Raw genomic sequence first — 144,179 nt, 5'->3', positions numbered from 1 at the left:
TCCCTAGGTCCAGTATTTCTCTGGGGCCAATGTTGAACAATCTCCCTAAGTTTATGGGAAATAATACTATGCTATGGAGCTTTGCTGAACGCATTAGGGGGATGATGAGGATGCACCCCATGACTCCTGCATTGGATGCCGAGGTGGCCATGATGGCTTTGGATGGAGAAGCCAGGGACTCGGCTATGTTACGACCCCCCCAGAAAGTGAGACACTCTTAACAAGGTGCTACAAATTTTGGAGGAGACCCATGGGGACCCCACGGAAGTAGGGGAACTGAGGATACGTCTATTTAGTTATATGCAAAGGGAGGGGGAGACTGTGACTCAGTACATGAATGCCCTTCAGGAGATACATACTGCTATCATTAGGAAAGATGGCATAGGCATAGGGCCTACTGACGTTCTGCTGCGGGACCAATTGGTGACAGGCTTGCGGGAGCGCTTGCGAGTGAACCCTCGCATGACTTTTTCTGAGATAGGAAGCAAAGCACGCACACAATAACGAGCAGGGGGTGACAATCCCGCTAGGGAAGGTCTGGAGTGGGGAGGTATCTGGAAACATGATCACCGAACAACAATGGGTGGAAGAATTGTGGAAGGAACTCCAAGATATCAGAGCAGAGTTGGCTGATGTAAGGTAGAAGTCAGGAGGTACCTTGAATCTGCCAGGGAGAAGGCCCGGAGCGCCGTCGTGAATCAAGGATGTTCCATCGACAGAGACCCCCCCACCTGCTTCAATTGTGGAGAGATTGGACATTTGGTTCGGGAGTGTCCAAAACAAGATAGGCCCCAACAACGTCATCCATTAAACTAGAGGGGTCCAATCCTGGTGGACGCCGCCTGGAGCCTGAACAGTCACGAAGGAAAAGTAAAAGTCCCACAAATCTAATCTCAACGTGCCCTCTTATCTGGGCCGAAATTGATGGTCGAGCAGTACGTTATCTGGTGGATTCTGGCTCACAGGTGACTACGATGCCTGAAACCTACTTCCGGTGACACTTTCCTGAAGCAATGCAGCCTGAGTGGGGCCCAGTGAAAAAGCTGACAGCTGCCAATAACTTGCCCATTCCAGTCACAGGAGTGGTGTGGATGCAGATAACCATCTGTGGCAAGGATCTGGGTCGGAAGGGAATGGTGCTGACCCTTGGAGAAGGAAGTAACGGACACGCCGTCACTCTGTGGATGAACGTACTAAGGGAGTTCGGGAGCCTCCTCATCAATGAGCCTTCTGATGTAACTCTGAAGCAGTGGAGCCCACACACTCCCCAGTGAAGAGTATTTCAACAGGTGATCCACGTGGCTCAAGCTCAGGAGTCCTCCAGTGATGGAAGAACGTTGGGAAAAGTAATCCTTCCAGCCTCTGCTAAACTCATTTTGCCGCCAGGGCACACTGTGCTTACCTTGTCTGTCCGGGCTTGTACACCTCTTGAAGGAGTGGAGATCCAAATTGAGCCATCTACTACAGATCAACTACCCCCAGGTCTCCTTGTGGCATGTACATTAGCTATCATTCATGACCGTACGGTCCCCGTACGCTGTGTCAATTTTGGAGAAAAAGACATCAAGATATCTCCTAGAAGTGAAGTAGCCTCGATTATGGGCATGCCAGAAGAAATGATGCCACCTCAGGCTGTGCAGCTGACGGTAAAGCAGGGAGACCCTTGGACCATGGCGGTAGATACTCCTCTGACACCAGAACTCCAGCATATGAGGGAAGGTCGACAGATATTGGAACATATGCGGGCTGAGCTGACAGACCTTACTCTGCTACAGATTCAGCAGGTGGAAGCTTTACTGGGGCAATATCGGGACGTATTCACACATCATGAGGATGATTTTGGCTGCACTACAGCAATCACACACGAGATACCAACTGGAAATACCACACCAATAAGAGAACAATATCTACAAATTCCTCCACAACTATATCAAGAGGTGAAAAGTATGCTAAGTCAAATGCTACAGAAAGGCATCATAAGGGAGAGCCAAAGTCCGTGGGCCGCCCCTATAGTGTTAGTGCAGAAGAAGGACGGCACACTGCGTTTTTGTGTGAACTATCATAAACTCAATGCATGTACCGTGAGAGATTCATATCCGTTACCCAGGATTGAAGAATCCTTGTCTGCATTGGGAAAAGTCAAATTCTTTTCATCATTGCTCCTCGCAAGCGGCTACTGGCAAGTACCTATGTTGGAGCAGGACCGGGCGAAGACCGCCTTTATACTTCCCATGGGACTGTATGAATTTACTGGATGCCGTTCAGGTTAGCCAATGCTCCTGGAACATTCCAACGGTTAATGTAGAGATGTTCAGGTGATTTAAATTTCGAAGCCACGCTCATTTACATATAGACAACATCATAGTTTATGCCGCTTCATTTGAGGACCATCTACAAAGACTGGAACAGGAGTTAAGTCGCCTTCAAAGACATGGACTAAAAGTGAAACCTCAGAATTGTCATCTGTTCCGCACTCAAATTGAGTACTTGGGTCATGTCATTTCTGATGAAGGGGTAAAATCTTCCCGAGAGAAGATTGCTGTAGTACAAGATTAGCCCACACAGAGCACGGTGAAAGACGTCCGAGCATTCTTAGGACTGTGTGTTATCGGCGTTTCATGAAGAATTTTGCTCGCATAGCGAATCCACTGCTGGACCATTTAAAGGGAATACCCTTGGGCGCAAAAAATTGGACTATTCTTTGGGAAGAAAGCCAGGAAAAGGCCTTTCAAGATCTAAAGAAGGCATTGACAGAAGCACTTGTGCTGGCTTATGCAGACTTTTCTCAACCATTCATTCTTCACAATGATGGGAGCTTGCATGGACTTGGGGCTGTGTTGTCGCAGATCCAGGACGGGAGAGAGAAGGTGATCGCTTATGCGAGCCGGTCCCTTCACGATTCCGAATGGAATCCGGACAATTACAGTTCCTTCCAGTTATAGCTGTGGGCGTTGGTGTGGGCTATGACGGAGAGGTTTGCAGAATACTTGTCTGGGTCTGAAGTACTAGTGCGCGCCAACAACAATCCCTTGGCTCATCTGGAAAATGCGAAGCTGGGAGCCCTGGAGCAATGGTGGGTGGCTAGAATGGCAACATTTCGATATAAGACCACCTACAAAAGAGGAGCTGAGAATACTCATGCTGACGAAGGCGTGAAACCAGGGTGAAACATGCAAAACCTGGGCGAAATAGGGATGAGGAGTTAGAAGGTGAGGAAACCCCCAAGTTCCGAGACTCTGCCAGGACGGTGGTGGCTACGCAGTAGCAGGTGCAAGTGTTGGCCCGGGAGCGTGTCTTGGGATGATCCCGAGATGAGTGGGTCCAGTTGCAAAAGGAAGATGAGGAGCTTGCCCAACTGAGACAGTGGGTGACGTCAAAGCGACTTCCCAGTCTAGGAGAGAGAAATGCCCTATCTCCAGAGACTCAGCGGATTCTTCGAAAGTGGGTATGTCTCCAAATGAAGAATAGATTGCTGTATCGAAAGGTCAATTACAAGAGCTAGGTGTCACCTGGCAAGTGGTCATTCCAGAGATGTTGTTACTGAATGTGGTCACAGAGGCACATGAAAGTGGAGCACACTTTGGCCAAGAGAAGACTTTCCAGTGGTTGCAAGGGTTAGTTTACCATCCTCGGCTGAAGGCTGTTGTGGAGGAGACTTGTTGGCTATGCAGGAGTTGTGAGTTAGCAAAACCACCAGAGCAGAGAGCTCCCACTCATACCATTGTGACTTCTGCCCCCTGCAAGTGCTAATGATAGACTAACTGACTGTCGGGACAGCTCATCAAGGGTACAAACATTGTCTGATAGTGACGGACCACTTTGCAAAGTTTGCTGTAGTGACCCAAACACGAGATCAGGCTGCGGAATTCGTTGCACATGCCATCTGTAAAAATTTCATTGAAGTCTACGGTTGCTCAAGGCTTATTCATTCTGATCAGGGGGTCTGCTTCCTAGGGAAAGTGATGGAAGAATTAAACCATATGTACCAGCTTAAGAAGTCTCGCACCACGCCGTATCATCCTCCGGGAAATGGAGGCTGTGAGCGGTTCAACCGGACTTTAATTCAAATGTTGAGAACACTGGAAGAAGACTAGAAATCGTGCTGGCCCGAGTACGTAGCTGAATTAGTATGGGTGTACAATAATCGAACACATTGAACCACCAGTTATACGCCATACACCTTGTTATTTTGTCGCTCAGGGAAAGAGATTACTGAGCTGGATCTGAATCCAGAGGAGGACTACCCACGGACGGGGGTGTCCACCTGGGTTCGAGAACATCGCCATCGTTTACAGACTTTGCATTGCCTGGTGCGGACCAGATTCTAGGAGTTAGAGCATGCGGAAAGGACTCTGCTGCGGGGGAGAGATCTCTAAGTAGGGGACCGTGTACTAATATGAGAAAAACGTCCTCGAGACAAACTGGAAAACCCGTGGAAGAAGAACCCGTATCGGGTGAAACAGCGAGTCAACTCTGAAGGACCTGTATATCAGGTCCAGTCTGAAGAAGGAGAGAACCCCGCTACTCAGATAGTTCACCAGAATATGCTTCGGCCATGTTGTCAAAGGATCCTGCTCCAGTAGAAGAGGTGCAAGATGCTCCTGAAATATCTCCACCTGTGCAGTGGATTGTGAAGAGGAAGAAAGTCCTGAATGACCACCTGAAGATGTTCAAGCAGGAGAAGAACCAGAAGTCTCTGAAGGGCCTGCCCCAGTAGGAATAGACACACTACCGCTCTCTCCTATACAACCCGATTCGACCAGTCAAGGTGACTCGGCTACTCCTTCTGACTTACGGCGCTCCAAACTAGCAACAGCCAGAATACTCCCCCAATCGATATAATCAGGATCCATTTATTTGGCAGCAAACCATTCAAGAAAAAGATTGTCAACGCGTTCTACAAGGACCCTTGCCCCTGGAATGGCGAGCAAAAGGAGAGGGGAAGTTTAGTGAGATGGACCGTGCCGGTGATACCTCTCTCATGTTAGGACCGTGCCGGTGATACCTCTCTCGTGTCAGGGCCGGAACTATCGGGGCTGTCACCATTGTTGCCGGGGGCAGAGCTTTCTGGCCTGGACAGACCTTTTCACTCGACTGTAGGGGTCGGGTCAGACTTAAAAGGGACGGAGCACCCAATGTGGGAGACTTAGCGGGAAGACAGACAGCGCAGCAGGAGAAGGTTGATTCACTCTCCGTACAGAGTACAGGTCCATGTTGCATTTCACCAGCCCCTGCGCATACTAACTGTGAGACTGCTCACTCCTGACACAGAAGGCACATCCCGCACTGCTCCGCTAACCGTTGCTGGTGCGCGACCTGGTACTGACTGAGTAGAACACGCAGAGCCAGTTAGCAGAGCCCCGTCCCCCGCCTCTGTACTTAGTCACTCTACGGCGGCCCAGCAGACTTCTTCCCATTAAGGAATACGCCCCGGTACAGCAAAGCTTCGCCGTGAGAGTCAGGATACGCCGCTGCCATCAGGAGACAGTGCCTCACTTTTCTCCAGGACTAGCCCAGAGACTTCACGAATCACTTGCGGCACCAAGAGTGGGAATTCAAGTCTCCAACATCCAGAAACATCAGACTGATAAGTTTACCTGTTATATGAACATTTACTGTTATCCTGTTGTTTTATTAAGCTTTACCTTCCCTATCTCTTATCTTCTCCCTGCGTGGAGTATCCCCTGTAATAAACCCGTTAACTCTTGCTCTGCTCGTCACTGCATCCCACATTCCTGCTGTCAAACAGGATCATACCCCCTGAACAAACTATATTCACAAGGACATAGGGATACCTAGGGATCTTGGGATCAAAAAGATCCCAACCACGATCTACTCAGACACTTTTGTGGATGATTGGAACCAAATTTTGTTCCACTGCTCCTTGAATTTAATGCGTCTCATTATCAAACAGGAGACCAAACTTAATGAATTGCAACTTGAGATTATAGCCCCCAAATCTAGCATGGAGTGGTAGAAAAACGACATTGATGCGCCTTTCAGTGAATCCCACAATCAGTGTCCAATTGAGAAGATCTTAGCATGACAAAAAAACTAAATTCTAACGTGATACCAATGATTATATGTTAAAAAACAAGACCAGGAATGAGGCAGGTGGTCTAAATCATCTAGGATGCCCAAATCTATATTGAAACCTAATAAATCTCATAAATTGAAAAATAGGAGTTATCCACAGTGGGTGCTAAACAGAGCAACCAACATTGTTGAAAATAAGAATTGATAGGATCTTAGCACTGGTAAACGTAAAAACAGACTTAAAAACAGACTTAATGCTGTGAGTAAGCCTGTGCTTTCTCTCCAATTTAGCCCTCAATTCAACCAAATTGGGTCCAATTTCCTAAAACACATCCCTATTCTCTGAGGATGTGGATTTGTCAAGTATTTTACATGCTTGTATTCTTCCTCTTCTTACAGCCCTTAACCCCTTCACGACCCAGCCTATTTTGACCTTAGTGACCTGGCCATTTTTTGCATTTCTGACCAGTGTCCCTTTATGAGGTAATAACTCAGGAATGCTTCAACGCATCCTAGCGCTTCTGAGACTGTTTTTTTGTGACATATTGGGCTTCATGTTAGTGGTAAATTTAGGTCGATAATTTTTGCGTTTATTTGTGAAAAAAACAGAAATTTGGTGAAGATTTTGAAAATTTTGCAATTTTCAAATTTTGAATTTTTATTCTGTTAAACCAGAGAGTTAGGTGACACAAAATAGTTAATAAATAACATTTCCCACATGTCTGCTTTACATCAGCACAATTTTGGAACCAAAATTTTTTTTGTTAGGAAGTTATAAGGGTTAAAAGTTGACCAGCGATTTCTCATTTATACAGCAAAATTTACAAAACCTTTTTTTTTAGGGACAACCTTACATTTGAAGTCACTTTGAGGGGTCTATATGGCAGAAAATACCCAAAAGTGACACCATTCTAAAAACTGCACCCCTCAAGCTACTCAAAACTACATTCAAGAAGATTATTAACCCTTCAGGTGCTTCACAGGAACTAAAGCGACGTGGAAGGAAAAAATGGATAGTTTAATTTTTCCAACAAAATATTTTTTTTAGCATCAAGTTTTTCATTTTCACATGGGCAACAGGATAAAATGGATCCTAAAATGTGTTGGGCAATTGCTCCTGAGTACACCAATACCTCATATGTGGCCATAAACCACTGTTTGGGAGCACGGCAGGGCCCTGAAGGGAAGGAGCGCTATTTGACTTTTGGAATGGAAAATTAGCTCCAATTGTTAGAGGACACCATGTCATGTTTGGAGAGCCCCTGTGTGCCTAAACATTGGAGTACCCCCACAAGTGACCCCATTTTGGAAACTAGACACCCCAAGGAACTTATCTAGATGCATAATGAGCACTTTGAACCCCCAGGTACTTCACAAACTGATCTGTAAACATGAAAAAGTACTTTTTTTTTCACAAAAAATTTCTTTTCGCCTACATTTTTTCATTTTTACATGGGCAACAGGATAAAATGGATCTTAAAATTTGTTGGAAAATTTCTCCTGCATACACCGATACCTCATATGTGGTCATAAACCACTGTTTGGGTGCACGACAGGGCCCAGAAGGGAAGGAGCGCTGTTTTTGAATGGAAAGTTAGCTCCAATCATTAGCGGACACAAAGTCGCTTATGGAATGTAGTGTATGTCAGGTTGGTGTGTGTTGTATAGCATGCACCACACACCCACACCAACCTGACATACACTACGCCACACACACCAACCTGCCACACTACGTCAGGTTGGTGTGTGTGGCGTAGTGTAGGTCAGGTTGGTGTGTGGTGTAGTGTAGTGTACGCCAGGTTGGTGTGTGTGGTGTAGTACACACACCAGCGTACACTACGCCACACATACCAAACTACCACACTACATTAGGTTGGTGTGTGTGGTGTAGTGTATGTCAGGTTGGTGTGTGGTGTAGTGTACGTCAGGTTGGTGTGTGTGGTGTAGTATACGCCACACACACACCAACCTGACATACACTATGCCACACACACCAACCTGACGTACAGTACGCCACACACACCAACCTGCCACACTACATTAGGTTGGTGTGTGTGGTGTAGTGTATGTCAGGTTGGTGTGTGGTATAGTATACACCACAAACACACACCAACCTGACGTACACTACGCCACACACACACATCAACCTGACGTACACTGCGCCACACATACCAACCTGACACTACATCAGGTTGGTGTGTGTGGCGTAGTGTTCGTCAGGTTGGTGTGTGATGTAGTGTACGTCAGGTTGGTGTGTGGTGTTGTGTATGTCAGGCTGGTGTGGGTGAGTTCTGTAGTGGAGTGTCAGGATGTGTTTAGTCCATGGACGTGTGATGAATTCTGAAGCATTCATTCAAACACAGTCCAGGTTTGTCGGGACACGTTTCACATTGAAAACGAGTTTCCCTTTTTATCCCCCTTTTTTAGCATACCCGGCACATTTTCTTTTTTCTCTCCTCACGGGGAAAATGTTGCCCTGGTAACATGCGGGAAACTTGAGTTCCAGGGGTTCTGGGGTGCGCTCCGTCCTCCTCTCCAAAAAATCATGGCCTTTATCACTGCCTCCTGGAACTCAAGGAAGGAGTGGTTTTGGCCTGCACATCGTGACAGCACGCATGAGTTATACAGTGCCATTTGTACGAGGTGCACAGCCAGTTTTTTGCACCACACCTTCGCCTTCTGCATGACACTATAGGGCTGGAGGACTTGATCAGAAAGATCAACTCCCCCCATGTGATGGTTGTACGCCAGGACACAGTCCGGTTTGTGGACCGGTGCTGGGGTACCTCGAACGGTGGTGGCCGTGGTGCCGGGACCATGGATTGTGGTCAAGAAAAAGATGTCTCTTTTGTCTTTGAACTTGACCACAAGCATGTTGCCGCTACAGTGGGCTCGGCTCTCACCCTTTCGGAGAGGCTGCTCAATTAGCGGCAAAGGGAGACCCCTCTGGTTTCTGCGCACGGTACCGCAAGCGACGGTAGCTCTGGCAGAGTGGGATTGAAATAGTGTGATCCTTGTATAAAAGTTATCAACGTACAGATGGTAACCTTTATCAAGCAGAGGGTGGACCAAATCCCACACTATTTTCCCACTCACCCCCACAGCAGGTGGACATTCTGGGGGCTGGATCCTACTGTCCTTTCCTTGGTAACTCTAAAGCTGAGAGTGTACCCTGAGGTACTCTCATACAGCTTGTAGAGTTTTATCCCATACCTTGCCCTTTTGCTGGGCAGGTACTGATGGAACTGAAGCCTCCCTTTGAAGTGGATGAGGTATTCATCCACACAAATTTCCCTTTTGGGAATGTACACTTCAGCAAACTTGTTGCTGAAGTGTTCGACGACTGGCCGAATTTTGAACAGTCTATCAAAATTCGGGTCATCGCGGGAAGGCTTTCAGTGTTGTCCCTGAAATGAAGAAATTTATGAATAGCCTCAAAATGTTTCCGTGTCATAACCATGCCAAATACTGGAGTTTGATATATCAGTACTCCAGTATTGGTGAATTTCTGGTTTCTTCACAATCCCCATGTGAAGGACCAGTCCCCAATATTTAATCATTTCTACAGAGTCAACGGGACTCCAAGTAGAGAATGAAGAAATTGGGTGTTCGGCCAAAAATTGCTGGGCATACAAGTTTGTTTGCTCCACCATGAGACTGACGATTGACTCTGAGAAAAAGACTTTGAAAAAGTCTATTTCCCTGAAGTTGGCAGTCTCAAACTGGATTCCTGATTGGGGAACGAAATCAGGAATCCGTGGAGCAAAATTTTCAGGGACGGGGGTCCAGGAGGGAGACCTAGTGCTAGGTTGGGCGTGACTAGCACTAGGTTGGGGGAAACTCACACTTCACTGTGGGACTTCCTCCAAGGACTCCAACTCGTCCTCTAAGGCCTCCGACTTCCTCCCTGGGCTCCAGACGATTTCTCGTCCTGCGACATCTCGGTGGTGGCAAGTCTGTGTCGCTGGAAGAGTGGGAGGAATAGAGAAAGGTGGGGTCCTCTCTCTCACTATCAGTTTCGGAGGCAATAATTTCATATGCCTCCTTAACTGAGTAGATCCTTTGGGACTGGGATGACTGGGATGAGCGGGACATTATGCGTGTGGTGTGTGTGCGTGTGTAAAAAAGCTTTATTATAGTGTGCGTGTGTATGTGCGAGTGTTTGGTGAAACTTTTTACTGGAGGAATGGGCTGTCAGGAGGGGACTGTCAGGCACGCGGGGGGCAGGAGGGGACTGTCAGGCATGCGGGGGGCAGGAGGGGACTGTCAGGCGCGCGGGGGGCAGGAGGGGACTGTCATTCACGTGGGGGGCAGGAGGGGACTGTCAGGCATGTGGGGGGCAGGAGGGGGCTGAGGAGATGGAAGTGGAGATGGAACCAGCGGCAGCAACAGGGGGGTGATCAGCGGGTGATCAGGGGTGATCACTGGGGCTGGGGGATGGTCACCGGGGGCAGAAAGGGGCTGTCAGGCGCAGGAGGGCGCTGAGGAGAATTAGGTGGAGATGGAACCAGCGGCGGCAGCAAGGGGGATGATCAGGGGTGCAAGGGGATGATCAGGGGTGCAGGGGGATGATCACCAGGGGCAGAAGGAGGCTGTCAGGCGCGGGGGGGGCAGGAGGTGGCTGAGGAGATGGAGGTGGATATAAAAAGCAGCAGCAGCAGCAGGGGTTAATCAGGGGGGCCAGGGGTTGATCAGGGGGGCAGGTGGTGATCACTAGGGCTGAGGGGTGATCACGGGGGGCAGGAGGGGGCTGTCAGGCACAGGAGGCGGCTGAGGAGCTGGCAGCAGCAGAGGGAATGATCAGAGGTGCTGGGGGGATGATCAGGGGTGCTGGGGGATGATTAGGGGTGCTGGGGGAACACCAGGGGCAGAAGGGGGCTGTCAGGCACGGGGGGCAGGAGGTGACTGATGAGATGAATTAGGAAATAAAAACCTGCAGCAGCAGGGGTTAATCAGGGGGCAGGGGTTGATGGGGGGCAGGGGTTAATGAGTGTGATCACTGGGGCTGAGGGGTGATCACGGGGGCACAGGAGGGGGCTCTCAGGCACAGGAGGCTGAGGAGCTGACAGAGCTGGAAACAGCAGGGGGATGATCGGGGGTGCTGGAGGAGATCGGGGGTGCTGAGGGAGGATCAGGGGAGCAGGAGATGATCAGGGGACAGGGGAGAGTGAGCGGAGGTGGGGCGGCTGGAAATAGGCGGCGGGGCAGAGAAATATATTACCGGAGGGCAGTGGTGGCGGCAGCGGCGATGACGGCGGTGATCGCAGGTCAGGGCGGCAGTCAGGCACCTCGCTCCTCAGCTTCCACGGACAGGATGAAGCTGAGGAACGAGGCAGCCATGATTTTACTCCGCCCCTCCACATCTGATTGGAGGGCTAGCGTCACATGGATGCTAGCTCCAATCAGATGCGAGGGGGGGTGACAAAAAGGTCACTGGGAGTGATTGTATCCCCGGGGGGATGAAGCCACCCCCCTGGGATCAAGTCTAGGTCCCCCTGTAACTGCGGGTCTGGTAAACTTTCATTGAACCCGCTCACCCGACCCGCAGGAGGGAGATCTTTTCATGACGCCACATAGGCGTCATGGGTCATTTTGGCATGACTTTTCATGACGCCTATGTGGCGTCAAAGGTCGTGAAGGGGTTAATTTCTAATCATTGACGTCGCAGATGTGCTCAATGGTTGTTCTGAGATTGGAGCCAGACTGGGACAAAAAAGCAGCCCTGCCACACAAACCCAACCAGCTCACAAACTATAACACTCCTCACCCTCATCAGTGAATTTTACTTTACTCTGTCATGCTCCTAACTCTCCAAAAAGGAGATATTTGAAGACCCACATGTGAATGCCGCCTCAGTGTATATGATTGACAACAGCTGCATTTACATGGTGCTCTACAGAGCTCCGATTTTCAGGATCGTGGAAGTCCCAGCAGTCGGATCTCCAGCAACTGGAAAGAGGAGAGGGGATTACTTGGGGTAATCCATTTAAACAGCTTTTCCAATATTTTATTTTGCCATAGTAATATTGAAAATACTAAACCAATATTGACCCTCCCAAAGTCCAGTGTCGCCTCTTTGACAACAGGACCGGAGAAGCGGTACTGTGCAGTGCATACAGGGTCGGCTCCAGGTTTTTGTGGGCCCCAGGTGAAAGAGTCTCAGTGGGCCGCTTTAACACATACCACAGTTCATAATGCACAGATACAGCAGAGAAATCTAGGTATACAATGCCAAAGATTTCACTTCTTACATTACATGAGTGATAACTATTGTACATTCTACAATAGGTCATAAATCTGTCATGGTTTGCTCAGCTTGTGGGATTAGGTAGTTCAGAGGTTAATCTGGATGGCCTCACGCTGGGATTCTTGGCTTCTTATAACCTCACTGTGGGGTCATTCCTCGTCGCTTATACTCTGACACTTGGCCGAGTGTATGTGACCCTGTTGTACCTGTGTCTGTGCCTTGTGCCTGTGCTACTTTACGCTTGTCTGGTTCTGATCTGGTTCTGTCCCTATTAAGAGTTCTGCTTGTCCCCCCTGTACTGCGCTGCTATCTCTGTGCATGACCCTCTTGGCTACGTCCTGACTATTCTCTGCTCGCCCCTCCTGTACTGCACTGTGTAAGAAAAAGTCCTAACTGGGAGAGTTGGAAGAGCTGGGAAAAAGGTCGTAGATGATCACTTATCAAGCTGAGGTCGAAGTTTATTCGGAGATACACGGCAAAACAGAACAGAAAGTCAGAGAAGTTGAAATATGTGGGCAAAAACAGGAATTCAGACGGGCAGAGATTCGCTAGGAAGTCTGGCGATGATAAGGCTCTGTGCCCTGGCCATGGTGAGGCACAGTGGCATGATGGCGATGGAATGGCCCCGAGAAACAGTAACAGGGGCTTTTTATACATTATGCAAACAAAGAAAGCTGTATACATATTATAGCAAAAGGGCGTATATGGTTACATCATATCTTTTTGGACAAAGGAAGAAGTGGCACAACATTACATCAGTAATTAACTTTTCACCAGACCACATTAAAAAACACATAAATCCAATATTATCTCTAACTACTGTCATTAATCTTATTACTGCTCTTAGACTAAACCCATAAATTCATACATTTGACAATTGCAGAAGTCTATTTCCTACTAACACTATCATAAATACACATATTTACCATATATTCGTTGGTTCTATTTTCTCATTGCCCTGAGGCTGGTCCAATTTACCTGTAGGCACATCTACTAAATTTGTTAAAGGGCATGATCTCATTTTATATCCTCCATCTGCTTTTACAGAGTACATCGTATTATTTCTATTGTAAAAGTTGAATATATTATTTCCTAACTTTCATAAGATGGCTGCCTCGTTGCTCATGGCAGCTCAGTATATTATAGCTGACCATTCTCTTACAAATCCCCCTCTTGTACTCTGTCCAGAGTACAACATACAGTGCTGTAATATTCATGGGTGAATTATTGAAAATAAAAATATTGAGGTAATTCAGCGCTTTATGCACGTGTGTGTGTGTGTGTGTAAGGGAAAAAGTCCCTAAAAATAGCACAAATACATAATAAAAAAATTATTCAAATATTAGTCCCCCAAAAAATAAGTTGCACAATAGTTAAGTCTTTTGGTCTTTTTCTTCTCATTCTTTGGCTTCTGGATTTTCCTGATCTTCTCCCCCTCTCACACTTTCAGAGTCCCACTGTATAGTGTGAAGCATCTTCTCCCGATCATCCAATAAATCCATGGTCCTAGGAGTCGAATACGAAAATCTTCGGCTGACCTGGAGAAAATAGAAAAAAAAAAATGGAGTATCAGTCCTTACCAGAAATCTCAGTAAGATAATTAAGAAGTCTACACTGATCGATATGAACAATTTTAACACCTTTGTAGCTTGAAATTTGAGCAAAGACTTAATCATTGTTGTTGGGATGTAAGGCACTAACCTGTCCCCTTCAATGGGCAGGGACTCAAGGGAATTGAACAGAGATGAATCTCCATCCTTCTCCTGTGCCTTCACGAGATCTTGAAGAGGAGAAAAAACAAGGGGGGGCTCTCGGGGTGTTTTAGTGACTGCAGCTATGATTTCTTGGGGATATTTGTCATCGCCTATAAGGGCAGCTTCCTTGGCTGCGTGGTCTGCATATGCATTGCCAAGGATGTTGGGGTCAGGAATCAACCTTTGGTGCCCTTTAAATTTACAGAAGCACCATAAATGTGGGAATTCTTTGCCTCGCTGCTCTATTTGTTTGAGAATTTCTGCATGTTGCAAAGGCTTAAGGGCCTGTCACACTAAACGATATCGCTAGCAATATCGCTATAACTTGTGACGTTATAGCGATATTGCTAGCGACATTGCTGTGTCTGATACTTACCTACGACCCGCTCCCCCGCTGGTTATCGCTGATCGCGCGAGAACGTCCTGGACTGTTTCTCGTCATCAGCTTCCAGCGGCGCTTCCTGCTGTGATGACGAGCGACGCGTGGACGCGGGAGGGAGGACGCAGGATCGCCTGGTGTGACAGGTAAGTAGCGACCCCCGTCCCCAGCGATGTCGCTAGTGAGATCTGCCTGTTTGGCAGCTCACTAGCGACCACTTAGCGATGTACCAGCGATCCTGACCGCGTCATATCGCTGGTCGGGATCGCTGGTACATCGCTAAGTGTGACAGTACCTTTATTCTGTGAGTCAACCATCCCCCTCAGGGCTCATACATTGAGATACAGGGTGAGGGAAGAAACGACATATGCACTATCACTGAAGATATTCATTGGCTCTGTACACACAAGAATGACCTGTAAAGCTGCTTCCAATTCAGCTCTTTGAGCGGAGAAATGACCAGGGAGTTTATACTGCAGCAGCAATGGCTTAGCTGGAAGCAACACAGCGAAGCCGATGACGTAATGCCCCTCATGCCAATATCGAGCTCCGTCGATATAGGCACAAGAAATTCCTTCTTGGAAATCTGCTCGGAAGGGGGAGGGGGTGACATTAGCCTGTTCAATTTGACAATCGTGACTTTTTCCTGCATATTGCATCATCTGAGCTAAATGATATTTCTCACCCACTTCAACTTGTAAGTCTCTAGTCTCAAAATCAATGATCCATTGGGCCATTCTCTGTGAATTGGTACCTGAAGCTTTTCCTTTTAGCAAAGTTTTTAAAGTGACATGCGGGGTTTGCAAAATTAAAGGAGCAAACCCCACTATATGTCTCACTTGATTCATAGTCCAGTGCACGCCCTGTAGGTGCTTCATGCACAAAGTGATTCCTTTCTCCACGGGTGTAAGCAGCCAAGAGTAGTAACCTAGGGCATACAACTGACTAGACACTTCTGGGCTTTCTTTGGGCCATTTTTGTAGAAGCACAGAAGAAATAGAGACATCACCGGTATGAGTCTGAATGTAAAAAGGCTAGGAAGGATCAGGGTTAGCCAATGCAGTAGCTGCCGTAAGGGCGCGCTTCAATCCCTCAAAAGCCTGTAAGGCGGCACCCTTTACATCAATAGGGGCATAGTCAAAGTCATTATCAACATTTTTTAATAAATCATACAGTGGTTTAGCCAGATAAGCAAAATCTTCAATAAATTCTCTGGAAAAAATGATAAGACCCAAACATTTTCTGAGTTCAGTAATATTAATTGGTATGGGGACAGCCTGAATAGCTTTAACCCTGTCATGCATGGGTTTCTTTCCTTCCGCCGAGACAGACACACCCAGAAATTTAACCTCTGATTTCATCAATTGTACTTTGTCTAGACTCATTTTGAGTCCTACATCTTGTAAAACCTGACAAACATTTTCATGGGTCTCTTTGTGTTCACATTCATCGACAGTTTGAATCAATAGATCATCCACATACTCTAAGACTTTGTCTCCGTAGCCAAGGGGTTCTAACACTTGAGCCAATGCCTGATGGAAATACACAGGAGAACTGTGAAATCCCATGGGCAACCGCGTGAACAAGTATTGCACATTCTCAAAAGTGACTGCGAAGCGGAGGGCAGATTCAGGTGTTAGGGGTACTGAGAAAAAGCCATTTGCAATGTCCAAACAAGAAAACACTTTACAATCACTCCTCAGCTGTGACATAACTTCAGGGACAGATGCAACAAGGTGGGCTGCTGAGGGAGTGTACTTATTAACAAGTCTCAGGTCTACTACCATTCGAAAACTGCCATCTTCCTTTTTTACAGGTAGAATAGGACTGTTACATGGGGAATTACCTTTCACAACAACCCCTTGCTTTTCCAATTCACTGACTGCAACTTTTATGTAAGGGATGGCATCCTCAGGAATACGGTACTGACGCTGGAAAGGTGGCAGTTTTTCACCATCAATTTTAACCTGAGTTTGCATTAACCCACAATCAGTTTTCTTTGAGATCCACAATTCAGGGAACCTTTGCTTCAATTCATTTTTTAGAGCATCATCACTGTCAGTATTTTCAACATTTTCATTAGTACAGAACCCGAAATTAGCAATGGGTAATTTATGACTTTCCTCATCCTCCTCCACAGGTACAATTACAGAACAGATAGTGGCTTCTTTGTTCCGCCACAAGACTGTCTTACATAAATCAACAACAATTCCCATTGCTCCTAAAACATCAGTACCCAAAATAGTGGACCGTAACTGTGGGTTTACCCAAAAAGCGCATCGAAGACCCCTTTGCTTCGATCCCCCTGTGTCCTGAAATCTCAGCTTCACTGGACGACTTTTTACTGCTTGAATACAGGAGCCCTCCAATCCTACCAAAGTTGTAGTCTCAGGCAGTCCAGGGGGTGACTGCAATTTGTGTCTTGTTACTGAAACTGAGGCTCCTGTATCGATGAGGATGTCTTCCTAAGGCAGCCCCTCTATTCTCTCTCTGACATAAGGTCTACCGTCCTTGCCCAGGGAAAGGGGGGCAAGGAGGGTAAGAGGAACAGGGGGAGCACTCCATCAATCAGTGTTACCTGCCGTGGGAAGCCCGAAAAATCCATCATTCCCATCTGAACACGGCTTCCGTCCAACAGCTGCCACCTCCGCCCCAAAGAGATCCTTAGTCAGGGTCCGGTCCTCATGTTCCTGTAGCTCCTTAATCAGCGGAGCATAGGGATGAGGAGGAGTGACCCCTCCCAGAATAGCCTGGATCTCCGGGTGCGGATGAGTGAAAGCTATTGGGGAGGGAGCAGAGCAGAAGGCTCCTGTGAGACTGGGTTAACAATTTGAAGACCGTTGTACTGCTGATACTGCCTAGGGTCATTCACTGCTGGATACGGAGGTCTAACTCCGAAAGGTGGTCTAGAGAACTCCTGGGGCTGTTGGGGGTTAAATGGTGCCCAGGGTTCTCGGGGTACAATCCCTGGCACTAGGTTGGGACAAAAACGTCTAACATGTCCTAGATGTCCACAAAAGTAACACAAGGGAGGACCCCTCATGGGATCCCGTGGGGGCTCTGCCGAACGGGACCTGCCCATTCTCGGCAGCTGCGCATACCCCCCCGGAACTCCTGGCCTCCCTGAATCAGCAGATACACCCCGAGGTGATGGTACGCAAAAACATTAGACTCATCACCCTTCCCCTCGGATTGCATCATTCTAACATTGGTTAATAAAGCCTCCACCATGTCCTCAATTGATTCCGCATTTTGCAAAACTCCTGATTTAAAAACTCCTTCCAGGGGCACCTTTTTTACAAATTGTTCCATCATAGCAAATTTATCCCCCTGGTCCATAGTATCTAAGGTCTTATCAAACACAACGCACCAGGCTGCAACCCATTTATCTGCCTCTGTCCTGAGATCACTCCCCTTCTTAATTTTAAAAGAATCTAACAATGCCGGAGAGGGCTTTCTCCCCCCTAACTTCTTTGAGATCACAAACTTCATTCTTCCCTGAGGCTTGGTCAGATCACACGGAACACCCTTCACTTGCTGGGCTCGAAGATGGGACATGAACTCAGGGGGCACAAAAGACATGAAATAACGGGAAGCATCTTCCTTAGATTTAATTTGAAATTTATCTAGCCATGACTCAAAACCAAGAACATTACGAAACACTCCCTTACTTTCCTCCCAATTAGGCAAATTTTTAATAAATTTAAGATGGACCAGGGACATTTGGGTAGGGATTTTTCTCGGGGTCGAAACAGTGTCAAATTTATATTCCTCCTGGGATAAATCATCTCTTTCCTCTTCCTCTGCCAACCCTCTACCCAACTGTGTCTGCATATGCTGAAGCTGCCGGGACAATCTATCCTGTGTATTTGTATATTCTCTGATCCAGTCTCCTAACATTGACTTCCATTCTGAGACTGTGTCTACGTCAGCCCCGCACTTCTCCACTGCAGACTCCATCTGTGCTATAAGTGCTGTCAAAGGCTCCAACTTAACCCCTCCTTTTGTGTTTCCTCTGCTTGTCTCAATGTCTCATTCAATTGTTCTAATCTCTCCCCATACACTGTCCCTCCCCAGGTGACCCCATACATATACTGCGGTTTAGGCTGTCTATCAAGAGCCTGATCAAAAGTTATAACTGTCTTACACAAAGCCGCTACCCGGCTGTTAGCTTTTCCTAGCGAATTCTTTCCATCTAGTTCCCTGTTCTCTGTGGTAAACCAACGCATACAATTTAACCACGTGGTTTCCACATTAACCCCCTCCAGCTGGGGTGTGCCAGCATATTTCTCTGCTTGCTTCCGTAACCACTCCATATTTACAGTGGTCTACAAGGACGAATTTTACTCTGTTCTAGTATCAACAAATGCAATTTAAGCAAAGTTGTATACTCACACCTCTCTCGGACGGAAGACCTTCTGCAGACTGGGTCGACCAAAAATATCAAAAGAGGTGCAGCCGTGATTCCAGCCTCACTCGTTACGCTTGCCAAGGGTCTCCCCACGCCCTTTTAAAGCTTCTTGCTACCCGGCACAACAAATTCTCACGTCCTTGTAGATAGCTTCTTCTTAGTTGCTCATATATTTTTATAGTCTTTTTTTTCTTCTGTAGTTTTCTTATAAAAATATCGGGCAGGCGGTTTCAGAGCGATCACGATAGGTTCTCCTTCAGGCTGTCTTCCTTTGACCGGTTTAACGTATGGCCATACGCGTTTTTTTGTTTTTTCTTCACTCTTCCAACCTCCAAGCCCTCATCTACAGCTTTCTTCCAGTGGTTCTTCTGGAGGCCGCTCTCCGGAGCCACTCCTCCTGGCTGGCAATCGCCACTCGTAAGGAAAAGTCCTAATTGGGAGAGTTGGAAGAGCCGGGAAAAAGGTCGTAGACTATCTCTTATCAAGCTGAGGTCGAAGTTTATTCGGAGATACACGGCAAAACAGAACAGACAGTCAGAGAAGTTGAAATATGCGGGCAAAAACAGGAATTCAGATGGGCAGAGATTCGCTAGGAAGTCTGGCGATGATAAGGCTCTGTGCCCTGGCCATGGTGAGGCACAGTGGCATGATGGCGATGGAATGGCCCCGAGAAACAGTAACAGGGGCTTTTTATACATTATGCAAACAAAGAAAGCTGTATACATATTATAGCAAAAGGGCGTATATGGTTACATCATATCTTTTTGGACAAAGGAAGAAGTGGCACAACATTACATCAGTAATTAACTTTTCACCAGACCACATTAAAAAACACATAAATCCAATATTATCTCTAACTACTGTCATTAATCTTATTACTGCTCTTAGACTAAACCCATAAATTCATACATTTGACAATTGCAGTCTGTTTCCTACTAACACTATCATAAATACACATATTTACCATATATTCGTTGGTTCTATTTTCTCATTGCCTTGAGGCTGATCCAATTTACCTGTAGGCACATCTACTAAATTTGTTAAATTAAAGGGCATGATCTCATTTTATATCCTCCATCTGCTTTTACAGAGTACACCGAATTATTTCTATTGTAAAAGTTGAATATATTCTTTCCTAACTTTCATAAGATGGCTGCCTCGTTGCTCATGGCAGCTCAGTATATTATAGCTGACCATTCTCTTACACACTGCCATCTCTGTTTTTGACCCCTTGGCTACGTCCTGACTATTCTCTGCTCGCCCCTCCTGTACCGTGCTGCCCTTTCCGTGCATGACCCCCGTTTTTGTCTGACCTGCGTTAACCCTCCAGAGTCATTGCCGCATACCCCCGAGTCTGCTGTATCCCAGCGTTGCTCCACTGTAGGCCCGCCCCCTCCTGTGACACGCTGTCACATGATCGCAGGTCCGTCTGCCTCCTGCTAGTTCAGCGTCTCCTCTCACCGCAGGTGCTCAAGTCCCATCTGCCTGAGCTCCCCCGTAGCATCTGATCCCCCGACTCCCTCGCAGTGTGGGTGTCATCCTGTTCAGCCATGGCAGATTGCCATGCTGACAGGGTCTTGACAAAATCAGACAGTATAGTCCACCATAGAGTATTATGGGCACCACATAGTCCTCTATACTGTATTCTGGGCACCACATAGCGCTCCATACAGAATAACATGCCCCATTTATTGCTCCATACAGTATTATGGGTACCACATAGTGCTCCATACAGTATAATGAACCCCATAGATTGCTCCATACAGAATTATGGGCATCACATCATGCTCCATACAGTATAATGAGCCCCATATATTGCCCCATACAGTATTATGTGTACCACATAGTGCTCCATACAGTACAATGAGCCCCATATATTGCTCTATACTGTATTATGGATACCACATAGTGCTCTATACAGTATAATGAGCCTCATATATTGCTCCATACAGTATTATGGGCACCACGTAGTCCTCCAGGCAGTATTGTGGGCACCACATAGCGCTTCATACAGAATATGCCCCATATGAGGCTCCATATATAATGGGCCCCTTATGAGGCTCCATATATAATGGGGCCCATACAACGGGCCCCATATGATGTTCTAGTATATAATGGGCCCCATATTATGCTTCAGTATAATGGACCCCATATAAAACTCCAGTGTATGATGGGCCCCATATGATGCTCCAGTATATGATGGGCCCCATATATCGCTCAAAACATTTAAAAAAAGCTGAAATCCTCACCTCTCCTCGCTGGCCGCTGAAGATGCCACAGTGGAGGAGTGGGAAGAGGTAAATATCACAAGTGTTGGGGCTTTGAGCAAGCAGGGGAGGGGTGGACTCTTTATTAGCCCATATGGCAACATTTCAGTTCCACAGTAGAGAAAGGTTATGTTATGGATGTGAAACGTTGCCACATGGGCTAATAAAGAGTACGCCACTTTTTTCACAACTTATTGGAGTGATTATTTATATATATATAAACTTACATACATACATAAATACACACACACACACTAAGACAGGATACTGAGAATTAAACCATGTATACAGGACAGGAGAAGTATACACAGCATACATAGCTCCACAATATATACTGTGGTAAGGAATGTAGAGTGGAGCTGTGCATATAGTATACTTTTTAGTGTAGAGATGGGAAGTGGGATATACAGCACTGGGGTGACAGGCATCGCCGGGGAAGCACATAGATCACCTGAGGGACTCATAGATCACCTGGGGGACACAGATCACAGGGGGGTGGCACGAACATCACAGGGGGGCACAGAGATAACCGGGGGAGGCACAAAGATTACAGGGGGAACACAAATCAGGAGGGCACATAGCTGGAGGGCACAGAGATCAAGGAGGGGCACATAGCTGGGTGGGCTCATAGCTGGAGGGGACAGAGATCACAGGGAGCACAGAGGGATCACAAATATCACAGGGGGGTATGTAGCAGGGGGGCACAGGGATCACAGGGGGCACATAGATCACATGGGGTAGAAAGCTGGGGCCACAGAAATCATGGGGGGCACATAGCTGGGAGGCACAGATCACAGGGGGGTATGTAGTTGGGGGACACAGATCACATGGGGCACAGAGATCATATTTGGGCACATAGCTGGGGGGGCACATACTGTAGCTGGGGGGCACATAGCTAAGACCACAGAGATCACAGGGGGGCACATAGGGCCACAGAGATCACAGGGAGACACATAGCTGGGGAGGCACAGAGATCATGGGGGCACAGATCACCAGCAGACAGGAACAGAGCTGCCAGCACAGAGATCTCTCTGGCAGCAGCAGCTCCTCTTCTGGGTTCGTAGCGACTAGAACAGAGCTGATTTTTTTGTGGTAATGATGTCACCAGAAGGAGCGGGGCCTAGAGCTGTCTAGGTGGGATCGTAGTGGCTAAAATGAGGATCACAAAAAATCAACTCCGTTCTAGACGCAACCCCTCTAGAACCGCCGTGCCCGCAGATTTAAAGGGCTGGTGGCTGGGAAAACGGGCCTGTGGCCGGATCAGCGGGCATCGCCGGCCCACGGCCCAGCTGGAAAATGCCCGGTTGGGCAGATTATCAATCCGGGCCTGTCTGAGATGCTGCAAGCCAAGGTAGCACCTTTGGGCCACACGGGATTCTGACAGTTACAGCAGCATGTAAAAGTTTGGGCACTCCTGGTCAAAATTACTATTATTGTGAACAGTTAAGCAAGTTGAATATGAAATGATCTCTAAAAGGGCTAAAGTTAGAGATGAGTTATTTCCTTTTGTATTTAAGGCAAAAAAAGTAATTTTTTACATTTTAAAAAATACAAAAAGAAGATGGGCCACTACAAAAGTTTGGGAACCCTTGGAGATCTGTGTGTTCAAATAACTTCGACCAAGGTTTCAGACCTTAATTAGCCTGTTAGGGTTATGGCTTGTTCACTATCATCATTAGGAAAGGTCAGGTGATGCAAATTTCCCAGCTTTATTTAAAAAACAGACTCTTCTAAGCCTGTATAAGAAAATAGCAACTACCGTTTCTTTTAACTCCTTAGTGACAGAGCCAATTAGCAGCTTAATGACCAGGCAAATTTTTACAATTCTGACCACTGTCACTTTATGAGGTTATAACTCTGGAATGCTTTAATGGATCCATCTGAGTCTGAGATTTTATTTTTTGTGACATATTGTAGTTCATGCTAGTGGTAACATTTTTTCGATATGACTTGCGTTTATTTATAAAAAACGGAAATATGGCGAACATTTTTGAAATTTTGCAATTTTCAAACTTTTAATTTTTATGCCTTTAAATCAGAGATATGTCACACAAAATACTTAATAAATAACATTTCCCACATGTCTACTTTACATCAGCACAATTTAGGAAACCAAATTTTTTTTTGTTAGGAAGTTATAAGGGTTAAAAGTTGACCAGCGATTTCTCATTTTTACAACAAAATTTACAAAACCATTTTTTTAGGGACCACATCACATTTAAAGTCACTTTGAGGGGTGTACATGACAGAAAATACCCAAATGTGACTCCATTCTAAAAACTGCGCCCCTCAAGGTGCTCAAAACCACAGTCAGTTTATTAACCATTTAGGTGCTTCACAGGAACTCAACCAATGTGGAAGGAAAAAGTTAACATTTAACTTTTTTTTTTACAAACACCTTACATCAGAACCATTTTTTTTTATTTTCACAAGTATAAAAAGAGAAAATGAACCACAAAATTTGTTGTGCAATTTCTCCTGAATATGCAGATACCACATATGTTGGAGTAAACCACTGTTTGGGAACACAGCAGACCTCGGAAGGGAAGGAGCGCTGTTTGACTTTTTCAATGCAGAATTGGCTGGAATTGAGATCGGACGCCATGTCGCGTTTGGAGAGCCCCTGATGTGCGTAAACAGTGGCCCACAAGTGACACCATTTTGGAAACCATACCCCTTAAGGAACTTATCTAGATGTGTGGTGAGCACTTTTAACCCCCAAGTGCTTCACAGTTTATAACGTAGAGCCGTGAAAATTTTTTTTTTCCACAAAAATGATTTGTTAGTACGCAATTTTTTATTTTCACAAGGGTATCAGGAGAAATCGGGACTCCAAAAGTTGTTGTCAAGTTTTTCCTAAGTACGCTGGTACCCCATATGTGGGGGTAACCACTGTTTGGGCACATGTCGGGGCTCAGAAGGGAAGTAGTGACTTTTTCAAATGCAGGCTGATGGAATGGTCTGCGGGCATCATGTCGCCTTTGCAGAGCCCCTGATGTGCCTAAACAGTAGAAAGCCCCCACAAGTGACCCCATTTTGGAAACTATACCCCCCAAGGAGCTTATCTAGATGTGTGGTGAGCACTTTGAACCTCCAAGTGCGTCACAGAAGTTTATAACGTAGAGCCGTGAAAATAAAAAAATCATATTTTTTCCACAAAAATGATTTTTTTAGCCCCAATTTATTTTCTCAAGGGTACAGGAGAAATTAGACCCCTAAAGTTGTGCAATTTGTCCTGAGTACGCTGATGCCCCATATGTGGGGGTAAACCACTGTTTGGACGCACAGCAGAACTCAGAAGGGAGGGAGCGCCGTTTTGACTTTTTGAATGTAAATTTGGCTGAAATCAATGGTGGCGCCATGTCGCATTTGGAGACCCCCTGATGTACCTAAACAGTGAAAACCCCCAATTCTAACTCCAGCCTTAACCCTAACACACCCCTAATCCTAATCCCAACCCTAATTATAATCCTAATCCTAACATAACCTTAACCACAACCCTAACCCCACACACACGTAACCCTAATCCCAACCCTAACCATAACCCTAACCACAAACTTCTTCCCAACACAACCCTAACCACAAACCTAAACCCAACACACCCATTAACCCTAATCCCAACCCTAGCCATAACCCTAACCACAAACCTAATCTCATCCCTAGCCCTAAACCCAACCCTATCCCTAACCCTAATTTTAGCCCAACTCGCTTTAGCCTAACTCTAACCCTAATGGTAAAATGGAAATATATTTTCTTTATTTTATTATTTTTCCCTAAGGGGGTGATAAAGGAGGTATTTATTTTACTATTTTTTTATTTTGATTTTATTTGGGTCTATCACAGTGACCAAAATGAACCAATAGGAAAAATCTCCCTATTGTTGCCGGGTTCCAGCCGGCAGATCTTGCCAGGGTTCACTGCACATGTGCTCGTCATTTTATTACCTGAAGAAGATGCTGGCGGCCGTGGGGGGAAGCAGGGGGAGATCGGGGACCCTATTTCTCTCTCCTCTGATGTGCGACCACATCAGAGGAGAGAGATATTAAAAGGCAAATCTGACTTTTTTGGTTAATAACGGCGATTGCAACACTGGGGTCTGTAAAAACTGACCCGAATCATGTTCTCTGGGGTCTCGGCTACCCCCGGCAGCCTAGACCCTGGAGAAATTCCAACTCTGGGGGGCGATATACACTTTTTCCACAGCGCTGTGAAGATACGGCGCTGTGGTTTGAGTACCCTTAACTGCCACCGTTAAAAGGCGTATCGGCGGTCATTAAGGGGTTAAGCAGATGCCTAGCACTCTGAAATTGGTGGAGGCCCACAAAGCAGGAGAAGGCTATAAGATGATAGCAAACCATTTTCAAATTGCCCTTTCCTCAGTTTGAAATGTAATTAAGACATGGCAGTTAACAGTGGAGGTCAAGGTAAGGTCTGGAAGAGCAAGAAAAATTTCAGTGAGCTGCGTGTAGGATTGCTAGAGAGGCAAATCAAAAGACTGCAAAAGACCTTCAGAAAGATTTAGCAGACTCTGGAATTGTTATGTTCAGAGACACCTGCACAAATGTGTCCTTAAAGGATGAGTCATCAGAAGAAAACATGTCCTGCATCATCAACATAAAACTCATCAGAACTATGCAAAAGAACAGCTAAACAAGCCTGATGTATTTTGGAAACAAGTCCTGTGGACTGAAAAGGTTAAAATAGAAGTCTTTGGCCACAATGATCAAAAGGTACAGGTGCTTCTCACAAAATTAGAATATAATCAAAAAGTTAACTTATTTCAGTTGTTCAATACAAAAAGTGAAACTCATATGTTATATGTCTTATGGAGTCATTACAAACAGAGTGATGTATTTCAAGTGTTTATTTTTGTTAATGTTGATGATTATGGCTTACAGCCAATGAAACCCAAAAGTCATTATCTCAGTAAATTAGAATACTTTATAACACCAGCTTGAAAAATGTTTTTAAAATCTGAAATGTTGGCATATTGAAATTTATGTTCAGTAAATGCACTCAGTACTTGGTCAGGGGTCCTTTTGCATCAATTACTACATCAATGCGGCAAGGCATGGAGGTGATCAGCCTGTGGCACTGCTGAGGTGTTATGGAAGTCCAGGTTGCTTTGATAGCAGCCTTCAGCTCATCTGCATTGCTGGGTCTGGTGTCTCTCTTCTTCCTCTTGATAATATCCCATAGAATCTCTATGGGGTTAAGGTCAGGCGAGTTTGCTGGCCAATCAAGCACAGTGATACTGTTGTTTTTTCATATAAGCCTTCGGACCCCGGAAGAAGCAGAAGGCGAAACGCGCGTCGGGGAGAGGGGATGCCACGAGCACCACTATTATAAGGTAATTCCTTCATGATGCTCTATTGATTGCATACTTAGACAGGGCACTTCCACTGGATATTATATGGAGATATTGATTTTACTTTATCCTGCCTATCCTTTGTGCTCCTGAGTTACCATGCTCAGGAACTTTGTAATCTAACTATTGCAATCCATGTTATATCTCATTGCTTATGCACTTTGTGCAACTTGGAGTTTTTTCATTGCTTCTGAGAGTTTTTAATGGTTACAATTAATTTTATACTGACATGTTTAGCTATACTTAGTTATGATTTGACAGCTGGGTATTGTGTTGATTTTTTCCATGAAATATTGATGTACCATACATATATAATTTTTGTATTATACGAGATTTTAGCTTACTTACCATCTATTTCGGTATTTTTTTTTTTAAGTACCTTAATTGTACTTTGGTTATCATTCTCACTTGAATATATTATTCTAGTGATGTTCTCTGGCGTCCCTTAACGGCATTTTGCTTTTTTATATGTGTTTTTAATAGTGAATAATAAAATATTGTTTTTATTCTTACATTGGTATCTCTTCTTTCTCCTATATATACTTTACATGGGATTGGTTGTTGTTTTGTTTTTACAGATGCCAAGTCCTGCTGGAGAATGAAATTTCCATCTCCAAAAAGCTTGTCAGCAGAGCTAAGCATGAAGTGCGCTAAAATTCCTGGTAGACGGCTGCGCTGACTTTGGTCTTGATAAAACACAGTGGACCTACACCAGCCGATGACATGGCTCCCCAAACCATCACTGATTGTGAAAACTTCACACTAGACCTCAAGCGGCTTGGATTGTGTACCTCATCACTTTTCCTCCAGACTCTGGTACCATGATTTCCAAATGAAATGCAAAATTTACTTTCCTTATGGAGTTTGTTAATGACTGCCTTCTGGACATCTGTCAAGTCAGCAGTCTTTCCCATGATTGTGGAGCCTACTGAAACAGACTAAGGGACCTATTTAAATGCTTAGGAAGCCTTTGCAGGTGTTTTTTGTTAATTATTCTGATTTACTGAGATAATGACTTTTGGGTTTTCATTGACTGTAAGCCATAATCATCAACATTAACAGAAATAAACTCTTGAAATAGATCATTCTGTTTGTAATGATGCTATATGTTAGAACCTGTTCTGTTTGTGACTATCCACCATTTTTTTGTAGTGTTCTGGCTGCTGGTCTTTTTCCTCTGGTGCTGGGTTTGTCTTGGGTCAGGTGATTGTATCACCCTTTATTAGCCTGCACCTGTCTCCCATTCCTTGCTGGACAACAGTGTTAATCAGCTTGAGTTTTGGCTTGGAGCTTTGCTTTGCCTTCTGTGTGTTTAATTAGTGCAGTGCTGGGATCTCTGGTTCTGCTTGTCTTAGTTTCTGTTTTCAGTTTGTTTCTGCAGCCTTCTCTTTGTTTTCTTCTAGGAGGTGACCCGTTTTAGTATCCAGTCCTTAGATCTTTCAGAGACCCCCTTCCCCCTATCTATAGGTCTTCGCTTGAGATTAACCTAGGATCGTTGGTGGGTCTACTCGCAGGAATGGGTCGCCCACTCCATCGTAGGGTATCAGCCTAGTCATAGTGCAGGGTCAGTTTTCCCTCTTCTACCCTATTCCTGTGCTGCAGAATCGTAACAGTTTGTCCAGCCCAAGAAAGTATTTAAAAAAAAAACCTTCCTGGATTTCTGCAAAATGAACAGCGTTCAGGATCTCCCTCAACGGTTAACGTTGGAGATTTCCAGCTTACAACAGCATGTGAGTAATTGCCCAGGAGTCCGCCCTGGAGAGCCTAAGGTGGGTTTGCCTGAATGTTTTTCTGGTACTGTAAATGACAGGAATTTTTTTCATTTAAAAATGCATGTTTACTTTATTTTCGGCTTAGACCCAGGTCTTCAGGGGCTGAATTACAGTGTCTGGGGATTATTATGTCCTTGTTGCGAGGGGAGCCGCAAGTTTGGGCATTTTCATTGCGTCCAGATGACCCCTGTTTGGTGTCAGTAGAAATGTTTTTTCTGCTATGGGGTTAATATGACGATCCGGATCGTGTCGCTACAGCTGAGGCTAAACTCAGATGGCTGAAACAGGGTTCTGGTGACGCTGCGGGATATTGTACCCAGTTCAGACGATGGTCTGCAGAAGTCAACTGGAAAGATCCAGCACTCAAGAGTCAGTTTTTAGCAGGTCTGAATTACAGGGTTAAAGACTTACTCATTGCATACCCTGCACCTGCTACACTTGAGGCTGCCATGCAGTTAGCCATCAGGGTGGATAGAAGATTGAGAGACAGGCAGAATGAGGAGAAGGCTTCGATTCTGCTGGGTCCTGTCTCTCAAGGGACCCCCTTGGACTATGGGGAACCGATGCAACTTGGGGCGATGTCCTCTTGTTCCCAGGAAAGGGAGAGAAGGTTCTCTTAGGGGCTATGCCTTTATTGTGGTAAGACTGGCCATTTTATCAAGCAATGTGAAGGTCACATAAATCAGGGAAAAAAAAAAAAGGGGTCAGAGTAACCCTCCCGTTCGTACTGCATTTTTACGCTCTGCAGGAGTTTCTTTTTCTGGTAGTTCTATCTGTCATGGTCATTCTATGGATTTTCAAGTGATGGTGGACTGTTGGTCTGCACTGAATTTGATCGACCAACAATTTATAGACAAGTATAAGATTGAGTCTGTACCTTTATCATCCCCTTTTCCTTTAGTGGCGATTGATAACACTCTGCTAGCACATGGGTGCATTTCTCGAAAGGTCACCAGGTTTCCACTAACTGTGAATATGGAGCATCAGGAATCTTTAGATTTGTTTGTACTTGATAAATTGCCTTTTCCAGTCGTCCTGGGGTTACTCTGGTTAAAAAAGCACAATCCTGTACTGGACTGGTAATCAAATACTATAAGATCCTGGGGTCAGGGGTGTTATGGGAAATGTTGTGATGTACACATCGCTGCTGTGGTGAAAAATGAGCTACCTGAAGCCAATCAGGAGTTCTGGAAAGTATTTTCTGAAGCTGAGTCACAAGTTCTACCACCGCATAGAGATTACGATTGTGCTATTGATTTCATCCCAGGTGCTACTCTCCCTAAGAGTCGTTTATCTAATCTGACGATCCCCGAGAGGGAGACCTTAAAAGAATACCTGCAGACTAGTCTTGCTGCAGGTCATATAAGACCCTCCAAGTCCCCTGTGGCTGTGGGATTCTTTTTTGTCAAAAAGAAAGATGGGGGGTCTTAGGCCATGTCTGGATTTCAGGGAGATTCATAAGATCACTGTGCGCAATCCTTAGCCCTTGCCGCTAATTCCGGATTTGTTTAGCCAATTAGTTGGAGCCAAGTGGTTCTCCAAGATTGATCTCCGTGGGGCATATAATTTGCTGCGGATTAAAGAAGGCGATGAATGGAAGACAGCCTTTAATACCCCAGAAGGTCATTTTAAGTGTCTAGTAATGCTTTTCCGCCTTACAAATGCTCCGGCGTTCTTTCAAAATTTCATCAACGACATTCTGAGGCCGTTGATCGGTAGGAGTGTTATCTTTTATTTGGATGATATTTTGATCTACTCGCCCGATCTGGAGTTGCATTGGCAGAGAGTCCGCGAGGTTATGCAGATTCTGAGAGAAAACACACTCTTTGCTAAACTGGATAAATGCGAGTTTGCGGTACAGAAAATTAGCTTTTTGGGGTACATTTTTTCCAGTGATGGGTTTGAGATGGACCCGGTGATGGTTCAGGCGGTATTGGAGTGGCCTAGATCTGAATGCTTGAAGTGAATTCATTAAAAAACAAAGATGGAAAGCGCACATAGGGTGTATCGTCTTGAAGAACCACAATAGCAAGCAAGCCCAATCAGTTAGACTCACCTGATGAAGTTGTGTGAGTCACAACAAACTGGGAATCACTCATAAAGGTCCCGTCGTGTGTTTTTTCATTTAAGACAAATTAAATGAAGATACAGTAATAAGTGGGGAATTTAGGATCAGATATAGGATGACATGTATGACCAGTTTTGTCATCTATCTGATTCAATGCAAATGTGGGAAGCAATATGTAGGTAGGACATCTCAACCATTACACAAGAGGATTAATTCCCATAGATTTAACATTCGGAAGGGATATATGAAACATGGTTTGTCCTGTCATTGCGCAGTGTTCCATGAGGGTTCTGTGTCTCTGACGGTGCTTCCCATAGATCATGTATCCGAACAGAATACAAAATTTAAAAAGAAAGGAAACTTATTGGATATATAAATTAAATACACTCCAACCGATGGGTTCAAATGAAATTAGTGACCTTTTTTTAGACATATTCTGGTGGAATAATAAAATGAGTGGGGTATTTGTTACATATGAGGATCTCAAGGGGTATGTGGATTTGGTGTGGTCCCGTGGGCTAAGACCCGTGAACTACATTTTTGAGTTGTTCTGAAGTGGTGGGTTCGAGTTCTTTTTTTGCATTTTATTTTATCATATATTTTTTGTGTATAAAATTTCCATGATATTGATAGAAATGTTATTGGATTTTAATCACAATATTTAAGCATTTTTTATTTATATACATGGTTTTATATGATATATGGGCGTTTCCACAGGAAATGATGTCAAAGAAAGGTGTATTGAAACAGTTTGTGATTGTATTTATATCCTGAATTTGTGATTGTTTATTATGCCCTGATGAAGTGGCTGGTTTTGCCATGAAACGCGTAGGCTTATTAAAGAAGTTTTTTATTATATGGACTGCCGAAGGTGCGTTTTTTTCTGGTCAGCGCGGTTTATTCAGCCCGGCTCTTTTTTCCACTTTGGATTTGTTTCATTTACTACCAGCGGGATACCAGCGACGACCGGACCTTTATGAGTGCAGGGTCAGTTTTCCCCCTTCTACCCTATTCCTGTGCTGCAGGATCGTAACACTACTGTATACAATAAATTAGTTTCACTTTTTGTATTGAAGAACTGAAATAAATTAACTTTTTGATGATATTCTAATTTTGTGAGAAGCACCTGTAAGTGTGGGGAAAAAAAGGGCACTGAATTTCAGGAAAAGAACTTCTTGCCAACAGTTAAACATGGGGGATCAATCATGCTTTGGGGTTGTGTGCACCCAATGACACTGGGAACATTTCACTGATAGAGGAAGTATGGATTTAATGAAATTTCAACAAATTGTTGATGCAAACATAACACCATCTGTAAAAAAAGCTGATGTTGAAAAGAGGATATCTTCTACAAATGGATAAAGATCCTTAACACACGTCAAAGTACACAATAGACAACCACAAAAGGAGCAAGCTGAATGTTTTAGAATGGCCCTCACAGTTCCCTTGTCATGGAGTGACTGGCCCAGTGTGACACGACTCAATATTTGGTCAGTCATCAAACAACACAGCACCACAACTCTGGTGGAATAGGTGAGAGGGAGGGCTTGACAATAGGGAATCAGGGATCACCACCTTCTGAGCTCCAACCTGAGCCTGTCCCTGATCTCACCTAACACCCTATGCAGGTCCTTCCTCCTGCCAATGTCAGGATACCTCATCCCTAAATTGCCTTCGCTAGTGCACTGGCCGGCATAGGACGCTAGCCTAGCCGCTACTGATAAGAAACACGGGGAGCAGAACAGACACAGAAGGGACGAGGTAACAAAAATACAGCACTTTAGCATATATGCACCGCTGTAAACCTCCACACCGCAGATATCAATAGCAACAGGAATCTTAACACCTAACGTGGTAGACATCAGAGAGCTGCTCCTGCTAGGTTGGTCTCCAGAAAGGACCTGTATCACCAACAGTCAGCTGATGCATCAGGTGACCTTTTAAAGGATGTGAGAGTGGTCACTAAACATCAGCATACCCAGCATTAATGCAATTACACCAGCAGGCCAGCGGGAGAAAAACCGACATTAACCCCCGATGGCCTAAAAGGAAGAAAGTTTTAAACTGAGAGGAACCAGAGGTGCCACAAATCAAAACATGGATCACGACATTACCCCCCTTTCAATGAGGGGCCTCTGGACCCTCAACACCGGACCTCATCAGAAAGCGACATATGGTGAGGATGCCTCAATTCACCAGAATTCACCTCTGCAGTCACCTGACCCTCAGGTGCACAGCAAACGCAGCACGATGGAGATGACAATAGCGTAGGCTCCGGAGGTGCCACAAATCTCCAGAGCGCCGACCTGTGTAATGAGTTGTATATGGGCATCACTGGGGTAACTCCAGCTGGTAAGTCCCCAGGCTGAGAATGGACAACACCCGATAAGGCCCGATTACCCTAGAACTCCAGACCCCAGTACCACACTTCCACTTGATTTTTCTGATGGACACCCACACGTACTCTTTCACACACAGGTCCGGGCCTGAACATTTATTTCCACGCATATGTCTGCCTCAAGATGGTGAACTCTTTACAGAACCGACAACAGAGTCGTCTCCTTGGATCACCACACTCATACCCCCACTATGCACAGAGGGAACCACCACCCTCCCCGTCCCCCTCCTCCTAAGAGAACTCTGACACACAGGGTTGCAGTGAGGGTTGAGACTTGTCCCTACTCCCTGGTAGCACCTCTGCTGCCCCCATTGGAGAAGAAGGGGACAGTTGTAGAAAGATGGCAGAGATAGTAGCTTCCAGGCAGCAGTCCTCACACAACTGATCCCAGCTGACTACTTCTCTGGACCTATGACCGGGTTGTGTTTTTTCAACCAAGGGAGTCCTAAAACGATGGCTGTTGGCATTTCCCCCAAGACGTAGCACGACAGGGACTTCTCATGATGAGTCCCTATACACAGGTGTATATCATCCATGACTTGGGTCACCCTCCCCTGGCTGAGTGGGACAGCGTCAATGGCCTGGACGCTTAGGGGTTTTTCTAGCATCCTACACCTCAGGCCATGGGTCTGGACAAAGTGAGTATCCACCAGATTGACACCTGCTCCACTGTCTACAAGCACCGGTATACCCTCAGTTACCCCGCCAACCACCACTTCAGCAGATAAGGTACACTGAGGGGAAAAAATGGAGGAAATATACACTCCCTGGTTGCCTCCCTCCACACAACCAGGGGGACGTGGCTTCTTAGCTGGTACTGGTATTTTGGTGTGAGCTGGGCAGACACCGATGAAATGACAAGTCTGCCCACATTAAAAACATGCCCCCACACCACGACGAACCACAGGCAATCCCGTTTGGGAACCAACTCCTCCCACCTGCATAGGTTCATCCGCCTGCTCAGGTGTGTCCTCCTCCCTAACAAGGACTACTGGGGGTACATGTGGTGTATGTCTCTCCCTCAAGCGTCTATCCACCTGGATGGCAAGGGACATGGCGACCTCCAACGACCTGGGACGGCGTACTGCGCAAGAGTATCCTGCAACCTTGGGGACAGACCCTGCATGAAATGGCTCCTAAGGGCAGGGTCATTCCACTGTGTTAGTGGCCCATCTCCTGACCTCCGAGCAGTACTCCTCAGCTGGTTGAACCTCCCCTGCTTGATTTTACGGAGTTGGGATTCCGCCAGGGAGATGCCATCAGGATCACCATACACCAGCGCCAGATATGCAAAAAACTCGTCCACTAACCGTAGAGATGGAGAACTAGTCGGCAGGGAGAAGACCCAGGATTGGGGATCACCCTTAAGAAGGGAAATGATGATTGCCACCAATCGTTCCACACTCACTGATGAACGAGGGCGGAGCCTGAAGTATAGCTGGCAGGCCTCCTTAAAAACCAAAAATGTATCTCTCCCTCTAGAGAACCTGTAAGGGAGAGATATCTTGGGTTGTGATTGAGCCTGTACCTGAGCCGAGGCCCAGAACCCCAACAACTGCCACAGCTCCTTAAGCTCAGTGGTGAGAGTCTGGAGCAATTGGGCAAAAGCCTGCATTTGGACCATGGCTCGCCAGAAAAAGTGTGATGGTTGGTGATAATGTCACGATGTGACTGGCCCAGTGTGACATGACCCAATGATTGGTCGGTCATCAAACAACACAGCACCACAACGCTGATGGAATAGGGGAGAGGGAGGGCCTGACAATAGGGAATCAGGGATGGACACCTCCAGAGCTCCAACATGAGCCTGTCTCTGATCTCAGCTAACACCCTATGCAGGTCCTTCCCCCTGCCAACGTCAGGATACCTCGTCCCTAAACTGTCACCTTAAACTGCCTTCGCTAGTGCACTAGCTGGCATAGGACACTAGCTTAGCCACTACTGAGAAGAAACACAGGGGGAGGGGAACAGACACAGAAGGGACGAGATAACAAAAATACACCACTTAGCTTATATGCACCGCTGCAAACCTCCACACTGCAGATGTCAACAGCAACAGGAATCTTAACACCAAACCTGGTAGACACCAGAGAGCTGCTCCTGCTAGGCTGGTCTCCAGTCAGCTGATGCATCAGGCGACCTTTTAAAGGATGTGGGAGTGGTCATCATACATCAGCAAACTCAGCAATAATGCAATTACACCAGCAGGCCAGCGGGAGAAAAAAACGACAGTAACCCCAGATGGCCTGAAAGGAAGAAAGTTTTAAACTGAGAGGAACCAGAGCTGCCACAAATCCAAACATGTATCGTGACATCCCTGATCTGAACATCAGTGAAAATCTGTGACTAGACATCAAAATAGCAGTGCACGCAAGACAATCCAGGAATCTCACAGAACTGGAAGAATTTACCAGGGAAGAATGGATGAAAATCCCTCAACAAGAATTGAAAGACTCTTGGCTGGCTACAAAAAGCGTTTACAAGCTGTGATACTTTCAAAAGGGGGTGCTACTAGGTACTAACCATACAGGGTACCCAAACTTTTGCATCAGCTCATTTTACTTTTTTGTAATTTTTAAAATGTAAATAATATATATATTTTTAGCCTAAAATACAAAGGAAATGTGTTATCTTTAACATAGGCCTTTTAGAGATAAATTCACCTTCAACTTGCTTGACTGTTCACAATAACAGTAATTTTGACCAGGGATGCCCAAACTTTTACTTGCCACTGTACATGGGGCCTGGTGGTCTTGTGTTGAAAATGGCTCCTGTGACAGTCTGGAGAAATAGCCTTACCTGTAACGTCAGCGGCTGTGTCCGCCCTCGCGTCCTCTCCGGCGGCACCAGCTGCCACCACCCCTTACCAGCATCCTCGCCACAGCACGCAATCCCTCCCAACCTCCTGTCCTGCGACGTCCCTGCGCTCCTTCCTTAGGCCGCGGACGCGCGCCAGCACTCCCCCTTCTGCCGGCGGTGGGCGGCGCTGAGGGCGGTGCGGACTTCCCACTTCCGGATCCCAAGGTATTTCAGACGTTCTCTCTGTAGAGAGGATGCCTGAGGATTGTGTGTCTTACCCACGCTTTGTTCTAGCCTCTATAGGGTTGCTATAGGTTTCTTGTTTAATTCCTCTCACCTTCTCCCTGTCAGCCTCCGTCTTGTCCTGCCCTTTTCTCGCCTCGCTCTCCTGGTTCCCTGGGTCACTTCTCTTCCGCTTATCTGCCCCTGTTCCCCCTCCTGGGTCTTCATTGTATGCACTCCCTCGGTCCCCGTGGCTACTCCTGTTGCTCCTACTAGTAGCTGCGGCCTGGCCTCCTCCTCATCCTATAACCCTGCTCGGGTTCTCTAATCCTCTGTCCTGTGTTCTTGCTCCCGCTGGCGCTCTGTGTCCTTGAGCCGTCCCTCCTGGTACCGGCTGTCGCGGTTCTGTCCTCTGCGGTTTTGCCCCTAACGATCCCTGTATAGGGGTCGGTAATCACCTGGCGCGCTCGACCCAGGGGCTCCAGATCCGTGACCCAGAGGGTCCACTCTCGGACGTGGTCCAGTCCCTGAATGTCACAGTACCACTGGTTCTACTACCAAATCAATGTAATGGTGAGCTGTTAGAGTACTTGGAATAAGACTAAAGGGGTTTGACTTCCATACGTTCTGCCACCCCACACTGTAATCCCGGTGTAGGATCTGTTTGATATTCCATTGTTAAGGCCTCTCCTTGGCGTTGCCCATGTGGTTGTTTTAGATTAAAAGAATGGCACATTAGATATTACAAGAATAGGATATAGGGTGCTCACTGCAAAATTTTTTTTATATATGAAAGGTGCTCAGGTGAAAAGAATAATCAAAAATTGATAAACTCCGGCACACAACAAAATTAGCTTGCAAAAATTTATTTAAATCATATATACAAGATAGCAGACTCAAAAATGTAGTGCAGACACATGAAATTCATTCAACTTTTCGATTATCCAGCCTTTCTCAAGAAATGTCTGATTCTGTAACAATATAACAAGATTGATATCAAAATTAGATAGGAACATGATCTAATCATCTGGTAAATAAAAGAGGAACGAAAATAAAAAATGGTAAATAAAACATGAAGGTACATGGACATAAGAAAACAATATATAAGCATAATATACGAACATGACATATAATATATTTATGCATGCATACACACTATTAATCAATAGGTTTACTTATGAGAAAACGGATAACCACTTAATATGGTGCTAGTAATGTATCAAAAGAAAAAGGACTATCAGTCCCAGTCCCAGTAATAAGGCTAAGGATTCATCAACTCAACGAACAGAGAAAATATACTTTACTGATATGTTGAGTCTTCATGAGGAAAAGGGTATTACTCCCACTAAAATGTAAAAGGGATAATAGCATGAGGATGATATTATAATAGGACATATAAACTCCCGGACAGAAGTTATGTCACTTATCCATGTTATGTAAATAAAAGCTTATAACCTGACGTTGAATTCATCCATTGGTTGCATAAATTATTCTTTTGAAAGCTGAAACCCTCCGAACTGTGGTTTAGGTTAAGAAAATAAATTGCCATCAATACAGAAATATTGATCATTTAATGGACACAGAATGGTCAGATTTTGGCAAGACAAAAGTTTTGTCGGCCACAGAAAGTAATGTGATATTAAAACAAATAATTAACTTAAAATACAAATATATGTTGCATAACATTGGAGAATGAAGTTGTGGGGCTATTAGAGTCATATATTTAATATTTTGTGTAACTTCCATGAGCTTGAAGGACTGCATCCATGCGGTTCAACAATGATTCATACAATTTATTAATGAAGTAATCAGAAATAGCAACGAATGCAGTCTTACATGCCTCCCAGAGTTCATCTAGATTCTTTGGTTTTGTCTTCCAAGCTTCCTCTTTCATCCTACCCCAAACATGCTCAATGATGTTCATGTCTGGTGACTGGGCTGGCCAGTCCTTCAGCACCTTGATCTTTTTTGCCTGGAGGAACTTTGTTGTAGAGATGGATGTATGAGACGGAGCACCATCCTGCTGCAGAATTTGACCCCTTTTATGATTCAGGGGCGCCACATCAGCATAAATCTGAATTGGGACAATAACAGCATCAAGATATTTGTGGGCAGAGTTAGCCTACTCTTTTCTGTCTTGCTCCCGCTGTTCGAGTAGCCATATCCTGCAGGTGGGCGTCAATGTTCATGAAACTGTAGTCTCCCCAGGCTCTGGGTGAGTTAGAGTAGGGTGCTCAGTCCACAAACCATACTTAATTTTAATAGTTGTATAATCCCTTATACCTTGCTATGGTCCAGAAATGGCTGGTGGCTGACTTCTGTTTGAGATCTTGTGGGACTGGTAGAATATTTTCCCCTGGAACCAGTCCTGTACCTGGAGATTATTTTACCAAGAATGATAGGACTTTTATAAAGACCTATTTTTTTTTTTATCGTTCACTATAGGAATCATCAGCCTCTCTAAACTTAATTTCTTGCCCTATGTTCTTTTGCTGCAGCTTGCAACTATTTGCATGTGCTGGAAGCTGTGAGATAAGGTAATTTTTCTTCCTTCTCTGGTTATAAGACTTGGACTTGGGACTATGTGGCGATATTGGCTGTGCCACAGATCGCATGGTCAAAGATCAGTATGTGTTGCTGCTACATTGCAGTGTAACACAGACAAATGAGGTCACATTGCGGAGAGGAGGTAGGGAGCTGAGTATATAAATTATGATTATCTGCAGCAATTTAGGAGGCACAGTTGTGTGTACGGGGGAGCATTTTATTATAAGGAAACAAATTGGAAAAGAAAAAAGTGTATGACTACAATCAGTGAGAACATTACTGGTAAGTCACCAGATTTATCTGTATGTAATATGCATCCTGCAGTGCACTGGTGTAGACCTGATATCTTCCATTATGTGGTCACCAAATCGTGGTAATATTAGTCTTAGTACAGTAATATTGGTTAATGATCAATATGGTGGTATTACTAGTTTACATGTTGCAATATTGGTGGTAAATGTGGTCTTGATACATTCATGTGTGTTAGTGACAGAATAATGCCACCATACTTGTTAGGTTTCCATATATCATGTGGTCATAGCCTGGTGGTATTATTTCACCTTATATAGAGGTCAAGGTCGGACTGGTCCACTGGGGAACCAGAGTATTCTCCGGTGGGCCGAGGCACTGATACCTGCTGGCATACAGGTCCTAGGGCCCCGCTGCTCCAGGGGCCCCCAGCCAGTGGCATGTCGCTAATAACGGCACACCACACAGCTGCTACGGGGCCCATGAGTCAGGGGGGCCCGCCTGGTGCCAGCGGAGCAGCAGCGGGTGACAGGAGGCAGAAGCCTGTCCCCGCTGCTAAATAGAATTGAATATTCACTCTTCCCCATGCACCCATTGGCGTGGAGAGGAGTGAATATTCATTTCACCTTAATAGCAGGCAGTGTTAGCCGCAGACTGCGGCTAACACTGCCTGTTATCAGGGCCAGTAGACCAGGGTCCCCGTTCCCCCTGGGGCCACCAGCCCACTCCGTCGCTATGGGGCCTATAAGTCAGGGGGGCCCGGTGCCAGTGCTGCCCCCAGTACACACCGTATTCAACTGTATCAGCATCATAAATGCCGATACAGTCTAAAGCAATAATGGAGGAGAGAGCGTCATGTGATGGGCCCTCTTCCATCATTCCCCTCTGCCTCTTACACAGCAGGTGCATGATGACATCACTTAATTGCATACCCGCTATGTGTCAGGCAGACGGCAGTGCAGCTGCTGATACCGGAGCAGAGTCGGGAACAGCGGGGGAACGAGGAAGAGAGGTGAGTATTGTGTTTGTTTATATTTAGTGAATGAGTCTTGGTGGCCAGAAGACTGTACGACTGCGGGGCTAGATTATATTCTATGGGGGGCGGCTACATTATATTCCATGTGGGGCTGCAGTATAATCTATGAGGGTCTATATTACATTCTGTGAGTGGGGAGGCTGCATTATACCCTATGAAGGGGGCTGCATTATCCCTTATAAGGGGGCTGCATTAAACCCTATGAGGGGGCTGCATTATACTTTGAGGGTGCTACATTATATTCTGCAGGGGGGCTGCATTATACCTTATGAGGGGGTTGCACTTTATTCTATGAGGTGGCTACATTATATTCTATGAGGGGGCTGCATTATGCTATATGAGGGTTGCATTATAGTCTATGCTATGAGGGGGCTACCCCAACCCCTGCTACGTAATTAAGATATGTGCTACCTTATATTATACCCTGATATTACCGTGCTTTACCGCACAATTGGTGGTCTTGTATTTACTTCTATGTAGCTACATAGTGTGTCCCAAGAAAGATTTTCTGTGGTGGACCCTAGGTGCTCCAGTCCGACACTGATAGTGGTAAGTGTAATGGTAATATTGGTCCTGCAAAAAATTTTGATCTCCTCCAACTTTAGACAGGGACATATTCTAAATGAAACCCCCATCTGGGAAAAAGGAGGGCCGCATGGGCATGTATTTCAAACACAAGGACTAAATCTTAGTTCCAGTTCTGGATCCCTGTCTCATTAACGCTGCATAATAACTGGGTGTGATGCTGGCTGTGCTACTTAGTTGGCATCTGTTTCTAACAGCAGGGGCCAGAGCTGAGCTTCTATTGTTGCTATTAACCATTTATGTGCTGCTGTCAATGTTTGATGTTGGTATTTCCATCTAGCGATTGTCAGACTGGGGGATACTGATGATTTATTATGGTAGCTGAGGGCCTTCTGAAGGCCCTCATGGCTGCCTCAGGCTTCTGAGCTTCAGTGGGGACTGTGATTTGCCATTTAGACTACTGTAAAGCAGGAGACCAAAGCAACGCAGTAGGTATGAGGCGAGAACAGTCAAGGAATTATTTATTTCTTTCCGTTATAGTGGGAATTTACACAGGTTATGAAACCGTGTAAACAGCAGTAAACCATATGACAATAAACATACAATGAATTTTAAAATACAATTAGAATAATGGAAATATATCTCAATAATTATACTTGTTTCCTTATTACAAGGGTGGTACTCCCGTTCCTGGGAGCTACAGCATTAGCTTTCCCTGCAACAATGGTCTTAGCTGGGATCACCGGGTTTTCCCGCTAGGCCGCAAGTCCTTCTGAGAAAGTTTATCAAGGAACGTTAAGCTTCCTGTGTACCAAACAGCCCCTACCCCACCTGTTGTCCTATATGGTTGGTATCAGAATCTGTGAAAGTCTCATTTATCAAGATACAAAATCAATTCATCAGGGCAGTAAATGTTGAAAAAATAAAATAAATCAAAACACCAGAATTGCTTTTTTGGTTACCTACCTAATACAAACAAACAAAAAACAAAAAATCACTGTTACACCAAATTGGTAACCATTAAATTATAAGCTCACCATGCAAAAAAGCCTTCACATAGCTACATGGATAAAAAGATAAAACCATTTTGAGTCTTGAAATATGGCACAAATTAAAACTTTTATATTTTTTACTTTTCAAATTCCAGAATTTTTGTTCATCACTAAAATACCAAACTTGCATAGATTGTTTTTTTATCTCCATAATCGTACTGAAATGAAGAGTCATGAACCATTTAGTTGTTAACGAATAATGAATATTGTAAAAATAAAAGCCATAATTAATAGTGGAATGGTGTTCATTCACTTCAGGTTTATGGTGCACTGTAGGTAGGAACGCCATTTAAATTTTTGCTTATGGCAGCAGGAAAACTGGAATAATTCTGTTACAATGAAGGATTTACTTTATCTAGAACAATGTATAAGTAATTTGTTACATTTGAAATCACACAGGCCCATGCTGTCCCCACCCCCAAGCACCAGATGGGGATAGATTACTAATATTACCCTGCCTGGAGGAAATCAAGACCAAAATTTCTAATAATACCAATAATATTGCTTTTTTTTTTTTGGAAGTGCATTGAGCAGCAAGGTGGTGTGCTGGTAAAAGGGGAAAAAGAAAAAAAAAAATCTTTTAAATCTTCTGCCTGAGCGAGTGTGAACGAGCTGAGTGTGACCTGAGCGTAAGTGCGAACTGTGGTAAGTGTGTGACTTGAGATTCAGTGAAGAGGTGTTTGGAAAACCTATAACAAATACCTGTGTGAGTTGCTGAATTGTAGGTTGCTGAGTGCCTTCTACCTGTTCAATTTTTGGGGGGCTTGGGGGCTTGTTTAACCTATTTTTTTTTCTCTCTAATCTTTAATCTCTTATTTTACTATCTGTGTTTTTAAGGGTTAACTATGTTGCATTTAAATCTTGAGGTGTAACTATATTCACAAGGGGTTAATTAAGGGTGGGAGTTCATACAGTAATTAAGGGTTTATAAGGGGCAGCTGGTTGGGGCTTAACTCCTTTTGGAAGTGCATTGAGCAGCAAGGTGGTGTGCTGGTAAAAGGGGAAAAAGAAAAAAAAAAATCTTTTAAATCTTCTGCCTGAGCGAGTGTGAACGAGCTGAGTGTGACCTGAGCGTAAGTGCGAACTGTGGTAAGTGTGTGACTTGAGATTCAGTGAAGAGGTGTTTGGAAAACCTATAACAAATACCTGTGTGAGTTGCTGAATTGTAGGTTGCTGAGTGCTTTCTACCTGTTCAATTTTTGGGGGGCTTGGGGGCTTGTTTAACCTATTTTTTTTTTTCTCTCTAATCTTTAATCTCTTATTTTACTATCTGTGTTTTTAAGGGTTAACTATGTTGCATTTAAATCTTGAGGTGTAACTATATTCACAAGGGGTTAATTAAGGGTGGGAGTTCATACAGTAATTAAGGGTTTATAAGGGGCAGCTGGTTGGGGCTTAACTCCTTTTGGAAGTGCATTGAGCAGCAAGGTGGTGTGCTGGTAAAAGGGGAAAAAGAAAAAAAAAAATCTTTTAAATCTTCTGCCTGAGCGAGTGTGAATGAGCTGAGTGTGACCTGAGCGTAAGTGCGAACTGTGGTAAGTGTGTGACTTGAGATTCAGTGAAGAGGTGTTTGGAAAACCTATAACAAATACCTGTGTGAGTTGCTGAATTGTAGGTTGCTGAGTGCTTTCTACCTGTTCAATTTTTGGGGGGCTTGTTTAACCTATTTTTTTTTTCTCTCTAATCTTTAATCTCTTATTTTACTATCTGTGTTTTTAAGGGTTAACTATGTTGCATTTAAATCTTGAGGTGTAACTATATTCACAAGGGGTTAATTAAGGGTGGGAGTTCATACAGTAATTAAGGGTTTATAAGGGGCAGCTGGTTGGGGCTTAACTCCTTTTGGAAGTGCATTGAGCAGCAAGGTGGTGTGCTGGTAAAAGGGGAAAAAGAAAAAAAAAATCTTTTAAATCTTCTGCCTGAGCGAGTGTGAACGAGCTGAGTGTGACCTGAGCGTAAGTGCGAACTGTGGTAAGTGTGTGACTTGAGATTCAGTGACTTTGGATTCAGGGAGTTTCCAAGGGAGATATTACTGAATTACTGTTATATTTTATTAATACTTTTTATTTTATTTTACTTATCTTTCGTGTCTGGTGCAATCCCCATTAGGATGTGCTCCACTATTGCCAATGCCATCCAGTGCACGTCTTGCCGCATTTATGAAATCCTTGAACAGCCGGTCGAGGGTGCATACTGCTGTGCGAGATGTGAGCATGTTGTGCATTTGGAAGCCCAGATACTGGATCTAAATGTGCAGCTGGCAACACTGAGATCCATAGACATTATGGAAAGGAGTCTTCTGCTCACTGAGCAGACGCTCAATGGGATAGATGAGGGGGGGATGCTAGGTTGGAGCTGCAGGACAATGGAGCAGCTAGCTGGGTGACAGTTAGAAGGCGGGGTAGAGGGAAGAGCACCAGGGAGGCTAGTCCTGATCTGGCACACCCCAATAAGTTTGCTAAGTTGGCAGATGAGGGGAGTGTTAGTGGAGGAGTAGCACTGCTGCAGCAAGGCATGTCCTCTGAAAGCCGGAGGAGTGTCTGCTCCAGCAAGGGGGGAAATAGGAGAGCAGGGCAGGCCAGACAGGTTCTGGTAGTGGGAGACTCAATTATTAGGGGAACAGATAGGGCAATCTGTCACAAAGACAGGGATCGTCGAACGGTGTGCTGCCTACCTGGCGCTCGAGTCCGACACATCGCTGATCGGGTTGACAGATTACTGGGAGGGGCTGGTGAGGATCCAGCGGTCATGGTGCACATTGGCACAAATGACAAAGTTAGAGGTAGGTGGAAGGTCCTTAAAGATGATTTCAGGGAATTAGGCTGTAAGCTTAAAGCAAGGACCTCCAAGGTGGTATATTCGGAAATACTTCCTGTACCACGTGCCTTGCTAGAGAGACAACGGGAGATTAGGGAGGTTAATAAGTGGCTCAGGAATTGGTGTAGGAAGGAGGGGTTTGGGTTCCTGCAGAACGAGGCCGACTTCTCAGTTGGCTACAGGCTCTACGCTAGGGACGGGCTGCACCTCAATGGGGAGGGTGCAGCTGTACTGGGGGAGAAAATGGCTAGAAGGTTGGAGGAGTGTTTAAACTAGGGACGGGGGGGAGGGTATTCCTTTTATAGGAGGGGAAGACAGTGCAGATAGAGACCTGGGCACAAATAAAGAGATTGGGGGTGGAGGTGGCATGGGGGGTGGGGTTAGAATAGTTAATAATTTAAGAAAGAATAGAGGTACAGAGAGATACATAAAGTGCATGTATACTAATGCCAGAAGCCTCGCCAACAAGATGGAGGAATTGGAGTTAATGTTGTTGGAGCATAATTATGACATGGTGGAGATATCTGAGACATGGCTGGACGAGAGCCATGACTGGGCAGTTAATTTACAGGGCTATAGTCTGTTCAGAAATGACGGTACTAATAAACGAGGGGGAGGCGTGTGTTTATATGTAAAATCATCCTTAAAACCCATCCTTCGTGATAATATATATGAATCTAATGAAAATGTAGAGTCCCTGTGGGTAGAGATAAGGGGAGGGGGGAAAAATAATAAATTACTGATAGGGGTTTGTTATAAGTCTCCAAAAATAATGGAAGCAACAGAGAATATCCTCATAAAGCAAATAGATGAAGCAGCGACTCAAGGAGAAGTCATTATTATGGGGGACTTCAACTACCCTGAAATACATTGGGGAACCGAAAGCTGCAGTTCCAGCAAAGGTAATAGGTTTTTGACAACTATGAGAGACAATTACCTTTCACAACTGGTTCAGGACCCAACAAGAGGGGGGGCACTGCTAGACCTAATATTAACCAACAGGCCAGACCGCATATCAAATGTAAGGGTTGGGTGTCACTTGGGTAATAGTGATCACAAATTAATAAGTTTTCATGTATCCTTTAATAAGATGTGTAGTAGAGGGGTTACAAGGACACTAAACTTCAGGAAAGCTAATTTCCAATGGATGAGAGATGATCTTGGTGCAATTAACTGGGACGATATCCTGAGACATAAAAATACACAAAGAAAATGGGAGACGTTTATTAACATTCTGAATAGGACCTGTGCACAATATATACCATATGGGAATAAACATGTGAGAAATAGGAGGAAACCACTATGGCTAAATAGTGCTGTAAGGGGTGCAATAAGAGATAAAAATAAAGCATTTAGAGAATTAAAGCAAGTAGGTAGTGATGAGGCATTAAATAAATACAGAAAATTAAATAAATTCTGTAAAAAGCAAATCAAGACAGCAAAGATTGAGACAGAGAGACTCATTGCCTGAGAAAGTAAAAATAATCCCAAAATATTCTTTAACTACATAAATAGTAAGAAGCTAAAAAGTGATAATGTTGGCCCCCTTAAAAATAGTCTGGGTGAAATGGTGGAGGAGGATGAGGAAAAAGCCAATATGCTAAATGACTTTTTTTCAACAGTGTTTACACAAGAAAATCCCATGACGGATAACATGATCAGGGATAAAAATTCTCCATTAAATGTCACCTGCTTAACCCAGCAGGAAGTACGGTGGCGTCTAAAAATCACTAAAATTGACAAATCCCCGGGCCCGGATGGGATACACCCCCGAGTACTGCAGGAATTAAGCACAGTCATAGATAGACCATTATTTTTAATATTTAAGGATTCCATAATAACAGGGTCTGTACCACAGGACTGGCGTATAGCAAATGTGGTGCCAATATTCAAAAAGGGGACAAAAACTGAACTTGGAAATTATAGGCCAGTGAGTTTAACCTCAACTGTGGGAAAAATCCTGGAGGGTTTTCTAAGAGATGCTATACTGGAGTATCTGGAGAAGAATAAACTTATGACCCAATATCAACATGGGTTTACAAGGGACCGTTCCTGTCAGACTAATCTGATAAGCTTTTATGAAGAGGTAAGTTCTGGACTGGACCAAGGGAATGCAGTGGACATGGTGTATATGGACTTTTCAAAAGCTTTTGATACGGTGCCACACAAAAGGTTGATACATAAAATGAGAACAATGGGGATAGGGGAAAATATGTGTAGGTGGGTTAAGAGCTGGCTCAGGGATAGGAAACAAAGGGTGGTTATTAATGGAGCACACTCGGACTGGGTCACGGTTAGCAGTGGGGTACCACAGGGGTCAGTTTTGGGCCCGCTTCTTTTTAACATATTTATTAATGACCTTGTAAGGGGCATAGAGAGTAGAATTTCAATATTTGCAGATGACACAAAACTCTGCAGGGTAATCAATTCAGAGGAGGACAATTTTATATTACAGGAGGATTTATGTAAACTAGAAGCTTGGGCTGATAAATGGCAAATGAGCTTTAATGGGGATAAATGTAAGGTCATACACTTGGGTAGAACGAACAAGATGTATAATTATGTGCTTAATTGTAAAACACTGGGCAAAACAGTCACTGAAAAAAACCTGGGTGTATGGGTGGACGACAAACTCACATTTAGTGGCCAGTGTCAGGCAGCTGCTGCAAAGGCAAATAAAATAATGGGATGCATTAAAAGAGGCATAGATGCTCATGAGGAGAACATAATTTTACCTCTATATAAGTCACTAGTGCGACCACACTTAGAATACTGTGTACAGTTCTGGTCTCCGGTGTATAAGAAAGACATAGCTGAACTGGAGCGGGTGCAGAGAAGAGCGACCAAGGTTATTAGGGAACTGGGGGGTCTGCAATACCATGACAGGTTATTACACTTGGGGTTATTTAGTTTGGAGAATCGAAGGCTTAGGGGTGATCTTATTACAATGTATAAATATATGAGGGGACAATACCAAGACCTATCTAATGATCTTTTTACTCTTAGACCTGTGACGGGGACAAGGGGGCATCCTCTACGTCTGGAGGAAAGAAGGTTTAAGCATACTAACAGACGCAGATTCTTTACTGTAAGAGCAGTGAGACTATGGAACTCTCTGCCATATGATGTTGTAATGAGTGATTCCCTACTAAAATTTAAGAAGGGACTGGATGCCTTTCTTGAAAAGTATAATATTACCAGGGTATATACACTAGTTTCCTTAGTGTTGCGTTGATCCAGGGAGCTAGTCTGATTGCCGTATGTGGAGTCGGGAAGGAATTTTTTTCCCCAATGTGAAGCTTACTGTTTGTCACATGGGTTTTTTTTTGCCTTCCTCTGGATCAACATGTTAGGGCAAGTTAGGATAGGCTGGGTTGAACTAGATGGACTTAAAGTCTCCCTTCAACCTTAATTACTATGTTACTATATAAGATTAAATAATTATAGTATCAAAATAATAATATTGCAATATTACAGACAAATTACAACAAACCATAACCAAATATTACCAGCATATACAGTATTAATAATACCACCATATTGATCATTAAAGGGGTTGAGGACGGTTAAAGTTTATGTAACTTCAGACTTCTGAATCCTCATAGCGCACACTGTGAGGATTCTCCGGTGCGGCCACATTCCAACTAATTGTACTTGGCTTTGCTAATTTCACTTGTATTGAGATAGGCAGTGCACATCTAGTCAGCATGTGACCACGTGTATGCAAATCGCATACTTGCGGTAACATGACATGATCACCAACTCCAAGTGACAGCTCCATAGAATCCTCACATCGCCACAAGCTCTGTGAGAATTCAGAAGTCCGCAGTCACATAGTCACTGCAGACTTTAACTTCAAGCTTGGACAACTACTTTAACCAAAACCACTGTAGTGAAACTGATATTACCACCATATAGTGACCATATAATGGTAATATCAGTTTCACACCACTGCTCTGCAGACCATATAAGTGTATATTGTGCAGGCAGGGTCGGACTGGGGTGCCTAGGGTCCACCAGTGGAATTGACTCTAGGGGCCCACCTATGGCTATAAATGGTTTTATTATTGTTCATTGTTTGGCCTGTCACTAAAACGTGTGCCTTTTAGCAAACTATACAGAGTGCAAAAGAGAACTGTACAGTGCACTGCACTATATCAAAGTGTTTCTTATTAAGAAACTTATTTATTATATTTGATAACGGAATCTGTTATTTACAATCAGTAGTAGTTTTTGCACACATGGAGATTCCTTGTCATAGGTAGACCACCTAGCCCCTCAGTCAATTTACAGGGAATTTACATATGCAGACACAAATGCTGGTGGTTCTGGGGGACGGGGGACCTGACAGGTTTCATTTAAACAATATTCAAAGTGAAGCAAATTGTTATCCAGCAACTTCAAAGGGAAATGTTTACTACGATGAATCCACCTCTGCCGCCCATATAGGGGCTTTCACAACTGACTTGGGAAATACCCTACAAGAGTCAGTATTTGGAGGTGTAACGCAGATTCACTCCAATAAAATTTTCCATCTGAAGACTGTGGTGAACATTTGCGTCATTTTAATCTGACGGGTTTCACAGGATTTACGTGATGCAGCCAGATGCTACCATTGACTATAAGGCGAGACCACCCGGATTCAGCATTGAGTCAGCAAAACGGCCAAATCTTAGCATGGTGTGATTTCTAGCCACCTGTTTTGCTGGCTTGTGACCGACCTCCCATTACAGTCAATAGGAGCATCTGGCTGTATCAGGAAAGTGTTGGATCCTGTGAATTCCATCCGGCTTTTCTTAGACAGAAGAGCTTGCCGGATTTCAAAACACAAGTGTGAAAGTAGCCTTACAGTGTGAGTGTTTCTTGATGCTGCGGGTTCTGATACAACACATGTCCCAGCATCTTCACTGCAGTAACAAAACTACAGCTCCCAGCAGGCCCTGAAGGTTTGAATCTGATAGGATATGCTGGAAGTTGTAGTTTTCAGGACGGAAGGTTAACAATATAATCTCTCAGTATGGCGGTAGTCCGGCTTGCCTGAAGAATGTCCCTCTTTCCTCAGCCAAGATCACACGCAGTGAAAGTCTGCCGCCGTGCTCTGCAGACTGGAGGTAAGTCCTCACTGTCTGCCCCGTGCGTGAGAAGCAGGGAGCCGAAAAAGTACATGTTAGGAGGCCAGGGCCAGAGTCACCGGCACAGGATATCCAGCAGGCCCACATACAGCCTACAAACTATAATACTCTCCACCCCAATCAGTGGATTTTGCTATACTTTATCATGCCTCTCACCACTCTCCTAAAGGAGTTATTTGAAGAGTCACATGTGAATGGCGCCACACTACATATGATCGACCACAGCTCCATTACATGGTGCTCTTAAGAGTGCTGGTTCTCAGGATCGTGGTGGTCCCAGCGGTCAGATCCCCAGTGATTGGAGAGGAGATTATTTTTATTTGCCCTTAGGAACATAGAAAAAAATATAAACAACTAATTTGCCCAAGACTCACAATGCGCCAAAAGATCACATTACAAACCGACTTCAATACACCAGAACGTAAGTAAATGTGATCACTGGTTGCTGGTGCAAAAAATCAAAACGATTTGTGTTTTTTCCACTTGTGTGCCGTGGTCCAGAAAACCAGCCGGATACCATGCAGCCACATTCCCTTACTTTGTAGTGCATTGTAGCTGCAGCATAATGTGATTATTGGCCGCACGCTGAATTATGGCCAAAGTTAACGCGTTGCCCCAGCAAAATATTACCTCTGTGCAGTATAAGTGCTGCAATGCAATTTATATACAGCATGTTACTAAGGCCTCGCTCACACGAGAAATCAGAAAGAGAAATTTACATGCGGCAGTCTGTAGAGACGCGCCGCATGTCCATCTCCGCAGGGAAACCGCTGGTGTCTGTGGACGCATAGAGGGCATGAGATTTCTTGAAATCTCATCCACTATGCTATAACATCTGGACGCTGCACAAGTACGCAGCATCCAACCCACGGCGTTTACTGACCGTGTGCACGTACCCTTAGACATGCACGCGCGACCCACTAGCACCAGGCACGCTCGTCACACCAGCACGAGGCACGCTCGTCCCACCAGCACCAGGCACGCACATCGCACAAGCACCATGCACGCTTGACCCACCAACACCAGGCACGCTCGTCGCACCAGTACCATGCACGCTCATCGCACAAGCACCAGGCACTCTTGTCGCACCAGTACCATGCACGCTTGTCGCATAAGCACCAGGCACTCTCGTCGCACCAGTACCATTCACGCTTGTCGCACAAGCACCAGGCACTCTCATCGCACCAGCACCATGCACGCTCGTCGCACCAGCACCATGCACGCTCGTCGCACCAGCACCATGCACACTCGTCGCACCAGCACCAGGCACGCTCGTCCCACCAGCACCAGGCATGCACGTCACACAAGCACCATGCACGCTCCACCCACCAGCACCAGGCACGCTCGTCGCACCAGCACCAGGCATGCTCGTCCCACCACCACCAGGCACGCATGTCGCACAAGAACCATGCACGCTTGACCCACCAGCACCAGGCATGCTCGTCGCACCAGTACCATGCACGCTCGTCGCACAAGCACCAGGCACTCTCTTCGCACCAGTACCATGCACGCTTGTCGCACAAGCACCAGGCACTCTCATCGCAGCAGCACCATGCACGCTCATTGCACCTGCACCATGCACGCTTGTCACACCTGCACCATGCATGCTCGTCGCACCAGTACCTGGCACTCTTGTCGCACCAGCACAAGGCATGCTCATTGCACCAGTACCATGCACGCTCATTGCACCAGCACCAGGCACGCTCATCCCACAAGCACCAGGCACGCTTGTCGCACCAGCACCATACACGCTTGTCGCACCAGGCACGCTCTTCGCACCAGCACCATGTACGCTCATCGCATAAGAAACAGGCACGCTCTTCCCACAAGCACCAGGCACGCTCGTCACACCAGCATCATGCACGCTCATCGCATAAGCACCAGGCACTCTCGTCGCACAAGCACCAGGCACTCTCGTCGCACAAGTACTAGGCACACTCATCACACCAGTACCATGCACCCTTGTCGCACCAGTACCATGCACGCTCATCGCACCAGTACCATGCACGCTCATCGCACCAGTACCATGCACGCTCGTTGCACCAGTACCATGCACGCTCGTTGCACAAGCACCAGGCACTCTCGTTGCACCAGGCACGCTTGTCACACCAGACACGCTCGTCGCACCAGTACCATACATGCTCGTCACACATGCACCAGGCACGCTTGTCCCACAAGCATCAGGCACGCTCGTTGCACCAGCACCATGCACGCTCATTGCACAAGCACCAGGCACTCTTGTCGCACCAGCACCATGCACGCTCATCACACCAGTACCACTCATGCTCGTCGCACAAGCACCAGGCACGCTCATCCCACAAGCACCAGGCATGCTCGTCGCACCAGGCACGCTCATCACACAAGCACCAGGCACGCTCGTCCCACAAGCACCATGTACGCACGTCCCACAAGCACAAGGAACGCTCGTCGCATCAGGTACGCTCATCACACAAGCACCAGGCACGCTCGTCCCACAAGCACCATGTACACACGTCACTCAAGCATCATGTACACTTGTCCAGCAGCTCACATGAAACAATTGCAGTGTACACAAATATACAGTACAGAATATACACAGCACACATTCTAAACATGACAGTAAAGTCACATTATTACTTACCTCATCCGATCCTGTCTCCATTCCACCAGGCTGCATCCTGCACTTAGAGTAGTGGGCCCTGAGTGGTAAGCTCCGCCCCCAACATCGCTAAGCTCCACCCCCAGGTCAACAAATTTAACACTAGAACTACCGGACGGGTCATTTTGACCCTTTTGCTATTTCTTTTTCCTATCATTTCTAAAATTTTAACAAATGAGTTCTGACTTTTTGTGACTTTTATTTATTCATGGTAGTGTATATTTTAGGACACAAAAATGAATTGTAACTTTTTCAGGGCCTCGGATTTTACAATTCATACCTATAAGTACTGAAGGGGTCAATTTGACCCTATACATAAAAGTAGTAGTAGGCAAGTCACCTAATATTACAGAGAACAGAAAATCACAGTGCTTCTCCCTAGTTGTAGAGTGTAATTGTATCTTTGCATATCAGGGATGATTCAGCATTTTGTTTTGTCTAAACTTGTCTGAACATGTTTGATCCATGTCTCTTGTAACAATTTCTGTCTGCACTTCAGTAGCAAACATTACAGTTGAAGCTACAACTCTGCATGTTTGTACAGTGTCGTTTTATTGCTTCTGCGATCTTACAAGAACCTTTTTGCGACGTATATTTGAAGCATGAGTAAGCAGAGGGGTCTGACAAGTGATGAAATTTTGAAATGTCTTCAGAATTTATCTGAAAATGAGTCAGAAGAAGTGGCCCATCATCCGCAATGTCTGAACCATAAACAAAAGGACAAGAATTCCGCAAGCATCGAAAATGTGGAGTTGGAAGATGCAACGAAAACAAAACTAAAACTTGCGCAAGCTGTAACAAACCAGTTTGTGGAAAATGCACTGGGAAAGTGGAAGAAAGTACTGTTTGTGTTAACTGTTGGACACCGCATGCTATTGGGTCGCTCTCCCAGGGCTGTGGGGTACTCGGTACCGGGCCGGTATCAGTGGGATGTGTCACAGTGGAGGTGACTCAGACCGTGGCCCTGGGCACCCAAGTAAATAGGAAGATGTGAATGTTATTAAATAAATAGTTTGTGACGCCACCTGTGGTGTTCTGCAAGGGAGGTGTTAAGCCGACGCTGCAGACAGATCCTCTGGGACAGATGGTGTGGTGCAGCAAGGATGGTATAGCCCTCCACAGGCAGGGCTGTTGTCCCAGGGCAGTGTAGATGTGGAGACACTTAGATGGTGTAGTGTCTGGCGCAGGGGATGTAGCAGTGCCAGGCGGACGGACGCAGGAAGGAATGGAGGACACCAGGGCATGTAGTTCCAAAGCTTTACTCACAGTCTGTAGTGCCCGCTTCTGTGCCGTGTCCTCCGGGTCAGGGATTCAGTCAACCTCCAGGCAAGATGGAATGCTCCCTTCCATGCTCCGCCAACTTATGTGCCTTTTCTGAACGTCTCCTCTATAGCGCCTTAAGTGTGAAGATCTCCTAGTACTGTGTTACACTGGAGTTCCTCCTGACAGATGTTCCCAAGAACTCTACTTGCACGACAGACAGCTGTAGCCTGCTTCGGGGACTCTCTACTCCTAAGTCCCGGCTCTCTATCCATGTTGCTGTTGTGCCCTCAAGTCTTAGATGGGAGTAGTGCATTTACAGCCCACTACTCCACCGGTGTCTGCTGCAGAACCATTAGTGTCCATACAACCTCGGGGACCGGGCCCCGGCCTTGCGCTTAGAACTTCTAGGCAGGGTTCTTCCTCTAACCCACGTCCTCTGTGTTCCCTTTTACTCCTACATTCCATACTTGTCTTTTCCCTTCTATGGAAGCTCAGGCTTCAGTTCAATGTCCTTCTCCTTCTTTCCTTTCCCGTGCCAGCTGGCTCAGATCACTGAAGCAGCTGCAGCACTCCTTCCTCCATCCGTCCTCCAGGGATCCCCACTCCTCTCAAGTGGCTTACTCTCTCACTAACTTCCTGTCAGACTGACCTGTCATCCTAAACCATCCCGCTCATATATATATTCTGAACTCCTCCCACCTCCCAGCACGTCTAGTGTTCCAAGCAGGGAACCACCAAAGGTGCTCTGCTTCTCTCTAAGCAAGGAGCCGCAATGTGGTTTTGCTGAACTACTCTATTGTGTGGGGTGCGAGTGTTGGAGCGTGGTCAGGAGCCCCCAACTTACCTGGATGGTGGGGCACCACACCTTAGGAGAAGGTGCAGTACCTCTGTGGCGACTGAGCCTCAGGGGCGCCATACTATGACCATGTAAAAGGAAAATGCGTGCTGTACTTGATCTTAACACTGTTCCTACTAAGTTAAAATAAATGTTCTTTAATTTGTTGGCAACAAAAAAGTTATTTTTACTCCAGAGTCAGTACTTTTGAATGTGGATCAAAATGACCCCTAATGGTAGTTATAGGTATTATGAAACATGCGGAAGTTCTAGTGTTACAGAAGTTATAACACTCACTGCTTCTTAAACTTTATGCCACAGGCGTCTGACGGGTCATTGTGTGCAGCTGCTCTGGGCCTGGAGACTCCTCACTGCTCACAGACACAGAGCAGTCTGCAGAGCCTCCCATCTTGATCAGGCTGCACACTGCATGAGAAGAGGAGCTGGAGAGTGAAGCAGCTGTAGCTCCACCCTCAGGCTGGGTTCACACGTAGCGGAACTCTTGCGGAAATTACCGCAAGAGTTCCGGAATTCCATTCCGCGGGAAAATCGCATTTTATTTTCCCGCGGAAAAACTAGCATTTTGCAAGCGTAATTAGCTTGCAGAATTGCTAGCGTTTTCCAAGCGATCTGTAGCATCGCTTGGAGAACTGATTGACAGGTTGGTCACACTCGTCAAGCATAGTGTTTGACTAGTGTGACCAACTTTTTACTATTGAGGCCGCCTATACGGCATCAGTAGTAAAAGATAGAATGTAAATAATAATAATAAAATAAAAAATATTGTTATTCTCACCTTCCGAAGTCCCGCGCAACCTTCCTGCCTCCACGCTCCCGGTCCCAGTAATCCTTTGCGACAATTACAGCGATGACGTCTGTTCTCGTGGGATCACGATGTCTTGTGGTCATTCGCGATGACGTCGCGCGAATGACCGCGAGACTTCGCGATCCCGCGAGAATGGACGTCATTGCTCGCAAAGGCTTACTGGGACCAGGAGCATGGGGAGAGGCGGGAAGGCAGCGCGGGACGTCGGAAGGTGAGAATAACAATATTTTTTATTTTGAATTCTATTTTTTAACAGGGATATGGTACCCAAAGCCCGGAGGACAGTCTCCTCTCCTCCGGACCGTGGGTACCATCCGCAAATGTTCTGCTTACTTTTCGCATGGTGTGCACAGCCACATGCGGAAAGTAAGCAGAACAATGCATTCCTATGGGTGCGGGATCGCCGCGATTCCGCGAAATGAATGAGCATGCTGCGTTTTTTACTGCGAAGCAATTCCGCCGCGGTAAAAGCCGCAGCATTAGCACAGCATTGCAGAATCCCATAGGAATGCATGGGATGCTTATTTTTTGCGTTTTCACTGCAAAATCGCGCGGTAAAAACCGCCGCGGAAGCGCGAAAAAAACGCCACTTGTGAACCCAGCCTCACAGGGAGTCCTGGTGCCGGAGAAGTACGCTGTGAATGCAGGAGCTGTCAGGGATTGATGAAGATTTCTCTCTCAGCAAGGGCCTTCCGGGGAATTCACCGGTACCTCTCCAGGCCAGACCGACCCTGTGTGCAGGTTCTCACCAGTGACGTTCTCGCTGATTATTGTCATTCATTGTCCCTTTTTCTTTGCATTCGGTCAAGAAGACCATGACCTCTTTTTCCATCCAATAACTCGTCCCTGCAAAATGTAACAAACAGACATCTTCACTGATTTTCCAGGTCCTTCCTCACATTCTACCACCTCTACACTAACCACAACTTATGATATCTTAGAATAATTCCCCTGTGTCACCTTTAATAATGCTCCCCCGGGACTTCTTATAATAATGACCCTGTATCTCCTTATAATAATAAAAATATCAACTGTGCTTTTTATATTGATAATAATAATAATGATGCCTTGCTTTCTCTAAAATGATAACAATCCCCCCATTGTGCCTCTTTATTGTAATAATGCTCCTGAGCAGGGGCATACATAGAAATAACAGATGCCCCATAGAAAAAGTCCTATCACGTTACAGTCAAAGAAGAGCATACCTCCCAACATTGTAAGAAACGGAGAAGGAAATGTATTGCAGCACTTAAACAGTTATTTTGTCCCTACTTATGCCCCTAAGTTGCGCCACTCACTATGAAATCCCTTTAATGATCCATGTAGAGTATTATGCCCCCACAAAGTTTGATGAACCCCACACAGTATGATTGCCCCACAAACCTTACACAAAGTATGGTACCCCACAACACCTCACACAGTAAAATTGTCACCACAGCTTCCCATAGAGTATGGTATCCACCACAGCCCCGAATATACAAGTATGATAGGCACCACAGACACCCACACAGTATGATGTCCACTACAGGCCCCCTGTACAGTATGAGGACCCCACAGCTTTCATACAGTATGATATCCTTCATAACTATCCCATACAGTATGATGGTCACCACAGCCTCAACATAGTATAATGTACCCACAGACTTCCAGACAGTATAAGGTCCACCACAACCACCCCACACAGTATAATGTCCACAACAACCTCCCTACACAGTAAGATGGCCCCCCCACAGCCACCCCACACAGTATGACAGGTCCCCCATACTATGAAGATCTCCCATAGCCCCAATACTGTACGACGGTCCCCCCATAGCCCCTATGAGCTATGATGGGTATGATGGTCCCTCCAACAGTACCCTATATAGTATGATGGTCCCTCAATACCACCAATATAGTATGATGGTACACCTCACAGCCCCTATATAGTATGATGGTACCTCCAACAACCCCCCTGCAGTATGATGCTTCACCTCCTAGCCCCCTATATAGTATAATGGTCCACCTTACAGCTCCGCATATACTTTGGTTCCTCCAACAGCCCCCTATATAGTATGATGGTCCCCCAACACCCCCCATATAACATGATGGTACACCCCACAACTCCTTATATACTATGATGGTGCACCTCACAGCTTCTATGTTGTATGATGATACCCCCACCAGCCCCCATATAGTATGATGGTTTACCAACACCCCCCCATATAGCATGATGGTACACCCCACAGCTCCTTATATACTATGATTGTTAGGTATCTGGTTCCTGCGTCTGCACAGCAGGAATCCTGGGCCTTGCCTTCTGCGGTCTCCTGTTCCTCTGCAGCCGCAGAGGAGCCTGCTCAGCAAGGACGTCGTTCCCAGCGCCTTGCTCAGGCTAGTGCTGTCAGGTTGGTTGCTGCTTCCACCTCTGGGTCAGCTTTGGCATTCCGTACTAGCCTGCAGCGAGCAGCTACAGAGGCTAAATCCTTTTTGCAGCCTTATGCGCATGCCCGTGGGACGAACTCTCATTGGAGGTCGAGGGTCACACGCTCAGGTCCTTCTCCAGCTTGGATTGGACCATCAGGCAGCCACAGAGGCTTTCTCCCGTGTGGTATCTCGGGCAATAGTGCCTCTTGTAGGGATTTTGTGAGCCAGTGCACTATACAGCTAGAGCTGCTAGCTGCACGATTCCCCTCTGAGCAGGCTAAGGTGAGATTTGTTGTTTCCCCCTTGTCGGGCAGGGCTTTGGAGTGGGCCACACCGCTGTGGGAGCATGGTGATCATGTGGTGCAGAGTGCCTCGCAGTTCTTGGCCACTCTGAAGCAGGTCTTCTTGGGACCACGAGTCACCCATGACACCGCACTCTGGCTGCTGGCATTATCACAGGGCTCGTCCATGGTCAGCCACTTCGCCATCCAGTTCCGGACACTGGCCTCTGAGTTGGAGCGGCCAGATAAGGTCCTCATTCCGGCATTCTGGAGTGGTTTGGCTGACCATGTGAAGGATGCTCTGGCCACCAGGGAGATTCCTGCCACACTGGAGGAGCTTATCACCGTCTCCACCTGTATAGACCTTCACTTCATCTTGCGAAGGATGGAGCGGTCCCAGTTTAGGCAGAGGTTTAGGTTGGCACCTAGTTTCACTAAACCTCTGGAACCTCCCGATCAGGCGTCCGAGCCTCAGGGGGCTCCTTGTGCAGGATCCTGGACCCGGTCCGCTCGAGCAACTGTGGTCTGTCATTTGTGCCGGCAGTCTGGTCACCTTGCCAACCGGTGCCCACAGCGGTCGGGAAAATGCTCGCTTCTAGTGGACATAGGAGGGGGTTCACTAGAAACAGCAGCGTTTTAATCTAAGCTGACCTTTAAGGGAACGCTTGAGGTCAGTCCATCCACTCTGGTGGTGGAGGTTTGCTGGGACTCCGGAGTGGAGGGCAATTTCATGTCTTCTGCCTTCGCTCAACGGCACGCAATACCTCTGGTCATGATGGCCAAGCCAGTCACCGTCAGGGTGGTGAACGGCGCAACTCTACCTCACAAATTAACCACAAGACCACCCCGTTGATACTCTCGGTGTCTCCACCTCATCAGTAGGCGATATCCCTCCTTGTCATGCCTGAGGGTATCGATCAGGCCCTTTTAGGGGTTCCCTGGTTGCGGTTCTACTCTCCCCATATAGAGTGGTCCTCGGGGAGGATTCTCGGTTTGGGTAAAGCCTGTGAGGGTAGATGTCAGAGGGAGTGCGTTCAGGTTGCTTCTACCTAAGTCCCCGCAGATCTTTCCTCTCTCCCCAAACACTATCAACAGTATGCAGACGTGTTCTCCAAGAAGGCGGCAGAGACCCTTCCGCCGCACCGCCCCTATGACTGTCCTATTGACCTCTTGCCTGATGCTGAGCCTCCCCGGGGTTGAGTCTATCCCCTATCTCTCCCGGAGACAGAGGCCATGTCTCAATACATCAGGGAGAATCTGGCAAGTGGATTCATTAGGAAGTCAGTGTCAACCGGCGGGAGTAGGATTCTTCTTCATCCAAAAGAAGAGTGGGGAACTGCGTCCCTGCATTGATTACAAGGGTCTTAACGCCATCACTGTTAAGAATAAGTATCCTCTGCCCCTGATATCGGAGCTTTTGAAAGGCTACTGGGAGCAAGACTGTTTACCAAACTTTGTCTGCGGGGGGCTTACAACCTGATTCGCATCCGTGAGGGGACGAATGGAAGACGGCATTTAACACCAGGGACGGGCACTATGAATACCTGGTGATGCCCTTCGGCCGTCTTCCAAGACTGTGAATGATAACTTCCGGGATATGCTTACCACTTATTCTCCAGATATTCACTCCCACCGGAGAGATGTTTGCAAAGTATTCGACCTCCTGCGGACATACTCCCTCTATGCCAAGTTGGAGAAGTGTGTGTTTGAGCAGGAGTCCTTGCCTTTCCTGGGCTATATAATATCCGCCCAGGGATTGGCCATGGATCCTGCCAAGCTACAGGTGGTGATGGATTGGCAGGAACCTCATTCTCTCAAAGCGGTGAGGCGCTTTATGGGTTTCTTAAATTACTATCGCCAATTCATCCCTCACTTCTCGACTTTGGTAGCCCCCTTGGTAGCCCTCACCAAGAAGGGTGCAAACCCCAAGTTGTGGTCGTAACCTGTCTCCAAGGCCTTCTCCTCTATTAAGTCCCATTTCGCTATCGCTCCCATTCTACATCGCCCCGATGTGGATAAACCCTTCATTCTGGAGGTGGAGCGGTCCTGTTTCAGGAGGACTCGCAAGGTTGGAAGCACCCATGCTTTTTCTTCTCCAAGACCTTCACACCGGTGGAGAGGAACTATTGCATTGTGGACAGGGAGTTGCTAGTGATGAAGTTGGCCTTTTCAGAGTGCAGACACCTCCTGGAGGGGGCTCGCCGCCCTTTCCAGGTGTTCACCGACCACAAGAATTGGTTTATCTACAAACAGCCCAGCGGCTAAATTCTCGCCAGGCCAGATGGTCCTTGTTCTTCTCCTGGTTACACTTCACCCTGCATTTTCTCTCCGGGGAGAAGAACGTCCAGGCCGATGCTCTCTCCCGCTCTGTGGTGTCATTGGAGGAGGAGCCTTGGCTGATAGTCCCATCTGAGAGCCTGAGGACCGTGGCTCCAGTCGCCCTTGAGTTTGTACCTCCGGGCAAGACTTTTTTCCCTGCCCGTCTGCGACCGGAGGTCCTCTCTTGCGCTCATTTGTCCAGGGTGGGTGGACATTTTGGGACAAAACGGACCTCTGAGCTTCTGGCAAGGACGTACTGGTGGCCGCATATGGCCCGTGGCGTCAGGGACTATATTCAGGTGTGCGTCTCTTGCGCCTGGAATCAGTCCTCTCGGCAGCGGCCCGCTGGGCTACTCTACCCTCTGTCGGTAGCGGACAGGCCCTGGGAGATGGTCGGTATGGATTTTGTGGTGGGACTGCCCAAGTCCAGTGGCAGCATGGTCATTTGGGTTGTCACTGACCATTTCTCCAAGATGGTACATCTCTCTCGGTTACATTCTGCACGGGGCCTGACAGCATTGTTCATTAAGCATGTCTTCCGCCTACACGGCATGCCGGATAAGATTGTTAGCGACCGGGGTCCCCAGTTCGCATCTCGTTTTTGGAGAGAGTTATGTCACCTGCTCAGTATTGAGCTGAACCGCCCCTCGGCCTATCACCCCGAGATGAACCAGTTGGTAGAGAGAGCCAACCAGACCCTGGTCACATATCTACGACATTTTGTCTCCGCCAGGCAGGATGACTGGGCATCCTTGCTGCCGTGGGCGGAGTTCACTTTGAACAATGGTGTGGCCGACTCCACTGGTCAGATCCTATTCCTCCTTAATTACGGCCAGCATCCGTGCGTTCCTGTGCCCACGAATCTACGGTGGCCGACTGGGCGATGGAGGCACGTGACATTTGGGACCGCACTCACGATGCCATCCGGGCCTCCAAGGAGAGAATGAGGGTTTTCGCTGACACTCACCGATGCTCCACTCCGTCCTTTGCTCCCGGCGACTTGGTATGGCTATCCGCCCGTAACATCGGGCAGCGGGTTGAGTCCACTAAGTTCGCGCCTCACTTTATTGGTCCATTCAAGGTCCTCGAACAGGTTAACCCTGTGGTCTACCGCGTGTCCCTCCTTAAGCCCGTTCACATGTCCCGGTTTTCGGAGTCACCTACCGGGACATCAAGCTTGTCCTCGGACGAGTACGAGGTGAACGCCATCGTGGGGTGTAAGGTGGTACGGGGCAAAAAATATTATCTAGTGGACTGGAAGGGTCATGGCCCAGAGGATAGGACTTGGGAACCTGTGGAGAATATTCATGCTCCCTTGCTCATTGCAGCCTTTGACCATAGCGAGGCACGGGGGGAGGGGGCCCTAGGAGGGGGGTAATGCTAGGCATCGGGTTCCTGCGTCTGCACAGCAGGAATCCCGGGCCTTGCCTTCTGCGGTCTCCCAATCCTCTCCAGCCGCAGAGGAGCCTGCTCAGCAAGTACGTCATTCCCAGCATCTTGCTCAGGCTAGTGCTGTCAGGTTGGTTGCTGCTGCCACCTCCTGGGTCAGCTTTGGCAATCCGCACTAGCCAGCAGCGAGCAGCTCCAGAGGCTGTTGTTTTTGCAGCCTTCTGAGCATGCCCGTGGGGCGAACTCTCATTGGAGGTCGGGGGTCACACGCTCAGGTCCTTCTCCAGCTCAGGATTGGACCATCAGGAAGGTCCTGGAAGGACGCTGCTATAAAAGGCACATGGGTATTTAACGAATTACCACTAGATTAAGCAGACTATTTATATTATAAGCAGCTACCCCAGCCTTTCTAGCAAAAAATGCCTTTAAGTAGCTATACTAACTTTTTGATATCACACTTTATGGACACATGGCTTTCTCTAAATCAGTTACACAGATACACTTCTATAGGAGTCCACATACATGTATCTCTATCTAATCATACCTTCCTTTACCCTCACCCATAGGATATTCTGCAACCTTTGAAATATTGCCTAGCAGTGATACTATTTACCCGGTGACTACAGATACTCTACTTATAAGGGGTATGACCTCATTACAATAATTTCTATTTACTCTGTTTCTATGTCTGTCGCCATTTTTGTATTCCCTTTTGCTTGTCTAAAGTGCCTTTATGTTTTTTAGTGATCCTATAGCATTAACATATTTTATACCACCAATGCTCTTTTGGATATACCTGTTCTTTGTATATTTTGTACATTTTGTATATATTTCCTTTGATTCGTAGTGTACATATTTTTATTTCAGCGACTAAGTGATAAAGGCCGCTGTTAGGACGAAACATCAGCTGTCGTTTCATCACCGTAAATAAATAAAAAGTTTACTTTGAGCATATCCTATGTGTGCAGTGATTCTATATTGAACTTGTGGCTCCTGCGCAGGCGCACTGCTCTGCCCTGTTGAAGGCAGAGCAGAGTACTGCAGTGCACAGGCACCGGACCTCTCCTGGTGCCTGCGCACTGCAGGACTCTACTTTGCCCTTAACAGGGCAGAGCAGTGCGCCTGCGCAGGAACCACGACAGGCAGCAAAGAAGAGAATGTCACCGTTAGAAGATGGGAGGCGCCGGACGGGATGGCGACACCCATCGGACCGGACCGAATGCCAGGGTGAGTATAATCTAACTCTTTTTTCTTATCTTTCAGGTTACATCGGGGGCTTATCTTCAGCATTACAGAATGCTGTAGATAAGCCCCTGATGTCGGTGCCGGCAGCTGATAGGTGAAAAATAGGGTTACAGATTCCCTTTAAGAAATGTGCCCCTAAATGTGTTTAATCAGAAATTTAACTGACAATATTGTGTACTGCCATCTACTGCTCTGAAAGAAAAGCCTGTCTGTTTACACTATCACTGCTTCTCCTGTTCTTCTACATTTTCATCATGGGGTAAATGACTGACCATGCAGCCAAGCAGTAAAAGTAATGTTGGCCCATTCATCATGTGTCCACCAACCATCAGTGCACAAGGCATTGGGTATGACCAACACCAATGACACTAGGGATCCGAGCCATGCCCGATGTACTTGTTACTAGGCACTGCACAACAGCAACATAATAATAATGTAAAAATATATATTTCATTAATACATATTAAATTGTTATACACAATATTAAACATGGAAGGTATGCATAACATACACAACCAAAAAACAAGGGAAAAGGCAATCAGTTTCTGGGTAAAAAACAAATGTATAAGCCTTTGAAATGGAGCACAATCTATCCACAGTCAAGATATTACAGAGTTCGCTAGTGAATCAACAAGATATAATGCAAGAAGCAATCAAGTGGATAGAATGTTACCAAAAGTCCCTGGAACACAGGCAGTCACCCTATCCTGATGCATGTTTCGCATGATGCTTCACCAAGGCTGGATACTCTGTGCTGAAAATATCAGCAGGACATTTTGACAAACTCTAGTACTGTCCTCCTCTTCCCCCATAATTTCCGTTTCTGTGCTGTATGGTGAACTGATTCCATAAAACCAGTATGTCACACACAGTGTGGCTGCCACCCCAAAAAGCATAGAATATCCTTGTCATGTACATACACTGTCCAGAAACCAAACCTCACAAGGACATAATAGGAAAATGTCATCTCACATCCAACAATTCAATATCATCTCTTTGGGATCTTTGGATTACACTAGCTTATATTATTGTACTGCTGATGCAGTATAACTACCTTGTGGCTTGCTGCTGTCTTACACAACCTTTGTAGCAGAGTTTGTATGTTTCTCACCAAGTTTACAGTCTCTCACACTTATGTTTCAGTTAGTGGCCGTGTTTCAGTTAGTGGCCGTGTTTCAACCTATGTATGAAAATGATGATCATTGTCACTTGTTTGGTATAATTGGTTACTCATAAACAGGGCTATAAATCTTACAAAATCCCTGACTTTATGAAGGTGTACCTAGAAGAATAATGGTGGTTGAAAAGCAAAGGGTGGCCACACCAAATATTGATTTCATTCGGTTTCTCTTTTGTCCATTCACTTTACATTTTGTTTATTGATAAGTTTATTTTTAACACTTCTAGTTATGAAAGCATTCTTAGTCTGCAGCTTTTTTTCCCACATCTGCCTAAAACTTATAAGATATCCGTCTAAAAATTACACACATACATACTTTATGTATATTGTATGTATACATATACAGTCATGGCTGAAAGTGTTCAAACCCTTGATATTATTCCACAAAATGAAGTATTTCTCCCAGAAAATTATTGCAATAGCACATGTTTAGTTATATACATGTTTAGTTCCTTTGTGTGTATTGGAACAACACAAAAAAACAGAGAAAAAAGGCCAATTGGATATAATTTCACGCAAAACTCCCAAAATGGGTGCAACTAAATTTTAGGCACCTTTCCAAAATTGTGGGTAAACAACTTTGTTTCAAGCACGTGATGCTTGTTCAAACTCACCTGTGGCAAGTAACAGGTGTGGGCAATATGAAAGAAGTTCACTAATCTTTGTATTGTGTGTCTGTGTGTGCCACACTAAGCATGGTGAGCAGAAAGAGAAGAGAACTGTCTGAGGACTTGAGAATCAAAATTGCTGAAACATATTAACAGTCTCTAGGATAAAAGTTTATCTCCAATGATCTTGATGTTTGAGCAACATACCATATTTTTCGGACTAAAAGACCCACCGGACCATAAGACCCAACTAGGTTTTAGAGGAGGAAATTATAAAAAAAAATTGAAGCAACAAATGTGGTCAATTCTATACTTAATATCCCCATCCTGGTATGCATGGCTCCTTTATATCTATCCTGGTATGCAGTGCCCCCATCTCTGTCCTGATATGCATGGTTCCATTCTTATCCTGGTATGATTGGCCTCCATCCCCATCCTGGCATGCAGGGACCCATACTTACCCTGGTATGCCGGGCCTCCATGTCTGTCCTGGCATGCATGGCCCCAATCTCTATCCTGGTATGCAGGGTCCCCATCTATGTCCTGGCATGCATGGCCCCATACCAGGATGAGGAAGGGGACCAATCATACCAGGATAAGGATGGGCCATGCATACCACGATGCTATTAAAGAGAAATGAATATTCATTTCTCTTTAGCAGCAGGCCCAGGAGTAAGCCGCAGCAGCCAGCTCCGGCCTCCTGGGCTCGGCCGCTGCCGCTCCCCCACTTCACCACCACAGCCAGATTAGGGACATCTAGACTATAAGATGCACCCCCTATTTTAATCCACATTTTTGCAGGACTGTTTTATGATAATTATGTAGAGTAAACTTGACAACAATTGAAATAACTAAAACATGTCTAATCACTTTTGTGGATTACAAACAGTTACAGAAGTGGCATTGCACAATTTGGACCTAATTCAGTATCCAAGAAGTATCGTTTCTCCTTGTGGAGATTGACATGCTAAGCATGCTGAGATCTGGAGACTTAAAGACGCAATGTTCCTCTGGGAAATATGCAAATTGTCTCTTCAGAGAAGAAGAGGACTAGAACTCTAGTGCCACCTATTGGAAGCAGCATTACTAAAAGTCAATGTCGACCCTTTAACGAGCCTTGTCACATGACGTAGGATAAAAGCCAAACCAGAATCTCAATTTGCAGACACTTTGTTTCGGGGTATTGCCCCTCGTCAGTGCAAAGTGTGAGATCTGGTTTAGCTGTGTGAGAGGCGTCTAACCGATATCCAAGTAGTATTGATTCTCCTTGCGGAGATTGACATGCTAAGCATGCTAAGATGAGGAGACTTAAAGCTGCAATGCTCCTCTGGGAAATATGCAAATTGTCTCTTCATAGAGGAAAAGGACTAGAACTCTACTGTCACCTATTAGAAGTAGTCCTAATTCAGTGAAACTCTTTTTTGCTTGTCTCTTGTACTCCTTCTTTGGATCATCTCTTACAATTGTCCAATAGTAATCTACATGCATTCATGGTTTCCATTTTGCTTGATATATTTTCTTGGTGAATTCTTTCACTATGTTTGTTGCTCACTGCTTCACAGTTTGGTAGAAAAAGTCTAGATGCGAATGTAAGAGGTGAATCTTAAAAGACATGTTACAGCCAAGATCCTTATATGTTTTGAGGAGATGTTCCACAAACTCTTTGTAGTTATTTGTAGAGTTGAGCGACTTTTGTTTTTTTAGGGTCGAGTTTCGTTTCATGAAACCCGACTTTTCCAAAAGTCGGGTCGAGCTAAATCGGCCGACTATAGGGAAAAGTAGGGGGTCCGACCGAAACACGAAACCCAATGTAAGTCAATGGGGAATTAAAGTCGGCAGTGAGAGGAGGACAGGAAACACACCTACAGTGCCCATGTGAATGCCAAAAGCATCAATTCTTATTACTTAAGCTTGTCAACCTTAATTTACTTCATAATACTAGTTACGCACTGAAAAATGGGGGTTATTTGGCTACAGTTGTGGGGGGGTAGGGCTGGCTCCAGGTTTTCGTGGGCCCAGGGCCAAAGAACGCCCCTTTAACACATACCACAACTCATGATGCTCCGATATGGCAGAGAAATAGCAGTATAGTACAATGAAAAATACTTCACTTCTTACATCTCATGACTGATATCCATTTTAAATTCTCCAATACCTCCAAAAACGGACAGTATATAACTCCATACAGTATTATGGCCAGCGCTTAGTGCGCTATACAGAGTAATGAGGCCCATATATTTCTCCATATGGAATCATTGATCCCATATAATGTTTCAAACCGTATATGATGAGCTCCACATAATGCTATAGTATATGTTGGTCCCAAGGGATGAAGCTCCACTGTCTTATGGGCCCAAATAATGCTCCATATATAATGGGACCCATTTCTACTGCTCTAGTGTATAATGGGCCCTGTAAATGCTGCTCCAGTGTCTGATGTCCACCTTTGGAATGCTCCAATGTATGGTGGGCCCCATATATCATTCACCAGAGTATAGTGCTCCCCAAAAATTGCTGTCCCAACATTGAAAACAATTACATAAGTCTCCTTGCTAGGGAATCCCTGCACTACTCTGAACTCCTTGTCGTCCCCATCTTCCATCTCATTGCACTTGGCTGTTTAGGCCCTCCCACCGGCAGAGACACTTTTGCGTACTATGCGGTGCCCTGTGCCAGTGCCATCGCCCATGAGCATGCCCCCCCCACCTGCTCAAGGAATCTGCACTTTCATCTGCACCTTCCTCTTTGTCACCGTGTAATGTGGTATAGTATGTGGGAAGGGGAACCTGAGTTTCCTCTAGGTCAGATTCTGGCAGTGTAGAGTGCGAGGGGAATGTAGTGGTCTGGGTCAATGTACCAGCAGCATCATCCAGCAGTGGCTGGGCCTCAGTGCACTTGTGGCGTCCCCAAGAGTACGGTCGCCACTGTGGCATTACCTTTCTCCTAGGGAGTGTGTTGTCAAGCTTGGGAGCAATGAAGGATCTCTCTAGCAGTGAAACCAACACACAACACATTTCCCACACCAGGCTAGCAGGGATACCTTTGAACCTGACTGCTGAGGAGCTGCTCTCTGTGGTTGGGAGGAGGTAAGTTAGGGCACTCTGTACAGGGAAGGGGAAGTGTGTGGACGTGAGAAGGGGAGCTGGAGGATGAGCAGAGTTAAGGCTCACTCCTAGCTGGAGCGCATGGTTCCGATTCCGGTCTCCGAGTTTGTAGGGACACTGACATTCCTGCAGCAGAAACCGGGGGAAGTAGCAGCTATAAATGCTCTGTACCCAACTAAGGCTCGGAGGCCCCAGCATCGACATGTGGGAGCCAGAAGGAAAAGGCTACAGATGTCTGCCATACAAGTAAAGTCTGAGGAACATCTGTTAGACAGGAGGCGCTTCAGTGAACCACGGTCCTGTGAGTGCTTCCCCCACAAGCGCTAGAAAGGAGACGTTCAGGAAGGTACATGTTGGCGGAGTGTTGGAAGGGAGCTTTCCATTTTGGTCCCGGAGGTTGGCTGAGGTCTTGACCCGTAGGACACAGCACGAAGGCAGGCATCTGTGTAACCTGCAGACTGTGAGTAAAGCTTTGGAACTGCACGCTCTCGTGTCCTACAGTTATTCCAGCACCGCTACATCTGGGTACCAGCACCTACAACGCCTGTGCCTTTCCCCCATCACTACATCTACACTTCCCTGGGACTCCAGCTCCACTTGTGGGGAGCTTCACCATCTTTGCTGCACAACACCATCAGTCCCAGAGGATCTGCATGCAGCGTCGGCCTAACATCTATGTTGCCGAACACCACAGGTGGCGTCAAACTATCTATATAAACTCTTTACCATTATACCACGCCATTTATATGGGCGCCCAGGGCCACCGTCCGGGTCACCGCTGCTGTGACACATCCCACTGACACCGGCCCGGTACCGAGTACCCCACAGCCCTGGGAGGGCGACCCATATGCCGACTGCTGATCGGGCGGCGTTATTCCCACAAACCTCCAAACAGCGTCCATGAAGGCAAAGTTTTTGGTTTCCGGGGGCAGTATGATTGCAAAGCTGCACCTTAAAGGAATGTCCAAAAGGGCACCACCAGGAGTGGAGCCTGTGGCTTAATTGGACTCCACCCGGGAAACCACAACCATGCCACCAAAAGAAAAGATGCACACTTTGAAAGCTTTGTCGATTCTGTATGTGGTGTGGTATGTGTGTTTGTAGTTGTGCTAGCGATTTCTCAGCTTTATTCCGTTAACAACCGAGACTCCGGCATGCCCCCGCAGTACGCGTCAAGCTTAATAGAGGGATAATCGAGGCTCTGGCACGTGAGATCGAGCAATAACAGGTCTAGCATTCCCGTACATGTCCAGGGCTGCATGCACGCTACACTGAAAGGACCAGCTTTTGTCGCTTACAGGTGCAGATAACCTGCTGAACTCCGTTAGTGATGGGGATCTGGGATTCAGATTATTCCCCGCGAACGATGATTTACCAGTAAGTTCAGGTCAACCGCAATTCCGGAGTTAGGCCTAACCTTCATTCCTGAAAAAATTACGTGTCCAAACCACAGGTGTTGTAGCTTGCTTAACAGCTCGGCAGCCGTTCTCAGGCCCAGTATGGATTCAACAACATTGTAGAAAGTTGATAAAGGGTACCGTTTCACCGGATAACACGTATATATGTAGCCTAGTTTACACATTAAAAATATATGTCTATAGGTCAGGAGGCAGACTCAAATGTTCTCAGGCCCAGTATGGATTTGACCAGTTTGTACAAAGTTGAGAAAGGGTACTTTATCACTGGATAGCAGGTATATATAGCATAGTTTAAACATGTAAAATCTCTGTGGTCTCAGTATGGATTACACAGGATTGGATTGTGTGAGGCCCAGTGAATATCACACCGCTATATCACAGGCTCAATGTCGTAGGTGTGAAAAATGTCACTATAGGACAGGGGAGATGTAGAATTTCTGAACACACTTGTGGACACTGTTGGATTGTGTGAGGCCCAGTGAATATCACACCGCTATGTCACAGACTCAATGTCGCAGGTGTGAAAAATGTCACTATAGGACAGGGGGATGTAGAATTTCTGAACACACTTGTGGACACTGTTGGATTGTGTGAGGCCCAGTGAATATCACACCGCTATGTCACAGGCTCAATGTCGCAGGTGTGAAAAATGTCACTATAGGACAGGGGAGATGTAGAATTTCTGAACACATTTGTCGACACTGTTGGATTGTGTGAGGCCCAGTGAATATCACACCGCTATGTCACAGTCTCAATGTCGCAGGTATCAAAAATGTCACTATAGGACAGGGGAGATGTAGAATTTCTGAACACACTTGTGGACACTGTTGGATTGTGTGAGGCCCAGTGAATATCACACCGCTATGTCACAGGCTCAATGTTGTAGGTGTGAAAAATGTCACTATAGGACAGGAGAGATGTAGAATTTCTGAACACACTTGTGGACACTGTTGGATTGTGTGAGGCCCAGTGAATATCACACCGCTATGTCACAGGCAGAAATTGGCTAGTGTATGACAAACTACAAGGTGTATATAGAATTAGGCAGAATAGGAATCTCCCTAGAGTGTAGGTCTGTAAGAATGGAACAAGTCCTCGACTTATCCTTACAGAGTCACACACAGATACCTTCACTGTGGCCGTGATAACAGCCGTTACACGGTACTGAGAGAGGAGTGTGCACGTACACCGCTGTCCAGTGTCCGTAAAATTGTCAAGCTCCGTGTTTTTTAAGTATACGGACTGACACATGCTGTCTCTCTATAGTTTTGAATGTGATCAAACAGCAAATATACTTAACTGTTTGAAAACCAGACAAAACTAGAAGGTGGAGGTCTGTAAGAACGGAACAGGTCCTCGACTTATCCTTACAGAGTCACACACAGATAGCTTCACTGTGGCCGTGATAACAGCCGTCACACGGTACTGAGAGAGGAGCGTGCACGTACACCGCTGTCCGGTGTCCGTAAAATTGTCAAGCTCCGTGTTTTTTAAGTATACGGACTGACACATGCTGTCTCTCTATAGTTTTGAATGTGATCAAACAGCAAATATACTTAACTGTTTGAAAACCAGACAAAACTAGAAGGTGGAGGTCTGTAAGAACGGAACATGTCCTCGACTTATCTTTACAGAGTCACACACAGATAGCTTCACTGTGGCCGTGATAACAGCCGTTACACGGTACTGTGTGAGGAGCGTACACCGCTGTATGGTGTGAAAAAATGCACGCTCAGTACCTCACCAGGACAAAAAAAAATTTGGATTGCTTTTAAAAAAGCAGTTTGCAGAGAAGTGGGAAAACAGCAATGCAGCTATCAGGAAGCCTTATAAGGCAGCCTAACAACCAACACAGCTGATCCAGCAAAATATAGCCTCCACTTGCACTGCACACACAGTGACTGGTGTGTTGTACAGGCAAAATCGCTAGCAGCAGAAGCAGTTTTTGGTGTCTTCTTCCCTGCCTAACGCTCTCCCTACAGAATCAGCAGCAGCAGCTCTCCCTATTCTGAGATCAGCATGAGTAACATGGCGGTCGGCGTGCACGCCCTTTTATACCCCCTGTGACGCCCCCCAAAGCAAGCCAATCACTTGCATGCCCTTCTCAAAGATGGTGGTGACCCCTGCCTATGTCATCACGTTGCCCACAGTGTCCGTGGATCCTGATTGGCTGAAAAAGGGTGGAAAACAAACTTTTGAAACGCGACTTTGGCGCTAAAGTCGCCGAGCTCGTGGCCGACCTCACCCTAGGGTCGGGTTTCGTTTCATGAAACCCGACTTTACCAAAAGTCGGCGACTTTTGAAATTTTTTGACCCGTTTCGCTCAACTCTAGTTATTTGCTTTAGACTTTCCCAAAAATTAGTTGCAGCCCATTTTTCTTCGAGTGCCTCCTTTTTGTGCACCTTGAAACAGCCACACCGCTAGTTTTCAGAGAGTCCAGTATTTCAGCTGATGTTATTTGTGGGTTTTTCTTTGCATCCCGAACAATTTTCCTGGCATTTGTCAGAGGTCACAGGTGAGGATATTACCTTTAGTAGCCATTCAAACCAATTTGTGTCAACTTCTGTGCATGTTATCAGGCCAAAATCACCAGGGTATGTAAACTTTTGATCAAGGTCATTTGGATATTTTGGGTTGTCATTATGATTTAAAAAGAGAAAACACAGTAGTTTGACAATAAATGGCTTCACACCACCACTAACCATGAGTAGAGAAAAAGTTTTTATGTTATCATTCATATTCTCTGAAAAAAGACCAAGAAAGCAAAAATTCTGCTGGGGTATGTAAACTTTTGAGCACAACTGTAATATAAATATTTTTTTTTTGGTTAAAATACAAATATATGTTTATTTGAACACTTATGATTATATATGTGTATATATGAGATTATTTTTGTTTGTTTACAAATACAGTTGTAGGGAAGGTGGACTGATGTACGGACCAGTCTGTAGAAGAAGGGCAGAGGTGTAGTGTATAGAAGGTAGACTGTTGTAGTAAAAGAGAGGAAACAGCTGGAGATAGGAAGGAGGGCTGTAGTATTGGATTTTGACCATTAGAGGGAAATGGACAGCTGTGAGGTTAGGACTGAACAACAGCCATTGGCTAAGAAAACTGTTGAGTCACGGTGGGCGGGGTTACCAGAACAGAAGTGCATAAAAGAGGGAGAGAAGGTTCTGGAAAAGTCAGTCAGCAAAGGGAGCACAGGAAACAAGAAGCACGGCTGAGGAGAAAGGAAGTTCCCAAGAGGACTGACAGTTGTGCCAGTTACGGGGGGTGGCCATGACAGGATTAGCCGCAGACCGAGACAGCAGAGGCCACAGACGGAGAGCAAAGAGAGGCTGCAGACAGAGACAGCCTGGGGTACCACTAAACCGAACGGACTCGGATTGGTGAAACGCTGTGGTGATAGGCCTAGGGCAGCCACAGTGACAGAGCCATGAGGGACGTCCATTTGTCAACGAAAGTGAAGGTACCAGGGCCTGTGTACGAAGTCAAGCAGCTACTGTGTGTAGCTGAGGGAATCGTCGAGCGGCTGCTGTGTGCGGCTGTGGAGAGTGATGAGCAGCTGCTGTGTGCGGCTGTGGAGATTGTCAAGTAGCTACTGTGTGTGGCTGAGGGGATTGTCGAGCAGCTGCTGTGTGCGGCTGTGAAGATTGACAAGCAGCTGCTGTGTGCGGCTATAGGGATTGTTGAGTAGCTGCCGTGTAAGGCTGCGGAAATTAACGTGCCGTTGCTGTGAGGTGCTGTGGGTCGTGGAAGGACGATCAATAAAGACCTGTTGAACACGATCCTGTCTCTGTCTCAAGTCTGTCTGCGGCAAGTAATGGACCACGCCCCAGTCGGTCGCCCTCACTTCTACCTTACCTACACAGTCATGGAGAAAATGTAGGTACCCTTGAAATAACGGTTTCAGAAAATTAAATATTGTCCCAGAAAATGATTGAAATTACACGTTTTGTTATACACGTTTAGTTCCTTTTTGTGTCTATTGGAACATCACAAAAAATGAGAAAAAAAGGAAAATTGGATGTAATTTCACACAAAATCTCAAAAATGGAGTAGACAAAATTGTTGGCACCCTCAACTTAATATTTAGTTACACACCCCTTGCAATAAATAACTACAATCCATCGCTTCCTATAATAATCAACAAGCTTCTTTCACCTCTCAACTAGAATTTTGAACCCTCCTCTTTTGCAAACTGTTCACGGTCTCTCATATTTGAAGGCTCCTTCTCCCAACAGCAATTTTAAAAACTGTCCACAGGTGTTCAATGGGATTTAGATCCGGACTCATGGCTGGCCACTTCAGAACTCTCCAGGGCTTTGTTTCCATCCATTTCTGGATACTTCTTGACGTGTCTTAAGGATAGGTCATCAATGAAAAAGTAGTGGACAACATCTATAACTCAGAAAATCATATCAGAGAGAAGCACCAATAGAACCAAATAAAATAAAAGTAAAAAACTTTCTTGGGGAAACAATAAAACGCAATATTGGAGCATGGAAAAATGACATGGAAATGACAATAGTGTGCCAGAACAATGATGGCACCACAGAAATGAATCACGCAAAGTCAATGCAACCACAGGCAGATCAAAGCATTGTAAGCAGAGAAGTCAGCTTAGAAGTGCGTGTGCATTGTGCAACAGAGTATATCAATATAAGTATTATCAAGTGAATACAAAAGGATACACTGACAACACAAAATTTCCAAGAAGGTAAACACGCCTAGGTGGAAAGAAAGTGAGGCGCCAAGACCATAAATATAAAGCGCAAAAAAACGCCTGAGGGGTTACCTGAAGGACCGTGGTGCTACCCACCCCAATGCGCGTTTCGGCATAGTGCCTTCTTCTGGGGCTAAATCTTCTCAACCCCGGAAGAAGACACTATGCCGACACGTATGGATGGTTTGCGGAAAACCAGGTTTGCCATTCCAGCAGCGCCGTACGTGTACGGCAAATGTCGTGAAGGGGTTAAACCCAATGCTATGCCATGTTGCTGTTGTAGATTAGATCAAGTTCATTGAAGAGTATACTAAGGAAACATAGGAGAAGGTAAAAAAATCTTCTCCTAGTAGTGTAACAAGACCTAGCACACAACCGTGGAGGCTTAATCATTAGTTGTCCTCGTTGCGGCTCTGCATCTTTGCCATTCAGCCATTCACCCAGTGGGTCCAGAAAAGACAATGCACTATCTAGGTCAATGCTAAAGTGAGAAATCGACCCATGTTCTCCTGCACATGAGTGCAGAGAGCAGGCCCCCATCGCTCTGAAAAATAATGGCGTTTGGGGCTCATCATTTTGGAAATGTAGCAAAGTATGTGATATGGCAGAGATTGCATCTTCAGCAGCTTCAACAGGTGGACTTTGAGTTGGCACATAAACTGATGACCGGGAGCAGGGGCGCACATATAAATCATGAGGCCCCATAGCATGAGTTCTAATTGGGCCCTCCAAATAAAAAATAAATATTCAACGTGTCATAGAACAGCATATCTCACAACTTTGCAGGCCATACAAAGTAATTTTCCTCCTATTGAAGAACTTAGATTTACTTTTCATTGCCCCAATAAACCTAATCATGGCATGGACAATGGGCATGGTAAGGCTTGTGGTATGATGGCTCACTTGTCTGCACATAGAGGTATTCATAGGAACAATGTCTCTTTAAATCTCCCACTGGTTTATTAAAAGTACTGCACAAACCAATGCAATGTTAGCAAAAACAAACCCAGCATTCCCGGCCTAATACAAAAACATAATGTATGGCACAGTCCTTGTTGCTCTGGGAATCTGCCCTCTTCAGAAACAAACAGCAAAAGGTTCAACTCTAGGGTTTTTCACCTCCACGCCCACTCCATTTAAAAATATTCTGGAAGACTGGGCATTTATCCTCTGGATTTCAGCTTGAAATCCTGAGGAGTAGTGCCATATGGTGGATGAGTTGCTGCTGTACATGAAGTGGCAACTGGCCCACTGGCTTGCTCTGTGTGAGCTGCAACTTGAAATTGTCATGAAAGAAAATGCCTTTAGCATTCTGGTTGCTTTATGGTCAGGTAAAGTAACCCATGCTCCACAAATGGGCCAAGTCCTACATTTAATAGTGCAACATTTTTTTTTCATAAATATATACCTGCTTGAGCAAGGTGATGACTTTGACCAGGAAAATACCAGTTCATTCAATTGATCTTATACGGCAGAGCTTTGGTCAGGTTGGTGGACATGGCAAGCTGTATACTGAAATGATTGTGGAAGAGCAAGCATATTAGTATGACTCAAAGTGATGACAATTGGTTAACCATGCTTTTAGACCCTCACAGTAAAAGCAAAATGTGGGAAAATTTGGGAAAATCTAAAGTCCAAATTGGCTTATTACCAGGTTAAACTGTGTAGCAGATGCCTGCCACCCACACTACTAACCAGCAAATACTTTTGCAATTCACACAGATGAAACATGCCCCTATATTAGCATTGAAAAGTAGTCTAGGCAGCAGAAGCAACACCTACAGTATATTTGACATGATGGACCAGATGTTTTATCAGCCATTGCAATAACCTCATGAACTTCAGCAAACTCAGATGCCGAGGCTGACCAGTCAAGTTCAGTTGTACATAGGACTTTTCAGGCAGATACCCTGAGCCTTGGTCCCATGGATTCTGGGTCAACAAATTGGACCAGTGGCAAGAACTGGCCCAGTTTGCTATGGGCATACTACCATGTCAAGCTTTCAGTGTAATGTGAGAAATGGTATTCAGCATGGCAGCTGCATTTGTCAAAACAAAGCAAATCAAGTTATTTGCCACAATTGCGGAAAAGCTAGTATTTGTCAAAATGAATAAAACATGGATCAGTGCAGACTTTCATGCATCTATGGATTATGACAAAGATTAAATGGGTCAAGCCATCTGTCTGTCTGCCTATCTGTTGACCGTCATCTAAACCGCTCTGCTGCCGCTAGTGCCAATGGACCACACTCAGCCAGACATACAGTATACTCCCTGTCATCACGTCGTCTATACTGTAGCACTGCTGCTGCCAAAGTTGCCGTTGCTGTCCCCACACTGCTATACATCTCTTTGCCTGCCCCATCCTAATTCTTGAATTTGTATCTTCTGTTGGTGGCACTGCTACTGCACAGCTAATCTAGCCACACATCTCTTGGCTTCCCACTTGTTTTCATATTGCTATACTATACTGCTGCCGCCAGGACTATTGTTGCTGGCCCTAAACTGCCACACATCTCCTGATAACCAGCTGGATGGTCCCTCTCCTTTGAGTCTGCAGAACAAGATGTACGTGGTTTCTATAAAGAATTTCACATTTTGATTCATAATAATAATCTTTATATAGTGCTAATGTGGCGCCCCCAGGAGTATGGTCGCCACAGTGGCTTTGCCTTCCTCCAGGGAAGGGTAATGCCAGGCTTGGAGGCAATGATGGGTCTCTCTCGCAGTCAATCTATGCATGCAACACAGTTCCACTCCAGGCCAGCAGGGGGAACTCTGAACTGGGATTAAGGGGAGGAGTGCTCTCTGAGGGTCAAGAGGAAGGGGTGGTGAGTAGTTAGTCTGCAGAGGGTGAAGTGTGCAGACGTGTGGAAGGAGCGCTGAGATAGAGCGGAGAGGACGAGCTCATCTCTGGGGAGAGCGCATGAACTGGAGCCTGGTCTCCACTGTTGTACGGATACTTTTTCAAAATCTTGTTCAGTGAGGATACAATAAATCTTATGGTGGCCCAGACAAATTTATATCACATTAATTTTTCCACTCAAAATCCAATGACATCATATGCCAGATGGACCTCTGGAAATGCAGCATGATTTATTATATTTTGGGGTATTGTGCTGCATATGGAGATAGTGAAAAATATAGAGCTTCGGCAATACTGGAGTACTGATATACTATACATATATCACACCAGAATTCTGTATTGCCATAACAAGGACACAATTTGAATAAAATACAAAAATCAGGGTACACCCACAGATTTAAGCTGGATAAGAGTTATCACTTCTATGTAGATAACTTATACAGTTTAACACCAGGTTTCATACCTATAACTGATCATTACAATAGATACAAGAAATATAAACAGGCAACTCCCTATTATAATAACACCTACAAAAGAACTTCTGAGTTCAAAATGCCCAAAACAGTTTTACTCTAACGAGAAATCACACAAAGCCATTTTTTTTGTGCAAAAATGTACAATCAATTTTATTCAAATAAAATTCATATCAATCCAATGAGTATATGTAAGATGGAAACAGCGAACCACTCGACACAATGTGCACAAAATCTCAACCAGTAAATAACATCTGGTACAGGGAGTAAATGCAAAAGGATTTTAATAAAATACTTAAGTAAACATCCGCATATGAGGACTCCCTCTTGGTGAAACGCGTCGGGGCCTTGCCAGCACCGCTCGACCTGTCCACATGGGTAAGGCTACTTTCACACATCAGGTTTTCGGCGTCAGGCGCGATCTGGCGTCGTGCCGGAGCACCGGATCCGGCAAATATTTCGTAAAACCGGATGTGACGGATCCGTTTTTCTGCCGGATCCGTCTTGTTCTTGACAGACAAAACCGGATCCGTCTCATCCGGTTAATCCGGTTTTTGTTCCGTTTTTCGACGGATTACGCCGGATCCGGTTTTTAAAATTGACCCTTGAGGCCTTCCGAACGGGATTGGCTACTGAAAAACTATATATAGCGTGTTCCTACAGCCCTTCTTTGACAGGTTGTAGAGGAGAAAGTGCAGGTTGGAGAGAAGAGCAAGTTACTGGCGAAGATGGATGTTGTGATTGGAAATATTTTGAAGAATTTGGCGGATTTTACAGCGGAGGCGAATCGTTTGAGGGTGATTGTTCTGGAGAAGGAGAGAGCGAGACAGCAGCGCATCAGGCATCGTAGACGACGTTTGTGGATCCACCCCATCACAGCCAAGAGAATGACGCGTGGGGTCTATTCTACACTCTGCATAGACCTTAGACGAAACCCAGATAAATTTTTTGGATATGTTCGGATGAAAATGGAGAATTTTGATTACTTGGTGGAGCGCATTGCACACCTCATAAGAAAAGCAGACACCTATTGCCGCTTCTCTGTTTCACCCGCAGAGCGTCTGATGGTGACTTTAAGGTAAGCCACATTTATTGGATATGCTCGCATCAGAGCACACTTTCACTGCAATCTTGTTGGTGGTAGTTTGTATCTCCAAGTGTTATAGCTGAGTTTTGGTATGTAATGCTGTGATTTTAAACTAATTGATTGTTTTTTAATTCCCCACAGATTTCTTGCAACTGAAGAATCCCTTTCGTCACTGCATTTCCAGTACAGACTCGGGATTTCCACCACATCTGGAATAGTGAAGTACACATGCCGTGCACTGTGGGACTCCTTAGCTGAAGAGTTTTTACCAGAGCCCACAACAGAGAGGTGGATTGAAATTTCAGAAAAGTTTCAACAGATATGTCAGTTTCCGAACTGCTTGGGCGCTGTGGACGGGAAACATATCCGCATTGTAAAGCCAGCCGGATCGGGATCGGAATATTTCAATTACAAGAAATATTTTTCAATTGTCCTCATGGCCATCGCTGACGCGGAATACAAATTTATTGCTGTTGATATTGGGGCCTATGGCCGCTCCAATGACTCTCAAGTTTTCAAACTGTCTGCCATGGGGCGTAAACTGTATGGAAACACCTTCCAGTTCCCACCCCCTAGACCGCTGCCGCAAACATCTGGTCCACCTATGCCATTTGTCTGTGTAGGGGATGAAGCCTTCCAGCTGTCAGAACACCTTTTGAAACCGTACGGTAGCAGAGGATTGACAAGAACAAAACGCATTTTTAATTACCGCCTCACAAGAGCAAGAAGAATGGTTGAATGTACCTTTGGTATTCTGACAGCCAAATGTCAGGTCCTATTGACTGCGATCAACCTCAAGACAGAAACTGTGGACGAGGTGATCAAAGCTTGCGTGGTACTCCACAATTTTGTTATCTGCAAGGAACTCATTTCCATTGAGGACACCTCTGAAGAAACCACCTTGCAAGATTACCATGACATTACCACTAGAAGTTCTGTGACGGTTTCAGTAATGAGGGACAATTTTGCACTATACTTTATGTCACCTCAAGGCAGAGTACACTGGCAGGATGACAGAGTGTGAAAGATTTGTGCCCTTAACCAAACTTGTGTACCTTCTGTACCAACAGTATATACCTTTGCCAGCCAAAGTTGGCTATCTTGTCATGGTCTTACTATTTTTACCTTTAGGCCACAGGTGTGTACCTGGTTGTGTTTTATGCAAAGTATTTCACCTTGTAACAAAAGTTGTGTACATTGTTAGAAAATCACCAACAATAAACACAACTTTTTAGGTGAAATACTTTGCTTCAAACACAACCAGGAACACAACTGTGGCAAAAAGGTAAAATGTACCCACAGTTATATACCTGGTTTTGAATACCTTTTTACCTTTGAAATACCCTGTATTTAACCTTTTTTTTAAACATAGTTCGCCGCAGAAAGAAATGACAGACAACCATTGTGAAACGATAATTTAACTTTTATTTAAAATATTTTTTTTTGTAAAATGTTTTTAATGTGCAAAAAACTTTTTTAAGGCTGGTTTCACATTCGCGCTTTTTAAGCGCACGCACGGCCGGGGGTAGCTCCGCCCCCGAGCCGGCTCTCTGCCCGGCGTGCCCGCCCCTTCCTTGTAGCACCGCCTCCTAGCGCACAGCGGCGCCTGCGATCGGCGCACCCTATCTTTAGCATAGGGTGCGCAGATCGTGCGCAGGCCGTGCGCTAGTTGCGCTTTGACCTGCACTGCGCACTTTTGACGGTGCGCCGTGCGCGCCAAAATCGAACTTTTCGGATTTTGGCGCGCACGGCGCACCGTCAAAAGTGCGCAGCGCAGGTCAAAGCGCAACTAGCGCACGGCCTGCGCACGATCTGCGCACCCTATGCTAAAGATAGGGTGCGCCAATCGCAGGCGCCGCTGTGCGCTAGGAGGCGGCGCTACAAGCAAGGGGCGGGCACGCCGGGCAGAGAGCCGGCTCTGGGGCGGAGCTACCCCCGGCCGTGCGTGCGCTTAAAAAGTGCGAATGTGAAACCAGCCTAATAAAGGTTTTAAAAACAATAGGCATTTTTATTAAAAAACACATTACAAATCTGTGTAGTGTGGGGTGGAAATACTGCTGGAGGGGCTGCGGGACACTTCGACACTGGGAGTGTGGAGAGAGGACTGGGATCGTGGTGGGGAAGGAACAGTTAGAGGTGAAGGTGTGGAAAAAGCTACAGAATGGGTGGACATGTGGGAGGCAGAAGAGGTGGTGGGCGGTGGAGTGGAGGGTTGGGCAGGGACTGTAGGAGCAGATGATGTTGATGGAAAGTTGTATGGGGAAGGAGTTTGGTACGGGGCAGGTTGCTGGAAGTGGGGAGATGTCTGGTACTGGGGAGGTTGCTGGTACTGGGGAGGTTGCTGGGAGGTTGCTGGTACTGGGGAGGTGGCTGGTGCTGGGGAGGTGGATGGTATGTAATAGGAGGGGGAGGATGGAAAGTGGCTGGAGGGGGTGCAGGTGGAGGAACTACTGTGGTGGGAGGAGGAGGTTGGGAGGTAACGTGCTGGAGAGCACCGTGGCATGAATGCATTACATGCATCTGCTGGGTGAGAGAGCGTTTCCATGCGCTCCACAACAGACCTGAAAAAGGTGTGGTTTGGCGAAGATCTTGCTTCTGAATGCATGGTTTGCAGAAGTGTCTTCACCTCCAGAATGCTGGAGTTGATCTGCTGAAAGCCTGAGGAGATTTGCTCTGACAAGACTTTCAGACAGTTCTGGAAAGATGCATTCAGATGCAAGAACTCTGGCGCATAAGTCTTTTCCTGACCCCTCTGCCGCTGCCGCCCAGTACCCGCAGGTGTACTAGAGGTGGCAGGGGCAGAAGGGTGGGGTAAAGGGAAAGCGATCTCCTCACTAGCAGCTTCATGTAATGTAGGCGGCCACGATGCTCCTGTGCTGGTGGATGGGACAGATGGGTCGAATGTGTGGGAAGGCTGGGAAGGTGCAGATGTACCGGGGCGGTCGAAGTGTCCCTGGGTGCCGGTCTCCTCAGGGATCGCCTCAGAAGGGTCCAATCGTGCAGGCTCCCGAGTGCTGCTCACCGTGCTGTGGAATAAAGAGAAAAAAAAACAATTAAAATAGTGACATGGTATGGCCCTGGCTGAAAAAAAAAAAGTTACATAGAAACATTTTTTTTCACATGTGCTGTGTAATATTTACCTTCTGGTGACCATTGTTTCCCGGAGGAACGACAGGGCTTGTGCGTACTTGTACTTGCTCCTGCGTCCTCCAGATCCACTCGGGGCCCGCATCTCTTTATTGAACTCCTTCTTGAAACGATCCCTCACAGACCGCCACCGCTTCACAATTCTGTCCCCTGAAACGAGAAAGGAGTGGTTAGTATACAACATCAGTGTTTCCCAAACTCCAGTCCTCATGGTCCCCAGGGGTCATGTTTTCAAGATTTCCATAGTAAATGGAAATCCTGAACACATGATCCGTGGGGACCACGAGGACTGGAGTTCGGGAAACACTGGTTTACATCAAGCAACCGGTACTGTATATACTTACGCTCTTTAATCTGGGCCCGAGCATCGAGGTCCTCCCAGCGGTCCACAAGGAGCGAACAGATTTCCTCCCAGAGTCGTCGGGTAACGATCAGGTCAGCATGGCAGCGGTCAGCCATATTCCATAGCGGCTCCCTTTCTCTGACGAGATCGATGAGGTGGTCCACATCAATCCCTTCATCCTCACCGTCAGAGTCGGGAGCACGCTGTGAAGGCTGTTAAAGAAAAAGACAAAAATAACATAATTAGCCTCCACAAAAGAAATGAAATAAAAAGTGCAAAAAAACAAAACACAAATATTTATACTTACACGCTGGTGACCGCCGCGTTGCTGTCGCCGACGACCCTGGGAGGCACTGTGAGGACCTCCTGGCCGAGCACCAGATTGGGAAGACTAGAGAAGAAAACAAAAAATGTTATGTCTTTGGATGTAGGCATTTGTTTGCTGTGTGTGGTCTGCAGAACATTGTTTTCTATGTGTTGTGTGTAGTGTGATGTTGTGTTTCTGCGTTTGATGCAAAAAACTTACCAATTGTGAGCCCACTCCAGGTGTCTGTCCACCCCTTCCTTCTTCTTCTGGGAGCTCCTCTTCATCTTGTGATTCCTGTTTTGAAATAAAAGGCAATGAATAGAGATATATTACAGAGATGATGGATTTTGGAAATAAAAACTTACCGACAAACGCTGACGATGCGAGGGAGGGCTCCCAGAAGATGATGTGCTGTCTTCCTGCTGGCCAGACTCCATGCCTGTGGGTGGTGTTACTGCTGCTACCAGTGCTTCCAGTGCTGCCACTGTTGCTGCTGCTGCATCTCTTGGGCGGCTGTTGAATAAAGAGAAACAAAGGGGCAATGAATATCTTGATATTCCATGGCCCTAGTTTGGAGGAATGGGGGATTTGATAATTACCGTCTCTCATCTGCTGCTGGACTCCCCTCCCATTGTTCAGCATGCTGCTCCATTTGAGGTGGTGGTGGTGCTGATGGTGCTGCTGCAGTGGTCTCCTGCCTTCTCCTGCGCCTGGTTGCTGTCTTGGGTGGCATGTTGGGTGTGGCTGAGGGTCCCACTGTCATGCTTTTATATATCTGTCTTGTGGGCAGAGCTACTGAGCATGCTCAGACCAAAAAAAACGGATCCGGCCACCAGATCCGGCTGTCGCCGGATCCGGCGCATTGCGGCGCTCATAGGCTTTCATTGTGTGAAAAAGCCGGACGCGCCGGATCCGGCGTGTCCGGCTTTTTCGCCGGAGGCAAAAAAAGGTTACAGTAGCCGTTTTTTCCAGACGCCGGATTGCGACACATTGCCGGATCTGGCGAAAACCGGATGAAACGCATGGCCATCCGGCGCGATCCGGTGCAAATGCAAGTCAATGGGGGGGAAACCGGATCCGGCATTGCATTTCGCCGGATCCGGTTTTTGTCAAAAGCGCCGGATCGCGCCTGACGGCGAAAACCTGATGTGTGAAAGAGGCCTAAGAGACATTGTTCCTGTGCACTTTCACTAAGAATGTGAATTCTCTTTGGGCATGATGCAAATTACAGGTTATATAGGGGTTTTTTAGCCTTGGTATTTGATAGGTGCGAGTAGCATAGTAAGGGATCATTGTCCCATTTGCTTCCACATATGCGGATGTTTACTTGAATCTCTTTATGAGATATGAGCAGTTTTATGCACAGGCACTTTATCATAAGGCAGTAATTTATTAAAATCCTTTTGCATTTACACCCTGTACCAGACGTTATTTACTGGTTGAGATTTTGTGCACATTGTGTAGAGTGGTTCTCTGTTTCCATCTTATATATACTCATTGGATTTGTGATGATATGAATCATAGAATCGTAGAGTTGGAAGGGACCTCCTGGGCCATCTGGTCCAACCCCCTGCTCAAAGCAGGATTCGCTAAATCATCCCAGTCAGATGTCTGTCCAGCCTCTGTTTGAAGACTTCCATTGAAGGAGAACTCACCACTTCTCGTGGCAGCCTGTTCCACTCATTGATCACTCTAACTGTCAAAAAGTTTTTTCTAATATCTAATCTGTGTCTCCTCCCATTCAGTTTCATCCCATTGCTTCTAGTCTTTCCTTGTGCAAATGAGAATAAAGTTGATCCTTCTACAATGTGACAGCCCTTTAGATATTTGTAGACAGCTATTAAGTCTCCTCTCAGTCTTCTCTTTTGCAAACTAAACATTCCCAAATCCTGCAACCTTTCCTCATAAGACAGGGTTTGCAGACCGGTCACCATTCTGGTCGCTCTTTTCTGAACTTGCTCCAGTTTGTTGATGTCTTTTTTAAAATGTGGTGCCCAAAACTGGACACAATATTCCAGATGAGGTCTGACCAAAGAGGAGTAGAGGGAAATAATGACTTCACGTGATCTAGACTGTATGCTTCTGTTAATACATCCTAGAATTGCATTTGCCTTTTTTGCTGCTGCATCACACTGTTGACTCATATTCAGTCTGTGATCTATTAGTATACCCAAGTCTTTTTCACATGTGCTGTCACTTAGCCCTATTCCTCCCATTCTATATATGGTTTTTTCATTTTTATTGCCCAGATGTAGTACTTTGCATTTCTCCCTGTTAAAAACCATTCTGTTAGTTGCTGCCCACTTCTCCAGTTTATTTAAATCTTTTTGAATCCTCTCTCTCTCTTCTCTAGTATTAGCTATCCCTCCTAGCTTTGTGTCATCAGCAAATTTAATCAGTTTACCCTCAATTCCTTCATCTAAATCGTTGATAAAGATGTTGAACAATACAGGGCCCAGGACAGAGCCCTGTGGTACCCCACTTGAGACATTCTTCCAACTGGATGTGCAGCCATTTACGACCACTCTTTGGGTCCGATCACTAAGCCAGTTATGAATCCACCTAACAGTTGCCTTGTCCATTCCATACTTAGTCATTTTTTCAATAAGGATTGTATGAGAGACTTTATCAAATGCTTTGCTGAAGTCAAGATATACTATATCTACAGCATTTCCTTGATCCACCCAATCAGTGATACCGTCATAGAAGGAAATTAAGTTAGTCTGACATGACTTATTAGTTACAAACCCATGCTGACTCTGTTTAATCACTTCATTCTTATCCAGGTATTGACATACATGTTGTTTAATAATTTGTTCAAAGATCTTTCCTGGTATAGAAGTCAGACTCACCGGCCTATAGTTGCCTGGGTCCACCTTCTTCCCCTTTTTGAAGATAGGAACAACATTTGCTCTTCTCCAGTCTTCTGGCACTTCTCCTGTTCTCCAAGAATTTTCAAAGATTATGGAGAGGGGTTCAAAAATTTCTTCTGCTATCTCCTTCAGTACTCTGGGGTGTAATTCATCTGGACCTGGAGACTTGAATTCATTTAGGTTAGCTAAGTGTTTCCTCACTATCTTTCTGTTTATAGATATCCTGGATTCTTCTATTCCCTTAATAGGACAGTGAAGAACAGTTGATGTTACATTTCCTTTCTGAGAGAAAACAGATGCAAAATAGGAATTTAAAAGTTCAGCCTTCTCAACATCCTGTCTTACCATTTCATCATTTTCATCCTGTAAAAATCCTATAGCATCTTTGACTTTTCTTTTACTTTTGACATATCCCCAAAATCCTTTATTATTGCTTTTGACATCTCTTGCAAGCCTCAATTCATTTTCAGCTTTAGATAATCTGATTTGTGCCCTGCAGGTTCTGCAGACAGCATTATATTCTTCTTTAGACATGCCTCCCTCTTTCCATTTTATAAACATTTTTTTCTTCCTTTTTAGCATGTGCTTAAGTTCTGTGTTCATCCATCCTGGTTTCCTTAAATGCTTCCTATTCTTCCCTCTTTTCGGAATTGTTAACAACTGTGCTTTGAGAATTTCATTTTTCAAGATTTCCCATCCTTCCTGGACATTTTTGTCTTTAAGGATATCCAGCCATTGGATCCCTCCAATTCTCTTTCTGAATCCCTTAAAATCTGCCTTTCTGAAATCTAACCTTGACGTCTGAGTCTTCACAGGTCTTCCGCCTCTAGTTATCCAAAATTCTAAAATAGCATGGTCGCTACCTCCTAGGGTCCCAGCCACTTTTACCTCCTCAACCATTTCCTCCCTGTTTATAAGGATTAGATCCAAGGTAGCAGTTCCCCTTGTTTTCTCCCTTACCTTTTGGAAGATAAAGTTGTCAGCAAGAGAGGATAAGAATTTCCTTGACCTGTTAGTTTTGCCTGAGAGAGATTCCCAACAAATGTCTGGATAGTTGAAATCTCCCATGACAACTATGTCATATTTTTTGGAGAACTTGGCCATTTGATGCATAAAGAGTTCATCCATATCTTCAGCTTGCACAGGCGGCCTGTAGTAAATGCCTACAATGGTGTCCTTTCCATTGTTCTGTCCTTGTATTCTTACCCAAACAGTTTCCACAGAACTCCCAGTCTCTGAAGCTTCAATCTCTGTGCAGATATACGCGTTTCTAACATACAATGCGACACCCCCTCCTCGTTTATCAAGTCTGTTTCTTGCAAATAAGTTGTATCCTTCTAGTCTTGTATTCCAATCATGTGTATCGTCCCACCAAGTTTCAGTGATTCCAATGATATCATATTTCTTTTCCTGTGTTAGTAGTTCCAATTCTCCTTGTTTGTTGCCCATGCTTTGTGCATTAGTATAGAAACCCTTTAGTTTGTGATTGGTTTCTCTTTCTCCAATATTTTTATTAATTAGATTCTTTCGTCTTTGTTCTTCCTTTCCACTTCTAATAGCAGAGTTCTCAATAGCATTTGTCAGGTGTATGGCTTTTTCTGGCCTTTTGCTTCCCTTCCCATGTTGTTCTAGTTTAAAGCTCTCCTTACAAGTGTAGCAAGGCGACTTCCAAATACATGCTTTCCAGTCTTCGTAAGGTGCACCCCATCTCTAGCAAGTAGTCCATCGTATAAGTAGTTCACTCCGTGATCCAGAAATCCAAATCGTTGCTGACGGCACCATCGACGTAGCCAGTTGTTCACCTGCAGAATCTTATTCCACCTCCTTGTTCCATGGCCATCCACTGGGAGGATGGAAGAGAAGACCACCTGCGCTCCCAGTTCTTTCACTTTCTTGCCTAAGTCTTCAAAGTCTCTGCAGATGGTTTCCAGGTCGTTTCTTGCGGTGTCATTTGTCCCCACATGTAGTAGCAGGAATGGGTAGTCATCTGTAGGTCTGAAGAGTCCTGATATCCTGTCAGACACATCTTTAATTTTTGCACCTGGAAGACAGCACATTTCTCTTGAAGTTATATCCGGTCTGCAGATAGCGGCCTCTGTTCCTCTCAACAGGGAATCCCCCATGACCACCACTCTCCGTTTCTTCTTCACAACATTTCTCTTTCTCCATCCAGGAGGACTCTGAAGGCGTACAAGGTTGCTGTTTGTTGGCAAAGTCTTATCCTGATGTATTTCTTCATCGTTTTCCTGTGTGAGAGCCTGGTACTGGTTTCTGAGCAGTATGGGTGCTGACTGCCTCCTGATCCTCCTGCTTCTCTGGGTCACATGTCTCCATTCCTCTGTTTCTTCAGGTGCACTTCAAATTTCTTTTCTTTCTGTAACATGAAGAGATAATTCTGCTCTGTCCAAGAACTCTTCACCTTCCTTAATGATCTTCAACGTAGCTAACCTCGCTTCGAGATTTTGCAACTTTTCCTCCAACAGGGACACAAGCTTGCATTTGTGGCATGTGAAGTTTGGCTTTTCCACTGGTAAATATGAATTTTATATGAATAAAATTGATTGTACATTTTTGCACAAAAACAATGGTTTTTGCAGATTTCATGTAGACATGTGGTAAATGTTATTTTGCAACTATTTTAAGTGACCTAATTCTTTAATTTAAAAGCAAACAATTTCAAAGCCTATAAACTGGGAATTTTCAAAATTTTCTCCAAATTTCTGATATCTTCAAATATAAACTAAAAAAAAATTGACCTAAATTTCCCACTAACATAAAGTACAATATGTCATGAAAAAACTTTCTCAGAATCACTGAGATACATTGAAGCGTCCCAGAGAGTTATTACCTCATAAAGTAATACTGTTCAGAATTGTAAAATTTGGCTTGGCCAGGAAGGCTGAAAACAGGCTTCAGACTGAAGCAGTTGATTTGGTAAACTTTTTTTTTTACATGGAAGAAAAACAGTTTTTGTATGTCAGAATCCATGTAAAAAAGTTGCTTTGAGCATACTCTTAAGGTATTGCCCAGAAGCTTTGATCTTCACACAGGCTCGGACTAGTACATAGGGTAACAAGGGAATCCCCCGGTGGGCCCCTGTGCAGATCTGGGCCCCCAACCCCACTGTATGAGAAGTACTTGGCATAATTCAATTGATTCTGTATAGGAAAAGGCAACAACTCATCATTCGTTAATCAAGCTACCCAGTTTATTGTTATATAGAGATATAGGTACAATTGTGAAGGAGGGTAGTGTAATATTTGTATGCAAGTGGGCCCCCAAAGTCACTGTTACTGGTGGGCCCTTGGCACCCCAGTCGACACTGGCTTCACAGATCATATACAGTTTTTAGGTGCACACACTTTAATTGAGTGGCAACATTTTTGAAAATGATCTTTGACATTACAATTATCTTATTTTGTAGAAGGTGAGCGGTGTAACAATAGAACAATATTGAGTATGAAATAACACAATAGAAAAGATTTCTCATCTGTACAGTGACATGCGCATAGCATCAATGTGGGAAACACAATAAATTTTTATACTTTATAGGTTTTGTTTAAATGATTTGTTATCATGCTTTTTTTTCCCATTGGGAGTTTTAGCTCTAAATTTATCTTATCTTCTTTGTGCATAGAAATGTCATTGTTTTTTGCCATTGCAATTTACTCTAGGAATGAAATAATCTGATATTAATACCTTGTATTATAAAGGCAACGTTTCATATATTACTGATTATTCATCATTTTTAGTTTTAGTTTTTAAATAAATTTAAATAAATGAATGTCTTTGCAATAATTTACACACCTTACAATTCTTATTACTTCATTACATTGGCAAGCGCAGTGAAATATATTTTTACTAGCTTATTTAACCCCTCAATCCCTGGGCCATTTTCCGCTTTTGCATTTTAAATTTCTGCTTCCATTCTTCCAAGAGCCATAACTTTTTTATTTTCCTGTCAATATGGCCATGTGATGGCTTATTTTTTTTGTGGGACAAAGTTGTACTTTTGAACAACATCATTGGTTTTAACATATAGTATACTGGAAAACGGGAAAAAAATTCCAAGTGCGTTAAAATTGCAAAAAAAGTACAATTCCACCATTTTTTTTAGCATGTTTACTAAATGATAAAACTGACCTGCCAATATGATTCTCTAGATTATTATGAGTCCACAAACACCAGGTATGTATAGGTTCTTTTTCATTTAAGAGGTGAAAAATAAATCCTAAATTTGTTAACAAAAAAAAATGGCGCCATATTCTGAGACCTGTAGCGTCTCCATTTTTTGTGATCTGGGGCTGGGTGAGGGCTTATTTTTTGTACACCAAGCAGACATTTTTATTGATACAATTTTGGTGTTGATACAATGTTTTGATCGCCCTTAATTGCATTTTATTGCAAAGTAGCGATGACCAAAAAACGCAATTCTGGGGTTTCGAATATTTTTCTCATAACACCATTTAGTGATCGGGTTGATTTTTTTTTTTATATTGTAGAGATCAGTTGACATGCGCCCAGAAAGGTGCGGGCTCAGCAATAGAGCCTGCACCAAACGGGGAATCCGACATGTGAGTACTATTACGCCACATGTCGGAAAGGGGTTAAATGTAAGCACATATGTCTTTCCCAAATTTGCTAAATATTATTTTGTTCAGCAGTGGTAATGTTAAAATTGGGGAGATCTGTTGAGACTGAGGCTCCGTGCAGCTGTGGACACATGCCCATCTGAAGTGTGTGTGTGAGGCATCTGTTTTATAAAAGCTGCATTAGTTTTCCACTTATTATCCATAATAAATTGCTTCTTTTTTTGTTAAGAGCTGCATAGCTTTTGCATGACCATAAAAAAGTACTTATGATTAGCCATTTTAAAGTTAACACTAAGAAAAATAAATACTACTAATAATACACTATACTTTGCTAAAAAAAGTTTAAAAAAAGCACCTTTCATTATACAGAGACTCAAATATGGTAAACCTAATAGTAGAGAACATAATTATTATAAATTAATTGGAGAATCTAAAAAGAACAGAGCTGATATCTAGGTACCACAATAAACAATATCGCAAAAATGTCATGTTAGGGATACAGAAAGCAAACAAAGTTCAACTTAAAGGGCAAATAAAAGGCAAAACACCTAAACAAGATAAAAATGGTAAGAATATACAATAAGACAGGACAAAAAAAGCCCCCAAGAGAATAAGGCCAATTCTCCCTAATCCATCTTCATTGTCTTCCTACATACAAAGGCAACTCTAGAATATGGGAAAGCCACTATCAAAGCCAGAGCTTTATTTTATATCCTATAGATCAGGAGGGAGGCAAAGCTTTATTTTCACCTAGAGACATATATTTTATTTCTCTCTTACGGTTTTATGTGTGAGAGATGTCAAAAAGGTAAAATAGATTGCTAATGCATAGGCAAAAGGAAGCTGTTTTGGCATGCTTTGTGTCATCAAGTGTTGCAGGGGGAAGACAGCAAAGATTTAAAGCTGATGAGAGACCCCTGGGAGGTTCTTCTAAAACATCTTTCTTCATAAATTCAAAAACACAGCCAATTCAGCAGGGAAAAAAAGATTTTTTTTCCTTAAAATAGTTGGTCCGTATGGCTTTAGAAACCACATGGATCTTTAGTATGTCCAAAAGACTTTATAGCAATAATAATATTGTAGTTATAAAAATGAAAACACTTGTTTATGTATACCAGCTTGCTAATACAAAACTTATCTGTTAATGCAAATTCAGTAATCTAACAAAACATGTGAACAAGGTAGATGTAGTCCAGCACTTGAGTTTTAGGAAAAATATATTCCCTCTTTACTAATCCAAAAGACAGAGAAATTAAAAACAGAAAAGAACCAACACGTTTTGAGTGGATAAAGCACTCGCATTCATGGTATGAGGAAAAAATACTATGTTCTCAATTTAAAATCAAAGAAGTGGAGATCACATCCCATAGTGCAATATCATAATTAAAACCCACTTAGCATCATAAGACACATATGATATTGTAATAGTGTGGAGATGCTACATCCTAAAATTGAAAAAATTAACCCGCTACATACATTCATAGAAGCTCTGCAATATAATTACGATTAGGAAATTTGTAAAGTATTAAGAGTTAATTTACAACCCACAAACTTCATTTTCTAAATGAGTAAAAGTCTCCACCCATATAAGACTGATGTATATGAATTTGCAAATAATGCATACATTATATATAGGTGCTTCTCATAAAATGAGAATATCATCAAAAAATTAATTTATTTCAGTTCTTCGATACAAAAAGTGAAACTCATTTATTATATAGAGTCATTACACACAGAGTGATCTGTTTCAAGTGTTTATTTCTCTTAATGTTGATGATTATGGCTTACAGCCAATGAAAACCCAAAAGTCATTATATCAGTAAATTAGAATAATTAACAAAAAACATCTTCCTAAGCATTTAAAAAGGTCCTTAGTCTGTTTCAGTAGGCTCCACAATCATGAGGAAGACTGCTGATTTCTCAAATGTCCAGAAGGCAGTCATTGACGCACTCCACAAGGAGGGTAAGCCACAAAAGGTGGTATCCAAGCATATTAATGGAAAGTTGAGTAGAAGGAAAAAGTGTGGTAGAAAAAAGGAGCACAAGCAACTGGGATAACGATAGCTTTGAAAGGATTGTTAAGAAAAGGCCATTCAAAAATTTGGGGGAGATTCACAAGGAGTAGACTGCTGCTGGAATAATTGCTACAAGAGCCACCACACCCAGACGTATCCGGGACATGGGCTACAAGTGTAACATTCCTTATGTCAAGCCACTCAAGACTAATAGACAATGCCAAAAGTGTCTTACCTGGGCCAAGGAAAAGAGCTGGACTGTTGCACAGTGGTCCATGGTGTTGTTTTCAGATGAAAGTAAATTTTGCATTTCATTTGGAAATCAAGGTCCCAGAGTCAGGAGGAAGAGTGGAGAGGCCACAATCCAAGCTGCTTGAGGCCTAGTGTGAAGTTTCCACAATCAGTGATGGTTTGGGGAGTCATGTCATCTGCTGGTGTAGGTCCACTGTGTTTCATCAAGACCAAAGTCAGTGCAACCATTTACCAGGAACTTTAGAGCACTTCATGCTTCCCTCTTCCGACAAGCTTTTTGGATATGGAAATTTCATTCTCCAGCAGGACTTGGCATCTGTCCACACTGCCAAAAGTACCAATACTTGGTTTAAAAACAACAGTATCACTGTGATTGATTGGCCGGCAAACTCACCTGACCTCAACCCCATAGAGAATCTGTGGGGTATCATCAAGAGGAAGATGAGAGACACCAGACCCAACAATATGGATGAGCTGAAAGCTGCTATCAAAGCAACCTGGGCTTCCATAAAACCTCAGCAGTGCAACAGTGCAACAGACTGATCGCCTCCATGCCACTCTGCATTGGTGCAGTAATTGATGCAAAAGGAGCCCCGATCAAGTATTGAGTGCATTACTGAACATACATTTCAGTAGGCCAACATTTCAAATTTTAATCCCTTCATAACCGGAGCTTTTTTCGGTTTTGCATTTTTGTTTTTTGCTCCTCTTCTTCCCAGAGCCATAACTTTTATTTTTCCAGCAATATGGCCGTGTGAGGGCTTTTTTTTGCGGGACGAGATGTACTTTTGAACAACACCATTGGTTTTACCATGTCATGTACTAGAAAACGTGAAAAAAATTCCAAGTGCGGTGAAATTGCAAAAACAGTACAATCCCACAATTTTTTTCTTTGGCTTTTTTAATAGGTTCTGTAAATACTAAAACTGACCTACCATCATGATTGTCCAGGTCATTATGAGTTCATAGACACCAAACATGTCTAGGTGTTTTATCTAAGTGGTGAAAAAAAATTCCAAAGTCTGTTAAAAAAAAAAAACTGTGCCAATTTCTGATACCCGTAGCGTCTCCATTTTTTGTGATCTCGGGTTGGGTAATGGCTTATTTTTTGTGTACCGAGCTGACGTTTTGAATGGTACTATTTTGGTGCAGATATGATATTTTGATCGCCCGTGATTGCATTTTAATGCAATGTTGCTGCAACAAAAAAACGTAATTCTGGCGTTTTGAATTTTTTCTTGCTACGCCATTTAGCGTTCAGATTAATCCTTTTTTATTGATAGATCGGGCGATTCTTTATGCGGTGATACCAAATATGCGTGAGTTTGATTTTTTTATTGTTTTATTTTGAATGGGGTGAAAGGGGAGTGATTTGAACTTTTATATTTTTTTATTTTTAATTTTTTTTTTACTTTTGGCATGCTTCAATAGTCTCCATGGGAAACTAAAAGCTGCCACAACCAGATCGGCTCTGCTACAAAGAGGTGATGATCACATTGCCTCTATGTAGTAGAATTACCGTATACACTCGTGTATAAGCTGAGATTTTCAGCCCATTTTTTTGGGCTGAAAGTCCCCCTCTCGGCTTATACGTGAGTCATATACGCCAGGGGGTCGGCGGGGGAGGGGGAGCGGGGGTGTCAGATCATACTCACCCCCCTGGTGCGTCTCTGCAGCCCCCCACTTCTCTCATAGTCTCAGGCTCCTTCCTTCAGCAGTCACGTGGTACCGCTCATTAAAGTCATGAATATGCGCATATTCATGACTTTAATGAGTGCTACCACGTGATCGATGAAGGAAGGAATAGCTGCCGGAGAAGCGGGGCTGCAGAGACCTGCATGGAGGGGGTAAGTATAAGTGATATTCATCTGTCCCCGGTCCATCGCTGTACGCCGCTCTGTCATCCGCGTCCTCTGTCAGTGACGTTCAGGCAGCAGAGGGCGTGATGCGTGAACAATCACTGACAGAGGACCTGGCAGAAAGAGCGACGCGCAGTGATGGACCAGGGACAGGTGAATATTGCAGGTGATGGGGCCCTGAGCCAGCGGTGACACCGGCACCTGTCCCCCATAGCACGCCAGTGTCCCCGCCTGCTCAGAAAATCGGCACCTGGCCTCCAGCGACGAGAGGTGAGTATGTTTTTTTTTCATTTGCAGCAGCAGCATATGGGGCCTATTCTATGGAGCATCTTATAGGGCAGCATATGGGGCATAATCTATGGAGCATCTTATGGGGCAGCATATGGGGGCATAATCTATGAAGCATCTTATGGGGCAGCATATGGGGCATAATCTATGGATCATCTTATGGGGCAGCTTATGGGGGCATAATCTATGGAGCATCTAATGGGGCAGCATATGGGGCATAATCTATGGAGCATTTTATGGGGTAGCATATGGGGCCTATTATATCAGCTTATACATGAGAATATACGGTACTCACTTTCTATGAGTGCTGACCACAGGGTGACGCTCAAAGCAATCCAGGAGCATCTTATGGGGCAGCATATGGAGCATAATCTATGGAGCAACTTTTGGGGCAGCATTTGGGGGCATAATCTATGGAGCTTCTTATGGGGCAGCATAGCCTATTCTATGGAGCATCTTATGGGGCAGCATATGGGGGCATAATCTATGGAGCATCTTATGGGGGCATAATGTATGGAGCATCTTATGGGGCAGCATATGGGGGCATAATCTATGGAACATCTTATGGGACAGCATATGGGGCATAATCTATGGAGCATTTTATGGAGCATCTTATGGGGGCATAATCTGTGGAGCATCTTATGGGGCAGTATATGGGGGCATAATCTGTGTAGCATCTTATCGGGCAGCATATGGGGACATAATCTATGGAGCATCTTATGGAGTATCTTATGGGGGCACAATCTATGGAGCATCTTATGGGGCAGCATATGGGGGTCATAATCTATGGAGTATCTTATGGAGGCATAATCTATGGAGCATCTTATAGGGCAGCATATGGGGGCATAATCTATGGAGCATCTTATGGGGCAGTATATGGGGGCATAATCTATGGATCATCTCATGGGGCAGCATATGGGGCATAATCTATGGAGCATTTTATGGAGCATCTTATTGGGGCATAATCTATGGAGCATCTTATGGGGCAGCATATGGGGTCATAATCTATGGAGGATCTTATGGAGCATCTTATGGGGGCATAATATGTGGAGCATCTTATGGGGCAGTATATGAGGGCATAATCTATGGAGCATCTTATGGGGCAGCATATGGGGGCAAATCTATGGAGCATCTTATGGGGGCATAATCTGTGGAGCATCTTATGGGGCAGTATATGAGGGCATAATCTATGGAGCATCTTATGGGGCAGCATATGGGGGCATAATCTATGGACCATTTTATGGAGCATCTTATGGGAGCATAATCTATGGAGCATCTTATGGGGCAGCATATGGGGTCATAATCTATGCAGCATCTTATGGAGCATCTTATGGGGGCATAATCTATGGAGCATCTTATGGGGCAGTATATGGGGGCATAATCTATGGAGCATCTTATGGGACACAATATGGGAGCATAATCTATGGAGCATCTTATGGGGGCATAATCTATGGAGCAGCATATGGGACATAAACTATGGAGCATTTTATGGGGCATAATCTATGGAACATCTTGTGGGGCCATAACCTTTATGAAGCAGTATGTGGGGTATATTATTCTTTGGAGCATCTTATGGGGCCTGTTATGAGTGAGTCACCGTAGGAGGCAAAAACAGAAATACTAGCTAAGTCCAGAAAACCAGAGAAGTTGGCAGCTATCGGATTGCAGACCCCTGAACCTAACAACAACAACTAGCAGTAGCCGTGGGGGGTTCCTATGGTGCCCTAGACCCCTCGATCACAGCCAGAGAACTACATAGCCTAAAGACAGAAAGGGAAATCTAAACTGCCCCAGAGCAGACCCCAAAGCAATAGACAGCCCCCAACATATAATGATGGTGAAGCAAGATGAAAAAACACTCACACAGATAGAAAGATAGGCTGAGCAAATGATGGGGCCCAAGCTAACTAAATAGGACAGGACAGGAAAGCTGCTGTCTGCAATCCACCAAAACCCTCTCAAAAACAAGAGCCAACAGACTGATAGGGAAAAAAGGCCTGAAGACGCTAGGCTTCAAAAAGACTATATCAGTACTCAGGTATTTTCTAAAGACAGAGCAAAAAGGAATTCAGCTCACCCAGCAGGGAAAGGCAGAAATCCAGAAAAACAAGGCAAAACAAAACCAAAACACAAATGCAAAAAGAAGAGCAGAAAACGTAGCTTTTGAGGAGCAGGAATCAGACTGGTCTCCAAGAATCCCTCAGAGAAATCACCCGCAAGGCAGAAGGGTGTCGGCTGCCTTATATCCAGTCAGCAATTTCAGTCACCCAGTCATCATCATTCTGCTCAGGTGCTTTGTAATCAGCCTCACTACCTTCCTTCACCAGAAGAGGGAGTTCATCAGACCTCAATGGCGAAGGGGAAAATGAACTCACAACAGTACCTCCCCCTTGAGGAGGGGTCACAGAACCCTCATCCACGCCACTAGGGCGATCAGGGTGAGCCCGATGAAAGGCATGCACCAATCTTTTGGCATGAATATCAGAGGCAGAGACCCAGGAATTATCCTCCTGACCATAACCCTTCCACTTAACCAAATACTGGAGTCTCCGTCTAGCCAGACGGGAATCCAGTATCTTCTCTACCTCATATTCCATGTTACCTTCAACTAATACAGGGTCCGGAGGTGCCAACCCAGGAACAACTGGTTCAACAAACCTCTTCAACAAGGACTTATGAAACACATTATGAATTTTAAATGTGACAGGAAGAGCCAAACGAAAAGAGACCGGATTAATAATCTCCAAAATCTTGTAAGGTCCAATAAATCTAGGCTTAAACTTAGGAGAAGCCACCTTCATAGCGATATTTTTTGATGATAACCAAACCATATCACCAACCTTAAACTGGGGACCAATGGTCCTATGTCGGTTGGAAAACCGCTGGGCCTTTTCCTGGGAGAGGGATAACTTATCCACCTCTTGGTCCCAGATCTGGTGCATTCTCTCCACCACAGTGTCAACACCTGGGCAGGCAGAAGGCTCCACCTGCCCTGAAGAAAATCGAGGATGAAACCCAAAGTTACAAAAAAAAGGTGACATCAAAGTGGCAGAACTAGCTCTATTATTTAAAGCAAATTCGGCCAAGGGCAAAAATGAAACCTAATCATCCTGATCAGCGGAAATAAAACATCTCAAATACGACTCCAAGGTCTAGTTTGTTCTCTCCGTCTGCCCATTGGTCTGAGGGTGAAACGCAGAGGAGAAGGACAACTGAATTCCCAGCTTGGAACAGAAAGTCCTCCAAAATCTAGACACAAACTGAACTCCTCTGTCAGATACAATGTTCTCAGGAATCCCGTGCAAGCGAACCACCTGTTGCAAAACAGGGGCACCAACTCAGAGGAAGATGGCAACTTAGGGAGTGGTACAAGATGAACCATCTTAGAGAACCTATCACAAATCACCCAAATAACTGTCATTCTCTGAGAGACAGGCATATCAGAGATGAAATCCATTGAAATATGGGTCCATGGCCTCCTGGGGACCGGCAAAGGCATCAACAACCCACTAGAGCGAGAACAAGGTTTAGACCGGGAGCAAGTCCAACAGGACTGCACAAAATTCCTGACATCACGAGACAAGGCGGGCCACCAAAAAGACCGACTCACCAGATCTCTAGTATCAAAAATACCTGGATGACCAGCCAATGCAGAGCAATGAACTTCAGACATCACTTTCTTCTTCCACTGGTCAGGAACATACAACTTTCCACTGGGACAATGCTCAGGTTTGTCCTCCTGGAACTCTTCCAGAGCACGTCTCAAATCGGGCGAGATGGCAGAAAGAACTACCCCTTCCCCTAAGATGGTAGCAGGCTTGGTCACCACAGGAGAATCAGCAAAGAAGCTCCTAGAGAGAGCGTCAGCCTTGACATTCTTAGTGCCAGGAAGAAAAGAGACCACAAAATCAAAACTTGTAAAAAACAAGGCCCACCTAGCCTGTCTAGGGTTCAAGCGTTTGGCCGACTCCAGGTAAATCAAATTCTTGTGGTCAGTGAGGACCACGACTTGATGTTTAGCTCCCTCCAACCAATGTCTCCACTCCTCAAATGCCCATTTCATGGCTAACAGTTCCCGATTCCCCACATCATAGTTACGTTCAGATGGAGAGAACTTTCGGGAAAAGAAAGCACAGGGATTCATTTTAGATGTTACAGGAGCCTTTTGGGACAAAACAGCTCCTGCACCAATCTCAGAAGCGTCCACCTCTACATGGAACGGGAGTGAGACATCAGGTTGCCTCAAAACTGGGGCAGAAGTGAATCTTTGCTTCAGCTCCTGAAAGGAAGAAACAGCCTCCGGAGACCAATTCAACACATCAGCACCCTTCTTAGTCAGATCAGTCAATGGCTTGGCAATACTAGAAAATTTTGCTCTAAATTTCCGATAAAAATTAGCAAAACCCAAAAACTTCTGGAGGGCCTTCAAAGAAGTGGGCTGAACCAAATCATAAATGGCCTGTACCTTGGCCGGGTCCATTTCAATAGTTGACGGAGACAAAATAAATCCCAAAAATGAAATCCTCTGTACCCCAAAAAGGCATTTCAATCCTTTGACATACAGGGAATTCTCCCTCAAGATCCGGAACACAGTCCGAACATGTTCCACATGAGAATCCCAATCCTTGGAGAAGATCAAAATATCATCCAGATAGATAATCAAAAATTTATCCACAAAGTCCCGGAAAATGTCATTCATGAAGCACTGGAAGACAGAAGGGGCATTAGTGAGCCCAAAAGGCATCACCAGGTACTCAAAATGTCCCTCCGGAGTATTAAACGCCGTCTTCCATTCATCCCCATGCTTAATGCGGATAAGATTATACGCCCCCCTGAGGTCAAGCTTGGTAAACCAGCAAGCACCTTTAACTCTGGAGAATAGATCCGAAATCAGGGGTAACGGATACTGATATTTAATAGTAATTTTGTTGAGGGCACGATAATCAATACAAGGCCTTAATGAACTATCCTTTTTGGCCACGAAAAAAAACCCGGCACCTAAGGGTGAAGAGGAGGCAAAGACGCAGACTCATTCTCACTAAATACATCATAAAAGTCCGCCAAATAGTCAGGAACATCATGCGACTGAGGAGAGGTGGAAAAAACCGGAGCCTCACTAAAGGCACACCGACAACCCCAACTCACCACAGACACAGATTTCCAATCCAAAACTGGATTATGAATTTGCAACCAGGGAAACCCCAGAACAATGGTATCATGCAAATTATGCAACACCAAAAATCTGCAATTTTCTTGATGGTCTGGGGCGACCCGCATTACCACCTGGGTCCAAAACTGAGGTTTATTTTTCGCCAAAGGAGTAGCATCAATCCCCCTCAAAGGGATAGGCATCCGCAGAGGTGTCATCGGAAATCCACAACGTTTAGCAAAATCCAAGTCCATTAGGTTCAGGGCTGCTCCCGAATCCACAAAAGCCTTGGCGGAAAATGTGGACAGGGAGCAGATCAGAGTAATTGCCAGAAGAAACTTAGGTTGAACACCACCCACAGAAAACGTGTGCGCAAAACGTTTCTCTCGTTTAGGACAGACAGAAATAATATGCGAGGCATCTCCACTAATAAACACAGCTTATTACGCCTTCTGAACTCCTGACGTTGCTCCCTGGACAAAACTCTATCACATTTCATAGGTTCAGACACTTGTTCAACAGGTGGCAACACCTCTCGTGCAGTCCTGCGTTCACGTAAACGCCGATCAACCTGAATGGCTAATGACATAGAATCGTCAAGTCCAGTGGGAACAGGAAATCCCGCCATAGAATCTTTTACGGCTTCTGACAAACCCTTCCAAAAGAGAGATGCCAAGGCATTATCATTCCAGGTAGTAAGGACCACCCACTTTCAGAATTTTTGACAGTACAATTCTGCAGAATCTCGACCCTGGCTCAATGCCAACAGGGTCTTTTCAGCCTGATCAATAGCATTAGGTTTGTCATACAACAACCCCAAGGCTTGAAAAAATGCATTCACATTAGTCAGAATAGGATCATGTGGTTTCAAAGAAAACGCCCAATCCTGGGGATCGCCACGCAGCAAAGAGATTACAATTTTAACCTGCTGCGCGGAGCTCCCTGACGAGTTAGGCTTCAAGGCAAAAAATAATTTACAATTATTTTTGAAATTCAAAAATTTAGACCGATCCCCAAAAAACACATCAGGAGTAGGGATCTTTGGTTCAGCAGCATGTGAATGAGCAAGGTAGGTGGAAATTCCCCGCACTTCCACAGCAAGCTGCTCAACACGATCAGACAATTGCTTTATCTCCATTGAGAGAAAAAAAAATCCCCCTATGGCCTCAGAGATATAGAGGAAAAAATATACACACTTTTTTTTTTTTTTACAATTCTTTCCTGCTATTGAGTACCCTAGGATCTGCGGTATGGCGGGTGATTCTGTTATGAGTGAGTCACCGTAGGAGGCAAAAACAGAAATACTAGCTAAGTCCAGAAAACCAGAGAAGTTGGCAGCTATCGGATTGCAGACCCCTGAACCTAACAACAACAACTAGCAGTAGCCGTGGGGGGTTCCTACGGTGCCCTAGACCCCTCGATCACAGCCAGAGAACTACATAGCCTAAAGACAGAAAGGGAAATCTAAACTGCCCCAGAGCAGACCCCAAAGCAATAGGCAGCCCCCAACATATAATGACGGTGAAGCAAGATGAAAAAACACTCACACAGATAGAAAGATAGGCTGAGCAAATGATGGGGCCCAAGCTAACTAAATAGGACAGGATAGGAAAGCTGCTGTCTGCAATCTGCCAAAACCCTCTCAAAAACAAGAGCCAACAGACTGATAGGGAAAAAAGCCCTGAAGACGCTAGGCTTCAAAAAGACTATATCAGTACTCAGGTATTTTCTAAAGACAGAGCAAAAAGGAATTCAGCTCACCCAGCAGGGAAAGGCAGAAATCCAGAAAAACAAGGCAAAACAAAACCAAAACACAAATGCAAAAAGAAGAGCAGAAAACTTAGCTTTTGAGGAGCAGGAATCAGACTGGTCTCCAAGAATCCCTCAGAGAAATCACCCGCAAGGCAGAAGGGCGTCGGCTGCCTTATATCCAGTCAGCAATTTCAGTGACCCAGTCATCATCATTCTGCTCAGGTGCTTTGTAATCAGCCTCACTACCTTCCTTCACCAGAAGAGGGAATTCATCAGACCTCAATGGCGAAGGGGAAAATGAACTCACAACAGGGGCCATTATTAACCTTTGTGCAGCATTATATGGGGTGTATTTTCCATGGCGCATCTTATGGGGCCATCATGAACTGTATGAGATCTCTGGTTGTCATACCTACAAGCTGGTGACCAGCAATCACGTTCACCGGTGGGCGGATTCCTGGCCCGATGGCAAGTTAAATGCCGCTGTCAGCATTTGACAGCAGCATTTAACGGGTTAATAGTCATGGTTGGATCACAATTCCATCCGCGGCTATACCGGGCACATGTCAGCTTGTTCAAAGGGAGGGAGTCCGACGTCAGCATACAATTATGCTTGATGTCGGAAAGGGCTTAAAATCATTTTTAAAGCTGGTGTTATAAAGTATTCTAATTAACTGAGATAGTGACTTTGGGGTTTTCACTGGCTGTAAGCCATAATCATTAACATTAACAGAAATGAACACTTGAAATAGATCACTCTGTTTGCAATGACTCAATATACAGTAATACAACCCCTGGCAAAAATTATGTAATCACTGGCCTTGGAGGATGTTCATTCAGTTGTTTAATTTTTTAGTAAAAAAGCAGATCAGATCACAGACATGGCACAAAACTAAAGTCATTTCAAATGGCAACTTTCTGGCTTTAAGAAACACTAAAAGAAATCAAGAACAAAAACTGTGGTAGTCAGTAATGGTTACTTTTTTTTAGAGGAGAAGAATTATGGAGTCACTCAATTCTTTGGGAAAAAATTATGGAATCATGAAAAACAAACAAAAACACTCCAACACATCACTAGTGTTTTGTTGCACCACCTCTGGCTTTTATAACAGCTTGCAGTCTCTGAGGCATGGACTTAATGAATGTCAAGCAGTACTCTTCATCAATCTGGCTACAACTTTCTCTGATTGCAGTTGCCAGATCAGCTTTGCAGGTTGGAGCCTTGTCATGGACCATTTTCTTCAACTTCCACCAAAGATTTTTAATTGGATTGAGATCTGAACTATTTGCAGGCCATAACATTGACCTTATGTGTCTTTTTTCAAGGAATGTTTGCACAGTTTTTGCTCTATGGCAGGATGCATTATAATATTGAAAAATGATTTCTTCATCCCCAAACATCCTTTAAATTGATGGGATAAGAAAGTGTCCCAAACATCAACATAAACTTGTGCATTTATTGAAGATGTAATGACAGCCTTCTCCCCAGTGCCTTTACCTGACATGCAGCCACATATCATCAATGACTGTGGAAATTTGCATGTTCTCTTCAGGCAGTCATCTTTATAAATCTTATTGGAACGGCACCAAACAAAAGTTCCAGCATCATCACCTTGCCCAAATCAGATTCGCGATTCATCACTGAATATGACTTTCATCTAGTTATCCACAGTCCACGATTGCTTTTCCTTAGCCCATTGTAACCTTGTTTTCTTCTGTTTAGGTGTTAATGATGGCTTTCATTTAGCTTTTTTGTATGTAAATCCCATTTCCTTTAGGTAGTGTCTTACAGTTCGGTCACAGACGTTGACTCCAGTTTCCTCCCATTCGTTACTCATTTATTTTGTTGTGCATTTTCTGTTTTGGAGATATATTACTTTAAGTTTCCGGTCTTGACACTTTGATGTCTTCCTTGGACTACCAGTATGTTTGCCCGTAACCCCTTTACCCTCATGGGTGGTTTGAACGTTAATGACCGGGCCAATTTTTACATTTCTGACCACTGCTGCTTTATGAGATAATTAAGCTGGAATGCTTCCATGGATTCTGGTTATTCTGACATTGTTTTTCTTGTGACATATTGTATTTCATGTTAGTGGTATAATTTCATTCATATAACTTGCGTTATTTGTGAAAAAAATGGAAATTTGGTGAAAATTTTGAAAATTTTGCTATTTTCAAACTTTGAATTTTTATGCCCTTAAATCACAGAGATATGGCACACAAAAAACTTAATAAGTAGCATTTCCCACATGTTTACTTTACATCAGCACAATTTTGGAAACAAAATTTTTTTTGTTAGGAAGTTATAAGAGTTAAAAGTTGATCAGCGATTTCTTATTTTTACAACACCATTTTTTTAGGGACCATATCACATTTGAAGTCACTTTGAGGGGGTCTACTGTATATGATAGAAAATACCCAAAAGTAATACCATTCTAAAAACTGCACCCCTGACGGTACACCACATTCAAGAAGTTCATTAGCCCTCCAGGTGCTTCACAGGAATTTTTTGAATATTTAAAAAAATTAACATTTTTTTCACAAAAAAATTACTTCAGGTCCATTTTTTTTATTTAACCAAGGGTAACAGCAAAAATTGGACTGCAAGAGTTATTGTTCAATTTGTCCTGAGTACGCTGATACCTGATATGTGGGGGAACCACTGTTTTTGCACATGGCAGAGCTCGAAAGGGAAGGAGCGCCGTTTGACTTTTTCAGTGCAAAATTGGCTGGAATTAATTTCGGACGCCATGTCACGTTTGGAGAGCCCCTGATGTGCCTAAACAGTGGAAACCCCCCACAAATGACCCCATTTTGGAATCTAGACCCCTCAAGGAACTTATCTAGATATGTGATGAGACCTTTGAACCCCCAAGGGCTTCACAGAAGTTTATAACGTACAGCCGTACAATTCTAAAATCATATTTTTTCCACAAAAATGATCTTTTCACCCCTAATTTTTATTTTCCCAAGGGAAACAGTACCTCAAAAGTTATTGTTCAATTTGTCCTGAGTATGCTGATACCCTATATGTGGGGGTAAACCACTGTTTGGGTGCATGGCAGTGCTCGGAAGGGAATGAGCGCTGTTTGACTTTTTCAGTGCAGAATTGACTTGACGCCATATCGCATTTGGAGAGCCCCTGATGTGCCTAAACAGTGGAACCCCCCCACATATTACATCATTTTGGAAACTAGACCCCCCAAGTAATTTATCTAGATGTGTGGTGATAACTTTTAACCCCCATGGGCTTCACATAAGTTTGTAACGTACAACCGTAAAATTAAAAAATCATGTTTTTTCCACAAAAATGATCTTTTCACCCCCAATTGTTATTTTCCCAAGGGAAACAGGACCACAAAAGTTATTGTGCAATTTGTCCTGAGTACGTTCATACTCCATATGTGGGGGTAAACCACTGTTTGGGTGCATGGCAGAGCTTGGAAGGAAAGGAGCACCGTTTGATGCAAAATTGGCTGGAATTGAGATCGGGCGCAATTTCGCGTTTGGAGAGCCCCTGATGTTCCTAAACTGTGGAAACCCCCCACAAGTGACCCCATTTTGGAAACTAGACACCCCAGGGAACTTATCTAGATGTGTGGTGAGCACTTTCAACCCCTGCTTCACAGAAGTTTTTAACGCCTGGGTGTGAAAATAAAAAAATTATATTTTTTCCACACACATGATCTTTTAGTCCCCAATAATTTTATTTTCCCAAGAGTAAGAGGAGAAATTGGATGCCAAAAGTTGTTGTCCAATTTGTCCTGAGTACGCTGGTACCCCATATGTGGGAGAAAACTACTGTATGGGCACACGTCAGGGCTCGGAAGGGAAGTAGTGACATTTTGGAATGCAGATTTTGATGGAGTGGTCTGCAGATGTCATGTCACGTTTGGAGAGCTCCTGATGTGCCTAAACGGTGGAAACCCCCCATAAGTGACCACATTTTGGAAACCAGACCCCCAAGGAACTTATTTAGATGTGTGATGAGCACTTTGATCCCCCAAGTGCTTCACAGAAGTTTATAATGTAGAGCCATAAAAGTAAAAAAAACATATTTTTTTCCACGAAAATTATATTTTTACTCCCAAATTTTTATTTTCCCAAGGGCAACAGGAGAAATTGGACCCCAACACATGTTGTGCAATATGTCCTCAGTATGCTGATACCCCATATGTGGGGGTAAACCACTGATTGGGCGCATGGCAGATCTTTGAAGGGAAGGAGCAACGTTTGACTTTTTCAATGCAGAATTGGCTGGAATTGAGATCAGATGCCGTGTTGCATTTGGAGAGCCCCTGATGTGCCTAAACAGTGGAAACACCCATATTCAAACACCAACCCTAACCCCAAAACACCCCTAACCCTAATCTCAGCCCTAACACTAGCCCTAACCCTAGCCCTAACCCTAGTCCTAAGCCTTGCCCTAGCCCAACCCTAGCCCTTGCCCTAACCCTAGCCCAACCCTAGCCCTATCCCTATCCCTAATGGGAAAATGGAAATAAATACATTTTTTTAATGTTATTATTTTTCCCTAACTAAGGGGGTGATAAAGGGGGGTTTGATTTACTATTTGTGGTGGGTTTTTATGTTTGTCAGCTGTCACACGCTAAAAGACGCTTTTTATTGTAAAAATAGTTTTTACATCACCACATTTTGAAAGCTATAATTTTTCCATATTTTGACCACAGAGTCATGTGAGGTCTTATTTTTTGCGGGATGAGTTGACATTTTTATTGGTACCATTTTCGGGCACGTAACAGTTTTTGATCACTTTTTATTCTGATTTTTGGGACACAGAATGAACAAAAACTAGCATATCATGAATTTCTTTTGGGGGGGAGCGTTTACAACATTCTGCATAGGGTAAAATTTATAAAGCGGTTTTATTCTTTGGGTTAGTATGATTACAGCGATACCTCATTTATATCTTTTTTTATGTTTTTTGCTGATGATGCTGTATTGCAGCTCGTTTTTTTGCGGGACAAGATGACGTTTTCAGCTGTACCATGGTTATTTATATCCGTCTTTTTGATCGTGCGTTATTGCACTTTTTGTTCGGCGGTATGATGATAAAGCATTCTTTTTTGCTTTGTTTTTTTTTTTTAGGGGTTCACTAAAGGGCTTAACTAGTGGGACAGTTTTATAGGGCTGGTCGTTACGGATGCCGCTATACTAAATATATGTATTTTTATTCCTTTTTTTATTTACAAAAAAATAATTTATTGGGGATATTTTAAAAAAAATTTATTTAGGAATTTTTATTAATTATTTTTACATATATTTTTTTTTTACTTTATTATATTGTCCTGGGGCACAATATAATAAAGTGTCAGATCGCTGATCTGCCACTTGGCACAGCACTGTGTCAGATCAGCGATCTGAGAATTGCTGCACAGGCTTTCTCAGTGCCTGCTCTCCTCCCTGCAGGACCCCAAAGGCCCCCGTGGCCATATTGGATCCGGGGGCCTGCAGGAAGGAGACCCACAGAGCAGTGCGAGCACACCGCGCTGCTCTCAGGGTCTCCGTAAAGCACGCAGGGAGCCCCCTCCCTGCGTGATTCTTCCCTGTGCCCCTGGTACATTGCGATCATGTTTGATCGCAGTGTGCCGGGGTGGTCCGTGACCGCCCCTGACACATAGTGCCGGGTGTCAGCTGTGATAATCAGCTGACACCCGGCCGCGATCAGCATCGCTCCTCCTGTGAGCGCCGCTGATCGCAGTGACGTATTATCCCATCCCCGGTCCTACGGGCCCGGGTACCGTGGACTTGATGGTACGTTGGATGTCAGAAAGGGGTTAGCAACGTTTCCATGTTGTTTGTATTTGGTCCAGATTTTAGTCAACATTGCGTGATGATTTACCCTCTTTTAAGAGTTTGATAATCCTCTCCTTTGTTTCAATTGACATCTCTCATGTTGGAGCCATGATTCATGTCAGTCCACTTGGTACAACAGCTCTCCAAGGTGTGATCACTCCTTTTTAGATGCAGACTAACGAGCAGATCTAATTTGATGCAGGTGTTAGTTTTGGGACCGAAAATTTAGAGGGTGATTCCATAATTCTTTCCCACAGAATTGAGTGACTCCATAATTTTTCCCCTCTGCTTGGTCTAAAAAAAGGAACCATTACTGACTACCACATTTTTTGATCTTGATTTCATTTAGTGTTTCTTAAAGCCAGAAAGTTGCCATTTGAAATGACTTTAGTTTTGTGCCATGTCTCTGATCTGCTTTTTTTCTACAAAATTAAACAACTGAATGAACATCCTCCAAGGCAGGTGATTACATAATTTTTTGCCAGGGGTTGTATATGAGATTCTCTTTTTGTATTGAAGAGCTCACATAAATTAACTTTTTGATGATATTCTGATTTTGTAAGAAGCACCTGTATCAGGTCTGAACAATACATTCTTTTCGGTCCGAACAATACGTACTAAATAGTAGCGAGCCAATATCTGAAACACAAATACAAAAGCATCAACTATGTAAATAATATATCGGAAAAAAAAGAAGCTAGATCATTTTTTTTAATTAAGACCTTCAGGGTGTCCTATGTCAAATTATAAAATCCAAAGCGCTTCAAGCTACAGGAGGGTTTTCCTCCAAGCCACATGTGTTTTAGGTTTATTAATTTTCTCAATACACCTAATCATTAAAGTATTTTCATTTCCACTATGTACTTTCACAAAGTGGTGCAATGCTTCAGATATCATAGAATCATAGAATGTTAGAGTTGGAAGGGACCTCAAGGGTCATTGTGTCCAACCCCCAGCTCAATGCAATATTCACTAAACCATTTCAGAGAGATGTCTGTCCAGTCTATGTTTGAAGACTTCCATTGAAGAAGAACTAACCACCTCTCATGACAGCTTGTTCCACTCATTGATCACCCTCACTGTTTAAAAGTTTTTCTAATATCAAATCTGTATCTTCTCTCTTTTAGTTTCATTCCATTGGTTCACATGTTTCCATGTGCAAATGAGAATAATTATGATTTCTCTACTCTGTGACATCTCTTACGATATTTGTAGACAGTTGTTAAGTCTCCTACTATCCTTCTTTCTTGCAAGCTAAACATTCACAGATACAGTATTCCAGATGAGGCCTGACCAAGCAGGAGTAGAGGTGGATAATTACTTTACGTGATCTAGACTCTATGTTTCTCTTAATACATTCTAGAACTGTTTGCCTTTTTGCTGCTGCATCACACTGTTAACTTATGTGCAGTCTGTGATCTATTAGTATCCATTCCTCCTATTTTATAGATGTAACTTTCATTTTTTGGCCCAGATGTAGAATCTTGAATTTCTCCCTATTAAATACCATTCTATTAGTGGCTGCCCATTGTACAAGCTTCTCTAGATCCTTCTGAATTCTTTGTCTGTCTTCTCTGTTAGCTATCCCTCCTAGCTTTGCATCGTTTGCAAATTTGATTAGTTTAGCTTCAGATCCATTATCTAGATCAATTATAAAAATGTTGAACAACACTGGGCCAGGACAGAGCCTTGTGGTACCCTACTTGAAACACTTTTCCAATTGGATATGCAACCATTTATTACCACTCTTTGAGTACGATCACTAAGCCAGTTATGAATCCGCCTTTTCAATCCCATACTTGGTCATTTTTTTCAGTAAGGATAGTATGAGATAATTTATCACATGCTTTGCTGAAGTCGATATATATTATATCTCCCACATGTCCCTGAACCACCCTGTCAGTTATTCCATCGTAGAAGGAAATTAGATTAGTCTGGCATGACTTGTTTGCTACACACACATGCTGGCTCTGCTTTATTACTGTATTCTTATCCAAGTACTTACATACATGCTGTTTAATAATTTGTTCAAATATCTTTCCTGGTACAGAAGTAAGGCTCACTGGCCTGTAATTTCCGTCTTCTTTCCTTTTTTTAAGATAGGGACAACATTTGTGTTTCTCAAAACTTCTGTGACTTCTCCTGTGGTCCAGAATTTTTCAAAGATTATGGCTAGTGGTTCCACAATTTCCTCTGCTAACTCTTTCAGTACCCCAGGATGTTATTCCTCTGGACCAGGAGATTTAAATTCATTTAATTTAGCTAAGCGTTCCCTCACTAGTTACAGTTGTGGCCAAAAGTATTGACACCCCTGCAATTCTGTCAGATAATACTCAGTTTCTTCCTGAAAATGATTGCAAACACAAATTCTTTGGTATTATTATCTTCATTTAATTTGTCTTAAATGAAAAAACACAAAAAGAATTGTCCTAAAGCCAAATTGGATATAATTCCACACCAAACATAAAAAAGAGGGTGGACAAAAGTATTGGCACTGTTTGAAAAATCATGTGATGCTTCTCTAATTTGTGTAATTAACCTGGAGACAAAACCGGGGACCCACCACACCCAATTTGCATTTTGCAATGAAACGCTTCATCCAGGGATTTTACTTTTATATATTTGGTGTTTGGCTGTGGCTCTCCCAATTGCTTAAATACATTATACATTCACTACATACTCAGGAAATATCCTTTGCAACGATACCTTTTTCTTGTGGTATTTATACTACTTAATGTCTGTGTATTTTGCAAGCATTATATTAATATAGGTATGTTTATGTACTTTGGTGACTCATTATTATATGGTTGCTTGTATTAGTGTAATTGACCTATAATAAGGAGATCCCTGACTTCTAGATTAACCATTTTATGGAAGTACCACCTTTTTATCTGTACCAGTGGTGTATTTTTCTCACTCTTTATCCTATTTTTACATTGTGTTTCTAATAAAATTTGTTACATTTTATTGTTATTTGACTGTGTGTAAAGGGCATGTCACACTAAGAGATATCGCTAGCAATATCGCTATAACTAGTGATAAAATGAAAAAAAAACAGACAATGTGATTTTCTGGATTTTTTTTTCTCAGTTTGTCTCCCATAGTTGAGGTCTACCTATGATGTAAATTACAGACGCCTCTCATCTTTTTAAGTGGTGGAACTTGCACTATTGCTGACTGACTAAATACTTTTTTGCCCCACTGTATATGAATCCAGGCTGGAAAAATTGGAGCATCTGTTAAGCAGGTAACCCAGAGCCTGGTGAACTGTGACCTGACGGGTGTCAGATACGGAACTGTATGAAATGGACTGTATGTCGGTGCTGGAGAATAATAGCACAATAGGGTCTTATCCAGGATAAAATGATTACTATGATCAAATTGTACTCACCAATTTGAGCCAAATGAAAAGCTTATGGAGATATCCGCTGCTGCAGATCCACCGGTCCACTCGTCACCAACCAAAGATAAAAAAAATGGGTAAATGTGGATTTAATCTATGCTGCTGAATAATTCAGGATCCAGACCATGTAGCCATTAAATTGTGGATTTATTCTCAACGCATTTCAAAGTACAAGACTGCTTCATCAGGAGCGCCACAATGTCTTTGGTATAACTCAGTGATCTGTGGGCATCTGCAGGAGTCCCAAAAGGGGGCGGTATCCCAAAAGGGGGTAGTTGCCCAAAAGAGGGTGAAATCCCAAAAGGGGTGGTATCCCAAAAGGGGGTGGTTGCCCAAAGGGGTGGAGTCCCAAAAGGGGGTGGTTGCCAAAAGGGGTAGAGCATCCCAAAGTAAAAGGAGTGGTGCAGATGGACTATTGCAAGGGACAAGTGTACTACATCATGTTCCAAATTATTATGCAAATTATATTTTTCTCTGATTTTCTAAATGATCGGTGCAAATGACAGTCAGTCTAATAAAAGTCATCACCCGTTAGAGTATACATCAAATTTTATTGAAGAAACCTCCCAATGATAACAGTATAATCTCCAAAATGAATAAAAACTCAAAATGCACTGTTCCAAATTATTAGGCACAGTAGAATTTATAAACATTTGATATGTTTTAAAGAACTGAAAATGCTCATTTGTGGAATTTGCAGCATTACAAGGTCACATTCACTGAACAAAAAAAGCAAAAGCTATTTAACTCCAAAACATCCTAACAGGCCAAGTTACATGTAAACATAGGAACCCTTCTTTGATATCACCTTCACAATTCTTGTATCCATTGAACTTGTGAGTTTTTGGAGAGTTTCTGCTTGTATTTCTTTTCATGAAGTCAGAATAGCCTCCCAGAGCTGCTGTTTTGATGTGAGCTGACTCCAACCCTCATAAATCTTTTGCTTGATGATACTCCAAAGGTTCCCTATAGGGTTGAGGTCAGGGGAAGATGGTGGTCACACCATGAGTTTATCTCCTTTTATGGACTCTGGGCTGTTTCCAGATTTGTGGTAGAAGGGAGCTCCTCTACAGCATGAAGAGGAAGTGCTCTATGCTGATGGGTTGGGTACATTACGGCAGTAATACCTCCCAAATATTGACGGTTGAGACATAGGGGTGACCGTAGAAAGGTGTGCATCTGCCCAAAGTACTGACCTGACATCACCTGAAGTGTACCACGGTATGACTACGAGTGATGGGGAAGTTAAAAAAAGGTGAGCTGACACCCAGTTAGAGAGCAACTTGTGGGTTCACCATACTGTGCAGTGTGACACAGACTCCGGGGGTGACAGTGACGCTACAAAACAATGGAAGTACAGTAGGTAAGGGCCCAACAAGGATGGCAAATCCTCCCATTGCCAAAGGAGCAAGGGCTGCAAAGAAGTAATCCAACTGACTCTTGTTGATGATGAGCGGTCAGTTGGTGGCGCTATGGGAGAAGAAATCCTGGGAAGTGCTGGTGGTGCAGGAGTCTGTGATGCCCAGGAAGAGCAGATCAATGGTGGATCCACCTCTAGGGAGGCTGTAAACAAAAACAGAACCAGGGGTGAAGAAGTGAAGAAGGTTGAAGACTCCAAAGACCCTGAGAATGAAGAGTTGGAGGGAGCAAAAACCTTTGAAGGTGACACTGCCAAGACCCAAGAGAGGGCTAAAGGTGTCACAGCTGAGACATATAAGAAGGCTGAAGCTGCCATTGCTGAAACCCAGGTGAAGATTGAGGGTGCAGAAGTGGAGGAAGCCACCAAAAGAGTGGGGTCTGAAGCAGATACCTCCTTGTGTGATGGAAGCTCAACCAGTCCAGAGGATGGAAGAAGAGAGCTAAGGAGGATCATAAAGATTATGCAAGGCCATTTGAAGCAAGAAAAGCGTCCGAGACAGGCTGCTGAGGGCCAAGTGGGTGTGTTGGAATGAGAGGTGTCCTAGCTCAGAGGCCGCCTGGCAGAGAACCATGCGATGAATACGGCAGTCCTGAAGAAGTTGGAGAGGCAGATGTCTGTTCTGGCCAACTGACTTGAAGAGGTAGAATTCCGGCATGAGCCGAGGCCGGAGAATGAGCCTGGCGATCATCTCGGCGCAGTAGAGAAGGGTGAGACTCACTTGTTCAAGTGCCTTGTAGAGGTTCTGGAAGACCTGAGGGAAGGGTGTGCCAGAGAGTCGGTGCATAACGACTTTAAGAAGGCTGTGGGAGCTTGTAGGGTGTTATGGTCCCCAGAAGCTAAACAGCTGGTGGTTCTGTCCACATCTGAAATCACAGTGGATCGAGTGGCTATCCTGAGGGACATGCACTTGAGGTGTGTTCGCATGAAGCAGTTGATTCGGTGGAAGAACGAGGAAGCCACTAGGTGGCTGCAGCTTATGAAAAAAGCTCTGAATCTACTGGAAGATGTTGTCCAGGTGCCTAGTACTCTGCTGAGAGAAATCATTGGGACAAACGGATGACTCCTGCAGGAAATGGTAGATAAGTCTGGGGTGACAAGAGTGAGAATTCCCAATAATAACAAAGACAAGAGATTGAGGGAAATCGGTATGTTCCATTCCTCATGGTCAGCACAGGCAAGAATCTAGGCAATATCTGGGTTCTCCTCACGTATAGGGTGGCTCACCTCAAAGAATTACAGCAGTTAAGGCTGGAAAGAGCAAGGATCAAGAGACAGCTTTGCTTCCAAATGTGGAAGCCATCTTTAAAGCATGGTACGCAATGAAGTGGAGGTCCTCCCAGTAATAGATGGGCCACAGCAGAAGCTAGAGACAGGTGGTGCAATGGGTCTCTAGGCAATGGAGAAAAACCCCATCTGAGAGCTTTCCGGAGACATCCTGAGGATAGTGGGCATACTACATGGAGGGGGAGGGAATTCCCTGTTAAACCAATGTTGAGAGTCTTAGATAAGGGTCCTAATATTATATGCGACAATACCGAGTCGGACCTGACCGTAGATACGGATGGAAGTGAATCTCACAGTGCTGTATAGACCGCAGGGGCAGGGGCGGTCTAACCAAGTCATGACTCGGGATTGTGAGAGGACAGTGATGGATGGTAGCTTTCTAAAGAATCAGGTGACGATGAGGGATCAGGTTCCAGGAGCCAATGCTTATAGTAAATGGAGTGGGTCCCCTTGATTGGTAGCTCAAGATGATTGGGACGTCTTTTCTCGGGGTCCTGGACTGTGGTCATGTGTTCATCCCCAATGGAGTGAACAGAGGAGGAGGGAAGGTGATGTACCAACTAGTTATCTACTGAGAGACAGGTATGTATCGCACAGACAAAGGTCTGCGTCGATCTGAATCCAGGACAGGTTGCTGGATCTCATGGTCAGGACAGGCGAAAGTCTAGGCAATATGCGGGTTCTCCTCACGTATAGGGTGGCTCATCTCAAAGAATTACAGCAGTTAAGGCTGGAAAGAGCAAGGATCGAGAGACAGCTTCACTTCCAAATGTGGAAGCCATCTTTAAAGCATGGTACGCAATGAAGTGGAGGTCCTCCCAGTAATAGATGGGCCACAGCAGAAGCTAGAAACAGGTGGTGCAACGGGTCTCTAGGCGATGGAGGAAAACGCCATCTGAGAGCTTTCCGGAGACATCCTGATGATGGTGGGCAGACTACGTGGAGGGGGAGGGAATTCCCTGTTAAACCAATGTTGAGGGTCTTAGATAAGGGTCCTAACAGTATATGCGACAATACCGAGTCGGACCTGACTGTAGATACGGATGGAAGTGGCTCTTACAGTGCTGTATTGACCGCAGGGGGCAGGGGAGGTCTAACCAAGTCATGATATGGACATCTTTTCTCGGGGTCCTGGATTTTGGTCATGTGTTCATCCTCACTGGTTTGAACAGAGGGGAAGGGTATGTGATGTATCAACTAGTGATCTACTGAGAGACAGGTATGTATCGCACAGACAGAGGTATGTGTCGATCTGAATCCAGGACAGGTTTTTGGGTCTTGTGAGTGCCTGTTCACAGCAGTTAAAACTAGTTAGAATCACTGACTGGTAACCAACTTACGATTGTACTTAAAAAATGCTTTGTCCCAATTAATTTGCACAGCACTGTATGATGCAGGTGTGCACAAGGCACTAAACATGGGAGTCCAGCAGTATGAGAGTAAGCACACCGCATTTCATAAGGAAGTCCAGCAATAATATGAATGCGCACGCACACAGCACTAAAGTGTAGAAGTCCAGCAATCATATGGGTGTAAATGCACGAGTCGCTTAAGCATAGAAGACTAGCATTATACGGGAGTGGCACTAACAGGAGAAGGTCACTATATGTACCTTTTTGGGCTGAAAGTCCCGCACAAGTCCAGCACCGCAGCCCAACAAACACAGGCCTAGAGGAGATGATGATGTCAGGATTCTTTACAGGCCACAGCAGATCCAGAAGTGAATAGTTCCACACTAGAAGTCCAGACAGTAGTTGTTAGGCATCAAGTTTCCCCCACTGCACAGGGGGAATCTCAAGCCATGTCCTCTGTGGTCTCCCACTCCTCTGCGGCAGCAGAGACTCCTGCTCAGCAGAGACGTCGGTCCCAGCATCTAGCCCAGGCTAATGCTCGTCATCTGGTTGCTCTTTCTGGCTCTGCTTTAACACCATGCTTGAGTCAGCAGCTAGCAGACGCTCCTGGGACTAAGTTCTGTCTTTTGCCTACTGAGCATGCCTGTGGGATGACCTCTCATTGGAGGTCAGAGGTCAAATGCGCAGGTCCTGTTCCTGCTCCTATTGGGCCACTGGGAAGGTCTCGGAAGGATGCCGCTATAAAAGAGTCACATGGCTGCTTGGCCATGCACTAGTATAGAGTCTTGTTGGTATACATTGGGGAAAAAAAGTATTTAGTCAGTCAGCAATAGTGCAAGTTCCACCACTTAAAAAGATGAGAGGCGTCTGTAATTTACATCATAGGTAGACCTCAACTATGGGAGACAAACTGAGAAAAAAAAAATCCAGAAAATCACATTGTCTGTTTTTTTTTTCATTTTATTTGCATATTATGGTGGAAAATAAGTATTTGGTCAGAAACAAAATTTCATCTCAATACTTTGTGATATATCCTTTGTTGGCAATGACAGAGGTCAAACGTTTTCTGTAAGTCTTCACAAGGTTGCCACACACTGTTGTTGGTATGTTGGCCCATTCCTCCATGCAGATTTCCTCTAGAGCAGTGATGTTTTTGGCTTTTCGCTTGGCAACACGGACTTTCAACTCCCTCCAAAGGTTTTCTATAGGGTTGAGATCTGGAGACTGGCTAGGCCACTCCAGGACCTTGAAATGCTTCTTACGAAGCCACTCCTTCGTTGCCCTGGCGGTGTACTTTGGATCATTGTCATGTTGAAAGACCCAGCCACGTTTCATCTTCAATGCCCTTGCTGATGGAAGGAGGTTTGCACTCAAAATCTCACGATACATGGCCCCATTCATTCTTTCATGTACCCGGATCAGTCGTCCTGGCCCCTTTGCAGAGAAACAGCCCCAAAGCATGATGTTTCCACCACCATGCTTTACAGTAGGTATGGTGTTTGATGGATGCAACTCAGTATTCTTTTTCCTCCAAACACGACAAGTTGTGTTTCTACCAAACAGTTCCAGTTTGGTTTCATCAGACCATAGGACATTCTCCCAAAACTCCTCTGGATCATCCAAATGCTCTCTAGCAAACTTCAGATGGGCCCGGACATGTACAGGCTTAAGCAGTGGGACACGTCTGGCACTGCAGGATCTGAGTCCATGGTGGCGTAGTGTGTTACTTATGGTAGGCCTTGTTACATTGGTCCCAGCTCTCTGCAGTTCATTCACTAGGTCCCCCCGCGTGGTTCTGGGATTTTTGCTCAACCTTCTTGTGATCATTCTGACCCCACGGGGTGGGATTTTGCGTGGAGCACCAGATCGAGGGAGATTATCAGTGGTCTTGTATGTCTTCCATTTTCTAATTATTGCTCCCACAGTTGATTTCTTCACTCCAAGCTGGTTGGCTATTGCAGATTCAGTCTTCCCAGCCTGGTGCAGGGCTACAATTTTGTTTCTGGTGTCCTTTGACAGCTCTTTGGTCTTCACCATAGTGGAGTTTGGAGTCAGACTGTTTGAGGGTGTGCACAGGTGTCTTTTTATACTGATAACAAGTTTAAACAGGTGCCATTTCTACAGGTAATGAGTGGAGGAAAGAGGAGACTCTTAAAGAAGAAGTTACAGGTCTGTGAGAGCCAGAAATCTTGATTGCTTGTTTCTGACCAAATACTTATTTTCCACCATAATATGCAAATAAAATGAAAAAAAAAACAGACAATGTGATTTTCTGGATTTTTTTTTCTCAGTTTGTCTCCCATAGTTGAGGTCTACCTATGATGTAAATTACAGACGCCTCTCATCTTTTTAAGTGGTGGAACTTGCACTATTGCTGACTGACTAAATACTTTTTTTCCCCACTGTATGTGTGAGGGATGATGGATGCATGAAACTGGTGACTGACTTATTAAGACTCCCCTCCCTTGGACATGCATGTGAAAGGGAACTAAAGTCAGAGTCAGCACCTATCAGTGGCATTGCCTTTACGCCACAGTGCTTCCCACTCACAACACTTCACTTAGTACCATATTGTGCCATCCAGCACAAGGCACGTGTGTACAGCCTCAAGTAGCTGCAACCGCCAGTAGCGGCGTCATGCGCAAGTTGGGCGAATTCTTTTCCCTAATCAGGGAGGTTAGTGGCGTCCGCTAGAGCGGTGCAGCGTGCACCTTGTGTGCTTATATTTCTGTTGCTCTCTCTGGCTGAGCGCTAGTGGTCTAGAGGGACTCTAACCCTGTGCCTCTGGGGCAGAGTCCTGTGACTGTATTCTAGCGCTCACCCGGCCGAGTCCTGTGAGTTTTAACAGGTTTTGGTAGTTACACTCTATGGCAAGACGGTTCTGTGAAGTAACAGAACTTGCCACTGTACACACCGGGTGACTTTAACCACATGTTTTCATTTATTACTTTGCCGTATAGTCTCCGCCATTACCCAGCAGCAGGTAACATCTCTGCACGGTGGACCCCGGGCTGCGAACGCACCTTGATACCATACTCTATTACCTGGTGCGTTCTGCTAGCCCTAACAGTAGTTGAGCATAGACAGCATCAGGGAAATGCACAGCAGACAGTAGGCTGCATAACGTGGAGAGGCAGAGCACCGAATAACGAGCAGCAGCAGGGAATCCACCAATCGTCAGGCAGGAGTACAGGAGCCAACAGCAACAAAATACTCAGGCAAAGAGGAACACACGGCCTGGACTTAAATAATCAAAACAGACAGGAAGTTCCATGACAAGGCGAGATACAAGACTCCATCTTGGATAAGGGTGAACAGGCACAAAGGAAAGTCCGGAATCCTTACAGGTTTTTTTAAATGGCAACATGTAGGGACGTGCTGCAGAAGACCGGAAAAGAGGGAAGTCTACAGAGATTAGCTGTGGATATGAAAAGTCATCTTGTCTGGACAAGATGGAGATGAAAAGAAAGAAATGAATCAGAGAAAAGGTCACCTATAAGGTACCTGGATGTAAATGTTTACTTGTTGATACTATGTCTCATCAGTACTGTGGTTCTTATATGGTCCACAGTCTGATAATGACTGATTACAACAACTCCCAGCATCTCCTTACCACTACTAAGGACATACTAGGAGTTGTAGGTTCATGAAATTCAAATGTATATGGGCCAGATTTATAAGTATTCATCTCATCAGTTATTAATCACGCGGTCATAAACCTAATGTAAAAGGGAAGAATTAGCTGGGTAGAAAGGCAAAATGAGCAATTGCAAGTACGCAGTGCTGTATAATATGATGATTTCAATATATTGAGAGGATAAAAATGTTGATGGGAGGAGGAAGAGAGCTTCATTAAAAGCAATCATATGTATCCGTATCCCTTTATCTGTTTAGTTTCCATTAAGGCATCTTCCAAATCATGTACACTTTAACTGAAACCAAACAGCCCCACTTCCTGTTCAGCCTCACCCCTAAAGTACATCAGTTTTTTAAATTTTAGTTGGTATTTTTTGGTGAAAAAGGTGGGATATGTTAGGAGTACCTTTACCTTAGTCTTTGACTTATTTTGTTACTTGGGTGCTGAGAGTTCATCATGGTAGGGGCGCCATCAGCTTCATCTGCCTAGGGCACCAAAATGCCTTCTCCCGGCCCTGCTTATGGGTCTCTTATGACCTAGAAGTTCCTGCTTCCTCCTTATACACAGCAGCCACATGACCAATGTGTATAGAGGAGGAAACTATGTCAGTGCTTCTTATTAAGGCCTCTTTCACACATCAGGTTTTCGCCGTCAGGCGCGATCCGGCACTTTTGACAAAAACCGGATCCGGCGAAATGCAATGCCGGATCCGGTTTCCGCCCCATTGACTTGCATTTGCGCCGGATCGCGCCGGATGGCCATGCGTTTCATCCGGTTTTCGCCGGATCCAGCAATGTGTCGCAATGTGTTGCGTCTGGAAAAACCGGCTACTGTAAAGTTTTTTGTCTCCGGCGAAAAAGCCGGACACGCCGGATCCGGCGCGTCCAGCTTTTTCACACAATGAAAGTCTATGAGCGCCGCAATGCGCCGGATTCAGTGAAAGCCGGATCCGGTGGCCGGATCTGTTTTTTTGGGTCTGAGCATGCTCAGTAGCTCTGCCCACAGCACACATATATAAAAGCATGACAGTGGGACCCTCAGCCACACCCAACATGCCACCCAAGACAGCAACAAGGCGCAGGAGAAGGCAGGAGACCACTGCAGCACCATCAGCACCACCACCACCCCAAATGGAGCAGCAAAGGGAACATGCTGAACAATGGGAGGGGAGTCCAGCAGCAGATGAGAGACGGTAATGATCAAATCCCCCATTCCTCAAAACTAGGGCCATGGAATATGAAGATATTCATTGGCCCTTTGTTTCTTTTTATTCAACAGCCGCCCAAGAGATGCAGAAGCAGCAGTGGCAGCACTGGCAGCACTGGCAGCAGCAACAGCAGCAGCACCACCCACAGCCATGGAGTCTGGCCAGCAACATGACAGCACATCTTCTTCTGGGAGCCCTCCCTCGCATCGTCAGCGTTTGACGGTAAGTTTTTATTTCCAAAATCCGTCATCTCTGTAATATATGTCTATTCATTGCCTTTTATTTCAAAACAGGATTCACAAGCTGAAGAGGAGCTCTCAGAAGAAGAAGGAAGGGGTGGACAGACACCTGGAGTGGGCTCACAATTGGTAAGTTTTTTCCATCATACGCAGAAACACAACATCACACTACACACAACACATAGAAAACAATGTACTGCAGACCACACACAGCAAACAAATGCCAACATCCAAACATATATATTTTTTTCTTTTCTTCTCTAGTCTTCCCAATCTGGTGCTCGGCCAAGAGGTCCTTGCAGTGCCTCCCAGGGTCGTTGGCGACAGCAACGCGGCGGTCACCAGCGTGTAAGTATAATATTTAAGTTAAATTTTGGTACACTTTTTATTTCATGTCTTAAGTGTGGTGACTAATTTTGCTATTTTTCTATTTTACTTTAACAGCCTTCACAGCGTGCTCCCGACTCGGACGGTGAGGATGGAGGAATTGATGTGGACCACCTCATCGATCTCGTCAGAGAAAGGGAGCCGCTATGGAATATGGCTGACCGCCGCCATGCTGACCTGATTGTTACCCGACGACTCTGGGAGGAAATCTGTTCGCTCCTTATGGGCCGCTGGAAGGACCTTGATGCTCGGGCCCAGATTAAAGAGCGTAAGTATATACAGTACCGGTTGCTTGATGTAAACCAGTGTTTCCCGAACTCCAGTCCTCGTGGTGCCCACGGATGATGTGTTCAGGATTTCTATTTACTATGGAAATCCTGAAAACATGACCCCTGGGGACCATGAGGACTGGAGTTTGGGAAACACTGATGTTGTTTACTAACCACTTTGTCCTTTCTCGTTTCAATGGACAGAATTGTGAAGCGGTGGCGGTCTGTGAGGGATCGTTTCAAGAAGGAGTTCAATAAAGAGATGCGGGCCCCGAGTGGATCTGGAGGACGCAGGAGCAAGTACAAGTACGCACGAGCCCTGTCGTTCCTCCGGGATACAATGGTCACCAGAAGGTAAATATTACACACCACATGTGAAAAAAAAATGTTTAGATGTAACAATTTTTTTTCAGCCAGGGCCATGCCATGTCACTATTTTAATTGTTTTTTTTTCTCTTTATTCCACAGCACGGTGAGCAGCACTCGGGAGCCTGCACGATTGGACCCTTCTGAGGCGATCCCTGAGGAGACCGGCACCGAGGGACACTTCGACCGTCCCAGTACATCTGCACCTTCCCAGCCTTCCCACACATTCGACCCATCTGTCCCATCCACCAGTACAGGAGCATCGTGGCCGCCTACATTACATGAAGCTGCTGGTGAGGAGATCGCTTTCCCTTTACCCCACCCTTCTGCCCCTGCCACGTCTAGTACACCTGCGGGTACTGGGCGGCAGCGGCAGAGGGGTCAGGAAAAGACTTATGCGCCAGAGTTCTTGCATCTGAATGCATCTTTCCAGAACTGTCTAAAAGTCTTGTCAGAGCAAATCTCCGCAGGCTTTCAGCAGATCAACTCCAGCATTCTGGAGGTGAAGACACTTCTGCAAACCATGCATTCAGAAGCAAGATCTTCGCCAAACCACACCTTTTTCAGGTCTGTTGTGGAGCGCATGGAAACGCTCTCTCCTACCCAGCAGATGCATGTAATGCATTCATGCCACGGTGCTCTCCAGCATGTTACCTCCCAACCTCCTCCTCCCACCCCAGTAGTTCCTCCATCTGCACCCCCTCCAGCCACTTTCCATCCTCCCCCTCCTATTACATACCAGCCACCTCCCCAGTACCAGCAACCTCCCCAGTACCAGCAACCTCCCCAGTACCAGACATCTCCCCACTTCCAGCAACCTGCCCCGTACCAAACTCCTTCCCCGTACCAAACTCCTTCCCCATACAACTTTCCATCAACATCATCTGCTCCTACAGTCCCTGCCCAACCCTCCACTCCACCACCCACCACTTCTTCTGCCTCCCACATGTCCACCCATTCTGTAGCTTTTTCCACACCTTCACCTCTAACTGTTCCTTCCCCACCACGATCCCAGTCCTCTCTCCACACTCCCAGTGTCAAAGTGTCCCGCAGCCCCTCCAGCAGTATTTCCACCCCACACTACACAGATTTGTAATGTGTGTTTTTTAATAAAAATGGCCATTTGGTTTAAAACCTTTATTAAAAAAGTTTTTTTCACTTTAAAAACATTTTACAAAAAAAAATATTTTAAATAAAAGTTAAATTATCGTTTTACAATGGTTGTCTGTCATTTCTTTCTGCGGCGAAATATGTTTCAAAAAAAGGTTAAATACAGGGTATTTCAAAGGTGAAAAGGTATTCAAAACCAGGTATATAACTGTGGGTAAATTTTAGCTTTTTGCCATAGTTGTGTTCCTGGTTGTGTTTGAAGCAAAGTATTTCACCTAAAAAGTTGTGTTTATTGTTGGTGATTTCCTAACAATGTACACAACTTTTGTTAAAAGGTGAAATACTTTGCATAAAACACAACCAGGTACACACCTGTGGCCTAAAGGTAAAAATATTAAGACCATGACAAGATAGCCAACTTTGGTTGGCAAAGGTATATAAAGGTGACATAAAGTATAGTGCAAAATTGTCCCTCATTACTGAAACCGTCACAGAACTTCTAGTGGTAATGTCATGGTAATCTTGCAAGGTGGTTTCTTCAGAGGTGTCCTCAATGGAAATGGGTTCCTTGCAGATAACAAAATTGTGGAGTACCACGCAAGCTTTGATCACCTTGTCCACAGTTTCTGTCCTGAGGTTGATCGCAGTCAATAGGACCCGCCATTTGGCTGTCAGAATACCAAAGGTACATTCAACCATTCTTCTTGCTCTTGTGAGGCGGTAATTAAAAATGCGTTTTGTTCTTGACAATCCTCTGCTACCGTACGGTTTCAAAAGGTGTTCTGACAGCTGGAAGGCTTCATCCCCTACACAGACAAATGGCATAGGTGGACCAGATGTTTGCGGCAGCGGTCTAGGGGGTGGGAACTGGAAGGTGTTTCCATACAGTTTACGCCCCATGGCAGACAGTTTGAAAACTTGAGAATCATTGGAGCGGCCATAGGCCCCAATATCAACAGCAATAAATTTGTATTCCGCGTCAGCGATGGCCATGAGGACAATTGAAAAATATTTCTTGTAATTGAAATATTCCGATCCCGATCCGGCTGGCTTTACAATGCGGATATGTTTCCCGTCCACAGCGCCCAAGCAGTTCGGAAACTGACATATCTGTTGAAACTTTTCTGAAATTTCAATCCACCTCTCTGTTGTGGGCTCTGGTAAAAACTCTTCAGCTAAGGAGTCCCACAGTGCACGGCATGTGTACTTCACTATTCCAGATATGGTGGAAATCCCGAGTCTGTACTGGAAATGCAGTGACGAAAGGGATTCTCCAGTTGCAAGAAATCTGTGGGGAATTAAAAAACAATCAATTAGTTTAAAATCACAGCATTACATACTAAAACTCAGCTATAACACTTGGAGCTGCAAACTACCACCAACAAGATTGCAGTGAAAGTGTGCTCTGATGCGAGCATATCCAATAAATGTGGCTTACCTTAAAGTCACCATCAGACGCTCTGCGGGTGAAACAGAGAAGCGGCAATAGGTGTCCGATTTTCTTATGAGGTGTGCAATGTGCTCCACCAAGTAATCAAAATTCTCCATTTTCATCTGAACATATCCAAAAAATTTATCTGGGTTTCGTCTAAGGTCCATGCAGAGTGTAGAATAGACCCCACGCGTCATTCTCTTGGCTGTGATGGGGTGGATCCACAAACGTCGTCTACGATGCCTGATGCGCTGCTGTCTCGCTCTCTCCTTCTCCAGAACAATCACCCTCAAACGATTCGCCTCCGCTGTAAAATCCGCCAAATTCTTCAAAATATTTCCAATCACAACATCCATCTTCGCCAGTAACTTGCTCTTCTCTCCAACCTGCACTTTCTCCTCTACAACCTGTCAAAGAAGGGCTGTAGGAACACGCTATATATAGTTTTTCAGTAGCCAATCCCTTTCGGAAGGCCACAAGGGGCGATTTTAAAAACCGGATCTGGCGTAATCCGTCGAAAAACGGATCGAAAACCAGATGAACCGGATGAGACGGATCCGGTTTTGGCTGTCAAGCGCAAGACGGATCCGACAGAAAACCGGATCCGTCACATCCGGTTTTACAAAACATTTGCCGGATCCGGCGCTCCGGCACAACGCCGGAACGCGCCTGACGCCGAAAACCTGATGTGTGAAAGTAGCCTAATGGTTACACAGTGCAAGTTTAGTTCTGTGTATAACACAGCGAGTGAGAAGGCACAGATGACAATGAACCATCAGTGCCTTCTCTACAGGGATTCAAATGTCCGCCTCAGGTTATACACGGGGTTAATTTCCCCTTGTGTTTTCCCTGACGCGTGACGCCTGCCCCAATTCTTGGAGGACTGAGGTGTTGCACTGAGTATGCGCCGCTATTATGGTCTGATTACATCTTTATCATTTATTGAGCTCTGACACTTTTTGTCAACGTAATACACTGCGCAGGCGTCTAGGGTAACGATGCTATTTAGTTTTTTATATGAGTGCAGTTTTTTTGTGACCATACTATTAATCACTTCCTGGTTTGAGTGAGCTGCATTGCGCATGCTCTGTCCGCTGCCTTTGGTTGGTAGACCTGCCCCATGTGACCGTTTTCAAGTGGGAGGTCTTTCTGCATAAAAACATGGTGGTTCACCTCAGTCAACACTCCCTTGATAAAGCGCCTGTGGCGGGCACGAAACGCGCGTCGGGGGTCGTTGTATGGGCCTTCACCTCCTCTGCTCCCCAGTAAGCAGCCTGCCTTTACTTGGTTTCACACTTCGGTCATTTGGGTTGTTTCCCGGGTTCTCTCTGGCACAATTGCGCAGTTTTGATATGTCGATACATATGTCATTAACTATTTAAGAATTTTTTCACATGTCATGTCATGTTATTAGACATATGTCTGTTATGTGCAATGCCCATGGGCTGACTGTATGTTGTGCCATGTAGATTTGGAGCACTGGTATCATTTCATTTACCCTGTCCTTGTCTGTCCTGATTGTTGTATCATTGGGGTTTATCCCCCCTATTTTAGTCAACTTGTATACTTGTCAACATTTGATGTGAGTACTAATAAAATTTATACTTTTGCATATTTTGGATCCGTTACTCCGTTTTCTCCTTTTTAAGATTAGCATATGGAGTGGTAATCCTTGTACAAGGCGTTTTTGGACCATGGTCACCGCCTTGTCTTGTTTTCTGATACTGGGCATTATCATATATGTAGGGATTCAAATGTGTATAGCTGCTCTTCTTTGCAATGATATTTTAGAACATCACTACAGAGTAGGAGCTGAACTCCCAGGATATTTAAAGTCTATGGGCAATCCAGAAGCTTAACTAATTTCCATGAGCTTAACTTTTTCATGGGATTCAATTAGTTTCATTAAATCCATGGAGCATTTTGATAGAATCATATTCAATTTTTTGGGTAAATTTGTCTGTTTTTTATTTTTATTCTACAGTGCAATACGCAACTCTGCAATATATAGCTTCTCTAGAGAGTGTAAAGCCATTTTAAAACTTGAATCCTTATGTAGCAATTTCGGGGAAGATGCAAATGCCAACAACAATTTATTCAATCTGTCCTCATCTTCACCACAAATTTCAACCATAACATATGAATCCATATATAGTTGGTGAAATAAGTATTGAACAGATCACCAAGAAAATATATTTCTAAAGGTGCTACTGACATGGAATTCTCTCCAAATGTTGGTAACAACGCTTCCAATCCATGCAGGCAAAGAAATCAAATTATACTTGTCCATACATTAAGTTATGTGTAATATTGAGGAATGACAAAGGGAAAAAGTGTTGAACACATGAAGAAAGAGAGGTGCAAAAAGCCATGGAAAGTCATGTCACCAGATGAAATCTATCAGCAATAAGAAAGCAATTCTGCCACTTAGTGAAAAATAATATATCAGCTGGTTCAACTGATAGCTTATAACAAGATGCCAAACAAGAAACATTTCATGATGGATAAGGGTCCCGTTTCACTTAGCGACGCACCAGCGATCCCGACAATGATACGACCTTTAAAGGATCGCTGGTGCGTCGCTAAATGGTCGCTAGTAAGCTGCCAAACATGAGATCTCTTCAGCAACGCAGCAACGATCCGGCAATCCTTGTAACGACCTCGCTGGTCCTTGGTACCTTGTCACACAGCAACTTTTCAAACGATTCCTGCCTGAATCCCTGAGTTCTGCATCGCCAATGAGGTCGCTCGTCGGCGTCAAACACAGCGATGTGTGCTGGCCAGCGGGATGCCGACGACGAAAAAATGGCCCAGGACATTCCAGCATGATCAGCGATATCCAGCGGGGGGGCCGGTAACCGCTATGTGTCACACGTAGTGAGATTGCTGGCGAGATCGCTGTTGTGTCGCAAAATCGGTGATGCTTCAGCGATCTTGCTAGTGATCTCGCTATGTGAGAATGGGGCTTAACACTAGTGAGCTGTCTCAAGACCTTTGCAACCCTATTGTTGCAAAAACACTGATGGCATTTGTTACATAAGAATTCCTAAACTACTGAAGGTTCCAGTGAGCACTGTTTGGGCCATAATTTAGAAGTGGAAAGGACATCATTTCACCATAAACCGGCCTCGATCAAGTGCTCACCACAAGGTTTCGGATAGATGCGCTAAAAGAATTATCAGAAGATTTGTCCAAGAGCCAAGGACCACCTGTGGAGAGCTACAGAAAGACCTGAAAACAGCAGATACAATTTTTTCAAAGATAACAATAAGTAATGCACGCAACCTCCATGATCTGTATGCACGCTCACCACACAAGACTCCATTGTCAAACAAAAAGCATCTTCCAGCACGTTTAAATTTTTATTACCATATAGAAACATCCTCGCTCCTATAGTGGGATTGATAGCCTAGCAGCTGCAAGTGAAAAAGAAACCCCTGTTCAAAATGTGCTCAATTAGTGAACCTCAGATGAAATAAAAACCTTTGAGTGCGCTAGAATGACAGTAAGGGCCCCGTCACACATAACGACTCTACAGCGATCCCGCAAACGATACGACCAGATAAGGATCGTTGTTGCATCACTGTGTGATCGCTGGTGAGATGTCAAACTGACCGATCTTCCCAATGACGCTGCAATGATATGGCGACCCATAGCGACCTTTGTTACGATCTCGGCGGTCATTGAAACCCTGTAACACTACTTTTGTTCTGATGATGCAGTACACGATGAGTGCAGTACTTTGTGACGTCTGCAGGCACACAGGCGTGGAATAGCATTGCCTTTTCCGCGCCCCCTAATCTCCGATTGGTGGTCACTACTGCATTCTGATTGGCGGAGCATTTCTTCTTTGTTTGACCCAATGAAAAGGCAACCTCGCAGTGCTTCTGTTCTTTGTTCCTGCCAGCGCATTTCAGATCCTAGTAGCATTCTTTGTTCTTGCCAGCGTATTTCAGATCATAGTAGCGTTCTTTGTTCATGCCAGCGTATTTCAGATCATAGTAGCATTCTTTGTTCCTGCCAGCTTTGTTCCTGCAAGATCATACTAGCGTTCTCCAGCTGAGACTCCAATCAGAATTCCATTTTTTCCCACGATTATTATTTGGACAACTATACTTTGTGCACGGTACGTATATTTGGTGTCTCAAATGAGATGAAATTTGAAAAACAACATCCAATTTACAAAAGTGATCGTTCGTGAGGTGGTTTGGCGTGGCATCTATCTGTGTCCCTATGCTTTTACATGGTCAGCCATTTTTATTGGCCTTTTGTTCACACACCCGTGAAAACACGTGTTATTCTGTTCTTTTTTTTTTCATATTTTTTAGGGGTTCTAAAAGTAAGGTTTGTGGTCGCTAATGTTTTTACATTTTATAAATTTTATTGAGCCACTACAAGTTCTCTGGTTTCTTAGCTCTTGAGGGCGTGGCTCTATCTGTGGATGGGCAGCCATTTTAGGTGGTCTTGTGTGCGCACACTAAGTTTTTCACGACAACAGTACTAAGCTTCAATGTTTCGTATTTTTTTCCCCATTTTCCATGTATGCTCACTATATGCTATTCTTTATTTCAGATGTCTTACAATACAGAGGAGTTTATTCGTGAACTCATCGAACTGTATCGGTCTCTGCCATGCCTTTGGCAAATTAAGTCGGCCGATTACAGTAATCCCATAAAGAAACGGGAGGTATACGAGAAGATGATTGCCCTCTTCAAGCGGCATAATCCAGACGAGAAGGTGGATGAAGGTGTTGTTCGCAAAAAAATCCAAGGTCTATGCACTGTCTATAAAAAGGAGCTAAACAAAGTGGAGAAGTCAAGGAAGTCTGGTGCCAGCACGGACGAGGTTTATGTGCCCTCGTTGTGGTACTATGACTTACTTGACCACGGGCAACAGTATGTTCGGTGCGGCAGACCTTGGATGAAGACCCAGTGATCCTAATTGATCAAGATTCCCCTGTTGGAGATGTAAGTTTCTTGTTTGCTTTCCTGAATATAGCAATTTAAATTTTTTTTTGTTTGTTTTTTCCTTTAACTGTTATTTTCTTTTTCTGCAGCCCCATCACCAAGAACTTGGTACTCTAGCAACAGCTGAACAAACTTGCAGTGAGAACAGTATGGAGGACACTTGTGAGGGGTATAGTCAAGACCCAGCACCATCTACTCTACCTCGTCGTCAACCGATTTCAAGAAAAAGAAAGGCCGCCGTTCAGCCATCCCCCGACCTCCTATTTTTGGCTAATCAAATAATGGCAAATCAGGCCAAGACCACCATGGACACCTTTGCAAACTCTGCGGCGGATAGACTTGGAAAGCTGGATGCTCGACAAAGGAAACACGCCGAAAGGTTGATCTTCGAAAAGTTGAGTAAAGCCAAAGAAGGACAACTGGATGAGTATTCAATTGTCCGAAGTGTGCTCGACCGTCATCCTTTCTGAACAGTCATGGACACAAATGCCGGAGCCACTTTGGAGCACGCCTGTGCGGAGGTTTTGTCATCCTCCAAACCGGATTTTAACCCCCCCACCCCCATTGTATCCCGCTTTTTCCCAATCTTTTTTGCCACAAATGTCTTCTCCGCCCAGGCGTGGTTATTCGACAGAAGAAATCCATTACCAAGAATTGTAGCGCCGTTTACCAATTTTTTAAAATTTCTTTTGTACTATTGTAAAATAATTGTACATTCCACATTTTATTAACTTATGTGTTGGTTTTGGTTTTTATGTAATAAAAATTGTTTTTGCTTTATAACTTTCATGAGGCTTTGACGAATTGAGCAGCTGCTTATTGCCAGGTCAACTTGGCGGGTGAAAGGGCTTGGTGCATTAATATTTATGCGTAGTTGTTGTGGATGTGAGTTGTTGTAATGGATGTGCTATATCAGGTAGGTCCCTGATCATGTGACCCCTTACTCCTCCACCTCCTGAGACCTCACACCCACAAAAAAAAACACAACACTACAGCGGATCTTTTAAGTATACCTTTTTATAAGTATACCTTTTTTTTATAACATGGCTGAACAGTGCCCGGACATGTAAACAAAAAACAAACAAACAAAAAAAAAATTAACGGCTGCTGCCCTGTTCTTGGCGAGCCAAGGAGCGTAGCAGGAGCATTCTCAGATCTTCCAAGGCTTCAATTGCTCTCCCCAGTGAAGCCACAAGTTCTTGATTTGTTGGTGTTCCTTAAAAGGAAAGGGATAGTTAAATTTTCAATTCTTTCCAAGGAATATATTTACGTGTAAGTGTTAGTAATTTCACACTTACGGTTTTGTGCTTCCTGAGTATCAACTCTGGATGCGCCTTCCATCGATTCGGGTGGAGATGGGCTCACGGACCACCCCAATCCTCTCGCATCCTCGGGCTGTCGTGAAGTCATGTCCAGCTGTTGCTCAGGCTCATCATCTAAAGGCCCATTTATTATGCAATGGTATATGTGGTACTCCATGGATGCTGCTCCAGTGTATGATGTGCCCAAATAATGCTCTATATATAAAAAGGCCCATTTATTATGCAACGGTATATGTGGTGCTCCATGGATGCTGCTCCAGTGTATGATGTGCCCAAATAATGCTCCATATATAAAAAGGCCCATTTATTATGCAATGGTATATGTGGTGCTCCATGGATGCTGCTCCAGTGTATGATGTGCCCAAATAATGCTCCATATATAAAAAGGCCCATTTATTATGCAACGGTATATGTGGTGCTCCATGGATGCTGCTCCAGTGTATGCTGTGCCCAAATAATGCTCCATATATAAAAAGGCCCATTTTTAGTGCTACGGTACATGATGGGCTCCATGGATGCTGCTCTAGTGTATGATATGCCCAAATAATGCTCCATATATAAAAAGGCCCATTTATTATGCAACGGTATATGTGGTGCTCCATGGATGCTGCTCCAGTGTATGATGTGCCCAAATAATGCTCCATATATAAAAAGGCCCATTTATTATGTAACGGTATATGTGGTGCTCCATGGATGCTGCTCCAGTGTATGATGTGCCCAAATAATGCTCCATATATAAAAAGGCCCATTTATTATGCAATGGTATATGTGGTGCTCCATGGATGCTGCTCCAGTGTATGATGTGCCCAAATAATGCTCCATATATAATCAGGCCCATTTTTAGTGCTACGGTACATGATGGGCTCCATGGATGCTGCTCCAGTGTATGATGTGCCCAAATAATGCTCCATATATAAAAAGGACCATTTATTATGCAAGGGTATATGTGGTGCTCCATGGATGCTGCTCCAGTGTATGATGTGCCCAAATAATGCTCCATATATAAAAAAGAACATTTATTATGCTCCGGTATATGTGGTGCTCCATGGATGCTGCTCCAGTGTATGATGTGCCCAAATAAAGCTCCATATATAATCAGGCACATTTACAAAGCTAGGGTATATAATAAATTTTGCAATGTTTTTTTATTTCCTTTTTTTTTTTTTTACATTATTCCCTTGTTGAATTATTCATTATTTCATTGCACAGGGTGGGGGTAGGGGTATAACACTCACCACGATGGGATGCGCTCTGTACCGCAGATCTGCCAATTTTTTCCTTATCTGGGTGGTGGAGCGGTGAATCCCAAACCGTGTTGCCAGGCCATGCTTTACCCTGTGCAGCACAGTTTGTTTGTGCAAGACCGGGTGCTCAAATTGTTCGGCGCATTCATAGTCATGGGCCTGAATCTGTTCAATGAGGTAACGTACCTCTGGGTCCCCCCACGGTGCTGCACGACACCTGGCCGCCATTTTAAGGCCTCTCTATAGTGACTAGGCCACAACAGTGTTCTAAAACACGCCCACGACGCATTAGCTCCGCCCAGTGTTTTAGGCGGGGAACCCGGCTATTAGTGAACGCTAATGCGTTCATTAAAGACTCGCCTTCATTCTTATGACGCAATTGCGTCCTGAAATTGAGGCTTCTTCAATTATTCATCAGAGGTAATAAAATTGACTATATATATGCATACATGTATGTAAAAGTTTGAATGTGTATATGGGGTTTTGTGTATATATGTTCGTTTCTATATATGTGTGTAGATGTGTTTGTATTGCAATTTGTATGTTAATATGTATGTATGTATTTTTCAGTATACTATTGTGCCTAAGTTGGTTTTAGAAACAAAAAAAAAGGGAACATTGAGAAACCAAGGTTTTGAAATAGAACAAAACAAGTTTATTAGCCAAAGCATTAGAAACCTGTTAAAATACAGAATAAAAACATAATTATCTATAAACTAAAAAAACACATAATATTATCCAAAAATGCCCAAAATTGAAAGATGTGAACTTTATCATGAGTAGTCCGCTATAAGTTCTGGTGCTGCCAATTAACAGCACCGGGACCATTAAAATAGGCACAGTAATTGTCTCTGCAGGTCTTTGCATCCTGTGTGTTTCTTCCGAGTCCCAAAGGCCGAAGGCCAGCAATTGCATGTTCGGTTGCCCGCCATTCGGCGAGCTGAACTTCTCCGCTCTGGTTCACAGAGTCCACAAAGCCAGGAGGACAGTAAGAAATTGAATCCCGGCGGTGAAGGAAATTGTGAAGAACACAACAGGTTAAAAGTACAGAGTCAATAGATTCGAGTTTTAGGTTTATGGGTGTGTGCAAAACCCGAAAGTGATTTTCCATTATTCCAAAGGCATTCTCCACAACACGATGTGCCCTTGATAATCAGTAATTATAAATTCTCCATTCCGGTGTGAGAGTTTTTTGAGGGAAAGGCTTTATAAGATTGGGATGAAGCGGGAAGGCCTCATCGCCAATAAAAACAAACTTCATGTTTCCTCTTGTGTTTGCATTGGAAAACAGGTGAAGTTCGGAGTTATACAAACAATCTACAAAATAAGTATTCTCCAAAACCCCACCATCGGAAACCCTTCCATTCATTCCAACGTCAACATAAATGAACTCGTAGTTGGCTTTTACAAGGGCCATCAGTATGATGCTGAAATAGCCCTTGTAGTTGTAGAAATATGATCCACTGTTAGGTGGTTGCGTTATACGGACATGTTTTCCGTCCAAAGCCCCACCACAGTTTGGGAACTTCCACAACTGATCAAAATCATTGGCGATCTTGCTCCATTCCGCCTCAGTTGTGGGAATCTCCATGCAGGTCCAAAGACAACTAAAAATCGCCTTACACATTTCCGGAATCAGTACGCTCAGCAGTGGCCTTGAAATGGCGGAAGAAAAATGCAAATCTTGCAAGGAGCGTCCGGTGGCCAGGTAGCGTAGCATGACTGCCAATCTCTCATCTGCTGGGATGGCAGCATGCATCACTGTATCCTTGTGTTCGATAAGTGGTGTAATTTTGTCCAGTAAAAATGAGAATGAATCCTCAGACATCCGCGGATAATTTCTGAAATCGTGCAGATTTTTTTCCTGAAGCTCTTTCACCAACTGCATGTGGGACAATTCGGACCTGCTCTGCAACCATTCTCTTGTCCACATGCGACGCTTTCTTTTTGAACGCCTCTCCTGCATCCGAGATTCTTCTTGCCGCCGATGTTACTCAACAAATAATGCAGCAACCACGACAGCACACTCTGCATTATTCATGGTGGTGTAAACTGAAACAAACAAAAAAATACATTAGATGTTGTGTTGGGGGTTTGGTGAGCGCACACAAGACCACCTAAAATGGCTGACCAGGTATTAAACATATGAACAGACAAAGAAACCACACCCTCCCTCCAAAAAGAGCTATGACAGCAGATAATTGGTAACTTTTCTATAAATTTGCTAAAATGGAAACGCAGTTGAGACCACAAATGATACCTACTGTGATCAGGAGAACCGTTGATGAATTCGAAATTAGTGTTGTTTCACAGCAAGAGAACGCTAGTGACCAGCAAGAAGGTGCAAACTGAAAAAAAAATTAAAAATGGTACAAAAGTTGTTTTGTTGGGGGTTGGGTGCGTGCACACAAGACCACCTAAAATGGCAGACCATACATATTAAACATACGCACAGACAAAGAAACCACACCCTCCCTCCGACAAGATCAATGAAAGCAGACAATTGGTAAATGTTCTATAAAGTAGTAAAAAAGGAAACGCTGTATAGACCCCAAATGATACCTACTAAGATCAGGAGATCCATTGATGAATTGATATAGCAGTGTGGAATTGCAGCCAGAGAAACACTATTTCGATGTGTGACCAGCTAGAAGGGACAAAGAACACAAACGCTGCTGTGCTGCCTTCTTCACGGGTCAGGAACAAAGAAAGAAAGCACCCACTGTGCTACATTCTTTAAGGGCAAGGGCGCCAATCAGAACGCAGTAGCGGCCACCAATCGGAGCTGAGGGGCGCGGAAAAGGCACCGCTTAAACACGCCTATTCTTTCTCGTTTCAAGTTGCTAGCGAGATCGTTGGTTTGCTACCCAGCGGGGATTCAACGACCAAAAAAATGTCCAGACGTTTCTGAAACGACCAGCGATCTCACAGCGGGGGCCTGTTCGCCGCATCATGTCACACGTAGCGATATCGCTTGTAAGGTCGCTATTGCGTCACAAAACTAGTGACTCAGCAGCGATCTCGCTAGCAATCTCGCTGTGTGTGACGGGGCCTTAAGGCTATGGTCACACTATGAGTATTTGATCAGTATTTCACATCAATATTTGTATAAGCCAAAACCAGGTGAGGGTCTAAAATGCAGAATTGTTGTATGTCTTTCTATTATACTTTTTCTCTTATTGCTCCACTCCTGGTTTTGGCTTACAAATGCTGATGTGAATTACTGATCAGATACTGATAGTGTGACCATAGGCTAATATACACTGTATAATCCCTTTGGCTGCTCAATTAGATACCTAGGAGTGAGCAGAAAAAAAAGGACAGAAAAGTGATAAAAATCTAGTTAGCAATAATCGCTCCACTATACAATACAGCTAACAGCACATTATGAACATTAAAAGACCAATAACAACTGGAACAATCTGAACTGTTGTGAGTTCATTTTCCCCTTCGTCACTGAGGTCTGGTGAACTCCCTATTCTGGTAAAGGAAGGTAATGAGCCTGATTATCAGGCACCTGAGTCTAATGAGGATGACTGACTGAGTGGAGTCACGGACTGGATATAAGGCTGTCAACGCCCTTCTGCCCTGCGGGTGATTTCTCTGTGGACTTCTAGGACACCAGTCTGATTCCTGCTCCTCTAAAGCTAAGTTTTTTGCTTTGCCTGTTGCATTTGTGTTTTGTTTTTGTTTTCCTTGCTTTTCTGGATTCTGCCATTCCCTGCTGGGGTGAGCTGAATCTCCTTTTGCCTGTTGCTCTGTCTTCAGAATATTCCTGAGTACTGACATAGCTTTTTGAAGCCTAGCGTCTTCAGGGCCTTTTTCACTGTCAGTCTGTTGGCTCTTATTTTCATAAGGTTTTTCACGGATTGCAGACAGCAGCCTTCCTGTCCTTTTCTATCTAGTTAGCTTGGGCCCCGTCTTTGCTCAGTCTATCTTTCTGTCTGTGTTAGTGTTTTCATCTTGCTTCACCGTCATTATATGTTGGGGGCTGCCTATTGCTTTGGGGTCTGCTCTGGGGCAGTTTAGATTTCCCCTTTCTTTCTTTAGGCCTATTTAATTCTCCGGCTGTGATCGAGGGGTCTAGGGCATCGTAGGAACCCCCCACGGCTACTGCTAGTTGTGTTGATAGGTTCAGTGGTCTGCAATCCGATAGCTGCCAACTTCTCTGGTTTTCTGGACTTAGCTAACATTTCTGTTTTTGCCTCCTACGGTGACTCAATCATAACACTGAACTATGACAAAGAACCAGTCGGTTTGAAACGCGTAAGGCCATGAGTTTCCCTGGTTACTTGTCTTTTTTCTAAACGAATGTTTTTTTTTACACCATAACGTTAACAATATTATATATTAAAGATTTTTGTTTTTAATTAACCAATGGATCTGTTACTGGATACCTTTCTCTCTTTGTTACCGATCGTTTGCTGCTAACACGAACTCCTTTCTGTGTACGGCCATTGGATTCTACTGCGGTGAGCTGGATTTTTTCTGCAAAGTTTTTAGCATAGACCAATACCTATTAATGCAGGACTATAAACTTGTGGAAAATAAACCAAGCAAGTTACCACATTTAAATGAATAGAAGTGAATTAAAAGACCATAGGATATAATTTGTTTTGTGTACAAACAATCATTGCACAGAGTTTACCAATAACCAGGGGAAGAGTCTTGAGGAGATCATTTGCATATTCCCAGTGCCTTCTGGGATAAATGAGGAGTCTCCGCGAGCTCAACGATCACTGGGTTTTGGCCGTTGCAGCTGAAAAGAGGAAATCGGAAAACCAGGGGAAGAGTCATGAGGAGATCTTTTGCATATTCCCAGTGCCTTCTGGGATAAGTGAAGAGTCTCCACGAGCTAAACGATCACTGGGTTTTGGCCGTTGCAGCTGAAAAGAGGAAATCGGAAAACCAGTGGAAGAGTCTTGAGGAGATCATTTGCATATTCCCAGTGCCTTCTGGGATAAGTGAAGAGTCTCCACGAGCTCAACGATCACTGGGTTTTGGCCGTTGCAGCTGAAAAGAGGAAATCGGAAACCAGGGGAAGAGTCTTGAGGAGATCATTTGCATATTCCCAGTGCCTTCTGGGATAAGTGAAGAGTCTCCGCGAGCTCAACGATCACTGGGTTTTGGCCGTTGCAGCTGAAAAGAGGAAATCGGAAAACCAGGGGAAGAGTCTTGAGGAGATCATTTGCATATTCCCAGTGCCTTCTGGGATAAGTGAAGAGTCTCCGCGAGCTCAACGATCACTGGGTTTTGGCCGTTGCAGCTGAAAAGAGGAAATCGGAAAACCGCGCGCCGATAGGCGTGCAAATTTTGGCTCATCTTTCATTGTTTAAGAAATCTTAATATGGGAGAGGCCAGGAGCCATTTGGTGAGCTGCACTTCTTGCTACATGTTCTCAGACTTACCAGTGGAAAAGCCAAACTTCACATGCCACAAATGCAAGCTTGTGTCCTTGTTGGAGGAAAAGTTGCAAAATCTCGAAGAGAGGTTAGCTACGTTGAAGATCATTAAGGAAGGTGAAGAGTTCTTAGACAGAGCAGAATTATCTCTTCATGTTACAGAAAGAGAAGAAATTCGAAGTGTACCTGAAGAAACAGAGGAATGGAAACATGTGACCCAGAGAAGCAGGAGGCAGTCAGCACCCATACTTCTCAGGAACCAGTACCGGGCTCTCACGCAGGAAAACGATGAAGATTTACATCAGGATAAGACTTTGCCCACAAACAGCAACCTTGTACGCCTTCAGAGTCCTCCTGGATGGAGAAAGAAAAACGTTGTGAAGAAGAAACGGAGAGTGGTGGTCATGGGGGATTCACTGTTGAGAGGAACAGAGGCCACTATCTGCAGACCGGATATAACTTCAAGAGAAATGTGCTGTCTTCCAGGTGCAAAAATTAAAGATGTGTCTGACAGGATATCAGGACTCTTCAGACCTACAGATGACTACCCATTCCTGCTACTACACGTGGGGACAAATGACACCGCAATAAACGACCTGGAAACCATCTGCAGAGACTTTGAAGACTTAGGCAAGAAAGTGAAAGAACTGGGAGCGCAGGTGGTCTTCTCTTCCATCCTCCCAGTGGATGGCCATGGAACAAGGAGGTGGAATAAGATTCTGCAGGTGAGCAACTGGCTACGTCGATGGTGTCGTCAGCAACGATTTGGATTTATGGATCACGGAGTGAATTACATTTATGATGGACTACTTGCTAGAGATGGGGTGCACCTTATGAAGACTGGAAAACATGTATTTGGAAGTCGCCTTGCTACACTTGTAAGGAGCGCTTTAAACTAGAACAACATGGGAAGGGAAGCAAAAGACCAGAAAAAGCCAAACACCTGACAAATGCTATTGAGAACTCTGCTATTAGAAGTGGAAAGGAAGAACAAAGACAAAAGAATCTAATTAATACAAATATTGGAGAAAGAGAAACCAATCACAAACTAAAATGTTTCTATACTAATGCACAAAGCATGGGCAACAAACAAGGAGAATTGGAACTACTAACACAGGAAAAGAAATATGATGTCATTGGAATCACTGAAACTTGGTGGGACAATACACATGATGGGAATACAAGACTAGAAGGATACAACTTATTTGCAAGAAACAGACTTAATAAACGAGGAGGAGGTGTCGCATTGTATGTTAGAAACACGTATATCTGCACAGAGATTGAAGCTTCAGAGACTGGGAGTTCTGTGGAAACTGTTTGGGTAAGAATACAAGGACAGAACAATGGAAAGGACACCATTGTAGGCATTTACTACAGGCCGCCTGTGCAAGCTTAAGATATGGATGAACTCTTTATGCATCAAATGGCCAAGTTCTCCAAAAAATATGACATAGTTGTCATGGGAGATTTCAACTATCCAGACATTTGTTGGGAATCTCTCTCAGGCAAAACTAACAGGTCAAGGAAATTCTTATCCTCTCTTGCTGACAACTTTATCTTCCAAAAGGTAGGGGAGAAAACAAGGGGAACTGCTACCTTGGATCTAATTCTTATAAACAGGGAGGAAATGGTTGAGGAGGTAAAAGTGGCTGGGACCCTAGGAGGTAGCCACCATGCTATTTTAGAATTTTGGATAACTAGAGTAGGAAGACCTGTGAAGACTCAGACGTCAAGGTTAGATTTCAGAAAGGCAGATTTTAAGGGATTCAGAAAGAGAATTGGAGGGATCCAATGGCTGGATATCCTTAAAGACAAAAGTGTCCAGGAAGGATGGGAAATCTTGAAAAATGAAATTCTCAAAGCACAATTATTAACAATTCCGAAAAGAGGGAAGAATAGGAAGCATTTAAGGAAGCCAGGATGGATGAACACAGAACTTAAGCACATGCTAAAAAGGAAGAAAAAAAATGTTTATAAAATGGAAAGAGGGAGGCATATCTAAAGAAGAATATAATGCTGTCTGCAGAACCTGCAGGGCACAAATCAGATTAGCTAAAGCTGAAAATGAATTGAGGCTTGCAAGAGATGTCAAAAGCAATAATAAAAAATTTTGGGGATATGTCAAAAGTAAAAGAAAAGTCAAAGATGCTATGGGATTTTTACAGGATGAAAATGATGAAATGGTAAGACAGGATGTTGAGAAGTCCGAACTTTTAAATTCCTATTTTGCATCTGTTTTCTCTCAGAAAGAAAATGTTACATCAACTGTTCTTCACTGTCCTATTAAGGGAATAGAAGAATCCAGGATATCTATAAACAGAAATATAGTGAGGAAACACTTAGCTAACCTAAATGTATTCAAGTCTCCAGGTCCAGATGAATTACACCCCAGAGTACTGAAGGAGATAGCAGAAGAAATTTTTGAACCCCTCTCCATAATCTTTGAAAATTCTTGGAGAACAGAAGTGCCAGAAGACTGGAGAAGAGCAAATGTTGTTCCTGTCTTCAAAAAGGGGAAGAAGGTGGACCCAGGCAACTATAGGCCGGTGAGTCTGACTTCTATACCAGGAAACATCTTTGAACAAATTATTAAACAACATGTATGTCAGTACCTGGATAAGAATGAAGTGATTAAACAGAGTCAGCATGGGTTTGTAACTAATAAGTCATGTCAGACTAACTTAATTTCCTTCTATGACGGAATCACTGATTGGGTGGATCAAGGAAATGCTGTAGATATAGTATATCATGACTTCAGCAAAGCATTTGACAAAGTATCTCACACAATCCTTATTGAAAAAATGACAAAGTATGGAATGGACAAGGCAACTGTTAGGTGGATTCATAACTTGGTTAGTGATCGCACCCAAAGAGTGGTCGTAAATGGCTGCACATCCAGTTGGAAGAATGTCTCAAGTGGGGTACCACAGGGCTCTGTCCTGGGCCCTGTATTGTTCAACATCTTTATCAACGATTTAGATGAAGGAATTGAGGGTAAACTGATTAAATTTACTGATGACACAAAGCTAGGAGGGATAGCTAATACTAGAGAAGAGAGAGAGCGAATTCAAAAAGATATAAATAAACTGGAGAAGTGGGCAGCAACTAACAGAATGGTTTTTAACAGGGAAAAATGCAAAGTACTACATCTGGGCAATAAAAATGAAAAAAGCATATACGGAAAGGGAGGAATAGGGCTAAGCAACAGCACATGTGAAAAAGACTTTGGTATACTAATAGATCACAGACTGAATATGAGTCAACAGTGTGATGCAGCAGCAAAAAAGGCAAATGCAATTCTAGGATGTATTAACAGAAGCATACAGTCTAGATCACGTGAAGTCATTATTTCCCTCTACTCCTCTTTGGTCAGACCTCATCTGGAATATTGTGTCCAGTTTTGGGCACCACATTTTAAAAAAGACATCAACAAACTGGAGCAAGTTCAGAAAAGAGCGACCAGAATGGTGACCGGTCTACAAACCCTGTCTTATGAGGAAAGGTTGCAGAATTTGGGAATGTTTAGTTTGCAAAAGAGAAGATTGAGAGGAGACTTAATAGCTGTCTACAAATATCTAAAGGGTTGTCACATTGTAGAAGGATCAACTTTATTCTCTTTTGCACAAGGAAAGACTAGAAGCAATGGGATGAAACTGAATGGGAAGAGACACAGATTAGATATTAGAAAAAACTTTTGACAGTTAGAGTGATCAATGAGTGGAACAAGCTGCCACGAGAAGTGGTGAGTTCTCCTTCAATGGAAGTCTTCAAACAGAGGCTGGACAGACATCTGACTGGGATGATTTAGCGAATCCTGCTTTGAGCAGGGGGTTGGACCAGATGGCCCAGGAGGTCCCTTCCAACTCTACGATTCTATGATTCTATGATTCAATGGTGTGCAAGGATGTAAATGACATGTGACGTCATGATTTTCACAAAGTATGCATGACTAGAGATGTGTTTCAGAAACTATTTCCTTCATCAGAGGGCAATGAAGAAATGCCACTTCTTATGGGTATATAGCTGGTGGTTGTATCCAATATAGGGTTAATTGTTCTCATGTTCATAATGACGTATATGACAGCAATTAACATATATGTAACCTGCCCATTTATAAATGAAACCTAACAATGTCAATAAAAGAAACATTCTTCCAATAAAATGCAATGCTTATCTTGATTGTGAACAAATAAATGAATAAACAAAAAAATAAATAAAAAATGGAATAAAATTGCAAAACTTTCTTTTAATTTTACTAATGTAAAAACACTAAAATCCCTTGCTGAGCATATATCATGATTTATTTATTTTTAAATTCACTTTTAAATCTCAGTGAAATGCAAAAAGCTTAATATCATCGATCAAACCATTACGGTATTAAGGTTGAATATCCATTTTGATTCAATGCGTGACATTAATGATATATTATTATTATTTTTTATTTATATAGCACCATTGATTCCATGGTGCTGTACATAAGAAGGGGTTACATACAAATTACAGATATCACTTACAGTAAACAAACTTACAATGACAGACTGATACAGAGGGGAGAGGACCCTGCCCTTTCGGGCTTACATGCTACAGGATGGTGGGGAAGGAGACAGTAGGTTGGTGGCTTCCAGCAGTTCCGGTGTTGGTTGAGGTGATATCTCAAGTAGTGGTGATGTGGGAGGAGCGGCCCCCCTCGAGTGTCCGGGCCGGAACCAAAGGAGCCGTCATCCGGGTTCCGGGGGAAACTGTTCCCCGGGGGACAGAATTCGGGGATGTACCATCCTGACAGACAGATGGGCTGGGGGAGGGACCAGTATAAAGGAGGCAGGGAATTCCCCAGACGATGAGTCAGCAGACCGGGACAGAGACTGCCGGAGAGCGTGGGAGCGACGGGAAGCTAGAGCGACTTACCAGTGTGAGGGAGGACGCTCACTGAGGACTCCAGAGGGACGGTGCCAAGGCGATCATCCGAGACTTGCTGCCCTGCTCCAGCCCTCGGCCACTGTGGTCCCAGTTCAACCCGCGGCCGCTGCCACCTCCTCTCAGCCTGCGGCCTATCCGCGGTCACCAATGGCTGCTGCCGCCTCTCCTCAGCCCGCGGCTGTGGCCTGTTCCCCGCAACAAGCAGCCGCCCCGTTATCGCCCGTTGCCGTGGCAAGTACCGTGCCATTGGCGGCCACCACCGTCCGGCCCATGACCGCAGGGTAATGTCGATGGGCCCTACCCCTATTCCGTCCTTCCTTTCTATGGCGGTGTGTAGCTCTATGGACTCCCGTTGCAGCCATTAGCTGCGCAGGTGGCCTGTCATCCGCCACCGCACATCACTGCCACTGGCCCCAGTCCGGGGCTTGCGGCCCACCCGTCCAAGGACTTCGCCGGGCCCTGTGGGGCTCCAGTGTCGCCAGCGCGCCGGAGGGCGCGAAGACTCCATCGATGCCTCAGTAACTGGGCCCAGAAACTACTACACTGAAAGACCACCAACCCGAACGGTGAGGGACGTTTGGACAGCAGCTAAGTTGACTTTTCCATTAAGGACCCGTAGTCGGCCAAACCGCGGCCCTATAGTGACCGGCTATTGCCAGAAGTAGTCATGTTCCACTCCTCGGTGTTTGCTTGTCTAGAGCCCCTGCGAGGGCAACACATGTTACCCCCTTTTTGAGTTCAAGCCAAGACTGAGCAAAGTTCCCTCAGTCTTATAAAAGTTATATTAGAAAGCACCAGGTTGTCTCGCGACTTGTCACTGAATCCTGCGTACCTGCAAGTACCACATTGAGGAGGTAGTCGGGTCATTGCAGGCTGTAGGCTTTCTTGAAGAGGTGGGTTTTCAGGTTCTGTTTGAAGGATTCGAATGTGGTTGATAGTCAGACATGTTGGGGCAAAGAATTCCAGAGGATGGGGGCTATTCGGGAGAATTCTTGGAGGCGGTTGGGTGAGGAGCGAATAAGTGTGGAGGAGAGGAGGTCTTGGGATGACCATAGATTACGTGAGGAAAGGTATGGGGAGATTAATTCAGAGACATATGGAGGAGATAGATTATAGATGGCCTTGTAGGTCAGTATTAGTAATTTGAACTGGATACGCTGAGGGAATGGAAGCCAGTGAAGAGATTTGCAGAGGTGAGAAGCGGAGGAGTAGCGAGGAGAGAGATGAATTAGTCGGGCAGCAGAGTCAAGGATGGACTGGAGAGGTATGACGGTGTTAGCAGGAAGACCACAGAAAAGGATGTTGCAGTAGTCAAGGCGGGAGATGATGAGGACGTGCACAAGCATTTTAGTAGAGGGTTGAGGAAATGACAGATTCTGGAAAAATTTTTGAGCTGAGGCGACAGAAAGAGCTTGGATGTGCGGTTTTTAGAACAGGGCAGAATCAAGGGTTACTCCGAGGCAGCGGACTTCCGGTACTGGGGAATGCGTGATGTCATTAATTGTGATAGATAGGTCAGGTAAGGAATATCTGTGAGATGGAGGAAAGATGATGAGTTCAGATTTGTCCACACTGAGCTTGAGGAAGCGAGAGGAGATGAAGGAGGATATGGCTGATAGACACTCCGGGATTCTGGACAGTAGAGAGGTGACATCTGGGCCAGAGAGGAAGATCTGAGTGTCATCAGTATAAAGGTGGTACTGGAATCCATGGGACTTTATGAGTTGACCCAGGCCAAGGGTATAAAATATAGTCTCATATATAGTCTCATCCCTCCAATTTTTAGGGCCATGTTCTAACCCCAAGAAAGTGACCCTTCTAGATGATTGATGCTTATTGAAAAAATGGGGTGATAAGAGATGTCGTTAAAAGCCCCATTTGATGTTATAAATGTGTTGCCTAATATGTTCTGAAAGAGTCCTCTTTGTGCTACCTATACATACTGTATTTTCCCACAGGGGCAGATCATCGCATAGATAACTCCTCTTGAATGGCATGATATACGATCAATAACAGAGAAGGATTCAGTTCCCTCAGAATTAGTTTTTTTTTAAATTTTTGTTTATTGGTTGTGTTTTTGCAGTCATAACAACAACCACAACGAATAAAACCTTTTCATACATAATGAAAGATATCAGCCCTATTTTTACCCTTATGGTTTCTATTCCTTTTATAATTTTGAATGGTTGGAGCAATCAAATTGCCCAAATTGGGTGCTTTACAAAAAACACATTTTGTTTTTTCCTGGAATGTATTCTTCTATAAGGAGATCTTGTTTTAATATCTCCCAAAAATGTTTAATAATCCTTCTGAAGGGGCCAGTTTATGAATTGTATTGGGTGATAATGGGAATATTGGATATTTCTTCTCGCAATATTATATGATTAATTTTTTTTCTGTTTTTTTTATTTCCTTTAGGTCTTTTGATTTTTTTGATACTACAAATTCCTCTATGGACTGAGATAACATATCATGAATTGTTTCCCTTAGTAACTATTGCTTGTCTCCACTATTTAGAAATTGAGCTTCCAAAAAGTCTCTTGTGTGTACAATTTGCATCATATTCTAATTAACTAAATTTTTGGGATATTTACTAACCAGGCTGGTAAATGACAAGTAGAAGTTGAAATATAGCTGTTAGAGTCAACTTGTTTACAACAGCATTTAGTGGATAATGAACCATTATCACTAAAACATTTAAATCTACAAAATTGATGTCAGATTGACTGTAGGTTGGTGTAAATTTCAAATGGTAATCATTATTATTTATCTCTACCAAACTCTTAAGGAAATCTTCCAATCCCTTCCAAATGAAGTTGTTTTCATCAATAAAATGCCGCCATAGGACCAGGTCCCCCTGTATAGATGGCATGTTGTTCCCATCCCCCATGTGAAGGTTGGCCTAGCTAGGAGCTGACCTGGTCCCATGGCAGTACCTCACAATTGGCGATAAACATCATAGTTATACCAAAAATAATTATGCAATACAATGAAACGCATACTATCAATTATGAACTTTATTTGTTTTAGCTGGTATTTGCTATTTGCTATTAAGAATAATTGTGCTGTTTCACATCCCCTATCATGTTGAATTATAGTGTATAATGAAGAAATGTCCAAAGTTCCCAAAATGAACCTATTTTCCCATTTCACTGTTTGCAATATTTGAATATTGTGTCCTTCTAGCGTAGTGGAAGTTATTTTATTTTATCCCCGTTTAAAGTTTGTTCAGCAACATTTAGACAAGCCTGTGAAATACTTGGAGAATATGGTCTGGAAGGTTTACAAAATAGGTGAACAGGAGAAAATGTCAAAAGCTGGCTAACATAGGATTGCTGCATAATATTGTTTTGTTTGTTTCATCTGGGTTTTTACCTACTTAATTAATAAACATTGATTTTAGATGATTTCAATGTTTGCCAGATTTTGAGAACATAGTTTGGTAAGATGAGACCAAAATTAAACTCTATAGATGCCATAATACAGACCATGTTTTGAGGCCAAAAGGCACTGCATATCACCCCCAAAAACACCAAACCAACAATGAAGTTTGGTGGTGGGAACATCATGGTGTAGGACTGTTTTTCAGCATATGACACTGTCAAACTTGATATAATTGAAGGAAGGATGGATAGACAAATGTACTCAGATATTATTGGAAAAAATCTGCTGCCATCTACCAAGATCATGAAGATGAAATGAGCGTGAACATTTCAGCAAGACAATGATCCCAAGCACACAGCCAAGGAAATTCTCAATAGGTTTCACCGAACGAAAATAAAGCTGCTAGAATGGCTCAGTCAATCTCCAGTCCTGACCTGAATCCAATAGAAAATTTATGGAAAGAACTAAAGCTTATAGTCCATAGGAGGAGCCCACAAATCCTTCAGGATTTGAAGAATATTTGTGTGGACCAATGAGCCAAAATCACACCTGAGCAATGCATGTTTCTCCATGTATTTTTGTCCATACAATATATCCTTGATAAGAAATATGTTTCCACCATCCATGTCTATACCAAATACTCACCATTAGGAGACATGGCTAACATGTAAGGAGTCAGGACCTTTATAAATGTCATCA

This window comes from Dendrobates tinctorius, unplaced genomic scaffold, assembly GCF_039654945.1.
Source record: "Dendrobates tinctorius isolate UK_male_01 unplaced genomic scaffold, ASM3965494v1 ptg000127l, whole genome shotgun sequence".
Lineage (NCBI taxonomy): Eukaryota > Metazoa > Chordata > Amphibia > Anura > Dendrobatidae > Dendrobates > Dendrobates tinctorius.
The sequence above is the reverse complement of the archived record's forward strand: the minus strand, read 5'-3'. Positions refer to the sequence as shown.